The following is a 127,883-nucleotide window of genomic DNA, read 5'->3' as shown; positions in this document are numbered from 1 at the left end:
GAGACTTTAAGATAAACCCAATCACCAACTTCAAAAGACAACTCTCTCCTCCGGGTGTCAACGTAGCTTTTCTGGCGACTCTGAGCTGCCGCCATTTTGTCTCTGATGATCCAGACTTGGCTTTGCATTTCTTGAATTATTTTGGGTCCAATTATCCTACTCTCCCCAACTTCATCCCAACACAAGGGTGACCTGCACTTTCTTCCATAAAGAGCTTCATAGGGAGCCATCTGAATGGTCGCATGGAAGCTGTTATTGTAGGCAAACTCGATGAGCGGCACATGATTTTCCCAACTTCCTTGGAATTCCAGGACACATGCTCGCAACATGTCTTCCAGGGTCTGAATGGTGCGCTCTGACTGGCCGTCTGTCTGCGGGTGATAAGCAGTACTGAACTTCAACTTAGTACCCAAAGCTGCCTGCAAACTCTTCCAGAACTGCGATGTGAACCTCGGGTCTCGATCCGACACTATACTCTTTGGCACGCCGTGTAGTCGCACTATCTCTTTGACATACAAACGGGTCAACTTACCCAAAGAGTCGGTGTTATTAACAGGTAGAAAATGAGCACTCTTCGTTAACCGGTCCACAATCACGCAAACAGAATTCTTCCCACTAGGCGTTCTCGGCAAACCCACCACGAAGTCCATCGTGATGTCATCCCATTTCCACTCAGGAATAGGGAGGGGTTGGAGCATACCTGCAGGTCTCTGATGCTCGGCCTTTACATGACGGCACGTGTAGCATTTCTCCACATATAAGGCAACGTCCTTCTTCATTCCATCCCACCAGTAATTTTTCTTCAAGTCCCGATACATCTTTGTACTGCCGGGATGAACTGAATACGGGGCCGCATGAGCTTCCGCCATGATCCGTTCTTTGAAATCTGAGTCCTTTGGGATCACTCTGCGATCTCGGAACCGAAGTATCCCATCACTATCCATGCTATAGTGCAACGGCCCTCGAGATTTTCGGACTCTTTTCCTGATGTTCAGCAGCTTCGGATCCTTTCTTTGGAGAGCTTTCAATTCTTCAAAATCAGTTACCCGAATATCAAGAACTGAAGACAAAATCTCTACTTGCTGCGAACTCTCTATAAGGAGCCTTCTCATCCCACAAAGTAACGACTCCAATTCTGACGGCTCGGCTTCATCTTCCAAGTGTGACTTCCGGCTCAAAGCATCAGCAACTATATTAGCCTTCCCCGGATGGTACTTGATCTCACACTGATAGTCACTGATTAGCTCCAGTCATCGCCTCTGCCTCATATTCAGATTTTTCTGGGAAAACAAATGCTTCAAGCTCTTGTGATCAGTAAATACCTCGCAAGCTTCCCCATACAAGAAGTGCCGCCAGATCTTAAGGGCAAAAACAATCGCAGCCAATTCTAGATCATGCGTCGGATAATTCTTTTCATGGTCCTTTAGCTGGCGAGATGCATAGGCTACAACCCGTCCTTCCTGCATAAGGACACAACCTAAACCAAACTTAGACGCATCACTGAAGACTACGAACGGCTTATGCGGTTCTGGGAGTGCTAACACTGGTGCCGTTGTCAACCTGTTCTTCAATTCCTGGAAGCTTCTCTCACATTTCTCTGACCAAACAAATTCTGTATTCTTCCGAGTCAAAGCTGTGAGAGGTCCGGATAGGCGAGCAAAACCCTCTACAAATCTTCGGTAGTAACCGGCGAGCCCCAAGAAACTCCTGACCTCTCGCACTGTTGTCGGGCGCTGCCATGACAATATGGCTTCTACCTTACTAGGATCAACTGCCACTCCGCCCCGGGAAATTACATGCCCAAGAAATTTAACTTCTTCCAACCAGAACTCACACTTGCTGAGCTTGGCGTATAGCTGGTGTTCTCTCAATCTTTCTAGTACCAGACTAAGATGATACACATGCTCTTCAACATCTCGGGAATAAATCAGTATATCATCAATAAATACTACCACAAAGGAATCCAGATAAGGTCGAAACACTCGATTCATCAAATCCATGAACGCTGCAGGGGCATTAGCTAACCCAAACGGCATCACCTTAAATTCATAATGCCCATACCTCGACCTGAAAGCAGTTTTAGGCACATCCTGGTCTCTGATTCTCAGCTGGTAGTATCCCGACCTCAGATCAATCTTGGAGAACACGGCTGCTCCTTGAAGCTGGTCAAACAAATCATCTATCCGCGGGAGAGGGTATTTATTTTTGATGGTCACCTTGTTCAATTCCCGATAGTCAATGCACATACGGAGGGTTCCATCTTTCTTCTTAACAAATAAAACTGGTGCACCCCACGGCGACGTACTAGGCTGAATAAATCCCTTCTCTACCAGTTCTTGCAACTGAGTCTTCAACTCTTTCAATTCAGCCGGTGCCATGCGATAAGGAGCTTTATGCACAGGAGCCGCTCCAGGTTCCAAGTCTATAACAAACTCCATCTCCCGAACAGGGGGTAGTCCGGGCAAGTCATCCACAAACACATCGGGGAATTCTTCCACAACTGGAATGTCTGCCAAAGACTTCTTCTCAGACGGCGTGGACACCATCTGCACCAAGAATGCATCCGCTCCCCATGCAATCTCTCGTCTTGCCTGAATCGCCGATATAATTATCGGTTTCTCTTTTAATCTACTCCCCGCAAATTCCAGACAATCACCATCTGGAAGCTGAAAGCTAATTATCCGACTTCTGCAATTAATACTCGCAGAATATCGGTATAGCCAATCCATCCCGAGGATGATATCAAAACCCAATAGCTTGAACACCACCAAATCAGCATCCAAGAATCTTCCCTCAAAATTTAACGGGCATCCCAAAGCAACCTTGGAACACCACACCATCTCACCATCGGGTAGAGCCACTACCATAGACTTCGGCAACGGCTCCGTGACCAAATTACACACCCGTGCAAACGTGGAAGACACAAACGATCGTGAAGCACCGGAATCAAACAAAGTACAAGCATAAAACTCATACAAACGGACTCTTCCTGAACCAAACACATCAACCCATGAAATCCAAAAAGTAAAGAATAAACCAAAAACACCAAAAATTAAATCCAACTTAAAAATTAAATTAATCCATACCTGTGATTACTCCAGCATCATGGGTCGCTGGTGCCTCATCATCCACCTCTCCGGGTGTGACATCATAAACCCGGGCTTGCACTGCTTGTCTCGGGTTGGTTCTTCCACCGTGTCTACCTCCACGGCTTTCTTGAACTCTGACGGAGCAATCCCGAGCGATATGTCCCACTTGGCCTCACCGGTAACACTGGGGTCCGCTACTCATCCGACACTCGCCCTCATGAGCTCTATTACAAGCTCCACAAATAGGCACCCGTCCTCCCATACGAACACCTGAGGACGTAGGGGGTCGAGTTCCGGTCCGCTGAACAAACTTCTGGGGCGGACCCGAGCTGCTTCCTTCACCAGAAAAACTCCGCCTCTTATGCCCTGGAGGGGAACCCACACTCAGATTATTTTCCCGCTCCACAAGGGTAGCCACATCCACTAATTCCTGAAAAGTGGATATCCGATGGCTGACCACCATACGGCGTATGTCATGACGCAGCCCCTCCTGGAAACGATCTGCTCACATCTCCTCAGTGGCGACAAGGTGAGGAGCAAACCGCTCAAGTTCTATGAACCTCCGGGCGTACAGCTCCACTGTCGCGCCCCCTTGGACCAGATTGGAGAACTCTCTTGCCTTTTGCTTCCTTATCGATGCAGGAAAGAAGCGGTCATTGAACTCCTTCTTGAAACGCTGCCAGGTCACCGCAGCGAAAGATCCCAGTTCAGATTCCAACAGCACCCTCTTGGTATCCCACCAATCAGAAGCGGTACCTTGCAAGAGATAGCTGGCGTAAAGTACTTGTTGTGCCTCAGTGCACCCACACACCTCAAAAGTCTTCTCCAGATCTTTGATCCATTTTCCAGCCTGAAGTGGATCCTCATTTCCCGTGAAGTGTGGAGTCCTATGCGCCAAGAAGCGCTCATAGGTGCATCCGGCTTGCACCATGCTACTGGACCCTCCTGGATACATCCAAGGCCCTCCCTGATATGGCCAGGGACCTCCTGGTTGTGGCCAATACCCTCCTTGTTGCGGACAAGGCTCTCCTGACGGTGGATAAGGCCCTCCTGATGGTGGGCAAGGCCCTCCTGATGGTGGCCAAGGACCCCCTTGTGGTGGCCAAGGCCCTGCCTGTTGAGACCTTGCACTCTGCTGCATAAATTCCGTCATCTGCCGAATTGCTTCGGCTATGGAGTCATCCCTGGAGGTATTGTCCCGTGGCTCCTGAGTATTTTTCCTTGGTCTTCCTGGTCTCCCCATATTCCTGTCACAACACCACTCTTGACCCTCCTTTGAGAAAACAAATAAAACCATCATAAAACCAACAAAAACAAAAACAGCACTACACAGCAAGAGATAAAAGAAACCAACATGCCAAAACATAACTAATTAAAATAAAAACAAGCAAACAAGCCCAAACAAATAAAACAAATAAAACAACTATACTTAACATAATTTTCAAAACACAACTTTAAAAACATTCTGGTACTACCTACGGGACATGTGGTTTTACCCAGAGCCAAACCGCTCTGATACCACCTGTGACGCCCCCAAATCCCCACGCCCGAACAGGGGGAAATCGAGACGTCCTATCGACGGGTGCCAAGTGTGTGCAAAGGCAACAAAAGTGCACGAAAGAACACGCAGCGGATAACGAAAGTCATAACTAAGTACCAGAATTTTTCTTAACGTAATACAAGCTGTTTAAAACGTACATAGATAAAATATTACAAAACACAAATACAGTTTTATACAAATATAAAACACAGCATCAGCAGCCCGGCGAAGCCGCATCCTCGGGCTCAGCCTCCTCCTCTTCGTCCTCTAACTCTGCACCAAAAGCTACGGAACCAAAATGGTACCGCAGGTAAGTAAAACCCAAACACTACCAGATAAAAACACATAAAACTAAAACAAGATGCATGAAACATGCCCAATGCACAAAGCCCATAAAACACCCGTTTTCCACACACGCCAAAAACCCATTTGGCCTCTCAAACCATTAACCAATTTTAACCGCGTGCACCATGACCTCCCCTAGGGGTCATCCGCACACCCTGACTCCAGTGCCACACCGCAGAGTACCACCACGCATGTGACACCTATCGAGCGATGCCCAATTCCGTGCCCCGCACGTTCGTAGCCAAGCATCCTCTAGCCCTCACCAGCAAAGGGCCACGGAGTCGGTGCGTAGGGCGATGCCCGGTTCCGCGCCCGGCGCGTTCGTAGCCAAGCAACCCCTAGCCCCCGCTCCCGTCGTCTAGCGACAACTCAGGGGACATCACTCAGTTTATTCCGCTCCCGAGTGACCAGAGGAGCTCCACCGGGATAATAACCCATCCCGGCTTGGGCTCGTGATACACACGCACCCGTAAAACCACTCAAGCCAATACAAAGGTTTTCCACACAAATCCACAAACACACATGCATGCGCCATGTAATGCCATAACAATGCATAATAAAATAATCCAACAATCATAAATCAAATAAACAAGCAACTCCGTCCTCCATCCATCCGACCCCCGAAACTCCTCGGACTCAGTCCGGAATCAACAACCAACAACAATAAATAAATTGAATGAGCGATATATATTTAAATCTGAAAATAGGGTTTGGAAAATACTTACAGCGCTATACGGTAATTTTAGAAAACAAGCGGCGTTGCAAACGGCGGAAAAACAGCAACGTCACAGTGAAAATTCACTGTGGCCGTGGGTTGTGAAAAATCCACTTTTGAACGGGGACAAATTAGGACACGAGATTGATAGGGTATGGTCTAGGGATGGTTGTGAAGCTATTGGAAGTGATGAACGGCCGTGGGTGGCGGCGGAATGGCCGGAAAACGCAAATCAGAAACTAAGCTCGTAGGAGCTGTTCCGGTGGTCGTTGGAGGCCGGAAATGGGTGGGTTAGGACGGCAAGGAGTCGGTGATGAAGTGGTGAAGAAGTGGTGGCCGGAGGTGGAGCGACGGCGGCGGATCGGAGCAAAATCCGTGCGCCCTTCTTGGAACTTTTCCGGCCAAACGGCCGGCCGGTTGGGGGTGGGCTTTGGAGGGGTGGTGCACCGAAGGGAGGGGAAGAGAATGGGACCGGTGGGGGGCCGAACGGTGGCCGGACGGCGGCGGTCTGGGCTGTTGAAGGGACGCCCGGCGTGAGGGAGAGGGAGGAGAGAGAGAGAGAGAGAGAGAGAGAGAGAGAGAGAGAGAGAGAGAGAGAGAGAGAGAGAGAGAGAGCTCGGGGGGGTTCGAACGCGGGGGAGAGAAAGAAAAAAAAGAAAAGAAGAAAAAAAAGAAAAAAAGAAAAAAGAAAGGAAAAAGAAAAGAAAAAAGAGAAAAAGGAAAAAAAGATGTAAAAAGAAATGAGGTCCAATCCTCACTCCGGGAAAAATAAACAAACCGCCGAAAAAGATTAAAAACCACAAAAACAACTAAAAGAAATAAAACACAACATCAATTAAATTAAAAACCAATTTTAAAACGCAAATAAATTAAAATAAATAACTAATATATTAATTAAAATAAAAACAATTATTTCAGCGAAAATACACTCAAAAGCGGGTCATCACATTTCTCATGTTTATATATCTCATTGCTTCATGTATTGGCATTCTTTAAGTTCATGTATTCATTCGATATCATATATCTTGCCATGTCTATAAAATGGAGTCTTGAGAAGTATTTGTTGTAGACACACAATAAAAAAGTTGAGAGAAATAATAGAGTTCCTAAAGAACTAGTTTCATATATTGTGGTCCTTTAATTCTCTTATTACTTTTGTTTAGTTTTATAACATGTTATCAGCATGAGACTTTAGCCAATCATTATGTTCTTTTGATTTAGCAAGATATATGTGTAATATTTTTCAAACTATTGTAAGTTTCTCTTCTATAAATATTGATATATGCTTATTATAATATAAATTATTTTATAAAATCTTGATATGATCTGTATGATATTATATAGAGTATAATGTGATATGAATCAATGCAATGACTATTCTTATTTTCTATATATGAGTTCGATTTTAAATATTTCTTTTTCGTACTTAATATGTTTGTAGATCATGTCAAATCTTACCAAACTCAAATTTATTGTTATCGATATTTCTAACAACAATTACTTATTATGGATCATTGATGCTAAAATGAATCTTGAAAATATTATTAAGAAATGAAATCAAGCATCCTTGAATGATCGCTCAAAACTATTAATTTTATTAAAAATCGAGTACTTCACAATAAAGATCCATTGATTTTATAGGATAATTTAAGGGAGTGATACGTATACAGGAAGACTGTGATCCTCCCAAAAGTTTGTTATGATTCAATACACCTTAAGTTGTACAATTAAGATTGTGTAGAGAAAAAAACACTAGGATGTGTTTAAAATGAATTATATAACATATTTATGTCTCGAGTGTGCTCTTGCATCAGCAATATCGAGTGCGAAAATTCACTAAGTATTATGAACAAATATCTTATTTACTAGTGATTGAACAAAATAACGAGTTTTTAATAAAAAATATCAGTCTCGCCCAATCAGTTATACTTCATTCCCTAAAGCGAATGTAGTCTCATTTCATCAAAATAAAAGAAACTATGATCATAAACGTGGTAAAAAAAATAAATTAATTAAGGAGAGCATACTAAAAGTTTTTCATAAAGAAATGTTACATACTACTAGAAATGAAACCACATTACGATAAAGTAAGATGAAAACAAAGGCTTGCATAATAAACCTGTAAAGAAATATGAAGATAAATGTCATATGTGTGGTATGAAAGGACATTGATCATATACATGTGTCATGCGTCCAAACATTTTGTAGATTTATTTCAAGCATCTATGAAAGAAAAAGAAAAATGGGTTGAAATGAATTTTGCTGGCCATAATGATCCAAAATATCATCTAACCTATTTTGATAACCCAAATGGGATAAACTTAGCTGACTCACTAAAAAATAAGTAACACAAAAGCTATCCTAAGTGCAGGAGGATGTCATTTAATAATTAAGAATAAAATTCTATATCATCTCTTTGGAAAAAATTGTTTAAATCTAAGCTCGTATAAAATGGTGAAAAGTTTCACAAATAAAAGTGGTGGTATGTACAATGAATGAAATGGTGTAACGGAAATAAAAATATCACTAATCATAGACTAGATTCATACTTTTAGATTTTTTTTAGTGTTGAAATGGAACGTAAAAAACTAACAAATTGAAATTAACAATTAAAGATTCAACTACACTAAACAATTTTAATTAATCTAAAAATTAAATAATAAACTGAAATTAATCTAAAATGTAATTGTAATGCATATTTAATAGAAGTTTAAAGAAATAAGAAAAATAACGGACATACAATAAAATAAACAACAAATAAAATACCAGACTTTTAATCCAAAAATATCAAGAATATACCATAAACTTTAAATTGAAATTAAATAAAAAGTAGGGAATGAAAATATCAAGCTAATTAAACGGAGATAGAGATTGAAAGCAGTGGAGGGAGTTGGACTGTAGTATCAATTGGACTACTCAAGGAGTTCTTCAACGGCATTGCAGTTCCTCTTCTACCAATTAATAATTCCGTGCGACATTGAATGGAAACACCCAAGAGAAAAATTGGTGCGGCTGAAAAATACTCCAAAGTGAATATATGTGTGCGGCTTGAATTGAAAACCCCCCCAAAATGTGTTGCGGCTTAGGTAAAATAAAATAATGTCGTGCCCTTGGTCAAAAGTCCTAATGTCAATTGAATTCCTCTTGTGCGGTATTCTTCAATCTAGAGAAATATGTGTGCCATAGGTCAAAAATCCAATACAAATAAGCCTCTCTATCCATGGCACGTGTGAAATACCAAAACGTCAAAAAACAAGTCATATTTAATCTTCTTCAAAAGTCATATGAAGTCTCTTACGGAAACAAAACAAAAAACAACCCACATTCTTTTACTTTTTATATTTTTCTACCCACATGCTTCATCTATTTATATATTAAAAAAATAGAAATCAGAATAAAATAAAAATAAAGAATAAAATATCAAAAATGTGTTATGCATATAAAAAAATATATATGATCCAATTAAACCACAAGTTATAAATTAAGCATAAATTCAAAATATTAATTAATTTAAATCATAACTTGGATTTATGCATCTTAATCATTTTTTCCATCTAAAATCAATAATAATGTAATAAAAAAATTAAAATATATTAGTTTTAAATGTATAAAATATGCAATATTTCTGCTCAATCATTAACTCATGTTATTTTTTTTATTTTTTTGTGGATCTTAACAGAGACAATGATATTTTGATCAGTAATGCATATGACCATAACAACTAATTTTATTTATTTATAATAATTATATTATGTTTGAGTCGTTATCTTTTAATACATTATATTAAACTTTCTTTTGGATTAATAAAGTTTTATACATGTTTTTATTTATAAGGAGACACGAATCAATTGATGCATTGACCAATTTCAAGATTATTTATGAAGATATATGTCTGGTAGACAGTTATACAACACACAATTCTTTTTTTGTTTTTTAAAATGAACACACAATTCTTAAGAATAAGAAGTATTTTCAATATTTAACATTATATAAAGCCAACATTAATACAATATCTAAGTCATCGAACCCCATTGAAGGCTCTAGAAAAGCCGATATTATGTTACCAAAATCTCATATTAAAAAAACTGCAAGCTTTTTCTTCTAGGTTATATTATACAATAATGAAAACAATTGAATCACATGTAATGCACTAGAAGTGCTCTGATCCAAAGATCTTTATACTTTGACATGATCATCTTGGTCATCCGAGATCTATAATAATGCGTCGAATAATTGAGAAGTCATATGATATCCCTTAAAGAATTAGAAGGTTCTTTTACAAGTGATTATCCATGTGTGGCGTGTTCCAAATGAAAGATAATTATCGAATCATCCCCTTCTAAAATAATTATTGAATCTTTATCAATTTTAGAAAAAATATGTGGACCTATACATCCACCATGTGGCCCATTTAGATATTTTATGGTTTTAATAGATGCATCAAGTAGATGGTCACATATTTATCTATTCTCTACTTGAAATCTTGCATTCGCTAGACTTTTTGCACAAATTAATAGGTTACAAGCTCAATTTTCTAATTATCAAATTCAAACTATTCAATTGGATAATGCAGGAAAATTTACATCTAAAATTTTTTATGATTATTGCATGTCAGTTGGAATTAATGTTGAACATCTTGTTGCTCATACATATACTCACAATGGTTTAGCTGAGTTATTTATTAAACGTCAACAATTATTTACTCGACTATTACTTTTAAAAACAAACTATCTCTCTTTGCTTGAGGACATATAATTTTGCATGTTATATCATCGGTTCGAATAAGACCAACTAATTATAATAAATATTCTCAATTACAACTTACATTTGGCCAACCACCAAATATTTTCATCTTCGTATTTTTTAGTTGTGCTATGTATATTCCAATTGAACATTCTTAACATACTAAGAATTTAATATGGGTCCTTAACGTAAACTTGATTCTCATTCAATCATTAGATATATCGAGCTTTTAACTAGAGATTCCTAAATTCATAAATGTATCTTATTAATTCATGTATCACCTTTTCGTATTTTTTATCCTTTTATCTTTATAAAATGGTGTCTTGATGATCATATGTACAATATAATAAATTCAAAGTAAATGATATTAAACTCTTGAATTTTAATGCTTGTTTCGAAGATTGTCATTTTTATAAAATAGTATTCTTATCATTGGGGGGAGAAATTGCTAGAAGCATAGAAGTAAATAATATGGAACACTTTGACGTTATCTCATCTTGATCCTCGTACAAATCTATATGAGCTAAAAGTTCCAATGATCATTCATTTATAAATTATTGCAAATCAATTACCGGATATATTTACTAACAATAAGAAAATAGTGAAGTCTAACATTCTGGCTGCTAATACTCCAAAAATTATCGATGTCCCCATAGGAGCTATAAATCCATCCAAACATTTTGTACAAAATTCTTCCAGAATAGAAACTCTTGAAGTGGAAGTCCTTGAAGAGGAATCTCCTGAAGAGTTATCTTCTGAAAAGGAAAATGTATCTAAAAATAACGATATCTCAATACATTGTGTAAGTACGAGAGAATTATTTGATAAAAATAAAACTAGTATCGACGACATATTTTTATTTAAAGTTGCTCTTGATATCACCGGAAGTGATGATGAAAATAAACTAAAAACCATAAAAAAAAAAATGTCGATTTGGAAATGATTGATCAAAATAGAAATAATCAATTTATTCAAAATTGAAGTCACTAGCAAAGTGTGAAGTATTTAAACTTGTAGTTCAAATACCTAAAGACATGATTTTGTTTATATATAAGTGGGCATTTGTACGTAACATAATGAAAAAAATTAAATTATGAAATACAAACAAGACTTGTTACACAAGGTTTCTCGCAGAAACCTGGTATTAATTATGAATAAATATATTCTCATGTAATAGATGCAAGTACATTCATATTTTTTATTAGCTTTGTAGTAATAAAAAGTTTGGATATACTTTTAATTGATGTGGTTACCGTATATTTATATAGATCATTAGATAATAATATTTAAATAGAAATCCTTAAAGGATATAAAATGCTTGAAACATATAATTCAAAATCTCAAAATTTTTATTTTATTAAGTTATAAAAATCTTTATATGGATTAAAACAATCTGGGCGCATGTGGTACAATAATCTTAGTGAATGTTTAATAAAAGAAAGATTTGAAATTAATCTAATTTGCCCATGTGTCTTCATCAAAAATTCAAATTTCGAATTAGCTATTGTTGTAGTATATTTAGATGATTTAAATCTTGTTGGAACTCTAGAAGAATTCATGAAATTCACAATTTATTTAAAAAAATATGTTTGGAATGAAAGACCTTAGTAAAACAAAATTTTTTTGTTATTTGCAAATTGAGTATTTTTCAAATAGAGTTCTTGTCCATTAACTAATATATACACAAAAAGTTTTGAAGCACTTTACATAGACAAAACTCATCATTTGAATACTTCAATGATTGTCCAATCACTTGATTAAAACAAAAAATAACTTATTTCACTCTCAAGAAGACGATGAATAAATTCTTAATCTTGAAATATCATATCTAAGTGTAATTGGTGTTTTGATGTATCTTGCAAATTGCACATGACTAGATATTACAATTTTCAGTTAACTTAGTAATAAAATACAGTTCTGCACCAAGTAGAAGGCATTGAAATGGAGTCAAACATATTCTATGCTACATTCGTGGAACAGTAGACATAAGATTGTTTTATTCAAAAGGATCTAATCCTCAATTAATTGGTTATGTAGACTCATGTTACATTTTTAATCCTCATAAAGAAAGATCATAAATAGGATACCTATTCACTTGTGGTGGTACTACTATTTTATGAAAATCTATTAAACAAACATTAGTTACTACTTTTTCCAACCACTAAGAGATAATTGAAATTAAAGAAGCAAGTTGAGAATGCATTTAGTTAAGATCAGTAATTTAACACAGTCGAAAAAATTGTGGTTTATTCACAATCAAAGATAGCATAACAACATTATATGAAGATAATGTTGATTGTATCACACAAATCATGAGAGGCTATATCAAAGGTGACATAACCAAGCATATCTCATTAAAGTTCTTTTATACACATGAGCTCCATAATAGCAGTGATATTGATATCAAGTAAATACAATCATGCTATAATTTGACATGTCTATTGATTAAAGAATTACCAATTGTAACATTTAAGAAGTAGGTACACAAAATTGGAATGCATCAACTCAAGGATATTTTATCCTTGGACATATCACACAAATCATGAGAGGCTACATCAAAGGTGACATATCTATCCCAATGGGGCGCGATTGAGGGCGGTTTCACAGGGACTCCCGCTCCGCCCACCTCATTGGACTCTCATTTCTTCTTGGCTTGGCAAACCTTCCCCAACTTCGATCTCGCTCTTCCTGCCGGTTGTCATGCTATCGAGGAGCTGGGTACACCGCTCTCCCCCTTTCTCCCTCTAGGGACTTGCTATCAGTAGTATTGTGAGTTACGATAAGGTGATAGGTGCAATAATGGTGGCCACCATCCCAATTCTTAGCTTCCTAGGGAACGAGCATGTTCTCCTCTTCTATTGCCAATGTTGCTTGGTCATGTTGGGCACCTACTGACTCGATCCAAAATTAGCAGCACAAAGGCTATCCCAAGTACAAGAGGATGTCGTGTAATAATTAGAAATAAAATTTTTAGATCGTTTCTTCAAGGAAAGTGTGTTTAAAATCAAACTCATACAATGGTGGAAGATATTTATAAAGAGAAAATAAAAGTGATGATATGTATAATGAATGGAAGATAAAATTACTAAGGTGAAGATTTTTAAGGAAGCATAATACAACTAAAATGATAAAATAAAAAGATATAAAAAACAATTACAGTTTCAAAGATCCATATAATAATTTAGAATATTATCTATGATCAATCAACTTCAATTAAACTAGAAAGTCAATTCTATCTAACTGGAAGATTTAGCAGTCAAGGCCAATAAAATTAATCACTAAAGATTAAGTATAAACAATTGATGGTTAGAACATTCACAAACCCCTACGAATATCACACAGATTTTTCAAGCATTCAATGTATTTGAAAATCACAATGAATCAAGATAAATATATAAATAATCAAAGTATCTACTAATAAAATCATTCAATCGATTAAGCTCACAATATAAACCATATTATTGATCCGAAACAATGTCTAAATCATTAGATTTCACCTCTGATCTTAGTACAATGCAAGAAAAATAAATGACATTAAATTAAACAAACTGGAATTAAAATGAATTGGAGAGAAAGGCTACAAACAGAGGAAGAAGGCTGGGCAGCGATAGTTGGGCCATAGGCTTTACAACTGCACTGCCTAGCTCCCTCTCCCCACCTGTATTCTCTCAAAAACTAAAAACAATACTAAGAGCAAAACTAAATTTGACTGAAAAAGAGACTTATCTACAACTCATTCTCTTACCTCTTTTTTAGCCATTTCGTGCGTCCAAAAGAAGGAAAGAAAACAAAATAAATATCCTAGCCGCGTGTATCTGTCCAAAAGTAAGAGAAAACTGCATGCGTGAATGGAGGACTGCTGCATTTACGTGAACCAAGAAAAGAATGGTCTCTAAAGTTGCTGCATGTAGTGTGTTCAGCATGTATGTTAGAAAGCTGCTGCGTTTTGAGAAGGGACAAACGAAAACTCTCTTTATGTGAGTCTGCTACTTTGTATGTGGTCCTGTTGAATGGCCAATCCAAAAAGCCTCTTGAATCCAGCTGAAAGCATGTGTCCTTAAACATACATCTAGCTGAAAATGTACTGAAAAGGTGCTACAAAACAGTAAACTTGTTGGTCTTTGTCCTATGTGCTTTTGTCATTGAGAGAAATAAAACTGCATGCGTCTTTGTCCTCATGTGCTGCATGTAATATATATATATATATATATATATATATAAAGCAACAAGCTACCGTCCATGTGCATGTGCCCCTCATGCTGCAGGTGTCTTTTTCACCAACCACAATTGTTTTTCTTTTAGTTTATTTAATTGGGTCTCGCATGCATTCCACTAATTCCCAATTTAAACATTGTTCAATGCATCACATTTATACGTCGAAAACCATTGGAGTCCCATGGTTTGCACGTAGTTTGCTACCAACTATCAACTATTTATCCCACCATTTCAAATCAGAATATTAATATCATGGGGAGTATCTTATTTAAAAGTAGTAAAGGAAAAGAAATAATACGAAACAAATAGAAAATTAAAATAGTTTAAAGAGAAAAATAGAATATAAAAAATATGTTGTACATTTGAGGAAATATTGCCTAATCAAATCACAAGTTATAAAATTAAGCATAAATCATGATATTAACTAATTTAAACCACAACTCGAATTTATACATATTAATCATATTTTCATCTAAAACTAATAATAATATCAATAAACTAATTAAAATATATTAGTTCTAGATATAAAATATGCAATAATTCAGCTCAATCACCCACCCCTCGATTAACGGGAGTTGTCTCGCCCTTTTCTGTGGTGTTCTACTTTAGTCTCGTTCGCAGTTTTGGATTGGAATGACATCTTGGCTTTTTGTCGGCCTACTCCAACTCAATCTTTCTTGGTATTGTCAACTCCCGAAGCATATTTTCACCATTTATGAACTCGTTTGCTTGGGTCATGTATTCTCATAGCCTCGTGGGAGTCTTCTTGGCCAACTCAACCATAAATGGGTTTTGAGGTCATATGTCGACCATGAAGGCGACGAGAGTAATCTTCTCGTATTGGTTATCAGTGGTCATGAGCTCTTTGTAAAATCTGGCCAAGTAAGCGTCTAAGCTCTCATCTTCTTACTACATAACGGTTAAGAAGTAAACGGTCGGGCTTCTTCTCCTACTGGCCATAAACTACGTGATAAAGAGATGAGCCAAGTCCTCAAAGTTGTAGATTGAGTTTGGTGCCAGTGATGTAAACCATGCCCACGTCGCACCTTTTAGGGTCAATGAGAAGTCCCTGCATGTGATCTCCCAAGGGAATTCGCGTTGAGCCATATTAGCCTTAAAGGTGTCCAAATGCACCAAGGGATCATTGGATCCGTTGTGCAAGTCTATTTGGGAAACCCTGAATTTTCAGGATAGTGGTATGGCCATCACTTCCACGCTGTAGGAAAGATTAATGCTAGTAAGCATTTGGTCTACTGAGGATGAGGCTCCTTTTTTGGCCATCACTTCATATTTTTCCATGGGGTTGCAAAGCTCATGCTGCATCTTATTCTTGTCTCCGTCATCAGCATCTGTCTCTCCTATGGCTCGTGACTCGTCTTGTTTGTTGTGGTTGGTCTCAGTGTCTTCAGGTAGCTGGGTTGTGTCTACCCATAGGGCTTCGTTTTCCCTATGGAGTATTTCCACTTGTGTGGTCAGCATCTTTATCAATTGCTATATTTCTGCAAAACGGGCTTCCATGTCTTTTAATAAGGCTTTTGGTCCTCGAGTTGTCTGAGGACGAATTGCTGGCATACAAAGGATACGTTACACCTATAGGAAGTATCCCACATATGTCGCTATTGTTAATGTCATGTTTTGTATGCCTGAACAAGGTTATAGCAGCTAGGACTAGGATCTTCACCTGCAAACACAAAGAAGAAGGTGGGCTCAATGTGGTCTAGGGAACATTCAATGTCTAAGTTAGGCCCCGTTCGGTTGCAAGATTCAACTGAGATCAACTCATTTTAATCTATTTTTAAGTTGAATCTAATATCCAAATACCCAATTGTTAAATTATTAAACTTATCTCAATTCAAAACTTCCTTACATGTAGGGCCCACAACATTTTTCAACTCAACACATTTTTATACGTAGGACCTGCAAACATTTTCAAATTTTCATAAATAGTACTAAACTCATCTTAACATCCAAACACATGTTAATTCATTTTAGATGGGCCCCACATAACTCACTTCACACACTTAATACATTATTATTCATAAAGAACTCAACTCAATTCAACATTTAAATGCAGCCTTAGTCTCACATGTTTTTAGTATTGACTTTTGAATAATTGAGTTCAAAGAGAGCTCTTTGTACCTATGATGTAGCTTTTATACGAACTTCAGATAGAACATTCTCTTTCCCCGTGTTAGGGTTTAGTCGTTCCTCTTGCATCTATCTTAATCTGGATATTTAATGCAACGTGATTTTTTGAGGCAGAGTTTTCAATGCAACGTGGCTTCTGATAAGATGCTTTTAATGCAGTGTGGCTTCTAGGGCCTGTTTCAGCGGTGGGTGAATGGCTCAGCCACTTCTTGTCCCATTCATTAGAGAATGTAAGGTCTTTTTGGTCCTCAGTTCACTTGCTAGTCTATGTCTTTTAATGCTTGGTGTCCCAGGAGGGGTCAGAGTCAGCTCGTCCCATCTGTTTCTCTTTATTTTGTTTCTCGCGCAAAGTGCCTTTTGTCAGCTGATGCAACTAGAGACTCAAGTCCTTTAGGTGATCCTAGGACCGTTGGAGAGTAAGGCCCAGGTTTCCTTCGGCCTCATTGTTTTGCCCAAGCCCAACTACCATGGGTTGGGTGGGAAATATCCCTCAAATCTATTATATTGGAATGACATTTGGACATAGGCCTTGTGTCAAACTACGTCAATCTGTGTGTCTCATTCTCTAATTACATTTCTTATTTTTATTTTATATTTATTGCTATGGATGTATGCACGAACACCGTATTGCCACCTCAAACCGCCATCGTGGGCTTCAGACCACTTGTTTGAGACCCAAATCACCTTCGTGGGCTGGAGATGACTATTTCTCCCGTTTGGTCTATTAAGCGATTTTATGCATTGATATAACTTATTTGCAGTATAAACAATTAAGAGTTATTTTTGTCTAAATTGAAATATTTATATGAACTAATGGAGCCCATCCATGTGAATGGTTGAGGTATTATCCATAAGACAAGCTTCTGCTCTTCTAACACCCTGCCCTCTATGGTTAATAATAAAGTCACTTTTTAAAAATTATCAATAGCTGGAGTACTATTATTGAATCTTGACTTAAAAATATATATTTTTATTCTAAAAAAAAACATCATGTACAAAGATTCTATATATAAAATAATTCTTTAATAAAATATTGAAATCATAAAATAAAGTGTGTTGAAATATTTATTAAAATTTCTCAAAGCCATTGCCATAAAAGTCATAACTTAAAATCTCTATACATGATTTAGATCATTGTCATGACTTCCCTGGACAGGGGCAGAAATGTGTAGAAGGAAGGGCTAAATTTTTTAAAAATTTAATTTACTATATATATAATTATATATATTTTAATATAAATGAAATTCCCCCTCCCCCCAACCCAAAAAAAAATTACTCAGTAGCCTCCAAGTCCACTAACTTTTGCCCCCAAAGACTCACGTAGTCTACAAATTTTTTTAAAAAAATTAATAGAATTTATTTGTGAGAGGCTCACATTTTTTTTGTTCATTTAGTAATAAATACAAACTATATAAAAAAATCTAACAACTTATTTCATTACTTATTAGGTACTTAAGATATATTTATATTATCTGAGCTATGTAAAGGACTAGCAATTTTAGAAAAGTCAAATATTTATTATTTGATTAATAGATTAATTCGTTTACTATTAACTCTTACTGTTTCTACTGCTACTATTGAGCAAACATTTTCTACTATGAAATTTATAAAAACTAAATTGTGTACTCGAATAGAAGATGAGTTTCTTATATATCATTTGCTAGTTTATATTTAGAAAGAAATTGCCAATAATTTCACTTTAAAGATGATAATAGATAAATTTTATTCCGTGAAAGATCGTTGTCGAGCTTAATTTGAAAGGAAAATCCTAAGTTGATATTTTAGTTTATTTTCTTTTTGTAATGGTCTCTAGCAAACTGCAAAAATCTTAAAGAAAACTATCTTATAAGATGATTTATAGACATATATTTTTTGTATACAATTTTATGGCATATGATTATTGTTTTTTATGTAGGCCCCATGCATAAAACACATATTACTTATACCCACACATACCACACATTTTGTCGATCGCTTCCAAATACCAAATCCTAGTTCCGTCGCTGTCCCTGGACTAAGTCCCATCCCGTAGCTTTATTGTCATAATTATCCCGAGTTAATGATTCAATAAGAAACTCATCATGATGTAAACATATTTAACATAATATTTTTTATAAAATATTTCATACTAAGAACTTAAAATCATGAATGATCATATTGATGCTTATGTTATGCATGACTGATTTATCTAAATTAATTGACTAATTTGATTTATCTGGCTGGTCAACACACTTAACCCTGTATGGAAGGTTGTGCACCAATTTCCCCTGTTGCAGGAAAGGAAGTCAACTTTGTAATACTCTAACATACTATGGTAGACCACGCTTGACTCCGTGGCATGCAAATTTACCCTGAGCATATTTCGACAATTGGGTATATATTGGGAAGCTCTGGCCTTTGAAATGTATCATAATCATTTAATTTAATGAAATGCATGTTTATAAAGAGAAAGAATAATACTCGATCCAAGTTAACAATAAATATATGCTTATGAATTTGCTTTACTTCTTCATTATAATATATTATTTTAGTATGCAAAATAGAGATTGCTACAAATATATTATTTCACCAATTTCTCAAAAACTCCACATTTCAACATACTTCACTTCTATATTATTTCAATATACAAATATATTAAGGTAACGATAAACATATGTTTCTTCATTAAAAAAAAGAGTGCTACGAACCACATAAAGATCTTATTGATTAACAAAATTTTATATGATACGTTAGATCTACTTTATAATAAAAGTAGTTTTACAATCTAAAATAATATTCAAACCCTATTAATTTATAAATTTATAAGACTAAAACATTTTTCAAACATTTACCGTAAACAAATATATTTATAATCCCACTTACAAATTTAGCAAGGGTTTTACCCCCAAAGTCCAAATGTTCCTTAAAAAATCATTTGCCTTCTTAAGAGCACTAGTATTGGTGCAGGGAAACACTAATACAGATCAAGATTTAGCTAACAACTCCATTAAATCTCCATTAAATCTACCACATTGGAAGAGACAAATGTAATTTTTTTGCTTACAAGCTACAATAAATCTAAATATTTGGATAGTTACTATTCATCTTCTATTGATTATTATATCACTTCTCTCTCTCTCTCTCTCTCTCTCTCTCTCTCTCTCTATATAGAAACTCCAACGGCTCTCTTTCAACGGAACCCTAATGGCTCTCACTCGATCTAATGACCGACACTCGTTTGCATTTATAGAAATTGGTAAGATTTTCTCCCATTATTGCTGGTAACTGCATATCTACTCATTCTCTAGAATTTATTCTCTCTCTCTCTCTCTCTCTCTCTCTCTCTCTCTCTCTCTCTCTCTCTCTCTCTCTCTCTCTCTCTCTCTCTCTCTCTCTCTCTCTCTGCCGACAAGTCAAGCTTTCCTATTTCTTGCTCCCAAAACCAAAACATGTGATCATTTCAAGGTTTTTGGTCTCCCACATTCACACGTTGCACTTCCTCCATCGGCATAGCTATTCATCACTATTGTTGCTCTTCAGTGTCAAATCTAGGGTAAATGAAGCTCTCTCTCTATTTTACTATCATTTTTTATTACTATGATTTCAGGATGAAATTGATTTTGCTGAAGTTTTGCTTAATCTAGGGTTGGTTTTCAAGGATGATTTTAGGGATTTTGAAATTTTGCTCTTTCGATTTTAGGGATGATTTTGCTTAATTGGTCTGGTCCAATCCGATTGATTTTTTCGATTCGGACCAATGGTCTTACTGCCCTAGTTGCTCTAGTGATTTTGTAATGGACTTCGATACATGAATTTTGTAACAGATTTTGAGGTAGCATATATGGAATGGCATTGACTTGTGAAATTATACATGTATTGTGAGAATTTCATTTTGTTGCTGTCCTAATTGAAATGAATTGAAATTATACATGATATGCTGTCGATTCCACATAAATCGATGTTCAATTTTAATGTTTTATGGATATCATTATATACTTGGGTGCATATGGAAAGAATAGTGCATATGGGGTCTCTTCTTGTAGATTTTATGTATTGAGTTTCTCAAAATCCTCCACCAAGAATCACATATCTTTTAAATTTTTGGTGACATGGACTTTGCTAGCGTTTTTCATACCTTAAGAATGACTTAATACTACAATCTATTGCTTGCAAGTCGTGAAAGTACACATAGTGAAATTAATGGAGGAATGACATTCTTGTGAAGTTAATGGAATACTAGCATTTTCGAAATAGTACAAATAACCATATTTTGGAAGTAGTACAAAAACCACATAATCAAAATATTAGCATTTTCGAAGCATAATTGGCTAATAAATTATGATCGACCATGCGTACTCCATAAATGCTCGATGAGGGCAGCTTGGAGTTGAGAATGAGTGTCTCTATCTCGATATGATAATGTTGTGCAATGAACTCCATAAATTCAGATATATTATCGTGTGATACTGGTTCAAGGACGCTATCATCTAATTGTTCGTAAACGAATTGGTTTGTATTTTGATATAGATTACGCTAATCTTTAACTATCATATTGTGCAAGATAATGCATGCGTACATAACGTCCTTTAAAACTTTAAGATCAAAATACCTAGTAGGTCCATGCATAGTTGCAAATAAACTTTAGAGTACTCTAAATACATGCTTCACATCTTTCCTTGTAGACTCTTGGGCGGCAACAAAATGCTTTTTTTTTTTTCCTTCTCGTGGAGTAGAAATAGTTTTCACTAATGTTACTTAAAAATGATATATACTATCATCAAGATAATATCCCATTGTATATTCATGGTCATTGATTGAGTAGTTGTACTGAGAAGCACGACCTTCAGTCAATCTAGCAAAAACAAAAGATTGATCAAGTATGTTGAAGTTGTTATGAGACCTAAGCAAAAAAAAAAAAAAAAAAGCCACATTCAAAAATCATAAGATGCAACAATTTCCAAAATAATAGTTGGTTCATTTATATGGCTAGAGTACATATCTTTCCAGGCACTATGACATTTCTTCCATTTCCAGTACATGCAATCAATGCTATTCAACATTCTTGAAAACTCACACATTTGTCCAACATCTAGTAACATTGCTATATTACTGCTGTTTGGAGACCTCAAGTACTAATAAAAAAAATTGACATAATCGCCTTAAATTTTTTTTTCATACTCACTCATGTAGTGCTTTTTTCGATTATGACATTCTCGTCCATAAGACCTGTCGTTACCCTATATGTGAGCATCTCAATTGCTGCAGTCATCTTCTAAAGGGAAGACAATCCGAGCCTTCACTGCTATCTCTTTTTTGAATAAAATAATCATTATAAACTTCAACTGCAGAATGGATTCATACAAATAAACCATGACCCATTTGGAACATTCTCATATAAACATTGAGCATATACATTGGTGGCTCGATAAAATAATCATTCCAAAAGCATTGATAACCTTCCAATAGATCATGTTTGATGAACGTACGACATTGAGAATTATGATGACGTGAAGCAGATACTCCCCTAGTAACCCTTCACTCTTGTTTTACCAACATTGTTTCAATCATATCGAGTTCATAATTAAAATAATCGTCATATACAATATGATCAATATTTCAGGAATCCATAGCAAATTGAGGGAATATAATATAAAGAATTGGAAGAAGATGAGTAAGAAGTAGTTTAGAGGTTGATCTATTTATAGGGCTTAATCTGAGACTATTACCTACAACAAATAAGGTTGGTAGAAAAATAAGGGTTGAAAAAATGTGTTTATTGGTTTCAATAATTGTAAATGTGATTATTAGTTAGAAGAATAGTTGTCAAAATGTGTTTATCTGATTCAAAAATTATAGATATGATCATTGGATGATTAGATTGCAAAAATAGATAGTTGTCAAATAATAATTTAATATTAAATTATTAATTAACATCTGGTAAGTAAAATTGTAAAATATAAGTTGTTTTAAAAAATATAATTATTATTAAAAAAAATTATTTCAAGATAAAAACAAAAAAACAAAATATATAATTTTAGCATTTTATCTTTTCTCCTGCACCAATATGCTAATGCTAAGAGCATCGTAGCACCAGATTCCCTATGATTTGAGATTTATTATACGGTTTTGATCAAAATATCCCTACATCCGGATCCTTATTTTAAGGAAAATGTTTAGGGATGACCAGTGATTCTCCATATTTAGAGAACTATCTCCTAAATAATTTTTTATTAATATTTTATTCTAACATATAAAATAAATTATTTTTTCAATCATCTACATTTTTTATCATACTCATATTTGTTATAGTTTTAAATAATATTTTTAAAAATAATTTAAATGATTACGAAAATATAAAAAAATAATTTTAAAAATATTATCATACCCACAAAAAAATAATTGAAATTTTTGTTTAAAATATTTACTAGATTAATAGTTCAAAATGTAACAAAAAAATATTGAGTAGTTAAGTTTGTAAATAAAAATGAGAAAAAAGTAATAAAAAAAGAATAAAAAAATATTATTTTAATATAATAAAAAAATATAAAGAATGAGATATAAGAGATTTTTGAAAGATAAGTATAAAAGGAAAAATCTATTAACAAGTATAATTGTATATTAATATGTACACTAATATAATGTGTTTGATCAAAAAATAGATTTTATTGAAAATAATATTAATTTTATTTTTAAATATGAAGAAATTAATATTAATACGTAAATTAGTACGTAATTTTATTAATAAAATTTTAAGTAAAATTTAAAAAAATTTTAAAAAAATATTATTTTTAATTAAATGATAATAAATTTTACGGACAACGTGGATGCTCGAAAACAATTGGATAATGTAAAGGTAAAATCGTGCCGACACTTGGCTCTACCTGCAGGCGTTACTATTTCGAGCATATGTTCGAAATAGATATGCTCGAAATAGTTCATCATCGCCTTCAGGCTTCCATGTCGGGCTGCCATATTTTACTTCACACGCTCCTTTCTCTCCCTTGAATATTTTATCTTTAAAATAAGGAAAAAGAAGTTCACGGGCTCCACCAATGGGAGAAGCACAATTATTCAGGTTGGCATTTGGTGGGGCTACACTGGACCTCGCGCACAGTCACCGACAGCAGCATCATCTCTATAAAAGTTGCTGTATCTGGAGTTCGAACTGGAGTGGACGACGATCATCGTCAGTATCGAGGTTGAAGAAGCACGGTCTTCTTGGTTCGGAGGGCCTCTTCAGGTGATCACAGATTCTTTTACCGCCATCAATGGATGGCTGTTGGGATTTGATTCTTACGGACATGCTTTCCTCCTGCCTGCTTTTCGTTGACTCGTTGCTTGACTTATTTTTTCATCTGCTTTTATAAAATAATTTCTCAAACGTTTTTAGATTGAAAAATACTTCATCATTATATTTTTTTTTAATTTTTATATAAAACATAATAAATAATTTATTTTTTTTTTAAATTTCAATTTAATTTTTTTTAAATTTAAAATAATAATGATTTAACTTTTATCTTTTTAACTGAAGTCATTTCGTTTCAACAAAACCAAGCCTTAACGTTGTTTTTCGAGTTTTAAACTCATCTGGGTAAAAACTTGCAGAGGTTTTGTTGCGCTTGTGATGCGACTGTCTTCATTTTTATTTATCTTATAAGCAATAGGTTTTGAGCCCATGGCGTCCGCTACGTGATCTCATTATCATAGACATAGGTTAAAAGAGTTTTCTACGTAAAAATTCGGTTTATTATCCATCATTTTATGGTGGGATCCTTTCAAATTTAAAAAATTAACCATCATTGTTTAGTGAAAAACTGAGTGGGTTGGAAAGTTGATAGGCTGATAGCTGTTTGCTGATCAAATAATGTTGTTTTCATTTCCTCGGCATTTGTGTTTTATGTTCATGCTTGAAAAAAGAAAAGCCGATGACAATGCAGCATTTTTGTAGTTTTGTCACACTGGACTTAATATATAAATATACGAGTTGGTATACTGTGTACTGTAGCATATAACATTCTTCTTTTTGCAGCACTATTTTAGATGATTTTATTTTTTCAGATATCGTGGGGTAAGTAACGTTATACATTGCCAAATTTAAGTAATGTGCACTGCCCGTTGTCCTCAAAAGGGCCTTTATCGTTTTCAAAAGGGTTTTGGGGCCAACCTCTCTGTTGTTTTGGGCCTTTGGGGTGCGGGATTGGGAGAAGTACGTCTTACTGCATATTGTCCAGTGTTGTTGTTACAAAAAATAAACCTAAAACAATGGTATTTATCTTCGCCTGAAAATTTCTCCTTTCCGTCTAGGTGAGGGTAAAGTATTGTTTCTCATGTGTTTTTTTTTTTTTTTAAATATCTGCAACAAACCATCTCGTACGTGCTTCCAACTTCATAGGCGATTCTTTAATATTACATTCTCATATTGTGACATGACCTGTAATGCCATTTTCAACTTGAATATCCTTTTCTGCTATGTTTCGAGTAAAATTGAGTAGGGTACTGAGTGAACACTACCTGTTAGAGGATTCCTAATGCAAGCCGTGGTATGCAGGAAGAATAGGCTTGGTAAGGAGTTAATTAGTAGAGGGTTGACATCTAAAATGGCTGATTACAAAGAAAAGACTGCAGATGTCACTTCAGGGGATATGATATTTCAACCTATACTGGAAGATGGAATCTTTCGATTTGATTGTTCTGCAAATGATAGAGATGCAGCATTTCCTAGTTTATCTTTTATAAACAGCAAGGATAGGGATAAACCGATTACAGGTCACAAGGTGCCCCTATATACCCCAACATTTGAATTTCCTTTTGGGAGGCAGATCGTTAAAATTGAGGTCAGTTACTACTGTGTAATGGTTTGTCCTCAACGTGCTGTAAAATATTTTCCATCTAATATATTACAACAGATACATTGTTTTTGTCTCTTTTCTGCTGCAACTTCAAGACTAACATGATTCCTCGTTAATTGATATGATGTAATTTGCTTCTGGTTTAGCTTCCTGCTGGCACCTCCTTTTATGGAACTGGAGAAGTTAGTGGACAACTTGAGCGGACGGGAAAGAGAGTAAGTTATTTGCTTGATATTTGACCCATGTAAGCATTATCCTTGTTCTCTAAATATAGTGGTTTCATTTCTTTTAGGTTTTTGCTTGGAACACGGATGCATGGGGTTATGGTCCTGAAACTACGTCCTTGTACCAGTCTCATCCTTGGGTGCTAGCTCTTCTTCCCAATGGAGAGGCATTGGGAGTTCTTGCTGACACAACACAACGTTGTGAGGTGCTGTGATAAATGAATCACATGGAAGTTAATCTTTCTGATACCTAAAGACTTTATATGTTTTACCCATTTGTTGTTTGCATTTATCTTTTCATAAGCAGATTGACCTCAGGAAGGAATCGACAATACAATTTGTTGCTCCATCCTCATATCCAGTTATTACATTTGGTCCATTTTCTTCACCCACTGATGTCTTAAGATCTTTGTCTCATGCAATTGGTAATTTCTTAAACAGTGTTATCTTTTGTTTCTTAATCTCTTATCATAACAATTCAAATATGTTAATGCAGCCACAATGTCTAACTCAATTATAGATGAACCTAAAATTTGGTGATTGATGGGTCTTATTATTATTTAATGCAAACCTACGGTGGTATAAGTGAGGTTTACCCAGTGAATCATACATCATTACTTTTTGCCAACTATAAGTTTTGGAGAGCTTTCCTGATTCAACTTGAGATGTGACCCAAGGTGAGCCATAGGTGAAATTATCATTGCAAGGGATTTACATCTCTGGTAATTCAAAATTTGATGTCAAGTTTTCTTCAAGGATCCTAATTCCTAGGTATTAAACTTAGCGATTGTTTGCTAACTCTTACATCTTTGAGTGCAGCTCATGTAATTCTTGGTAGGTTTTCCTTTTCTTGTTTGACTTATAGCTCTTATTTGGTCATTAAAGGCCTTCTAACTTCTTTTTTTATTTATTTGGAGTTATTCCTGTATTGTTTTAGGATTTTGCTACTTTGTAAGCAAGTATTTTGGTCTTGTAAAAATTAGAGAGAAACTCTGATTGAAGGCTTTGGTGATATTCCAAGGATTCTGTTTATTGTATTGTACTTCTAGCACAAGGATATGTTTTTCTCAATGCTGTTGTGACACATTATTTCCTTTGTGAGAACTCGGATTTACTTGGATACATGTTTCAAATCTTGCACTCGTCTATTATCATGAGCGAACAAAATTACGGTTTGCTACAAGTTCTTATGTCAAAAGCACCGATACCGATACATGATACATGTAGAAGAAAATATGTACATGAAAATCTAAGTTTTAAGGAAACTAGGAAATGAAATGATGGGGATCCACAATTAATTAATTAATTTAGAGATATATTTTATGTAAGTTTAATGTTAGTTTTATGCCAAAAAAAAAAAAAAAAACTTAAGAAGGCATCAAAATGCTTAAAAACATATCTAAAGGCAATTTTAAAGAAATATTTGATGGCAAATTAGCATGTTCAAACTCTAGACTACAGTTAAGATGATCCAATTGTGACCATCTCATTCCCTTCATGATCATCATTATCCTTCAAAAGAACGGTCTTAGTATCTGCACAAGTGAAGCTCTTGCAATGGAAATCTCAAGCATCATCCCAATATCCAACATCTTGCTCACTACTTTCTTATAGTCTTCCCATATTGTTAAAGATTAATATGCCAAGGTACTAAATCTTCAGCATGAACAGGAGTCAGATTGTTACTCTTTTATCATGATCATGCTTGGCTCGTGTCTGAAGTTCAAAAACATTTTTTAATTTTCAGAAATGCATCTGACCATGTGCAAATCTGTATCCGTATCTGATCTGATATGATATGCGACAGATACTGGTACTTAATAGGGTTTTCAAATATTTATGATTCTTATAGTTTCCATTATGAACACGAACTGATTGACTACCAACCACTAACTTGTTCTTTAGCCAAAAAATATACCATTTGGTAGAGAAGTAGATGCTGAATAACTAATGATATGTCATCAGGATCCATATTTATGCCCCCAAAGTGGTCACTAGGCTATCACCAATGTCGTTGGAGCTATGACTCAGATAAAAGGGTTCTTGAGGTAGGTACTTTCTAAATATTTCTATTTGTCTCAATTAAACTAGCATCTCCCTATCTTACCCTCCCTCACTTCTCCTTGCATGCATGTGTTTATGCATGCTTGTGGTAGTACATATTCAAATCCTACTTTGGATTTTTTTGGGGAAATTTAGAAGATTGGCCATATGTTGACAAATGCAATATAATATAATTTTAATTTTTTGCTAAAGAGAAAGCAAAATCATCATATTTCTTATTCCTGACAATAGATAAGAGTTTAGGCATGGCGTGCATTCTAATGAAAAACCTAGAGTTAATACACTCTCTAAAATACCTCAAGGTGGACCATATGTGTGTGGTAATTTCTGCATTTACGTCTTCCACTTGATATTGAGCATTTAGGAACACTATTATGCTCATTTTGTATGATATGTGCTGTTTGTATATTCTCACTTGCTGTGGGTGGGAAAAAAGGAAGGGGGGGGGGGGGTTATATTTTTTCTAACATTATTTAGCTCTCTCTTATTCCTGATCGTTGAACATCTCATTTTTGCAGATTGCCAATACAATGCGGGAGAAAGGCATACCTTGTGATGTCATATGGATGGATATCGATTACATGGATGGCTTTCGTTGTTTCACTTTTGACAAGGCACGTCCTCCTTAACTGGTCCCTAGTTGTTTTCTTATAAAAAAGGTCCTTCGTATGATGATTCCATAGGACATTAATTCTTGGTCATCTGAATTGAATTTATCATAAATCATGTTGTTCTTGTATTCTTACTCCCTGAAAACAAGTTTTTGGGTCAAAATACAATTTCAGTTCCTAAACAGTGGTAGGCTTCCAATTTTGGCTCTGAACTGGTGATTGTTTCAATGCGGTCCTGCAAAAGACAGACATAGTTAAGTGCTGACTTTACCCTATTTGATGCCCCTATGAGGGTGACAATCGCTGATTTGAAACTAACATGACGATATAGAAGCACAATCTTGGATATAAATAAGAGTTTTGCTATATATAAGCACAGTCTGCACTAATCTGTGTACCAATACTGATTTATTCATATTTAAAATTTAAATTAACACTGTTTTCAATAAAATCTACTTTTTGAATTGGTGATTGTTTCAATGCGGTCCTACAAAAGATAGAAATAGTTAAGTGCTGACTTTACCCTATTTGATGCCCCTATGAGGGTGACAATCACTGATTTGAAACTAACATGACGATATAGAAGCACAATCTTGGATATAAATAGGAGTTTTGCTATATACAAGTACAGTCGCGCACTAATCTGTGTACCAATACTGATTTATTCATATTTAAAATTTAAATTAACACTGTTTTCAATAAAATCTACTTTTTGACCAATCACATCACATTGATGTACAGATTAGTGCACAATTATGCTTGCAACTATATTTTTCCTATAAATAATCATAATGCGTGAGTAATTACATTATTTTCTATTTATTTGAACTTTTTAAGATATTATATTCATTTGTATCAATATGTTTTAATATGATGAGTTTCATGATTTTCTTCTATTTTTCTAATCCTAGATAGGTATCTCTCTTGTATACTTCCTTTACACATGGGTTATTCCTTTTGCAGTCTTTAAAAAAGCTTCAATTACTTATAAAAGAATATATGTAATGTTAAGGCTGGATTGTAATGTAGCTAGTTTCCTTGTACTTGGGCTACATCTTTTTCTATCAATAAAGTTTTATTCTTGCTTATAAAAAAATGTCACCATAAAGAAATAAGTCCAGAAACTAACTGAAACAAGAATCTCTATAGTTGCATAACATCAAATCAAGTCTACGCTACCAAATTCTGAACCAAATAATAACATGAAAACATAATACAATAATCTTAGTAAGATAAATTATTTGGCTCTCGTGTACTTGTATTATCAACTCCTCAATATTTCATAAAAACTCTAGTCAATAGGATCTTGATATGTGGTATTATCTAAAAAACATAAGAGAGAATTTTAATGAACCAACTTTGTAAGTTAAATTAATCCAGATTAAATCTTTGGATCTGTTTAAAGAAGATCCAAAGAATATACATTCCTCATGTCATCATGCCCATGAAATTTAAGTTCTGCAGGAAGGACTAAATGGATTTTAGTTCAATTAAAATAGAATAGCAAAACGGTTAGTTAATAATTTACAGTAAGCAACAAATCATTCTACTACTCTCAAATATTATCAACAACCTTATTCCCTAGACTTCATCACTCTGGTCATACATTCACTCCGTATGACTAGTTTGTGTGGTCCCTAGTTAGGATGATGATCCCCTACTTTGGCCAATTTGTATTGCTACTATAGCCTTTAATGATAAGTTCCCTAAAACTATTACCTTCTTTCTTGCTTATCCAAAAAAATAGTAATTTTACCTTAATTAGCTAATCCTCAAAATGATACAATTGTAATCAATATCATTTTGTTCGATACCTAATCTGTTTTAGGCATTTAATCAATAAAAATAATGACTCAGTTACATGATAAACACATCAATTCAAGATTATTATAAGCTAACTCATCAAAATCCCCAATTTTCAGTTTATGCCAAGCCTTAACTTTCGAATTGGTGTAAAGTAATCATAACCAACCAAGTTTAACTACTCATTTAAATGTTTTGAGTGTATGATTTTGAAAAAAAATGTCACGTTTCAATTTATCAAACACTAATATTGGGAATTTTTCAATTGGTAATTTTTCAACTCTTCACAATCTATTTTTTGATGAGTAATGCTAGATACAAGCCTCGAATAGACAAACTCCGCGTAGACCCTTTGTAAAAAAGTGGTCCAACTAAAATGAATAGTTTTTTTTTTTTTTTAACACTTTTTCGAGGTGGGGTCACTTTTTTACAAAGCCCTGCGTGGGGCTTGTATAAATCATTTCTCCTTTTTGATAGGTAATCAATAATTTTTATTCATAAGAAAAGGATGTATACATGAGAAGTACCTAACTAGGGTTTACAACCGTAAGTAAATTATGGACATTTAGTCCATTAAAATCAATGACCCCCACCCATAAGGACAAGTTTTAAAGAATCGACCACTCTTCAACTTTTACTTATAAAAAACAAGAACAAGGTTTTAAAGAAGAGAACTTTAAGCTTATCCATTGTCGACTTGCGATCTTGTATCATTTCTTTCCAGCCAGATGCACCAACACATACGTATAGGGGCCATTCCATATTGTTCCACTTGTGGATTGCCTTGGAGTCCTCTCCAGCTTGCTAGAAAATCCACCAGCCTACGAGGCATGGCCTATGATAATTCTATTCCCTCAAACAAAAGTCCCACATGGTCCTAGCCACCGCACAATATAGAAACAGGTGATCTACTGATTCCCCATTCTTCTTATACATGCAACACTAGTCTAGCACTATTACACAATGTTTCCTCAGATTGTCTGTAGTAAGAATCTTGTCTAGGGAGGCTGTCCGAAAAAAAAAAAAAAAAACTGCTTTTAGAGGAGCTATCGTCTTCCATATACTTCTCCATGTAATAGTGGTCATGCCCTGGCTAGTTAGAACTTGGTAGAACGAGCTAACTGCAAATCTACCTTTCTTGGAGGGGCTCCAACTGACCTTATCTATGGTGCCCTCAATCACCCTAATGGAATATAGCAAGGAAAAAAGCTCGGTGATAACTTCCAACTCCCAATCTTGTGCTACCCTAATGAAATCTATATTCCATTGGGGGGAACCACGTGAAAAGACCAAGAGATCAGAAACTAAAGCATCATTCGCCCTTACAAGCTCAAAAATGACGGGGATGTTTCTTTGAGGCTTTGTTCACTGCACCATTTGTTGTGCCAAAGTTTGACTCGAGAACCATCACCCACCTCAATATGTGCATGGTTTAGGAAAGTCTCCAATCCTTCTCTAATGTGTTTCCACAAACCCATCCCATACGGTCCACGTACCTTATTCAAGCAATCCTCCAAGACTCCTCAAACTTTGAATCTATAATTGACTTCTATGGGCCCCCCTTTCTTATTAGTACCTCTACAACCATTTACCCAAAAGAGCTTGATTGAACTTTATCAAATTATGGATCCGCAATCCACTCCCAGATTTTGGTGTGCAAACAATTGACCAGTTCACCAGATGAAATTTGATCTCGTTCCCACCCCATTCCACAAAAAATCCTATTGTAGCTTCTCAATACGATTAGCTACCTTTATAGGGAGTGGGAACAAGGATAAAAAAATAGGTTGGTATATTAGAAATGGTACTTTTAATTAGAATAAGCCTACCCATTTAGACTAGTATAATAACCTCTTCCAAGGAGCCAATCTATGTTCCACCTTTTCAATCACGCCATTCCAAATCACCTCTGATTTGAAGGAAGCACCCAACGGTAGGCCAAGATATTTTATAGGTATAGAAGATATAGAAGATATCTTACATCCCTAGAGGTGAGCAAGATTCACCGCATTGTGGACAACCCCCACGGGCACCAATTTAGACTTTGAAAGATTCACTCCCAAACTGGAGACAACTTCAAAAGAAAGGAGGAGAGCCCTCAAAGATTGAATATGCCCATGATTTGCTCCATGAAAGATGAGTGTCATCGGCAAAAAACAAATGAGAAATATCAATAGAGCCATAATCACCATTTCCCCTAAGAAGCCATAGAGAAAGCCACATTCCACAAGGCAAAATCATCTTACTGAGAGCTTCCACGATATTGAAAAGTAATGCAGAGAGTGGATTCCCCTTGTCTCAAACCACAAGAGGAGTAAAAAATCCCACTAGCGAACCATTCACTAAGATAGAAAAACAGACTGTAGAAATGCAATATGCTACCCAAGCACACCATTTCAGCCCAAAACCACTTCTTGAAAGTAGATAAAGCAAGAAGTTCCAGTTGACATGTTCATAAGCTTTCTCCATATCTAGTTTGCAAAGTAATCTAGGTTCTTTCGATTTGAGTCATCCGTCCAAGACTTCACTTGCATTTAATGTTGAGTCAAGAACTTGTCTACCTTTAGCAAATGCATTTTGAGGCTTTGAAATTAACTTTTCCATCACTATACTCAATTTATTCACCAGAACTTAGAAAATATCTTGTACACCCCACCCCATTCACAAGGCTAATAGGGTGGTAGTCTCTAACATCAATGAATCCCATTTTTCTAAGGAACGAGAACTAAAAAAGTAGCATCAAGACTTTTTTCAAACCTTTCATTATAATGAAACTTCTTGAAACACTCTCACGAGATCATCCTTGATCACTTCCCAACAAACTTGGAAGAAACCCATGGTAAAACTATCAGGGCTTGGAGCCTTATCACTAGCCATGTTACGGATCACTTTGCACACTTCATCTTCTTCGAATAGCCTCTCAAGCCACCTTGAACCTTGTTGGTCTAATAATTCAGAAGTTAATCCATCCATTTTTGGTCTCCATGCATACTTTTCTGAGAGCAGGTGCTCGTAGTATTGTATGATGTGGTTCTTGATGACTAACTGGTCTGGGGAAATTGCACCATCTTCCATCAACGCCTCAATTGCATTGTTCCTGCAAATTAGCCACTCGATGGAAGAACTTCGTGCACTTGTCTCCCTCCTTTAGCCATAGTCACCTTGATTTTTCACTCCGAGAGATCTCCTCCATCAATGTTGCTCTTTCAAGTTCTGTGACTACTTGACTTTTGTGGATTCTCTCAGATTCAGAGCAAGTTCTTGCCTCCTCACCCTCCAGACCTTGTAGCTCCTCCAAGAGAGAGCACCTTTGGTGGGCCACATTTCCAAGAACTTATTAATTCCATTGCTTCAAATCATTCTTCAACGCTTTTAGCTTTCTTGTCATTATGAAACTTGGGGAACCTTGGAAGCAGTACAACGACCACCATTATCTGATCTTGTCTACAAAAGTGTCAGTTTTAAGCTACATATTCTCAAATTTAAAATACTTTTTGGCCCCTTGAATGCCTTCACTGTCTAAGATGATAGGAAAATGATTTGAGCAAATTCTGGGTAGTCCTTTTGAATTACATCCAGAAAATGTAATTCCCAATCTGAAGTTATCAAAAACCTATCAATCCTCAACCAAGATGGGTTTTTACTGCTGTTGGACCATGTGATCATGCCTTCAATTAAAGGAATATCCATAAGCTCATGTTCGAAAATGAAGTCAGAATAATCCCTCATAGCAGGGTTAATGTGAGATGCATCCGATCTTCCACTCGGGAAGCGAGTGACATTAAAGTTCCCCCCATACATTTTGGTATCTCCCACCAAGTAAGAAGCCTCACCAATTCTTCCCACAATAGCTTTCTTTCCGAATCAAGATTGGGGCCATATACTCCTGCAAATGCCCACAAGAATCCTTCTTCTATATGCTTAAAGAAGCAAGCCTCAGGAAACTCTCCTACACATTCATCCATTGTATCCACCACCCTTTTATCATACATAACTAAAACACCCCCAGATGCCCCTTTAGATGGCAAGTATGAACACAGCCAACATCTTGACATCTCCATAAACTTCAAAGTAATTCTCTGGTGATAAATTCCAACTTGGTCTCTTGTAAACAAATTATATCACTCTTCCCTTGATGAAGTAAGTTTCTAATTTAGAGCTGCTTGTTACTCTCATTCCGCCCCCTTATATTCCATGATATAATTTTTAGTTTCATAAAGAGACCATCTTTACCCTTTACTTGAGATGCCCCTGCCCCCTGGTTAGAGCTCCCTTCACAATCTACTAAAGTTTTGTCAAAATCAACACTTCAAGATAATAAATCAACTAAGAAACATAACTCTATTGGTGTAATTGAAAAAATTCCCAATCTTTGAGTAGGATAGGTTGTAGGCCACCATGAGTTTTCCAGCTGGTTTGGCCAGAATTTTAGTTTTCTGCTGCTTTTTGGGGTGGCTAAACAAAGCTTTAAGGTTAGAGAATGCTGGATAATGTATGGGTGTTCATAGTTATGGCTAGAGAACGCTGGATAAGGTTAGAGAAGGGTGATCATCGCAGATTGGTGTTATATGTGCAAGAATGGGGGAGAATCGGTGGACCACCTCTTACTACACTGTGATTCATCCTGAGGGTTATGGAACGAGGTATTTAGTAGATTAGATTTGGACTGGGTTATGCCTGAGACAGTTGTGGCGGCACTGGCTAGCTGCACAGATTTAAGAGGCAATCAACAGATTGAGGCTGTTTGGAAGATGATTCCTATTTGCATCATGTGGTGTATATGGCAGGAACTTAATGAATGGACTTTTGAGGACAAAGAGAGATCGACAGAGGAACTAAAAGCTTTCTTTCTTAGAACTCTTTGTACTTGGACCATTGCCATTAATTTTAATGGTCAAGCCTTTCATGAATTTCTTATATCTTTTGCCCCTACTTAGATTAGGGCTTTCTTTGTAACACTTGGCTATGCCTATTCTTTTATTAATACAATTTGATTTACTTATCAGAAAAAATATTATTGTTTAAAGACTGAAAATCCATTATTCCTCCTTTCGCCAACAATGGCTGGGTGGCCAATGGCATTCACATTGTCTCTTTTTCTTAACTCTCCCCCTTTCTCTTTTTTCCTTCTTTTGAATTCCTACCAGCAGATTTCTCCAAATGAGTTTAGAAGAGTGTTTGAGGTTTCTCCCTCTCTTTGTTAATAAATATTTTGTTCTATACTCTTTTTTTTTTCTTTCTGAGTGGGAGGATAATCGGTGATTAGAGAGTGGGAGGGGAGATGGGTGAAGTTATCCCCATGTGCTGTATATGCAGCTTTCTTTTTTTCTTTATTTAAATTACACCATCCATGTTTTTCTCCAGGTAATCATAGATCAGTTTTTATTTCCATTTTAATTTTTTTTCAACAATTTGTGCATTTTCTACTTACAATTATCTAATCTTGATTGAGGTATATATAGAGTGTGTTCATGTTAGGTTCTATATTGTGCTACATGCTACAACTACTGTGAACTTTTAAATACAAAAGTTAGTTCCTAGTGAGTTGGGAATGAATTAGCTATCTTGTATTAAATTCTTGACACAATTCTGGATATTGAGATTAGCAATTATGATATGTTTCAGGATCGTTTTCCAAATCCAAAGTCTTTGGTAAATGATCTTCACCTGAATGGTTTCAAAGCTATCTGGATGCTTGACCCTGGAATCAAACATGAAGAGGGCTATTTTGTCTATGACAGTGGTTCCAAAAGTGATGCCTGGATTCAAAAAGCAGATGGAAGGCCATTTGTTGGTATATATTCAATTTACTGGTATGTCGTATTTTGATAGTTGATGTGTTGCTACATTTCCAATCTGTCTTCAGGGGAGGTATGGCCTGGGAATTGTGTTTTCCCTGACTTTACACAGTCAAAAGTTCGTTCCTGGTGGGCTACATTAGTTAAAGATTTCGAATCTAATGGCGTTGATGGCATATGGAATGATATGAATGAACCAGCTGTTTTTAAGGTATTAAACAATTCTGTCTGGTGTTGACATTTTACATTATCATTTTATACTTTTTTTTTTAAAAAAAAAAATTTCTAACTATTATTATTATTATTATTATTATTATTTTCATTTTTTAGTCTGTAACAAAAACGATGCCTGAAAGCAATATCCATAAGGGAGATGATGAGCTTGGAGGTTGTCAGAATCACTCTCATTACCACAATGTACTACTCTGTGACCCTAGTCTTGTGTTTCTCTCTTGTTACATGCTTTATTATCCCTACACTCTCCTTGATGAGCTTTTGCTGTCAACATGCTTTGAAAATAATCTCTGGGCATGGATGATATATACTAGTTGAGTTTGCTTTGGTCCTGCAAGATCCGTTATTTGAAATTGACTTGCATAATATATCATGTAGTTTTCTCATTTATTGTTTTACCCATTCTAGGTGTATGGCATGCTGATGGCAAGATCAACATATGAAGGCATGAAGTTAGCAAATGAAAATAAGCGACCTTTTGTTCTCACCAGAGCTGGATTTACTGGTAGCCAAAGGTACGCTGCAACCTGGACAGGAGATAACCTTTCAAATTGGGACCACCTTCACATGAGTATCTCCATGGTACTTCAATTGGTAAGTATTTTTCTGACTCCACTTTGCCAGAAGCAAAATTGGAGGTTTTTGCTTTTGTTCGTTTGATTCTCTTGTTCTTTATGGTTTTGGCTTTCCTTCCAACTCTCTACAAATCTTTTCTATACCCCATGGCTCTGTGGAGAACGTTGGAGCTGTCTCTATGGTGATCATGTGAAGCCAAACACGTCAATGCAGCTCGGGAATAAGAATTAAGTTGCTTTTCTTTGAGTAATTTTCAGTTTTGACCTCTTAACACTTTTTCATGTATGTGGCTTATGTGCAATTTTAGATTCAGCAAGTCACGTGATTCGAAGGTTATGTTGATAGGAGTCTAGGGCTAAAACGGTTATTAATTAGCGCCAGTAGTTTGTAGGTGCGTTTTTTATGAGCAGGGATCTTAGCACCCTCATCCCGCCCAAGATGTGTAACATACAATAAGCCAAACAATTCAGAAACAGCCTCTATTTCCCAATCATTAATGGCTCTAGAAAATTGAACATTCCAATGGGATGAACCACTAGAACAGTCCAAAATCTCAGTCACCGAAGCATCTGAATTCTGAAAAATATGAAGAGATCTGGAAAAGCAGCACTAAGAACCCTACCACCTCACCATGGATCATGCCAAAAACGAAGTCTGGAACTGTCACCAACCAAAAAAAAAAAACTTGTTTGCAAAATCATCCCAACCACTGCTAATACTTTTCCACACCCCCACACCATGAGCACCTGGTACCTCATTAGAACTCCATCCCCCCCAAGCACTCCCATATTTTGAATCAATCACGGCCCTCCACAAGGATTCGCAATCTTGATGATACCTCCATAACCATTTCCCAAGTAATGCTTTATTAAAGATACTCAACTTTCTAAACCCCAACCCACCACACAACAAAGGAGTACAAATCTTATCCCAGCCAATCAAGTGAGACTTGGCTTCCTCTTCTAAACCTTCCCACAAGAAGTCTCGATATAACTTCTCCAACCGATTTGCCACACCAACAGGAATAGGAAATAAAGATAGAAAATAAGCAGAAAATTAGACAGAGTACTTTTAATATAGAATCATGGCTTGTCCAAAGATTTCCATGTCCACGAGAAGCCAAACAAAACTGGACCTAGCCACAATTGCCTCCCCATTCTCTTAATAGGCTTCCACAGCCTTAGCAGAGAAAAAGCCATTACTGGAATCGGTTCAGTTTTTCACCTAAAGTAGCTCGTATTAGTGATTTTTCTACTAAGAAAATCATAATAGTGATGAACTTTGAGTTCTGTTTGATGGTTAGAAGGCAGGCATTTGTAATCTTCCCCTAGAGTAGCTCCTAACTTAACATTATGTGAGTACCATGATGTTGAGAGACCATTGAGTGGCAGTGAAGCAGTTCATTTTTACCTATCCACAAAAAAAAAGCAGTTCCTTTTTGCATGGAAGGTGCGTTATGCTTGTCCCAAATGGAAGCAAGAAAGTCATTCTTATTGCTTTTTTCTGTCTTGACGTTCTTGTTCAAACTTCTGCAAACAGTGTTCCTCTTTTCTGAAAACAGTTCCCCCCTTCTCTTTCATTTATTCCAAGATTAGATATTTTTCTGAATTCTTCCCTCACTTTGTTCAGTTTTGGAGATTGTGAACTGTTTTGCTTTTACAGAATAGTTTCTCTAGAGACGCGCTTTCATGCTCAGTTTTTTTGACAGGACACTTCTAATTTCTTTTCAACATGGAACTTCTAATTTTGGTTTTAGTTTGTGTTCAGGGACTTAGTGGTCAGCCACTTTCGGGACCTGATATTGGTGGGTTCGCTGGAAATGCAACACCCATGCTTTTTGGAAGGTGGATGGGCATAGGCGCTATGTTTCCTTTTTGCCGTGGGCATTCTGAAACTGGCACCATTGACCATGAACCCTGGTCTTTTGGGGAAGAGGTTTGTCCTCCTTTAGCACTACAACAATTACATTATACTGGCTTCTAACTTGTGGTTTGTATGTGATGAGCATTTTAAGTTATTGATGATTGAAGCACTTAATTGTGCCAATTTGATTAGTTGCAGATGTATAATTCTTGTTAGAAATGGACCTGTGATAATTTATATATAGTTCATTCTCTTTATATTTATGTCAACTGGCTGTCCTAGTGTTTCTTATTTTCACATTTGAAAGGATAATTGTGCAATGAATAAAATATGGGTGAGGCTGGAATCCAATGTCGTGTTGCTTTCTTGCTGTATATGTTTCTATAATTGTTTGATTGAGAGGTTAGCCTGTTTTTCATCATCTCAAAGAAGCAAAGCGAGCCAAATCTATACAGCATCTTTATCGAATGCTAATACTCTTGGATACTCCCCAATATATTCCCCCGCTTCATAGACAAACCCAAAATGTTAGAATGATATTAATAAGTGAGAAAACATATGCATCAAGATTGGATACTCCTGGTCTTTATGCGAACACCTCAAGCATCTTTATTAGAGTGTTGACCTTCATTAAACGTAGGATAGTTATGTTACACGCTTTTACTGCTGTATGAAGGATGCCTTCGTAATTTAGTTATTGTAAGTCATACTTAAAACTGCAGAAAGTTTAAGAATATGATAGCAAAGTTAATTCGCGAAAACTAAGAGAATTCCTTGGTTGCTTTCAATTTCACATTAGTTGCAGCAGAATTCCTAAAATCACCTCCTTCGTAAGTAACTACCTAAATATACGATAGAAGTTCTGAAACTTTTGTGTTAATTACATATGAATTATAAATAATCTATTTTTTAAAAAAACAATTTTCTTCTGTTATATGGTATGCTTCTTTGTTACTTCTATCCCTTTCTCCTCTAAATAATGGTTGATGTTAAACTATCAGTTGTGATAAAATTTTTATGTTAGCTTGGCATCTAACATTACCATCGTTTATCCAGAGTTGGGACTGGGTATGATATAAAAGATCTGACACTGAAGAAAGCTGATTTTTAATGAAAGGATAATTTCTAACAATCTTCCATTTAAAGATATAACTCATATCCATGTGCTTCATAACCATTTTAATCTGTTGGTTAACATCAAATGTTCTCTTTACAATGGAATACATTAAAGCAATATTTTTTTTATCAGTGGAATACATTAGAATGGTATAATACTACTTATAATCGCATCCATTGACTGCCTAAGCCAAAGTCTCAAGTAGAATAGTAATGATATTTGTGTAAAGTGAAATTTAACAAGCAAAGCATTACCCTATTATAATTGAGTAAAGCACCAACCATTGCTGTCCCTTAATGCCTGCATGAAATTTTCATTTCATATGGATTTGACAGTAATGATATTTGTGTAAAGTGAAATTTAACAAGCAAAGCATTACCCTATTATAATCGAGTAAAGCACCAACCATCGCTGTCCCTTAATGCCTGCATGAAATTTTCATTTCATATGGATTTGACTAATCGGTTTACATCCTAGAAAGAATATCAGCTGATTTTCTTAGGAAAAAAGTAAGATTTTTCATATTATAGGATTATTTGGTCCCTCTTGAACTAATATGTTGTCCCCTTTCCTATATTTTAGCTTTTTCTGCCACATCACAACTTTATTTTCCAAAGATAAGTAATTATATTGAAGAAAGAGGAGGCTAGAGTATCTGTAATGGGGGGTATAAAAAAGAAGACCAAATATCTTTGTGATGAATACTTCTAGTTGGGTACTGTAGCCCTATCAGATATGAAAAATCTTGTGTACTTACTGCTCTATATTCAATATGTCATAGAAAATTAAAGAGATATTTTTCGCATTTTCTGCCATATGAATTGCGAATTGTGGAATTGTCATCCCATTGAAGCCTATTTAATACTCTGAGGATGATTTACAATTTTTTTTTTTTATCATGCTACAGTCGTCCACCTGAGTATCTTGTACGCAAGTGTTGTACTAAAATATAGAGAGCTTATATTATTTCGTACCCTAAAAGTGGAAATGACTCATTCCAGTCTTATACTCAGCAATTACTGATTACCCCTGTCCAATTTCTGTATTGTTTTTTTTTTTTTTTTTAATCTGTTTTGCCTACAATTAGTTGGAACTTACTCCAGTTTTATTAGTGTGAAGAAGTTTGCCGCCTGGCATTGATAAGGCGCTACCGCCTTATACCATACATATACACTCTGTTCTATCTGGCTCATACAGTGGGTACTCCGGTGGCAATGCCTACTTTTTTCGCTGGTGGGTTCTCATGCTGTCAACTATTCAAATTCCATCTGTTGGATTTTAAGAATATCATTACATATTACACACGTTCATAAATGTATATTGATTGCTTTTGCAGATACAAAAGATCCCAACTTAAGGAAGCTTGAAAATTCTTTTCTTTTGGGTTCAATTTTAGTTTATGCAAGGTTCTCATCCCATTCCTTCCCAATTTGGTCTTACTGAAATTCTATAGATTGTTATGACTCCAGTGTTTCTTCTCTTTCATGTAGCTTTATTCTACTTTGCACAATATGCATTATTTGCGTCACTGGGAAAAGTAAAAGAAAAATTTATAACTCTCTTTATCTTGAATGTGTAATTTGTACCTTTATAGAATAAAGATCTCTCTCTCTCTCTCTCTCTCTCTCTCTCATCATATATAAATATATCTTGTGCTTGACCCACAAAATTTGTATTAACAACCTTGCCATTTGATTAGCACGATGCGTGATCAAGGGCTGGATAAATTGGACTGTACATTACCCAATGGAACTTGGCTCCGCTTTGACTTTGATGACTCTCATCCGGTATCTATTCCTATATCTTTGTTTTGACAGTCAATGTTTATGGATTTTTAATGTTTTTTATGCTCTCTCTCGCCCTTTAATTTGGACTTACAGGATTTGCCAGCTTTATATTTACAAGGTGGATCAATTATACCTTCTGGTCCTCCTCATCAACATGTTGGTGCAGCTAGTCCTTCAGATGACTTGACACTTCTTGTGGCTTTAGATGAACATGGTAAGTTTATAGCGTTCAGGTTTTCTGGAATAGACTTGAATTTTACACTTAGTGATGCATATAAATTTGGTGCGCCATAGGCTCTCTCTCTCTCTCTCTCTCACAAACACACACACACACAACTTATCCCCACCTGAATCTGACATCTTCAATGGTGGGACTCATGCATTTCTGCAGGTCCTATCCTTATGAGATAAGTAGAGGGTTTTAATTTAATCACTTTTCAAGTCGCTTGGGTGAAGTCTTAAGGTTTCAGGGCTCTTAACAGAGGAAGGAGTTTAGTTTATTTCAAAGATGAGTAGAGAGAGAACAAGGTTTGTCTAAGTGCAGCAATATCAGCATAGGTTGGTGGCATGGTTCCTAACACCCCGTTCCTGTAGGATAGAGATGTTACTAACGTACATAACATATTGCCCGGTAAAGAGATTCATATCTTGGAATACCGCATTTATTGAAAACATTAATTAAACTGAACATAACTGTTTAGTTGAAAACTTAAAACTGAAAATGTAACATAAAACATAAACTAACCCCACACGTGACTTCTTATCATAAAAACATAAAAGAACTAAGTCCTTGCACTAGGTCTACTCCTGGTCCTCCAGCTTTACGTCCTTACAACCATCATCTGTGACATTTAAACATAGAAGAGAACAAACAAACAAAGAAACAAACAAAAATGAGTCAAATACTCAGTAAATAGTACATCATACCGTAAAATATAACTTAACAAGACTTAATCTTTAAAAGACTCTTCAAACAAACATTTATCATTCACAGATTCTCATAGCATGTCTGTTCATCATCAACATGAGCGGAAACATACATGATCATGGCGAACATATAAACGTAAATGCATAATTTACTTATTTATCTTGTCTTTCACTTATTATATGGTGAACCACGCTTGGGTCCATGGCACCCCATAACTTGTCATGACATGGAGTGAAACACGCTTGAGTCCATGTTTCACTTTACATAAGGTGAACCATGCTTGAGTCCGTGGCACCGCATAACATAACTTGTGGTAAACACGCTTAGGTCTGTGTCACCCTTAACATAACGTGTGATGAACACGCTTAGGTCCGTGTCATTCTTAACATATCTTGTGATGAACACACTTAGGTCCGTGTCATCCTTAACATAACTTGTGATGAACACGCTTAGGTCCGTGTCATCCTTAACGTAACTTGAAGTGAAACACGCTTAGGTCCGTAATCATGAGGTATTTAGATCAAGTATGTTAGGTAAAGTTCATATAGAACTCAGATCATGTATGCCATCAAATATTTATGTTTAGATCATATTATGCCACGTACAAAGATATGCCATGTTATGCTATGCTATGTATAAGAATATGCCATGTCATGCTATGCCATTTGCAAGTATATGCCATGCTAGAAAAGTTCATGATATTAAATAAGTTCTCATGCATTAAGAAAGATAAGATGTTTAAGGGTGACACGGACCTAAGCGTGTTCACCAAAAGCTATGTTAAGATGGTGCCACGGACCTAAACATGGTTCACCATACATTAAGTGATAGCATGTAAGATTTAATCACTACATGAACATGACATACATAAACTGGCTATTTTATTACATGGCATGCTAGACTTAAAACTATTACATGAACATTTCATGACTTCCATGTGATTTAGAATCATTCACTCCATCAAACAACAAATTCATTCATACAAGCATAATGTTATAATTTATTAAAAATCATAAAAGGAATCTAACCTTGACTTAGCTCGTAGCATAGCGTAGAAAAACATCATATTTCATATACCATTAGAGAATTCATAGTACACATGCAATTATATGATCATACTAATTACCTCTTAGCGCTGCTTTCACAATCTCACGTCGTAACTCGTGACCTATACGAGGCACTAGACATTACTAAACTTTTCTAGAAAACGTGTTGTAGCAATCTAAATACTTAAAATTCTACAATAGAGATAATTTTAATAAATATTCAAATATAAAGAGATTACATAAAATAATATTATTCCAAAACTCATATCATAATACTTAATATTCTGTGCAAACATATAACTTAATAATTTTATAAAAAATATAGTTAAAGGTTAATTGTAATATTAACTAAAATAATAAGCTGAAACAATATAAAAGAATACTTTAAAATATGCTTAAAAGCCCTTAAATATTTTCTATAAAAAGGGTCTAAGACTAATATATTCATTTAAGTAGATAAAGTTTCTGTAAAGGTGATGTTTTTCTGAAAATATAATCAGCCCAATAAAATCACTAAAACAATTGCTGAAATGTAGTAAAATCAGGCCCAATTTAAAATAATATGAAAGCAACCCCTTAAGAAAAAAAAGGAGGCCTAAGGCCTAAGTGAGGGGCAGCCCACTTATAGAAACATAAATAAGGCATAGGCACTTAATGGCAGGATTGTAATTTTAACCAAAGGTTCTTCAAAAGATGATTACGGGGGCTTAAAGGTAATATCAGAGTTTATTTGAGGGCCTATTGGGAAAGTCTAAAGTAAAGCAAAATAAAAGAGTCTAGGAGGAGCTTATGGGAATGGCTCAACACGTATCATTGGAACCAAAGAAAGAAAAAGAAAATCAAGTGGTTGTGCGATGCTTACTGAGAGGAAGCTGAGGCAACGACGGCTCTGGGATGGCTGGGAGTGACTGGCAACACCACTGGCCTTCTTGGAATGGTGGTGCGAACCAAGGGAGAAAAAGAGTGAGAGAGAGAGAAAATCTGTTAAACCGAAACAAAGAACAGAGGGAGAGAGAAGATTCCGGCGTGGGCTTACCGTAAGGGAGTGGGTTCGACGGGATTGGGCTGGTCGGCACTTTCTGTGGCTGTTTCCGGCAAGTTGGTTGTCTCGGTTGGCTGTGAGAGTGGTTTTTCTTGGTTGTAGGGGCTATTACGTTGGGTTGATATGTGTAAAATGTTTTCTGTTTTCTCCTTCTGAGGGTCTTGTGGGTTTTATAGAGAGGAAAAGATGAAGTACACGAGTGATCTGATAGGATAAAGTTTGAATTTGAAGTGTTGGTTCTAATCTAGGAATCTATTCAAACTGGAGATTAAAGATAAACTAAAGTGATAAGGAGACTCCCAACAGAAATACAACCCTCTAAAACAGATCCACCGACAATAATGGAAGTAATAAAAATAATAAAAAAAAAAATTCAAAATAATGAAAATAAATAAATAAGTCATATTTTTAGGATCGGATGTTACATGGAAGTTGTGATACAGGCGTAAGGGAAGCCAGAGTTTGTGAAATCCTCCCATGTTAGAACAAGAGCATAGCTCATCCATTGTTGCTCTAATGCTCACGGTAGTTGGGATGGGATAGCTACTTTGTTTAGTTACATAAAGCCTCTAGTTTTTTTTCCTCCATTTATTCATCTGTAACGAGTTTCATTACAGCCACGCCTTCCTCAATTATCATTGGGGAATGTTGATACCAAGGATTGAGAAGGTTGGCTGGGTATTGAAAATTACAGAGGGATCTTCCTATAGGGGTGTAAGTGTGGGGGAGAGTAAAAATTTCACTCAGGGAATTGGTCCAAGGTGCACTCCATAATATGGCAACGTGTAGAGAAGTAGTTATGGCATTATGCCAATAAAAAGGAAATCCATTTGGAGGATGGTAGTTCAAATGGAATATGGCAAGCTGTTTGAGTCTTTTCTGGTTGGTTGGGTTATGCCTGACATGTGGAGGATCTTTCATGTGTTAAGGATATAGTTTGGCAGCCACCAAGGTGAAACTTTGTAGAAAATGATCCCTATTTGTCTAATATGGTGCATTTGGAGGGAGAGAAATGACCAAAGTGTTGAGGATATTATGAAAATTGTGGAATAGTTGAAAGGATTTCTTTTTTAAAATTCCATCATTGGATGACTGCAAATTTATATTCTTCCAGCTTTAGTTTCTAGGCTTTCTTGACCTTTTTTCATTTTCTGGATAGGTGCATCTTTTCTATCCTTTTTGTGTACTTGGACAGGGCCTTTTGCTCACCAATAAAATGATATTTCTTTTTCAAGTGAAAATGGCGCACCAAACCCAGATCATATTTTGAAACATTATTGTATGGCCAAAAGGTTTTTGGTCTGCAGGTTTTGCTCACTATATTTAAAGTCTTGCATGGATTAGGCTTAAAAGGTCATTTCCTGCTCTAGGGACATACTTATCGTTTTATTTACAGGGAAAGCTGAAGGTGTTCTTTTTGAAGATGATGGCGATGGGTATAAATTCACAAGAGGTGAATATCTGTTGACACACTATGTTGCTGAAATTCAGGCGTCAGTTGTTACTGTGAGAGTTTCAAAAACTGAAGGATTATGGAAGAAGCCAAAGCGTCGGCTGCATGTGCAGTTATTGCTTGGCGGAGGTGCAATGGTAAGTCTTCTTCTTCTTTAGGTAAAATGCTGAATATCTAAGATATGCATATCGTAAAAGACAACATACAGTCTTCCTCTTGGAGCTCCTTTCAAGGCCGAGTCCATTTGGAATGATGTGTTGGAGAAGATAGAGCGTAGGCTAGCCGGGTGGAGAAGGATGTATCTATCAAAAGGGGTTAGGAGTACCCTTATAAAGAGCACATTCTCAACTGGTCATTCCTTAGATTGCAGCTGTGTGGAACATGGCACCTATTTGTCTATTGTGGTGTATTTGGAGAGAGAGGAATGACCGGAACATTGAGGATTGGAAGTGCTCTATGGAAGATCTGAAATTTTTTTTATATAAGACTTTATTTACGTGGGCTATTGCTATAGATTTCAATGGTCTTAGTTTTCATGAATTTCTTGCATCTATCTCTAGTTCCTAATTAGGTGCATTCTCTTGTCTACTACTTGTGTACTTGGGCTATGCCTATTTTCATATTAATAATCTTTCTTACTTATCAAAATAAAAAAGATGATGAACATGACCCAATGTTTTAAAGTTTTCATATCAAATCTGTGTACATACAACAGCTTGAATCGTGGGGCATGGATGGAGACGTTCTTCAGATTATGATGCCCTCAGAACAGGAAGTATACAAGTTGGTTTCTGCCAGTGAAAAGAAATACAGGACTTGTTTGGGTAATATACTAATATAGCTTCTTCAATGCTGTGTACTTGCACACACCTTTATGATTGAGTGCATATTGGTCTGGCTAGATGTGAATTTGTTTTAAATCCAATATCTTTTGTTTTCTAAACCTTCTAAACACATTTTTTTTTTTTTTTTATATATTTTGATTTTTGTGGTTTCTTCATTTTTTCTGAGGAGTTGCATCTTTTGCAGTATAGTCCAATGGTTATGGTTTATTATGTCTACATATAGCCCTCACATAGCTGTCCCAGAGTTCTTACTAGATAGTTCGTCATTATTTTTATCTTTTTTTCTTGGGTAGCGGGGGTGGGCATTGGAAGGAAGTTGGGGTTAAAGGCTGTATGATTTTAGACTTGTCTCGCATTCTTCCTTTAAAGAGTATCCTATACTATTTATACTTTTCACCATAATCTTTATAAGGGATGAAATATTATTTATCATTAGAAATAAGTTTTACTGACAATGTTGGAATATTTAAGTTATCATGCTTTCCACTGATGATTTAAGTTTTTAAATGCAGAAAGTGCTAAGCGCATTCCAGATGCAGAAGAGGTTTCTGGGCAACGAGGAATAGAACTTTCAAGGACTCCCACTGAATTGAAAAGCGGTTGTTGGATTCTGAAAGTGGTTCCTTGGATAGGGGGTAGAATTATTTCAATGGCACACCTTCCCTCGGGTAATACTCTTGAATGGGATGATCTTGATGATGTCTACTCTTTCTTTTCAATCTTGTACTTTGAAAATGGTTGACAATAAAATCTTTGTATACAGTCAATTATTGTTTAGTCTTTGTTGCCCTTACCCTGTTTCAAACTGTTTGTGGCATGGTGGCACCGCCATTTGTGACCACCCCTTTTCTCACAATCAACACCTTAGTTTCCCATCTTAGTTACCATTACAATCAATATTATAATGTCATTTACTTGTTTACATATTACTTTGATGATCCAAGGAAAGACAAAGTCACACTTGGGTTTATAATTCAAAAGGACTAATCAAGGTTACAAATGGAAGCTTAATTGGAATCATCATAAGTTCTAAGAATTTCTCTCCTCCATGCAATGTGGAATCTCATCTTTCCATAGATATGGAGTGTTACAATCCCCCACGTATATGCTTGATGCCCCTCGTTAGGACATTCCATTGTGGCACAGCTCAAGTCCCACACTTCTGGCTGAGATTGATTCTGATACCACTTGAATGTCTCGAGGAAAGCACAAGTTACATTTGGGCTTATTCTCCAAATAGACTAGTCAAGATTTCAATTGAAGCTTCCTTAAGATCATTAGAGATGTTAAGAACTTCTCCCTCTCAGATAATGTGCAATCTCCTTTTCCACTCCCATTCATCACCCTCCCATAGATGGGTTTAATGAAAGATGCTCTTCGCTTGTCTGTATTTACAAATTGGTGTTATTCCCTACTGTAGCTCCGATAAAGTTTTCTGGTCAACAAGGCTTTATCTGAATTTTCGAGGAAAGAATATATTGAGCCTTCCCTATATGTGTTTGTGGCGAGGTGCCACATTGCTTCTCGCCAAAGCTGACCTCTCTATCCTTGTCGATTCTTGTCGGAATCCTTTCCCTATTCCTTTTCTTTCTTTCTTTTCTTCCTATTCTTGCGTCTTTCTTCAGAGCTTCTTAGGTGGAGGGAGATAGGCGTTTTACGGTGGAATAAAAAAATTCATTTTCTCGAAGGTGGGCGGTAACAGCTTTCGTATCACTGAGAGGAACAGACGAATGGTTATGTTTCTCTTCATAAATGGGATGTAGGCTTCATGGGTAGTAATGATGGTAGAGGAAGCCCTTGACCCTCGCCGGCGTGAAGGGTTCTTTAGAAAACTAAGGGTGGGTAACGGGGTCCTCACCTTACAACAACACATAAATTCCAGGGGATGCTTTTTGCACTTGGAGGAGTTTTGCAATGGCAGGAGGAAGGCTCTCAAATTGTCTTTGAGGGCATGAAGGGTAGTGGCTGGGAAGGGTTCGCATACCGCCTCAAATAGGTGGCTGGCTTCGGTGGAGCAAACAGAGGGTGGCCTACGTCGGGGTGGGCTGTCTAGTAATGGGTTGGAAATAGGGATGTTTCTCCCCTCCAACGGTGTCTCGTATGCCTCTGTTTTGAGGTTACCGGCAAGTTCTCTAGCAGGGTGCAACTCTGCCACGGCATCGAAGGGCAAGGTGCCTAGTGGTGAAGGAGATAATGGTTGTTGTCTTGTGGGTAGTGGGGGGTCCTCTGATGAATGCACGAAGGTGAAAAAAGTGGAAGGTGTCTTGTGGGCTGTCAGAGCTCAATTGTCAAGGGTATTAGAGGAAGTTAACGTGTTGATAATAAAAGTAGACTTGGGCTTGAGTATGGTGATGGGTTTAGGCAGTGAGCCAACTGAAAAGGTTGGGCCTATGAGGATGGATGTGTTTGTAAGGGCTACGAGCAGTGGGCCAATTTAAAAGGCTATGCTAGGCTTGAGCATGAGGGGGCCCATGAGCACTTCGTCTCTTGAGCATGTGGGGGCCCGTGAGCCCTTTGTAAGGATGGAAAGGGTTGAGCCCATTAGGCCAATCCACTCTAAATGGTGGGCTAAAAAATTATCTCGAACCCATGAATCCTCTGTTACGGGCCTGATAGGTTCATTCACTCTGGTGGTTGATCTAGTCGCCCCGCCGTTGACATAAAACGAACTGTCGGTTGCCGGTGACCCTATGATCACAAGTTGGGAGCAACCACAGGGCTCGATAGAGAAGCACAGACTCGTGAAGGCAATGAAGTTGGCTAGGATGGTCAAGATGGAAGCCGTCATCTGTCCCCAGGCCTTTGGGAACTCACCATCAACATAGAAATGGTCGCCGACCACCAGTGACCCTATGGTCCAAAGCTTGGAGCAGTTCTCGGCCTCGGATGGGAGGAACAACCGTGAAGAGGTGTCATCCTCAATTGGGCTACCTTGGTTTGAAGTTTCCGACGGCCTTCAGCACATAATTGGTCCCTCAGATACTCCCTCCAAGGTTTTGTGTACAATGGCATAAGAGGATGATGAGTCATCAATCGGTTCCGACTTACAGTTAGTATGCAAGGAGCTTGGAGTTGATGCTTCGTTAATTGAGTTGGGGGATTCTGCGGACGTGCCTAGTCCTTGTTGTTCGTTGCCACCAACGGCTTCAGGGGCTAGCTTACAATCAGATTGGGTCTTACAAAAGGTAAATGAAATTTTTTATTTCATTGGGATTTCTTGTGAAGATTTTGAGGATCAGTTTAAAGTTCTACTCACCACCATAGAAGCAGGACAACCCCTCATTGCCAGATCTGCCGCTAAAAAAGATAGGGAGCTTAAGAGGCTCGCTTGCTCTATAAACTATGATGCAAGGGAGGGAAGTGCGAGCAGGGCTGAGGCACAATGGTAGGGTGAACCTCGGCATTCCATGAAGCCCAATATGCTTTCATAGAATGTTCGGGGATTGAATGACCTAAGCAAGCGCCTTAGAGTGAAGAATTTAATACAGGAATGAAAGGCAGATGTAATTTGTTTGCAGGAGACTAAGCTAAAGTTTATTGACAGGCACGCAATAAGAAGTTTGTGGAATTGCTCTTACGTGGGATGGATCACCCTTGCTTCCAAGGGTGCTTTAGGGGGCATTATAGTGATGTGGGATAAGAGAGTAGTTAATTCGGTGGAGGAATTCATTGGCGAATTTTTGGTGGCTTGTTCTTTCTCAAATGTGGAAGATGCTTTTGGTTGGTTGTTCGCAGGAGTTTATGGGCCTAATGATGACAGTAGTAGAAAACTTCTCTGGGATGAGATTGCTGGTCTGTGCAGTTGGTGGGATGTCCCATGGTGTATTAGTGGAGATTTCAACATCACTCGGTTTCGAAGTGAAAGGTCAGGGGATTTCAACATGGCTAATTTCTTAGCTTTAATTTTCGAGCTGGACTTGATGGATCTATCTACCTTTAGCCACCTGCCGCCAGGGTGGGGGGGGGGGGGGGGGGGTTGTGATGGTCAAATGGGAGGGCCTGGATAGGTTCATTGTCTCTCCTTCTTGGGAGGCCCACTTTCCCAACCTATGTCAAAAACGGCTCCGAGGGGGAGGGGGGGGGGGTTGTGATGGTCAAATGGGAGGGCCTGGATAGGTTCATTGTCTCTCCTTCTTAGGAGGCCCACTTTCCCAACCTATGTCAAAAACGGCTCCTTAGGCTTTTGCTCTTATCACTTTCCCCTTTTATTAGATTGTGGGGGTCTTCATGAGGGATGGAGATACTTTAAATTCGAGAACATGTGGTTGAAGGCTAACGGGTTTACAGAGAAAGTTAGATCGTGGTGGGCCTCATATCAACTCACGGGCACTCATAGCTTTGTTTTAGCCGGGAATCTTAAAACTTTGAAAAATATCTAAGAAAATGGAATATGCAAGTCTTTGGGAACATTAATGACCAGCAGAACAAATGGTTTCAGGAGCTGCAGCAATTTGATGAAAAAGTGGCGGATGGGGCTCTTTCGTCTTATGATAAGGCAAGGAAAATGATCATAGTAGCTGAGCTGGAAAAAATAAATCTTATGGAGGAGATCCCGTGGAGAAAAAAATCTCGGGCCCTTTGGTTGAAGGAAGGAGATAAGAGTACAAAGTTTTTCCACAGAGTAGCTAATTCCCATCGAAGAAACAACGCCATAGAGGTTCTTCATTTGGAGGGCAGGGTTTTGTTGGACAAAGTCTCTATTAAGGATCACATTGTCCATTTTTATGACAAGATTTTGGTAGAGCAATACCAATGAAGGCCCAAGGTAGACTGACTAGTTTTCAATTCAATTGACCAATCAAGTGCAGCGTGGTTGGAGAGGCCATTTGAAGAGGATGATGTGCTTAGTGTGCTAAAAGGGTTGCACAAAGACAAAGCACTAGGCCCAAGTGGCTTCACAATGGCTTTCTTTCAAGCTTGTTGGGACATTGTCAAGGAGGATCTCATGAAGGTTTTTCTTGAATTTCACTCATTAATGAAATTTGAGAAAAGCCTTAACACCTCTTTCATCACCCTTATTCCAAAAAGGGCGAGGTCAGTGGAGGTGCAAGACTTCCATCCCATAAGTTTGGTGAGTGGGGTTTACAAGATCATCTCAAAAGTTCTAGCTAAGCGGCTGAGTGAAGTTATGGGAAAGATAATCTTGAAGTCACGAAATGCCTTTGTTAAAGGAAGACAAATTCCAGACTTGGTCCTCATTTCTAACAAATTCTTGGAGAATAGAGTCAGAGCCGGCATCCCAGGTCTCTTATGTAAATTGGATATGGAGAAGGTTTTTGATCATGTAAATTGGGATTTCTTGTTGTATATACTTGGTAGGTATGGCTTTGGGGAAAGATTATGTCAGTGGATAAAACATTGTATTACAACCGTCAGATTCTCAATTTTGGTCAATGGCACTCCCAAAGGCTTCTTCAAAATTTCTCGTGGCTTGAGACAAGGGGACCCTTTATCCCCACTTTTTATTCATTTTAGTAATGATTGTGCTGAGTAGAATGTTGGAGGGGGTGTTGGACAGGGGCTTCATCTTGGGTTTTAATGGAACAAGTTTTAATGACTTTTATGCTACTTTCCGTAGCACATAGTTTGTAATTAGGTTCTTTCTTGTATACTTCCTGTGTACTCGGGCTTTGCCTAATTACGTGGATTAATAAATTCTCTTTTTACTTATGAGTCTTATTTATGATGATTTTTTAATAATGTTAGGAGCTGCTGCATTAGTACTATTTTCTTCAGAAAATAACATAATATACTATTGTGATGTGCATTATCTTCTCTTTATGGTTGATATTTTGTTTCTTTATGTAATCATGGATGAAGGTACGCAATGGCTCCACAGCAGGGTTGATATTAATGGATATGAAGAATATAGTGGCACTGAGTTCCGCTCTGCTGGATGTTCTGAGGAATACAGTGTCATTGAGTGAGTTTACTACTTTTCAGTACTAGTCTTTATTGGAGAAGCATAAGTTTAACAGAGGGATTCACTCCAAAGTTTTTACAACTGGCTGATGTATGAGGCAACTGTTAATTTTTACAGCTAATTAACCTTTTGTCTACTTTCTCTTTTTATTTTTTCTTCTAGGCCCCAAAAGTAGGGAGAATATTTGAACTAGATGACAAGCTTTTTAGCGGTTTTGCATTCACCATCTCACCTTTGGTGTCAAAAGACTTTCTAACCAAAAAATAAGGACAATTTGTGATAATGTTTGGATGCACTGTACACTTGTACTTACACAAGGTAGCCTGCTTGTGTCATGCGGTTAAAATATGTTAGTGTAGGATCTTCCACTTGTATCTAGCCCATCAAGCTCAGATCCATGTTCTTTTGAGAAGGCTTAAATTTCCTCCCCTTGGATCGAAGCTTAGATATGGATATGGCTCAGAAAGGTGTCAGCTTCTTAACAGAGGTTTTAAGAAGAATTTATAGAAAGAAAATCTATTACAGCAAGATAGGCAACAAGTTTGATATTGGAATTATGGATGGTATCAATGTCAGTTTTGGTGGTATTGGATGTCTCTTGGAGATCATGAGGGAACTCTTTATTCCCCCCACCTTCTCTTTTCTCCTTGAGATCCATGGATATAGGTTATATAGTCACGGGCAGATATTATTACTTTCAGAAGGGCTCAAAACCTTTCCATGGGCCTGTCCAACCTGTTAATTGACAGGTATTCTTTCATGTATTCCGTGGGTGAAAAATTTTTTTGGTTCTTGGGCATTTTGGTGTTAGAATGCATGGGATTCTAGATTGTATCAGTGCACCTGTGAAGAGAAGTCATTGTGTGGCAATCATGCACTTCATTTCAAGTAAAAATAAAAATATAGTGGTTTCAGCAACACTCTCTGGTGAATTCTTGTTCTTATTATAATTAAGTCTAACATGTTATCGGTGTTAATGTTTTGGCTGGGAAGATATTCATATCATAAGGTTTGACATCAGTATTTCTTCTGTTCAAAAGGTGATTTTTTTTTGGGTTCAACTGTGGGAAGGGAGGGATTTTTTTGGGCAAAGAGCGGTAACCTTATCTTGCAGTTTACTTGGGGAAAGAAAAATGTAGCCACTTTAGTACTGTTTGTTTCAGAGACCTGCGGTCATTTGCTGATCTGCCTCACTGCTCTGTTTAAGTATAAACAAATTTCAGATGTTTGTGGGTTTCCAAACCTCATGTTTTTTAGCATTAACGTATTTTTGGCATAAAGAAGGAGAAAACACATTTTTTTCACAACTGCCTGAAATGGAGGAATGTTGGGAATAGCATTATTGCTTATTCTTCTATTTTATTTTTCACTTTTTGGGTAATTGTATTCTCTATGTTCTCTTTCATTGTAGGCAAAATCTTGAGCGTGCAGGAGAGGATGAATCAATTATGTTGGAATGTGATATTAGTGGTGGATTGATTCTTCAACGGAAAATATACATTCCAAAGAAGAATCCAAAGATTTTCCAAATTGACTCTAGCATTATTGCTCGTAAAGTTGGTGCTGGTTCTGGTGGGTTTTCAAGGTTTGCTCCAAAACTATGCTCTCTTCATCTTCGTTCTTTTCTCTTCCTTAATTATTATTGTGCATTACCGAGATGGAAAACTTAAATATTACAATTTTATGATGAAATTTGCAAACTGTTCTTGATTGGCTTATAATCAGCAGTAATCGAAAAGGTCTCTTTGCTTTCAGGTTATCTAGTTACTTTCCTACCAAGCTGACAACTTTGTAGATGGGAAAGCTTTTGATGCATTTATTATCTTTTATATTCTTATGGTTCTTACTCTGTGTCTGTCTGAATGTTTTTCTAATATGCATTTTATTTCTTTCTGAAATGCATGCATAACCCTTGGTTATACTTGTATGCTGCAGACTTGTGTGCTTAAGAGTACACCCAATGTTCACCCTCTTGCACCCTACAGAATCTTTTGTGTCATTCACTTCCATTGACGGGACAAAGCATGAAGTGTGGCCAGAATCTGGGGAGCAGTTTTATGAAGGGAATCAACTACCTAATGGTAAGATTTTTTGTTCTTACCTACCAAAAATCTTCATTGACATCATGGTGGAAGCTATTTCGCTGTGATGGGAATATAAAAAAACTCTTGGGTAACTAAATAATTGAGGACACCCAAAGATGAACTTGGGCTCTATATTTTTCTGTCTTCCTTCTAGATCTGGTGGTGGAGTGACTTCTTTCTATTCTTTGAACCTTAAAAAAATAGCTCAAATTAGCCCTAAGCGTGCTTTACTTTATAATATTGTCATTTATTGTCCTTCCAGTCAATAACAAGTTTTCCAAGAGGCAGGAGACAATAAGAAATTAGAAGTACACATCGTGAAAAATGGGAAATTAATGCTATAAGTAAAAAAATATCTGTAGTTTGCTAATTCCTCGTCTTTTTTTCTTAATTTATTCAATATGTTAAAACTATCAAATTATGCTCAAGCTTTTAAATGAACAAATAAACATTTATGTCTTCGGCATTCTAGAATTGTTATGCTGCAGTTACTTTATAGGTGGAAATGTTACCTATATAAAAAAAAGAACTTTATAGGTGGAAATGTTGAGGCTGGGATGTTCAAGACCAAATGTGAAACTTTGAGGAACTTCTTTATTTCCTTTTGATTGCAACCTATTTTTTTCCTTGAGAAATTGAGATTTCTGAAGCAGGAAGGGTCTCGATTATTTGTTCACTTTTGAATTGTGACCTCCTTGGTAATCGCTTCTTTTTGTTGTCCTTTAATATTTGTCTTCTTTGAGGGGGTCCAAGTCACACGACTCCTGGGTTCCTCCTGATGGAAAAAAATTTGTTTCCTCCCTCCATTTCTATATGGAGCTAAATTGTCGAAGTAATAGAACTGGATGAAAGGATGTAATAACTAGTTTGTCGGATGTGGTGATGCTGGTATCTAATATATGAAAGAGTCTAGTGCTTGAAGAAGGAACAACTAGCTAGAGTCACGTTGGCTACTTAGTTCCACTACAGAGTTGAGGGTGTAGAATTGGTAAAAGCTAACATGGTAAGGGCCAACAAAATTAAATTAGAGGTTGGATTTTAAATTGGGAATCTGTTGAGGGCTGGAAGTGTCAGATTTATGGGCTTACTATGGTGCTTCTAGTCAGAAAAATAGAGAAGGGCGGGACCTAGCTTGGTTCTAGGGTTTCTAGTATTTTTTTCCTCGTGTCTGCATGTTTCACACATCCATGCCAACGTCCGTAGAAAAATTCCTGAAGCGCCTGTTTCTCACTGTACATTCATAGGAAAATTGCTAAAGCACTAAAGTTCCAGACTTTAAATTAAATGAAACAATATATAAAAAGCGTTAAATAAGCAGCCTATAAAACAACTTAAGACCCAAACAACATAAAACTCCCAACAGGCTTGCAGCATAGTCACATTCCCAATTGATATCTATGGTTTAGAATTTGAATTCCAATGTCTCTTTTAAACCATCCTTACTGGGTGTCCCAAAATCAATTTAGTTATGGTCAATTACAACGATCTAGAAATAATTAGATAGGTAATAAGGAACATAAATACACGTAAAAAGAAGTCAATTACATGGACCTAGATATGTGAAGGTAATGTAATTAGAAACCTAACTGTATTTCCCAAGAATATCTATGCACATGATAGCCTCTAAAATATTAATCCAAGTACACCAAAAGCCTAAAGGAGAGATCTGAACAACCAAAGTGGAGCCTTGATTGGGGGGGATGAATGGCAACGGATAACCTTTATCTGAAAACCGATGATTTGGTTATATGATTGCCCATTTTTTCATTTTTGATAGTTAGTGCAAAATGAAGCATAGATGCAAAATAGTATGTTAAAACTTCTATGCCTATCAATATTAAAATATCCACAACATATCAAGCAAATGAAGAACATAACAGAAACTCTGGTGAGTTAGCAAACCAACTCGATCAAACTAAGCCTAAATTATTTCGTCATTTTAACATAGTTTGTAGAAATTATTTTCACCAAGATCATCTCGTACCCGTTTGAAACTTTATTGTATGTTTTGTTGCCTACTCATTGATCAAGTTAGTTACCACTGGCTTCTTATGCAGGTGAATGGGTGCTCATTGATAAATGTATCGGCTTGGGGCTAGTCAATCGGTTTAATGTGAACGAGGTTTTAAAGTGTCTCGTCCACTGGGGGACAGGGACAGTAAATCTGGAGCTTTGGTCGGAAGATAGACCTGTTTCAAAGCAATCTCCTCTCAGCATCTCCCATGAGTATGAGGTGATAGAAATCCCATAGTTGAAATCTGATGTGGGGGGACCATGGGCTTAGGTCTCTGTTTAAAGATTCTAAACTGTATGTCTCATAATGAGCTTGACATTTAACCTGCATCGACTTAATCAAGTATCTTATAATATCCTTTTTTGCATCTTTTTTAGCAATTGGTCAGAGTGTCAAACCTCATGGCTAATGAGTAAATCTATTCATTATTCTATGATGTGGTATTAGAAGATATATTCACAAATAAAATATAATAAATAAGCTCCAATCATCTAATGTCACATAATGAGATGATGAGAGGATGATGAAAATTGAAATGATGAGTAGTATTACTTGTCATCAGTCTAAGTTGTCCATAACAAATACACATACATTATGTATTTGTGTATTGTTTTATCTTTTTTCTCATTTCTAAAATGAAAAATTGTTATAATGAACCAAAAACACCCCAAGTATTCTTCAAAAAAAAAAAAAAATGATCAAATCAGATTTTTAAACGTCAATTACTGCTAATTATTGTTGAAATGTTACAGTTAAAGGGTTTGATTGCAATGCAAGTTCAACTGTTTTCATTATTTTTATCCATCACTGCATACTGAGCACACAAATTCAACGGCCTTCTTGTTGGAGAAGAAAATCAAATCCAGCTCACAACTTAACTCTTAAAATCTCATTGACTCTATGTCTAAAGTCAAGTATATTAAGTGTTGACGCAGAAAAGAATTGGGAGGACAGAGTAGATTTGGTTTTAGGGAGGATGAAGTAAATTTGATTATGGAGCTGAGGTAGTTGAGTGCTGATGGGGCTAAGAGAAAATATGGGAGGAACAGCTTTGGGTAAAAATAAATAAATAAATAATGCAGAATAAAGAAAATGCAATAGTCCAAAAAACTGTTTGGGTAAGGAGTTCATTCAACGCCTAGATGTAAGCATCCATACTTTAAATCTAGTGACCATTTTTTTATGATATCACGGTCTCTATCGTCTGCTAGGAATCCCATTTATGACGGGACAAGGATTGTATTTCTAAAACAAAGTCATTGTTGATCTCTTAACAGAGCTTATATTAAGAGATGTTTTCAATGCTCATTATAGCATTTTCAATTATTTTTTTTATCTTATTTTTTAAAATATATCAATAAAAATCACTTTTTCTATTTTACGTCTTGATTTTTACAATATACTGTATATTAGTTTATATTTATATTTCTCTATATAATTTAAATATTATATATATTTTTAATATTTTCTATTCATTTTAAAAATTTCCTATAATTACCAATGATATCTCCATATCTTTTGATATTTGCAATATCTCTTTATATAGAATATCATATTTCAGATTAATCCAAATTTACAAGCAAAACCAAAATTTAAATTTATTCAATATATATATATATATATATATATACATATATATAAAAGATGTCATATTATGAGGATATTCTTAAAGTATATTATGATAATATTTATTTTTGATAATTGTGAAAAAATTATTATATAATATTATGTGTGTTGTTAAGTATGAATGTATGTTATTTAACTTCCATAAATATATAGCCAAATTAAGAACCTATGACAATTGAATATGTAGTTAAATGTCACGCAGATGAATCATGACATTGGGTTAGGACCTGTCATTTAGCATACGCACCTAATCTGCATAAAATACACACAGGGACTTTTGTGAATGAAGGTGAACTTTGAATATAGAAGAAAAATTACAAGAAAAAAGTTAACATTTGTGCACCATACACGCTACATCCAACCGTAACATTGTAGAAAGATGGAAGATAGAGATTAAATACATCATTTGGTGGAGAAATTGGTATAAGAAGTTGTAGATACACTTCTTGATAATGGAATCCTTTTGGGCTAATTTCTTTCAAATTTTGCAGAAATATGGGTTTTACAAAACTCATTTGAAATGCGTCTAAGAGTTTAGAATTGCATAAATTGTGGTTTCAGTTGACAATGAGATGTACATATTCCTTTTGAGGTATTGATGGAATAAGTGTTTAGAAATGCTTATTAGGTGTGCTTGAGTATTCTATGACATAATGGGATACTTGGTATGAAAAAAGTTGAAAGCTCAAATGGAAGATGCACAAGGAGGTTGTAACTGACACTAGCTAGCCATTGAAATGGCCAATTCATTGCTTGAAACTTATGTATAGTCTCTCGTCCCTTCCCTTGTTGCTATGTTACACCAATGAATTCTGAGGAATTACTCTCCTCTCTTTGGTGTGTTCTCTCTCTTAGATTGTACTTTTAGAGTGTGAGAGTTCGAAGGACAGAATCACATAGAACAACTTCAACAAAGATCCAAATTTCGGTGCAAAAGGTATAAAATTCCGCTTATATATGTCTAACATGATAAATCTCTGTCAATTATTCAATTAGACGTTTTCATATTTTCCAAGCATAACCAAGATTTTTATTTTTATTTTTATTTTGGATAAGTTCCAGACACAAACAAGATGAACCCAATAGTTCAAACTTTAAAAGCTGGTCTGGAAAATTAAAGCTGGCTTGGAAAAGCTCACTGTTCTTGGCCTTGCTCCTATCATTTGATCCATTTCTGTAGAGACTGGGAAATCCAAATTTGGAATACCATGATTTACAACTTTTAGATGAATCTTTTTATGAAAATGGAAAGTTAAAAGAGCAGATCCTTTTCAATTCATGTATCACTGGCACAATGAAAAAGGCATCATGATGCCATAGGAAAAAGTAAAGATCAGTGACAAACACGACTAGTTCTAATCCCAACCAGGCAGCACGGAAATAAGGTTAGCCGAAATGATTTCTTGGAAGGGAAAAGTTACTGTACCGCTCGAAGTGTACCGCTATTTTTTTTTTACTTAGTAATCAAAAAAATGATTTTAAATGTATTAATATTTTTTTTAACTTAATAATTAAGAAAATAATTAAAAACTATAAAAAAATTAAAAAAAAATTACATTGAACAGTCACGCCCAGCAATAAGGATTGGGCAACAGAGTAGACCCCATCCTTCTTGAAATTGTGAATGTGTTTGCATGCATTTTTTAAACAGTTCTTCTACAGACAGTCTGGTAATGTAGTCGACGTGTAGTCGGCCATGCCACGTTAGCTGTTTTTTTTTCTTAAAAAAAAAAAGAAGAAGAAAATGAAACAAAGAAATGCGGGAAGATGAAATACGGCTTTGGCTTCTTTTCCAAGCTTTCTGAAATGGCGATTGTGGTCTGAGCTAGTTGCATCTGTGTGGTCTGAGATTTGGTTTGTTCACCATGTCTTTCTGATCGTCTTCTTTATGCAACTGGGAAACATTGTAGCATGAAGTGGAAAAACTTGATCTTTGCATCGTCGTCTTCGATTGTATGAAAAACTGGTAAGAGCTACAATTGGGTTTGGGTCTTCTTCTTCTTCGGATAAATGTTCTTCGTGTGGGTCTCTAGCATGTGGGTTTATCTGTTATATTAATGGAGAAGTGATTTGGACGCCTATGATTTTTGCTAAAAACTCTTACCTTTTTTTTTTTTTGTTGCTAAAGTTAGGATCTTTGCATGATAGTCTGAGTTTAGCAAGTTGGCAATCCGACAGAGGCGCCTACAAACTCTTCCTTGCTTTTGACACCACGTACCGGTTGCCTCCTTCCTCAATAATGTGACTGAAGCTCTGTCCTCTTTTCATCCCACTGAAACAGAGCCTATGAGCTTTGGACAGATGAGAAGAGAGTAACCTGCTCTAGAGGTAAATGCTCTGCAATACATGTTGTGATTACGAAGGAAAAATAAATTTTCTAGTCTCCTAGGTCCAAATCCAACCAAGGCAGGTCCATTATTTCATTCCCTCAATGCCATATTCCCTGTTGTTTTGGCTAATAAATTGAAGGCTAAATCCAACCGGCTGCCCACAGCGTTTTTGGTGTGGGACTAACAAGAAATGGCACTAATAAGTATGATGAAATTGCACTTTGGTGATTTTATATTTTGAACCATTTTTATGGAAGAAACTAATGATAAATATTAATTTTAATGAGCAATTTGGTTAGTGAATCATTAAGTTATATTTGGATTCTATGATTGGTTTGCTAAATGAATCATCAATTGCCATATTCAAGGGGATGTTGTGGTGGAGTGTATTAGCTTGAATGATGAAATGGCACGTGAGTACAAGTGTAGGTTTTTTTTTTAAAAAAAATTTTTGTTCTGACTTTTCTTGGTGGTGAAAGAGGCAACGATCCTACCATCTGAATGGAATGGAAATTATTTATGTTGTTGACGTTACAAAGTCATTTTCAGAAGCTAATGTCTTGTAAGTATGTTGTTTCTAGTGTCGTTGGCTAACAACAATAATTTTGTGTTAGAAGATTAAAAAAAGAAATTGATCCTAAACCACTTTTAGCTCTAGATTTTGTGTTAGAAGATTTACTTGAATTACAAAAATATATCCCCTGTTGTTTTCCTGAATAAAATCAAGCCCAAATCCAACTAACATGCCTACAGTGTTTTGCTTGTTTTAAATGGCATTATCATCACTTCTTTCTTTCTTTCTTTCTTTTTTTATAACCTACTACTTATATTTGATGATGATGGGAGTATGATGATATTTATTTTTTGTAAGAATTATTTTGGAAAATTCTGCATAAATTGGGAAAGATAGAGCCATTGTCACAATTACATGGTACTTGGTCCATTGTCTTTGCACTATTTTGATGGCTATGGAAAATTACATGGTTCCTTCTGTGTGTACTTAATATTGTATGTATGTAATTGTTCATCAACCTCCATTCATCGTTAGAAGGAAAAGAAAAAGATTACAAAATGGTTTAGGAGACGATGGTCTAGAAAATACACACAGAAGGAACCATTCTCACTGGCCAAACAAGAAAATATCTAGATCCTAGTGGGTTAATTTTCCATGTTCTTTTTCTTTTCTTGCTCTGCAGCCTATTGGGTTAAAAGTTGCACAAGCTTACTAATATATTGATGTGCAATTACATGTTATAATTGCAATATAAATATGAACAGAGTTTGCTATTTAACAAACATCGTGATTTGTACGAACACCTTTATTCCATTATAAAGGTGGTTGTACAATTTTCTGGTATACAGATTTCAGCATGGGAAAAGGGGAAGAAAACCCATAGCTCTCAATGCCATCTAGCTCAAATCCCCCAGCTGCTGTATGATTTCCTATGATTTTTAAAATTTGTATGCATTCATCAACCTCGACCTTGCTAATTATCATTGTTATTTTTATGTTAGGACATCCCAACAATTGCCCCAAACATGCCAAAATATACTTACTATCCACCACGGCCTACGTGGTCACCTGCTTTTATGCCATATCCAGATGCATACCAATATACAAGCAACATTCAGATGGTAATACCCCATTACTTTGTTTATTTATTTATGTTATGAATTTATTGGAAGTTTAATAGCTTTAATTTTTTGCAGAATGCTGGTTACCCATTTCAATAAGGGATGGGACATCCGAGTCCTCTCATGGCTACAAGCTCTGGAACAGAGGTGCCGATTGGTAAAGAGGATACACCTGGGTGTGAAGAAACTGAAGCACCCAGTTCCTCCTCTAGAGTGCATGAACATGGTGAAGAGGAGAGGCCAGACCTACATGAAACCGAGTATGGCACTGTCGGTTCACCTCCGTTAGACCAAATGGATGGTGGCTCACCTCCGTTAGGGCAAATGAAGGGTGGTGATATAATTATGGAGCCAAAATCGGGGATGGAGTTTGATTCTTTTGAGGAATTAATGGAATATTATAGGGTATATGCTAAGAAATGCAATTTTGGATCCATGACACAACGGAGTGAGAGAGATGACGAAGGAAATGTCAGATATGTCACCATTGGTTGTACTCGTGGGGGAAAAGTTAGGAATAGGACAATGAATGTCGCCAAACCACACCCGACAGGGAAAACTGACTGTAAAGCTCGGATTAATGCCTTAAAAATCCAGGGAAAGATGCGGTTGACCACAGTCCATAATACCCATAATCATGGGTTGAGTCCATAGAAATCCCGGTTCTTCCGATGTAATCGCGAAGTTAGTGAGGCCGTAAAAAGAGTACTAGATACTAACGACCTTGCGGCATCCGAATGAACAAGAGTTTTGGATCTCTTGTTGTTGGTGCGGGAGGATTTCAGAACCTCCCATTTTGAAAAAGGATTGTCGTAACTACATTGACAAGGCAAAACATTTACGACTTGGAGCAGGTGGTGCTGGAGCACTTCAAGACTATTTTGCAAGGATGCAATACAAGAATCCCAAATTCTTTGCCTTGATGGATTTAGATGATGATGGAAGGTTGAAGAATGTATTTTGGGCAGATCCACGTAGTAGGGCAGCTTATCAAGATTTTGGTGATGTGGTAACGTTTGACACAACGTACCTAACAAACAGATATGGAATACCCTTTGCACCCTTTGTTGGTATAAACCATCATGGGCAATCGATTCTCTTTGGAGCAGGGTTAATTTCTAGTGAGGATACAGAGACTTTTACATGGCTATTTCAGACCTAGCTAGAGTGTATGGATGGTATAGCCCCGCCAGCTATTATTACCGAACATGATAGAGCAATGAAAAATGTCATTTCTATTGTACTTCCAAAAAGCAGACATAGATTTTGCCTGTGGCATATTCTGAAAAAAGTCCAAGAGAAGCTTGGTTCCCATCGTGCCTACAAAAGTGGCCTGAAAACTCAGCTGATGAAATGTGTGTATGACAGTCAAACCATTGAAGAGTTTGAGAAATCTTGAGAAGAGTTAATTGGCGTGTACAACTTGGAAGAGAATGTGTGGTTGCAAAGTTTGTATGCTGAGCGAACGCATTGGGTACCGGTATTTCTAAAGGAATATTTTTAGGCAGGCATGAGTACAACACAACGAAGCGAGAGCATAAATACATTTTTTGACGGATATGTTTATGCGAAGACAAACTTGAAAGAGTTTGTCGACCAATTTGACAATGTCTTGAGAAAGAAAATGGAGAATGAAATCAGCTCAGACTTCCAATCTTTTAGCGTTACAATTCCATGCATATCTAGATCTCCAATCGAAAAGAGATTCCAACAGTTGTACACGAATGCAAAATTTAGAGAAGTGCAGGAGCAAGTTATGGGTCTAGTCGATATGGACTCATCTCTACTTAGACGAGATGGTGTGAAGAAGACCTATCTGGTAGAAGATGAAGTGCTAGTTGAGGAGTTCACTAAACATGTTAACTTTTATGTGGACTTCAATGAGGAAGACTGCGATGTTAAGTGTTCATGTGGGTTATTCCAGATGAGGGGGATACTATGTAGGCATATCTTGGTCATATTCAAATGTAACGGGATAAAAACTGTGTAAGATACATACATTTTAGATCGATGGAGAAAGGACATCAAACGAAGATACACGTTAATCAACAGTACATATGACACAGGGTCTCAGCGGGAAGATAGTAACAGATATTCCAGCCTATTGAATATCTGTTACCGGATGATTACATGTGCAGCGGGTTCGAAAGAGTATACTGAGGATGCAACAGCAAAGTTGTATTCTATGATTGAGTTATATGGTGACACCCAAGAATCCCCTTCAATTCCCAAACTGGCTTCCAATGTTGGTGGTACATCAAAGAACATAACTGACGTAGCAAGTGAAAAAATTGTACTCAGTCCACGAGTTGTGTGCGGAAAAGGCAGACCCCCATCTCTGAAAAGAGCATTCAGGATGGAGCAAGAGATGCGCAAATTTAAACAAAGGACTAAGTCAGCAACTGCAAAGGGAAAACGTAAAGAGGTAATTTTGTATATGTTATTTGCAAGTGTTTGAGTTATATTGGGTAAATACATGTTTATTTGGGTTGATTCTTATGCAAATATTGTGATGACATCGTGGGCCTCATTGTTGTATGCGCAAATTAGCGAGATGGAAGCACACTACCAACCCAAAACACGTGTAGCAATTTATTTGGGCCATCAGAGATAGCTGTTAATGATGCAGGAAATGTCAAGGTATAAACTTTCTAGCCATCTTAGTAACTAATTATATTTCTAAAGGAAAATTCATCTCCATGTTTTTAAAGTCTTATATGGTTACATTGTTTTTGTTATCTGGGCCTCACTAGACTGTGCCAGTCAACTCAACTTATGAAATCAACCCGGACTTGTAAATAATGGTTGGGAGTCAAGAAAGTGTACTATTCCTAAACTTGGCTTATTTTAATAGTCAATAATGTGTCATATTAATATAACCGATATATTCTGTATAGATATCACTTGGAGTGGATGGATCACAACCTGTGGATGGATCACAAGCCATACAATGATGTATGGTTAAACTTAAAGAGGTATGTGGAGCAAAGTTTCTGTTTGGATTTGTTATAACTTTTTTCAGATTTTCTACTTGGTATGTGTAGAAAATAGTTTACTAGATATGAATTCAGGCCCATATCTAACTGGATTATTGTGATGCAGGAGTATGTATTGGCCAGATTTTGTTGTGCTGACCAGTTTGTTATATTTTGGGTAACACCCAGTTTTTGTAAATCTTCTTGGAAGAAAGATTGGTGGGTGAATATTGGAGTTGCTGTTTTTGTAAACTGACCAGATTTTGATGCTTGGCTAGCTCTTTTGATTTGGTGTAATGTGGGAAGAAGGGTTGCAAGTGACACCATATCTAACTGTGATTCTTGATGCAAGGCCATAGTATGTAGTAATCAGCAGTTGTTGAACCTCCCATTAATGTGGGAAGAAGGCATGCGCAAGTGTTGGTGAAGTATGTAGATATTTTTGTAAGAAGACTTTTATGCATGCCCATATTGATGCAAAGTTTGTATAGGTGAGAAGAAAGTATGGTGGTGATAGATTCTTTAATTCTTTTTGTAAATGATATAGATATCACTGGTGTTGTTGACCAGTTTTATGCAAGTATTGGTTGTTGTAAGAAGACTTTTATGCATGTCTATGAAGTTGTAATTATAATACATGTGGGAAGAATGCATGGTGGTCTTCGTTTCATTATTCTTGTTGTTTACTTCCAACTTTCCGGTGTTAAGTTAAGTTTTAACAGAAAGGCAGCAAACTTGAGATGTGCGTGTAATATTCCAACAACTAACTACTGGAACCTGTGGTGACAATGTTATTTGCAAGTGTATGCAAAAGATGCAGACCCACGCAGTAGGGTTGGATTGTTAATTCGTAGCAGGTATTTCAGGTACAACAGATTGGTGGTTAAGCCCTGCCCAAACTGTCGATTAAAGATACATCTATCCAAATGATTATAGGTCAATAAAAGCACTCAATCCAACCACCTGTGCAATTAACAATTTCCAATGATAAACAAACAAATACACAAATTTCATTGAGTGATGGAACTGTAATTACAATTTGGGCAACTGGATTATACAAGTGCAGCGGGTTCAAAAAAGCAAATACATGTACAGATTTGCTTGAGTGCTTCTACATATGACACAATTACATCAACTCCAACCTAATTGACCAAAATGAGTACAACACATATTTTCACCATCACTCATCTTAAGTTCTGACCAACTTAAAGAGTATTAACTTACAAATATTTTGCAATACAATTAACACTATCAACTAACATATAGTATTACATCCCATATCCTCTCATGGCTAGTAGCAAGTAACAAAGGAGAACAATGACAAAAGCCCAAAATAGCGAAGATAATGTGTGGGAGCGCCTTAAGTCAGCTTGTTGCTGAAGAAGGATCGATATATTCTTCACAATCTCTTCATTTATATTGGTTAGCTCTATTTGTCTCTTCTCTATCTCATCCGCCATCTTTCGAAATTGAATCTCTCTTTTTTGAATATCGTCCAATATCTTATCCAAGTATGCCTCTTTCCTTAACAAATCATTCTTCCTTTCCAGAAGGTCTTGATCTATGTCTTGACTATCTATCCATTTGAAGTACTTGCAATATGGCAATCCCTAATCATGACAAAGGAAAATATTAGATAACATGAACAAGAAAATGTGGGACTATAAACACATTGTACAAATGCCTTGAGATGCAGCAACAGTTACCTTAGTGTTGTATTTTCGACATCCTAGGAAGGCTCGGCCAGTATTTGTGGAAGTATTTGAGTATCTCACTGTGGCTTCAACATCACAGAAGCACACAGGTGTACTCAAAGTAGGATTTACAACATATGCAGAAGACATTGATGATGATGACGACATTTTAACCAAAACCAGATTGACACTACGATAATCTAAACAACTGTAAAAAAACATTTTACAATAGGTAACATCAACAGAATTGACATGCTAAATTATAACTTAATAATGTAGCAAATCCAACCTAAAAAGCAAGGGTTATTTGCCATGGGAGTATAAACAGAGTTGACAAACAATAGCTAACATGAGAAAGGATTGATTAATTGGAAAAATTGAATGATTCATGAAAGTATAACTCATGCAAATGTAGAGATCCAACCCAAAAAACATAATTGACATGCTAAATTTTAACTTAATAATGTAGCAAATCCAACAACAAAAGCATGGGTTATTTGGCATGGGAGTAGAAACAGAGTTAACTAATAATAGCTAACATGAGAAATGATTGATTCATTGTGAAAATTAAATGATTCATTACATTATAACTCAATAATGTAGAAATCCAACCAAAAAAAAAAAAAAATTGACATGCTAAATTTTAACTTAATAATGTAGCAAATCCAACAACAAAAGCATGGGTTATTTGACATGGGAGTAGAAACAGAGTTAACTAATAATAGCTAACATGAGAAAGGATTGATTCATTGTGAAAATTAAATGATTCATTATATTATAACTCAATAATGTAGAAATCCAACCAAAAAAACAGAATTGACATGCTCATTTATAACTTAATAATGTAGCAAATCCAACCTAAAAAGCAAGGGTTATTTGTCATGGGAGTATAAACAGAGTTAACTAACAGTAGCTAACATGAGAAATGATTGATTCATTGTGAAAATTAAATGAATCATTACATTATAACTCAATAATCTAGCAATCTAACAAAAAAAAAAAAACAGAATTGACATGCTAAACTATAACTTACTAATGTAGCAAATCCAACCTAAAAAGCAAGGGTTATTTGCCATGGGAGTATAAACAGAGTTAACTAACAGTAGCTAACATGAGAAATGATTGATTCATTATGAAAATTAAATGAATCATTACATTATAACTCAATAATCTAGCAATCCAACCCAAAAAACAGAATTGACATGCTAAACTATAACTTACTAATGTAGCAAATCCAACCTAAAAAGCAAGGGTTATTTGCCATGGGAGTATAAACAGAGTTAACTAACAGTAGCTAACATGAGAAAGGATTGATTCATTATGAAAATTAAATGAATCATTACATTATAACTCAATAATCTAGCAATCCAACCCAAAAAACAGAATTGACATGCTAAACTATAACTTACTAATGTAGCAAATCTAACCTAAAAAGCAAGGGTTATTTGCCATGGGAGTATAAACAGAGTTAACTAACAGTAGCTAAAATAAGAAATGATTGATTCATTGTGAAAATTAAATGAATCATTACATTATAACTCAATAATCTAGCAATCCAACCCAAAAAACAGAATTGACATGCTAAACTATAACTTACTAATGTAGCAAATCCAACCTAAAAAGCAAGGGTTATTTGCCATGAGAGTATAAACAGAATTAACTAACAGTAGCTAACATGAGCAATGATTGATTCATTGTGAAAATTAAATGAATCATTAAATTATAACTCAATAATCTAGCAATCCAACCCAAAAAATAGAATTGATTTCCTTCAATGATCCTGCCCACTCAAACCTACAAATGAAACAATGAAGCATCAGCAAGTAAAATATCAGAGAACTACTACATTATAAATGATTAGTTTTCAGAGTTAGGTTCAGAGAGCTTACCAAGCTTTAACTCATTCACATTCACGAGAATGAGAAAATGTTTCGAAGAGAAAGGGTAAATGTTTAGGGTTAGGGTAAGTTAACTGCTTAGGGTTAGGGTTAGGGTAAGTTAAATAGGGTTAGGGTTAGGGTTAGGGTTTCGGGATGAATAGAAAGTGGCTAGGTTAGGGTTAGGGTAGGGTTTCGGGATCAATAGAAAGTGGCTAGGTTAGGGTTAGGGTTTTCACACTAAATAGAAACAGAACTATTAGAGTTAGGGTTTTCGCATCGAAGAGAAACACGGGGATTGGTTAGGGTTTTCGCATCGAAACACACTTGATTGAGTTAGGGTTTTTGCACCAAATAGAAACAGAACTCTTAGGGTTAGGTTTTTTGCATCGAAGAGAAACGCAACTAATTAAGTTAGGGTTTTCGCACCAAAGAGAAACAAAACTCTAGGGTTACAGTTTTCGCATCGGAGAGAAACACTGCTTAGGGTTTTCGCACCGAATAGAAATAGAAGCTCTTAGGGTTAGGGTTAGGGTTTTTGGCCTGAAGTGGAGTAAATGTTAGGGTTTTTGGACGTGGGAGATGGAAACCGAATGGTTACTGCTCTAGAGATGGCGAAATCGATCGGTAGAAACATCACAGTGCTCAAATATGAGAAAGATCCCTCATAAATCGAAGGGAAAATACGAAGAGACGAGGCAGAATCGAGGGTTTCCGTGGTCTGGAGATGGGAGAATCGAAGGCTCTAGAAAGAAGAAGGGGGGAAATCGAAGAGGGGAGAAGGGGGAAATCGAAGAGGGTGGGAGGGGAGCACGGGACTGAATGGGAAAACCAAAAAGAAAGGGGGGAAAGGGGGATGTCAACCGGCTGTGAAACGATTCGTTTCATTAATGGAAAAAAATTTTGAATGAAACGGTTTGTTTCATTAATGCCACGTAGGCATCGACTGCACGCCGTCTCCCCAAGGCGCTTGCAGATAGCATTTTCCTTTTTTAAATCTGTTTTGTATGACAATTGTCTTGCAGTATTAGTTGTTGTCTAGTCAAAATTTAATTAAAATTTGATTAAAAAACTTATTTTTATAAATTTAACTAATCACCTTTTAATAATACTAAATAATAAACTCTTTTAATTTATTATTATATTAAAATATTGATTATTTAGTCCATTTTTATTATATATAATCCTCCAAATTCTAAAATTTCAATCAAGAAAATTTAAATATAAAGCCAACTTGAAAAGTAGAAGACAGAAAAAAGAAAAACTACAAAACCTACTTAGTCTAATTTCAAGATTCAAAAAAATTATAAAATATTAATTAATTTATTGAAATGTTAAAAACAAATTATATAATTAGAAAAATTTGTTGTGGCAATGAATATCAAGTAGCAAAAACTTACCGAAAAAAAGAATTTTTGAAAAAAATGTCAAAAAAACTTTGGAAGGCTTCTACAACAATCGTCAATATTTTATTTATTAAAATATGAAACGCGATGAAAATAGAATCAGGAAGATTATTTTATAATCAAGATATTATATAACTTTTAGATTGATTACATTTAACTATTGAAAAAGGAAATAATTAAAATTAAAATAAAATTATTAAATATGATATAAGAGAATTTTAAATAACTTAACTATAATTTAGTCAAAATTTAACTTTGACTAAACTAATACTAAAGCTATAAAACAAGTTACATGGCCGTGTCGTTGAATTCTGTCTTGCCTACTTTCTCATGCGTTCTCCTCTCTAAACAGCTAAGCAAAATATCGTTCACTCTCATAAATTTTTTTATTTTATTTTATTATATATTTATATTATTTTATTTAATTATTATAATTTTTAAAATTTTTATAAAAAATAAAATAAAAAATAATATATTTTAATAATATTTTATTTAATTTTTAATTTTAATCTCAATTCATGTAAATGAGGTACTATTTTATATATTTTATAAATAGTAAAAAAATTAATAATAATATAAAATATGTTATGAAACTATCGAAAAGTAAAGAGAGAGATAGATTTATTATAAAACTTTCTAAAAGGAGAGAGAGAGAGATAGAACTCAGAGAAGTTATGAAACTTATGAATTTCTTAAAGAATTCAACGATATATATAGGCATACAAAGGGAACTATGCTAGCTTACTATGCAGTACTATGCTGGCACTATGCACTGTGCATATGTCAGCTATTTACTATTCAGTACTATGCTGGCACTATGCACTGTGCATATGTCGGTCATTCACTATGCCAGTTACTATGTAGTACTATGCTGGCACTATGCACTGTGTATATGTCGGCCATTCACTATGCCAGTTACTATGCAGTACTATGCTGGCACTATGCACTGTGCATATATCGGCTAGCTTAAGGTGGTCATACAATTTATTTTACAACACTCCCCCTTTTGATGACCACATATAATAAATATGCCTCGTTAAAACCTTGCCAAGGAAAAATCCTGTGGGAAAAAAATCAATGGCGAAGGAAAAAGAGTACAATATTCATGTGTACCGTAAAATGCTTTAAGATTGCCTCATTAAAACCTTACAAAGGAAAACCCAGTGGGATAAAACCTTAGCGAAGGAAAAAGAGTACAATCAGTATAAATCTTCAAGACATTACTCCCCCTGAAAAGTGCATGATAAAATGTCTTCAAGTCTCCGCATTCCAATGTTCTGCATAATCTTTTTAAATGTTGTAGTTGGTAATGTTTTTGTGAATAAATCTGCCAGATTATCACTTGATCGTATCTGCTTGATTTTAATTTCACATTTCTCTTGAAGTTCATGAGTATAAAAGAATTTAGGTGAAATATGTTTGGTTCTATCACATTTGATATATCATCCTCTAATTTGAGTAATACAAGCAGCATTATCTTCATATAAAGTTGTTGGGCTATCATTAATCGCTAGAAGACCACACTTTTCTTGAATATGTTGGATCATTGATCTTAGCCAAATACATTCTCGACTTGCTTCATGAATTGCAATGATCTCTAAGTGATTTGAAGAGGTAGCAGATAATGTTTGTTTGACAGATCTCCATGATATAACAGAATTTCCATAAGTAAATACATATCCAGTTTGAGATCTACCTCTGTGTGGATCTGAAAGATAACCTGCATCTGCATATCCAACTAATTGTGGATTTGAATCATGTTGATAAAATAATTCCATATCAACCGTACCTCGAAGGTATCTGAATTGTATATTCAATCTTTTTATAACTGTCAAACTGATCAAATATCTGAATGTGATTGCATCCATAATAGGAGAGTATGTTTCCTCATAATCAATCCCCAGTTTCTGCAGGAAACCTTGTGCAACAAGTTGTGCTTTATATCGCACAATTTCATTGCTTTCATTACGTTTACGTATAAATACCCATTTATATCCAACGGGCATTACACCCTTTGGTGTTTGTATAATTGGTCCAAAGACCTCTCGCTTTGCTAGCGAGTTTAATTCAGCTTCAATAGCTGATTTCCATTTTGGCCAGTCATCTCTACGTCGATATTTTTCGACAGTTCTTGGCTCAATTTTTTCATTACTTCTGGTAATGTCAAGAGCCATTTTATATGAAAATATGTTGTCGACAACAGTTTTATTTGTATTCAAAATTTCTCCTGTACTCATGAAATGTATCGAGATCTTGTTATTTTCAGGTACCTGTCCCTCTTCAAGGGAAGACATTTCATGAAATACCTCTTCAGGAGGTTCTTTCTCAGGAGATTTACTCTCTTCAGGAGCATCAATTACTCTTATGGCCTGTGTTGGTATGGACTCTTCAAGAGTACCAAATTCATTTTGTATTTTCCTCTTCTGAGGAATTTTGTCCTTAGCACCAATAGGCCGTCCACGCTTCAGGCATATCTTAGATTCGCCTATTGCTATTTTGGCAACTTGTCCTTCAGGGACTGCAATCCTTGCTGGAACATTAACAGCAGGAATATATGATTTTACCACACCTTTAGTGTCAGTAAATACATCTGGTAATTGGTTTGCAACACTTTGCAAATGAATAATCTTTTAAACCTCTAGATTACATTCTTTTGTACGATGATCAAATTGGGAAAGAGCTTTATTTTTCCAAGTAATTTCCTGTCGTGCTTTAGGCACCGACTTCTCATTACCCAATGTTGGAAAAATGGATTCGTTAAAATGACAATCCTCAAAACGTGCCTTAAACATATCCCCTGTAAGAGACTCAAGGTATCTGATAATAGATGGAGAATCAAACCCAACATATATCCCAAGTCTACGTTGAGGGCCCATCTTTGTACGTTGTGGAGGTGCAATTGGAACATATACAGTACATCCAAAAATACGAAGATGAGAAATATTTGGTTGCTGACCAAATGCAAGCTGTAATGGTGAATATTTGTGATATGCTGATGGCCTAACTCGAATTAATGATACTGCATGAATTATAGCATGTCCCCAAGCAGAAATAGGAAGATTTGATTTCATGAGTAAAGGTCTAGCGATTAGCTGAAGCCTTTTAATCAATGATTTAGCTAAACCATTTTGAGTGTGTGTGTGGGCAACTGGATGTTCAACATCTATTCCTATTGACATGCAATAATTATCAAAAGCTTGAGATGTAAATTTTCCTGCATTATCCAATCGAATAGTTTTAATTGGATAGTCAGGGAATTGTACTCGTAGCTTAATTATTTGTGTAAGAAGTTTAGCAAATGCAGCATTTCTAGTGGAAAGTAGACAAACATGTGACCATCGACTTGATGCATCAATTAAAACCATAAAATATCTGAACGGTCCACTTGATGGTTGAATAGGCCCACATATATCTCCATGAATCCTTTGTAAAAAAGATGGAGATTCAAAAACAACCTTTGAGATAGATGGTTTGATAATCAATTTACCTTGAGAACATGCAGAGCATGGATATTCATTGGGTAAGATAATCTTCTGATTCTTTAGGGGATGCCCATACGAATTATCAATTATTCTTTTCATCATTATTGATCCCGGATGTCCAAGGCGATCATGCCAAGTTATAAATATTTTGGGATCAATGCACTTCTGGTGCATTACAACATGTGATTCAATTGTTCTCATTTTTGTATAATACAATCTAGATGAGAGGGTATGCAGTTTTTCTAATACGAGCTTCTGGCTCGAAATTATTTTAGTAATGAGAAGATGCTCTTTATCGTCTTCGTTAATGGTTTCAATATGACAACCATTACGACGTATATCTTTAAAACTTAATAAATTTCTTCTGGATTGTGAAGAAAATAGAGCATCATTAATACAAAATTTGGTGCCATTAGGCAACACAATATAAGCTCTTCCGGAGCCTTCAATTAGATTCGATGAACCGGAAATGGTATGAACATAGGCTTTACTCAATGTTAGATTTTGAAAATATTTTTTATCCTTAAGAATTGTGTGAGCTGTAGCACTGTCAGCCAGACATACATCTTTATTATTCATCTTGGAGATAGAAAGTTCATCAATAAGACTCATGATTCTACAAAATATATAAAACTTTCATTACTAAAAAAAAAACATTGCAGAATAAAAATATTTTACAATAATATAAAGGAAATACATTAATTAAAAAGGAACACTTCCATGATCAACTCTACCACTAGAATCCTCAAAGAAATTAGAAATATCAAGGCTTGCAATATCTTCTCCATCTATAGAATTTAAAGCATATGATGGTTCAGCAAAATTTGTTTCAAATTTCTTTGTTTTTTCTTTTATAGAAGATTGGTATAAGTCAACCAAGTGCTTAGCTGTACGACAGGTACGAGACCAATGTCCAGTCATACCACATCTATGGCATTCATCTTCATATTTCTTTACAAATTTATTTTGAGGACTTTTGCCCTTTTCTGAGTTGAACCACTTCTGCTGGTACGGTGTATATCTATTATTTTCCCTTTTAGTGTGGTCACTTGTAGGACCTCCACTTCTATAGTTTTTCTTACCACGTCCACGCCCTCTTTTTCTTTGAAAAGATGCACCATTCGCTTCTGGGAATGATGTAAATCTAGTATCATTCACTTCAGGGAATGATCTAGAACCAGTAGGACGTGACTGGTGATTTCTTAATAAAAGCTCATTATTTTGCTCAGCTAATAGAAGACAAGATATAAGTTCAGAATATTTCTTAAACTTTTGCTCTCGATACTACTGCTGCAGGAGCACATTCGAGGCATGAAAAGTAGTATATGTCTTCTCTAACAAGTCATCATCGGTGACTTTTTCACCACATAATTTCAATAGCGAGCTAATTTTAAAGAGTGTAGAGTTATACTCATTAACACTCTTGAAGTCTTGCAACCTCAGGTGCATCCAATCATGACGAGCTTTTGGGAGGATTACAGTTTCCTGGTGTTCATATCTCTCCCTTAAATCATTCCACAAAATAAGTGGATCTTTCACCGTTAGATACTCAGTTTTTAATTCTTCATGAAGATGGTGCCGAAGGAAAATTATTGCCTTAGCACGGTCCTGCAGGGACCCTTGATTTCCTTCTTTAATTGTATCTCCCAAGTTCATTGCATCCAGATGGATCTCAACATCAAGGATCCAAGATAAATAATTTTTCCCAGAAATGTCAAGAGCAACTAATTCCAATTTTGTAAGATTTGACATTTTCTACATATATTAATCAGGAACATAAGTATGTTTAATATTTAATATTCATTTTGAAAACTACAAAAATATATTGAAAGACTTACTTGAAGTAGAGGACTATTAGCTTCAAGATCGTCAGAACTTTTGTGCTGATAACGTGTTATGAAACTATCGAAAAGTAAAGAGAGAGATAGATTTATTATAAAACTTTTTAAAATGAGAGAGAGAGATAGAACTCAGAGAAGTTATGAAACTTATGAATTTCTTAAAGAATTCAACGATATATATAGGCGTACAAAGGGAACTATGCTAGCTTACTATGCTGGCACTATGCACTGTGCATATGTCGGCCATTTACTATGCTAGTTACTATACAGTACTATGCTGGCACTATACACTGTGCATATGTCGGCCATTCACTATGCCAGTTACTATGTAGTACTATACTGACATTATGTACTGTGCATATGTCGGTCATTTACTATGCCAGTTACTATGCAATACTATGCTAGTACTATGTACTGTGCATATATCGGCTAGCTCAAGGTGATCATACAATTTATTTTACAACAATGTTATTTTACAATAAAATAAAGAATAATAATAAATAATTAATAAATAATAATAAAATAGAAATAATCCACCGTTCCATCCGGCTTCAAAAGACAGTGACTTCACTCTCAAAGTAGCAAAAAATGAGTGGCCTTTGGGATTGAGTTTTTCTAGACAAAGTGCTGCAAGAGACATGTCATAAGTCACTGGGTCAGCTCCATAATTCATGTCTTTTTACTTTTGTGGGACATAGGACACTAGTTTCTTGAGGGAATCGAGTAGGTCCTTCCTTTTTGTCTTTTGTACTGTGCCAGTGTTCCCTCTCTCCCGCCGGCTCCGGAGCGGATTTTGTGCTCTGCCATTACCGGCATGATCCAATATACCGAACACCATGGACTCAAAATCCTCTTCAAACTCATGCACTTTCGTTTTGGTGGATTAAGGTTGCATTTGTGAGTTCATACCAGATATCTTGTGAATAATAATTAAAAAATAATAATAAAATATTCTCAAAATACGAGAGTAACGACCGAGAGGTGGTCATTAAAATAAGAGACATATGATGAAGATATTTTGAAATCTAACAGATATTTGTCATTATTGGTGTAGTATTGGTATAATTTCTCACAGCATTAAATACACTTCAAGGCATATCTATATTTGCAATCTACTTTAATATTAAAGAAACATGTATAAATAATTTTGATGAATAATTATTTTCATTTTGAGTGAAAATAAATACTTATATATACTTAACATTTCATCATTTCACTTGTCAACATTAAGTAAAGAGAAAAGATATTTTTAATTTTAAAGTGTGAAAATTCTGTAATACTTTTTTTTTAAATGTGAGTAAATATGATATTTATATTAAAAATTTATTTTTTTAATAGTAAATTCTACATTTTTTTAAAAAGAGTTTACAAAATTTATACGCCTTAAAATTATATCTATTATTATTTTAAAGTAAATATCCAAAATAACATAAATACTCTATATTTAATGCAAACGAAAATCATCAATCATAAATTAAAATTTATCCAACATATCAAAGATATTTTAAGGACATTTAAAACTCATAATGGAAGATATAAAGTACAAACCAACTATATGCAAGGGAATAAATGAATGAATTAACTTAGAGCTATATTTTTATGTAAGAAGGTTTGTTGTATTTTCAGGACTAAAAAACCAACAAAGAGTTAGTCTTGTTTGGTTACACAGTTTAAACTATTTTATCTCATTTTATTTTATATAATTATTATAATTTTTTTAATTATTGATATAAAATATAATAAACAATTCAATTTTATTCAAATTCTAAAATAAAAAAAATAACATTCTAATAATATTTTATTTAACTTTCAATTTTTTTCTTATCTTATCTCAATTTATCTAATCAGTATAACTAAACTATAATTTAAATAGGAGAAGAGAAATATAAAGAAAGTGGATTATTTAAGGCACATTTGTTTTCAAAACACATCTTATCTTATTTTATTTTATTTAATCTAATTATTATAATTTTTTAAAAATTTCATATAAAATAAAATAGATAATTTAATTTTTTTAATTTGAAAATAATAATATTTTAATAATATATTATTTAAATTTAAATTTAACTCGTCGAATCCGTAAAAGCAAACAAGCCTCCCAAGAAAGGTCAGCGAATGAGATAGAGGATCCTTTCAAGAACCTATCTGTAAAGAGGAAATAGGATAAAAGCCAGCCTTTCCTGCTGACTCTGCTTCGCTTTGTTTTTAAAGTCTGCAACCACACACAGAGACTGTACATCTGAGTCCGCCAAAAAGGACCGGACTTTGGTTTGTTTCTTTGATATCTTCGTGAATTCCGTGCCCTGAAAGACCCATTTTCGTAATCCAATACCAGGAAAATCTACGCAAGGAAAGGCATTACAAACTCAGAGAACAGGCCCTCCTCCAAAAAGAAAAGCAAAGCAAGCTTAATATCTGTCAGACTAGAAGGTCTTACTCTCAGTCGAAGCCGTACTAATGGCAGAAAAAGAAAAAGAAGAAGAAGAAGAGGAAGTAGCAGAACGAGAACTAGGACCTCTAGAAGAAGATGGAGAAGGAGAAGATGACCAAGAAGAGGAAATGAAGAAGCTTGTGCGTGCATACCTGGGGCTGACGTTCTCGGTGTCTTTGGCATTGCTTCCCAAGAACTCAATATCTCTAGTACCAGCCCTAAAAACCCAAGTCCGGGAACTCTCTTTGAGACTTCTTCAAGCAGAGGAGCAGATGAGGCAGATGAAGTCCCGGAGAAAGGAGGACTCCAAGGCCAACGCCCGGGTGGTGGAGATCTTCGCGAGCCACCGGAACGCTTGGCAGTCGGAGGAGAGGCGACTGCTGCAGGGGATCGAGGAGCTGAGGGAGAGGATGGCAGAGCTGGAGAAGAGGGAGGCGGAGTACAGGGCGCGCGTGGAGGAGCTTGAGAGAGAGGTAGGCGAGAGGGACGAGATGATTAGCTTCATGTCCAGGACCAGCGCGGCTGCCCATGAGTTTGGGGAGGAAGAAGAAGAGAGTGCGGCTGAAGTGAGCTTTGCTTATGCTGGTCCGGAGCCACAAGATCATCTTAATCAGCATCAGCAGAATGGGTTTGATTCCGAGTTGTTGGCGTCCTCGGCTTCCAAGTTTTGGGCGGAAAGAGCTAATCCCTGCCAGGTATTAATTTTCTTTTCTAATGCCCGTTTGGTTTCTTAAAAGGAAAATTTTAGTTGGAAGCACATCTATGCACTAATACGTGCATTAATTTAATGTGATTGATTAAAATGTAGATTTTATTGAAAATAATGTTAATTTAAATTTTAAATAAGAAGGAATCAGTATTTGTATGTAAATTAGTACCTAATTTTACTTGTACGTAGCAAAATTCTTCTTAAAAATGATTGGAAAATAAAAATGTATTAGAATTGCTTGAAGGGATTGATGCCGGAGAAAATTGAAAAGTGAGGGCGTTTTTTTTTTCTTTATTGAAAAAATATTGGGTGATTTCTTCTGCGTTCAAATTCCTCTATTTCTAACTGAGCGTTATTTAGCAGCTGGGAAAAAAGAATGGCCCTTGGAAGAGGCTTATATGTTGAAAGAAAGATTTCAATCTAATGCACGAGTGAGCAACGTGAGGGAGATGATTCGTATATTCATAAGACAGTAGCCACGATCTTTATCGAGAAGTAGATGGGATATAGTATAAAAGATGGTTAGGTTTTGTTTAATGAGGCATTGGTGGATGGGATAGGAGAAAGAATCAACTTGTTCAAGATAAAAGCACCAGTAGAAAAAGAGACGACCTTGAAGAATTTGAACAAAGAGGGTGGAGTACATAATTGTCAATCATCTGATAAAGATCTATCTGATCGATTGCTAATTTATTGACTCAATCGAGAGGTTAAATGAACTAATGTACCTCCATTGTACCGGATACAAATAAAAAGAAAGCATTTCAAGTTTACTTCCTTAAAATAAATATATAGCACATGCTTACACATCTTACTCTACGAAAGGAGCTTGATAGATGTATTCTAACTGATAATCTTTAGGAGAATAATGTTACTTCAATTTTCAGGTCTAATGTTAATAGTGCCAAATGGGAAGTTCTTTTGATACTTTAAAAGCCTAATAATAATGTTCAAATTTTTATTTTTATAATAAGAGGTTTTATAACCCACGTCGAAGTACTTTGAATAGGCATTCCTTTGTGATCCAGATGCCACTACTTGCCTAGGTGGGGTGATACTGGAATATTAATCACATATTCCACGGTACCAAGAAGTTTATAAAAAGATCTTGCTTAGGTGCTAATCTGAATGTCTTAAGCCAACCTGACCAGCTTCCTATGTCAATCATTTTGCAACTTTATCAAGGATATAGAAGTTATCCTTGTGCACGCTCTATTGCTTTGGTTTTCTGCTATTGTGCTCAATGGAACTAGGGTTCATGATTCCTTGTGTCTTTTTCAGGTTCCTAGAATGTAACTAGATGTTTTCTTTTGTATACTCCCTATGTACTTGGGCAACGCCTATTTCATTAGTATTAATAAATTTATTTTTATCCATAATAAAAAAACTAAAGAGAAGAAGTTATCCTCGCATTAAGAGATTCAACACAGTTTGTTATTAAGATTCCTGGACTCCAGTCTTCTCTATGGTAGCCTACATTTCATGACTTAATCAGTGTATATCAGCCATTCCATTAACTATCCAATTGTATCTTCATGCATGGTAACATGCTGCATTAGCAAGACCTAGAGGTGTATTTGTACATGCATGAATCTAGTATTTGCATGATTCTTTGTATTACACTTCTCTTTCTTGACTGACATAGATGACCGAGCCAGCAAAAAAACTAAAAAACTAAAAAGAAATATTGATGGAACACATAATTTTGTTGCTCTAACATAATTTCTAGTATGTTTATTGCAAAGAAGGTCTGAACTCAGATATAGACTCAATGGTTGGAAACTCACGGCAAACTAGTGCTTAAGTTGACGAGCTTAGTTTTGGGTTGCCTCATTCTCGAGCATTTTTCACTCAGACTTTTTACTATATTACTCCCGTGTCATGCTTTCTTGATTACCAACTAAAGGAACTATAATGCTTTCCCAATAGATATTTTTAAATCGATCAAACATGAATGAATTGCCTGACAAATGATCAAGCCTGACCCATGCTACTGCTTCTCAACCTGGCTCCTTGAGCAATTAATCTTAAAAAAAAAATTCTATTAGTCATCCCCACACACCACACTCTTTTTTTTTCTCTTACCAAATGTGTGGTATATGAATGATGAGTAGAAGAATTCAATTAGTTTAAAAAGAATAAAATAAAAAATAAAAGATATATGTGGTGTGTGGTGTGCGGGGATGATGAGTAGCAAAGCTCATCTTAAAAATGAAGCTTGGTGGTCTGCTTGTTTAGTTTTCAGAATTCAAACCTCTGCAGTAGTTTCTGCTTTGTTTTATATGAGAAACCTCTATCTAATCTGGGAACAACCCAAAACCAGCAAACTTTGTTTCTATCTATTGTAGAAAAAGGTACTTCATTTATATTTGAAACTGACTCTGTTTGCCCAATTTTCTTCCTCTTATTTTATAATGCTTCATTTGGTCGCTGAGAAATGGTTGGAAAATAACATCAATTTTACTTCTTGGGTGATCAAGATCAGAGAGAAATGGAAGTTAGGGACCCTTTTGATTGTTGTTGGGGAATAGTGGGCTATTTATCTTGGGTTAAAATCCTTCATTATAAAATGGGTTACCTCAAAATTAGGGCTTCCTCTGTTTTTTGGAATAGACTGAGAGAAACAAAAAAAATTGCAAACAGTAAGAACTGCTGAAAATATTAACAAAGTAGATGATATATTCTTGCTTAATGAATTTATGACATTATGAGCCTTATTTGAATTGACCCTTTAAAAAGGTATAAGAACATTTTTTTAAATTGATCAGAATAATTGCATAATATCCTAGTTGTGATGGTCTTAAAGTCAAGTCCAATTTCTGACATTAGGGCCTCTGCTGTGGACATTGGTTCACTTGTATCATCATTTTGGATTCTATTTCTCATGTCATGGATAGAAGAGTCCTGTGTTAGGGATACTTAAGAGGCTTGTCACAGACTTGGAGAATGGGCACGACTTTGTAGAAAAGAAAGAAAGTGATTTTGTGAATCTTCTGCTTGTATGTTGATCGAGAAAGCTGTCTCTTGGAAACTGAAATTAATTAAATCATTGGTATCTCTTATGGGTCTGGAGTGATATTCTTCCATGGCGGGTCACTAGAACCACCACTTATCTATACTTTGCATCTTTTCCTTGATTCGCATGTTGTCCTTAACCAGACTCAAAATATTTTGACACTCAAAACAGTTTGTGCATTGCGTTCTTGCCAAATACACCACAATAGGGGGATAATCCTCCATCGGAATCTCTATGTTCCCCATAAAGATTCTGCCAACATGTTAACCATTCCACACCACTTTTGGGACAACACCCACTAAAGCTCAAAAATTTTGAATATCGCTCCCCATAATTCCCTAACCAACTCACAATGTAGCAAAAGGTGACTGAAGCTTTTGCCATTTTGTTTACACACGGAACACCAATACAATACTACAATGCGCCTCTTTCTTACATTATCAGTGGTTAGGATATTTCCTAGGATTGCCAAGCGAACAGGAAATGGCAACCTTCGAGGGCACATTATTTCTCTAAATACACTTCCGAGGAAATGAAGAGCATCTTTGGTTGTAACCTCAAATATACATCTCTTGGACTGGATACAACCTATTAGATCATCACCCTCCTCTCTCCCCTTAGAGAATACAAAGCCATGTTGAACAGTAACATATTTCAAATCCCCCCAAATCAGCCTAATGATAGTGGTGGACTACCCTTTTCTTAAGTTATGAGGTAATTGTCTTCTTTTAATGTTGCTTCTTAACACTTAAGGTCAGCATTTAGCTGGAATACCCTAATCTAAGTTACGAGGTCACATTTATTGCTGTTAAATGGGCAGGACAGAATCACCAGCATGGGTTGGCTATCTAAAGTAAATATCAGTAGAAGACGAAGGCATCAAATCTTTTTTGATAAAGCCATTAATTGTGTTTGAAAGTTATCCACTAATACAGAAACACATTGTATCTTTGGTATACAAGTCTATCAGCTTCATCACTAGCAAACATTTTGCATGCTGTCAATCTAAGCTTTTATTTTCATAGAAGAAATGTGACTTTTGCAGTAATAAAATTATATCCAGTTTAAAGCTTTTATTTTCAGAGAGGAAATGCGACTTTTCCAGTAATAAAATTATATCCAGTTTACTGATGTTGTTAATGTATATTACAGACTATGTCCCTTATTCTTTATTTGTTTTATTACTTTGGTTTTTATTTTTCTTTGCCTCCACTCTTTAACTGCTCCTCTGGGGTTTTTTGAAACGTGGCATCTTACTGTCACAGACTTAGAAAATCTGGGTGGTGACATTAGGCACTTGCTAAAAGACTGAAGACTTCTGTGGCAGAAATCTGTTCTTGGGCTACTGTCCCTGAGAGTTAGTAAAACATAATGAACCATTGAGCCTGCACACTTAATTGGCAGTTATCAAACATCTATTGTGTGGTTTTCACTGACCATTTACAGGTTGAAATGGTCAAATTTTATAGATAGAATGCAATAAGTGATTCAGAAATTGGTAAGGCATTTGACATTGTGACTGACATATAAAAGAACATTTGTAAAGAAAATGCAGGTATTTCCTCTGGACCTGAAGTTTGAATGTCTCATCTTGCAGGGTGTACAGTATGAATCCCTCGAATCATTGTATCATATGAAGCATTTTGTACCGAGGTAATTTATAAACAGCCTAGCACTGATCATTTCTGAAGAATGTATTGCCAACACTCTACAACTAATGAAGAGCTAAACATGTTTTTCTTGTCTAGAAGGGAATCCCCTTGGAAGGTAGATGGTGAATCAACAGGAGTTTCCTCTAAACTAAAGTTACTTGAACAGGAACTACTGAATTTAGTAAAAGTTGGTAAGAGTGATCTATCAAAAGTACCATCACTAATGAGGAAGCAGGCGAAGAGATGCCAAGCTCTTTCAGAGAAGATTGATGATCTATGCAGAAGAATGGTAATTCTCAACTGCTGCTAGTTTATTTCTTTCACGTAATCATGGGCAGTCGTGATTATCATTCGGTCCTTTTAGATACCTTATCACTCAAATGAAGCATTATCTTGAAAAACATTTTTGTTCCTCAAATATACAAGGCTGTGTACCTTGGGTCCTTTTAGCTCTGGTTGTTCATATAAGATGTGGGACTCATTGTTTTCATGCTCCATATCATATGCATGAGGGTGGTCCTGCACATTGAAGCTAAAAGTATGTGCCCTTCACTGTGGAAAAATTTGAGCCAAAATCCTATGTGACACAACTACTGAGTAATTTTAGCAGTATCTTGATGTGGAAGAGTATGTCAGACATTTGCTTTTGGGGCCCAAAAGTTTGTTAGCTCAAGGAGTTTGTTCTATCAGATGCCCTGTGACTGGTATTCCTCTTTGCACTCAGCGCTGCCTTTGATCTGCTCGGTGAAACATTCCTTTGACACTGCAAGTCGCTCCTCAGCATGTGCCTCTAATGATCCTCTTCCCCTTAACACCACCCCAACCCTCAGCGTGCCCCTACAAGTGGTTCTTCTTCTTTTGTTCTGTTTATATTGTAGGTAAAATTAACTTTCCGTTTGTAATTTTGCTAAAAGTTGCTTCCCACATATTTACAGCAGGCTAGTGATCCCTGTGAACCAACCCTTAGTCCAGAGTTTCAAACGCAAAGGCAAACAGAGTTTCTACTCGAGGCGTTTCGACTTCAGCAACGTGCATCAGAAACTGGACAGAAGCTCATGGCGTTACAAACTGAAGTTGCAAAGAGTTATTATGGGGATGAGGTGGGGAGCCAGGCCAAACTGACCACAAGGAGATCTTTGGACTCGATCATGAACAACTTAAAGGAAATCCAGAGGAATTTGGAGATATGGTTGGCCAGAATTATAGGAGATCTTGAAGGGATTCTGGCAAGAGATGGTGCTTCTCGTGTAACGGATTATTATATTTCAAGGTATCCTATAATTCAATAGAATATCGGATATCCAACCCATCTCGATCCAAACAAAGATATATCCTCTTTTGGTATCATACTGTTCGAAGCCGTAAAGTGGCAGTTAGATGTCTCATGTAAATGAACTTTCCACTTTATGGTAGCATCTTAACCTATTACTAGATCTTCAAAATTTACTTTAAAACATAATTGCAAAGTAAACTGGGAAACGTACTTTTAACATCTGTTCCAAGACAACATGAAAATATTGAGATCTAGTGATATATGCTGTTCTGGCATAATTTTTGTATGAATACTGTTGTTATAGAATATGTCAGGTGATTCCACAGATTTATAACTTGGACGATTCCTTCTTTCAATCCCGAGGAAGGAGCTCTGCAGCAGTGTATGAATTGCTACCCTCTTTGGTCATTTTTACTTGGAAAAAGCTATAGAGTCACCGAGAGTTGGATCTGGATGAATTCTTACGACAATTTTTATTTTACTTAGTGATTAAAGAAGTTTTTTAATGATGTGATTTTTTTTTTTAAAAAAAAAAATGTTTAAGGGTATTAAAAAAATGAATGAAAAAAATAAAAATAAAAACCATAATAAAAAAAAAAAAAACATTTGGCCTTCGGGATCCATCCTTGGGTTATATTCTCGGCGGCGGTGGTGGTGTAGCAAGACTCTTTCACTTCCCCTTTTTTCTGCAAGATTTATCTCTCTTTTACCTCGTCCTGAAAGCTCATTACAATGTCAATTTCATATCTACACGTCAAAGGTTTCATTTTGACAGGATAGACTAGGGAGGCAAAATCATAGTCAGTCCTGGCCAAAATGAAATATTTTAAATTGGAGGAGAATTTTAATAAATATTATTTTATCATAGAATTATAACATAGTTATAAATTGGTGGTAACTATATCACTTAAATCAAGTTTAATACCATACCCCATTCTTTTTAAGGTGATAACCAAACGACCCAACTCTCAACCACTCAGAAAGCTATTTCCTTGGTGAGGAAGATGGAGTCATTAATGTTGCTAATAAGTTTAGATATAAGTGGGGGCATTGGAACTTAAGGCAATGGGTACACCTACATTTTTGGGGGTACCCCAAATAAGAGAGAGTTGTCTATATTAAGATAAACAAAAATTTTATGTGTAGTCACTTTAGCGTACTCTATTATGCACTCCATTTATACAATTGGTTGTGTATGAAAAAAAAAATTGATTCAACCAATCATATCAGTGGAGTGTGTAGGAAGTATGCAAAAGCGACTCTAAAAGTCTCACTAATGGCTTACCACGTCTTCTTTCACTATCTAAACTCACAACCATTTATAACTTAATCCATGTCCTTGTAGAAATTCCACCTAAGATGCCCATTAAACACGAAATTAGCAAAACCAAGAAGAAAATATACTTTGTTGCTGCAAAAAATTAGACCCAAGATTGAACAACTTATTAGAGGGCCCATGGAAGTTGGAAAGGACTTTCCACTGTCACTGCTGAAGTTCACGGTGATCAGTACCTTCTATTGCACGCATTGTTCTTCTTATACCTATACATGCCTTCCTTCTTTCCTTTGAGAAAAGGGTAGACTCTCTAACATCTTAGATTCTTATTATTCCGAACTCGACCCAACAAATGAAAGACATTGCCCCTTTCCCCCCTCTTTTTCTTCTCTAATCAAGCAAGCATTTGATTAACATAAGTAATCAAGATACGGGAAGAGTGGGTGGGATTCCCAACCAAACACCCCGTTACAACAACTACAGTGCATAAGTAAAATATAGATTGGGTTTTGAGTCAAAAAATTTAGTCCCCACCCATTCTCCACAAAGAGGACACCGTTTTAGATGGTGATGGTGCACTACAGTCTACCGGTCTAAAATGTTTGCGAGACTGATATTCCATTCTCAAGATCTTCAATTAAGAAAAGCAGAAACATAATAAAATGACCGGCATCAATTAGACCAGACCATATTTTGACTTTCCCCCTCTTTTCCATGAGATTTGACTTTCTTTCTATTTATTTTTTTATTTGGTTGACAATTCTTCTTTTTTTATTCTTCTACTTAATTTAACATTTTCTGCATTAGTAATGGTCATTCATTTTCGAGACGTTACTCCTAGAACCAACACTCGGGTTATCGTTGCTAATAGAAGCATTTCCCTGATTTATAGACCAAAGATGGCTTTCGGAGAATGAATAGACACTGGCAGGGTTTAAAGCTCTCACCTGAAGTAACTTTTAAATGAGAAATTTATACTTCAGGCAGAAGATCCAGAAGGAAACTCCCCTCAGTCCGACAATAAAAAGAAACTATCAGACCACAACAGGCAATTAGTAAAGGTTTGGATGCTGCTGGGCATCCAAAGGGATTAATTAAGCTCCCCAAGCTGAATTTCCCACCCAAATATTCGAGTAGAAATCAAGGGCTCGGGCATAATTTAAGCTTTAGTTAAAGCAGAACCTGTAGTGGGTAACTTTTAAAACACAAGACACTGAACATATTTATTAAAGATACAACACGCTAAAAGTTTGAAAACTACAGATAATGTTTTTTTTATTTATTACAATTACGCTTTTAAAACACACGGAATCAAAGAGGCATTATGCATGAACAAGACATCAAGCAGATGCCGCAGCTTGTTCATGCAGCTGTTTCACTTTGGTTATGTAATCACTCATTGCTTCCTCATTGGACTTCCCTGAAAACAATAAGCTTTGACGTCTCTTAGAATAGACCAAAGATACAACAAAGTTAGAACGATACTGCTTTAACTGTGATAGGGAAACCATTACCTTCAACAGCCTTCCATGCATCCCACTTTGCTCTCTCCCTCAAGCTGAACATTCCAGGTCGGCCTGCAAATCAGATACAAAAGGCCATGAATGGTGCAAATTAAGTTCCCTAAAAAAAAAAGCTTTTAAATTGAGGCAGATACTTACGGGTGTTCACTGCTCCAACAGTGGCCCGCTTGTATAGCCCATAAAGAATAAGCTTGTTTTCGTTTGTTGTAGACTCCGGCAGGGTCTTGGCTTTCTCAGCATGCTCCTCAAACTCCTCCTGCAATAACCCCATCCCATTCGGAATAGTACACATTTAGATAAATGGACAAATGCCAAAGAGAGATATTGATCAGGTAAAGCATAAAAAGGTCCTTTAAGTACAGCTCAGCCATAATGGATTTATTCTCACGTCTTTTCCGAGTTTTCTCAAGAAAAAGCATGGAGTTGTCAGATCCTAAACATGGATCTCGACCCACTACTAATTTAATCATTCCTCGGAAAACATTGAAATTCCAAAAATAGATACCAATTTAATCATTCCTAAACCTAAAGTTAGCCAATAAGACGCTAGTCCTTGCATACACGCTGATTTTGTTTACAATGCACAAATGATCACTATTTGTCATCCAAGCTTTAATCCGATACCCGGTGGAGCAGATTTCTGCAGCACAAGAGGTACTTCTTCTACCACTTCTTTTCTCGGAAATAGCTAATTCACTTTTGATTTAAGTTCCCAGACAACTTTAACACGAGATTATACTGTTCAATGCTATGGCTTGTTCAACATATAATTCAAGGTAACTACCGAATCGAATAAAAAAATCAACAGAGATTTAAATCAAACAAACGGCAGATCTTGGAGGCAAAATCAGATAGATTATCAAACAAGCCAATCTAACCCTGCCTAGTCCATCCAAAAGGTTATACTAATTTCCTAGATAATGAAGAAACCAAGGTACAGAAAATAAAATTATGGTAAAAACAACTGAACCCAAGTTTCCTCCTTCCTTCTATTTTATTAATCTCCGAAAACAAGAATAATATCCAGATCTGAGCAATTCCTTCCACACCCAATACAAACTATTCCACGGCCTATTCGAATCTAACCCAAATTGTATATACAAAGCATTAAAAATTCTTTTTAGAAAGAAAAAAAAAAAGGCCAAAAACCAAAGTAGATAACTACTTGATGGTGATGCATGTTTGATGATTTAAAAATTTATCAACACCCAAGAAAAAATTGGTCCAGAAAGTTACTTCCGGGGAATGATTTCCGATGGAGCACAAATCTCAGCAAAAAAACCAAACGAAGTTGCATTTCCAAGAACATTATAAAAACGAGAGATGCAGACCTTCAAACCCATATTTCTCTCTCGTCTGGACTCGGAAGTCTGATCTGCTTCGCTCCGGATTCTCGATAATAACGAAAATGAAACGTAAGACTGTGGGTGCCGTGCGCGCTTTAAGTTGCGTCGCTGGTGGGTGCATTTATTAGCGAGCAAAGTGTGAGCGAGAGAGAGGATGGAGATTCCCTTCAAAACTGAGTCACTCAGTCCGAGCCACGGGATTGGTCATGGGAAAATAAAAATAAAAATTATTTATTGGCATGCCCAATCAAATCTATTACAGTAAAAAATTATGGAAAATGAATAACAACTATGTTATCTTACGTACGAAAACGGTTTCATCTTATTTTATTATATTATATTATTATAAATTTTTTTAATTTATATATAAAATATAATAAATAATTTAATATTTTTAAACCTCAAAATAATATAATAATAAAATTTTATTCAAATTTTAATTTTTATTTAAAATTATCTTATCACATTTCACTATTCAAACCGCACTTTAGTATAAAAAAATTATTATTTTATTTACTTTGAACCATTATAAATCTGTTAAGTGGTAACCACCCTTAGTGTGCAGTTTGTCTACAATTGATGTGAGGTACTCTTTTTATCTTGACTCTCTTATACTCCTGTAATTGCTCCCTAGCTTAGCAAACCAGACTTGTAGAATAAAGAAAAGATTCACGCAAAATTGTAACGCTTAGATTGAAAGAAAAATAAACACATAAAATTTTATTTTACAGTATTTATAAATTTTTGAATGAATTTCTTAAATAATATTAAATATTACTCACTTTATGTGTCCATTTATAAATTAATTTCAAATTTTTTAGAAGATATATCATGCAACCTATTCAAAATTTTTTTATTATTCAAATATTAGCTGAAATATCAATTTTTATGTCAATTTATAAATATATTTTTTTAAATAAAAAATAGAAGATAAAATGTATTTGCAATTATAAATTATTCAAATGAACTATTAGTGTGACGCCCCCAAAATCCCCACGCCCAAACACGGGGAAATTGAGACGTCCGGATGGTGACAACCCGGGTCACCATCCCATCGTCGGGTGCCGAGTGTGTGCAAGGCAACAGATGTGTACAGAGAACTCGCAGCAGATAAAGAAAGTCATAACTAAGTACCAGAATTTTTCTTAACATAATACAAACTATTTAAAACGTACATAGATAAAATATTACAAAACACAAATACAGTTTTAAATGAATAAAAAGATAACATCAGCAACCCGGCGGAGCCGCATCCTCGGGCTCAGCCTCCTCCTCTTCATCCTCTAACTCTGCACCAAAAGCTACGGAACCACGAATGGTACCGCAGGTAAGTAAAACCCAAACACTACCAGATAAAAACACATATAACTCGAACAAGATGCATGAAACATGCCCAATGCACAAACCCATAAAACACAAGTTTTCCACACACGCCAACAACCCATTTGGCCCAAAAACACATCCTTTCTGAAAAACACGCCAAAAGTCCATTTGGCCTAATATCTCGCCGGAAGTCCATCCGGCCCAATATCTCGCCAGAAGTCCATCTGGCCCATGCCAAAAGTCCCATTTGGCCTCACAAACCATTATCCAATTTTAACCGTATGCACCATGACCTCCCCTAGGGGTCATCCGCACACCCTGGCTCCAGTGTCACACCGCAGAGTACCACCACGCATGTGACACCTAACAAGCGATGCCCAGTTCCGCGCCCCGCGCGTGCGTAGCCAAGCATCCTCTAGCCCTCGCCAGCGAAGGGCCACGGAGTCGGTGAGTAGGGCGATGCCCGGTTCCATGCCCGGCACGTTCGTAGCCAAGCATCCCCTAGTCCCGCTCCCGTCATCTCTCTCGATAACTCAGGGGACATCACTCAGTTTATTCCGCTCCCGAGTGACCAGAGGAGCTCCACCGAGATAATAACTCATCCCGGCTTGGGCTCGTGATACACACGCACCCGTAAAACCACTCACCCCAATACACAGGCTTTTCACATAAGACCACAAACACACGTGCATGCACCATGAAATGCCATATCAATGCATAATAAAATAATCCAACAATATAAAACAAATAAACAGGCAACTCCGTCCTCCATCCATCCGACCCCCGAAACTCCTCGGACTCAGTCCGGAATCAACAACCAACAACAGTAAAATAAATTGAATGAGCAATATATATTAAAATCTGAAAATAGGGTTTGGAAAATACTTACAGCGCTATACGGTATTTTTAGAAAGCTCGCGGCGTTGCAAACGGCGGAGGAAAAGCAACGTAACAGTGTAATTTACACTGTGTCTGTGGGTAATAAATTACCCATTTTTGAACGGGGACAAACCAGGGCTTAGGATTGATAGGGAATGGTTTAGGGATGATTGTGAAGCTATTGGAAGTGGTGGTTGGCCGTGGGTGGCGGCGAAAACGCCGGAAATAGGCCGGAAAACTCAAATCGGAAAGCAAGCTCGTAGGAGCTGTTCCGGTGGTCGTTGGAGGCCGGAAATAGGTGGGTTAGGACGGCAAGGAGTCGGTGATGAAGTGGTGAAGAAATGGTGGCCGGAGGTGGAGAGACGGCGGCGGATCGGAGTAAAATCCGTGGGGAAAGAAATGGCTCTTCCGGCCAAACGGCCGGCCGGATGGGGGAGATATTTGGTGGGAAGGTGCGCCGGAGGGAGGGGGTTCGAACGAGACCGGAGGCGAGCCAAATGGTGGCCGGACGGCGGCGGTCTGGGCAGAAAACAGTTCCGGCGACAGGGGCAAAAACAGAGCAGGTGTAGCCACTTCCGGCGGCTCTCGAAAGCAAACGGCTGGTCCGATGGCTCTGAAAATTGGTGGGGATGATCTATGGTGAAAGGGGAAGAGAATGGTGGTGACGGTGCATCAAACGGTGGCCGGACGGCGGAGAACCGGCCGGTCAAAGGGGCAGCGACGGGATGGAGAGAAAAATGGGCTGCTGCGTACGCGGGAGAGGAGGAAGAAGAAAGAAGAAGAAAAAAAAGAAAAAGAAAGAAAAAGAAGGAAAAGGAAAAAGAAAAAGGAAAAAGAGAAAAGAAAAGAAAAGATGAGGGAAAAGAAATGAGGTCCAGTCCTCACTCCGGAAACCAAAACTGATCCGCCGAAAACGATTTTAAAAACCGTAAAACGACTAAATAAAATAAACACATCAAATAAATTAAAAACCAATTTAAAACACATTAATTCAAAATAAATAAACTAATATATTAATTAAATTAAAAACAACCCTTCAGTGAAAATACACGTAAAAGCGGGTCATCACAATTAGAATGGTGTTGAATAATTAATTGCTTTTTAGAATTTTAAGTTGTATGTTATTTTCTTATTTTCAATTTTATCATCTTTAAAAATGTTTTCAAGTGATTGATATTAAAAAAAAAGACAAAAAATTAACAAAAAAACAAATTGAAGAATAATATTGCCTTAAAAAATATTACAAAAATACAAAAACCAAGTGGGTGTGGTGGACGAGGTTGGAGACTAGTTATTATTCTTTCTTTCTTCTTCTTATTATTTATTTAGAACATGACTCTTTCTTATTATTATTATTATTATTATTTTATTTTTATTTTTGCAGGATAAAAGAATATTGGGCCAAGTCTACCTATACCATTCCTCCATTATTTTTGTTGGATCGCAACCACATGCTTATCTTGTTGCCAACTATCTTCTTCGCTCTTGTCATATCATTTTTTTATTATGTATTAAACTTAAAAAAAGGATTTTATTTTTAAGAAGTGATTCCATATTACTAGGGCTGACACAATATATATGATTTTAGTGCCAAAAACAGATCAATAATAATTTCTTAATTAATTTAGGTTCTCTCTCTCTTCTTTTTCTTGGATGAATATGTCCTTCTATGAGTTGCAGCTACTTTTGCGTATTAAGATAAGGAATAATAGATATTGAGTCATGTAGTTAGATCATACCTTTTGATTTTTATTAATTGATAATGACGAATAATTGTTGTAATTTTAAAATGTGTAAATTTTATGTTCTTTATATATATATATATCTTCTATATATAAAAAGTGTGTATGTAACGGAAAATCTTGTTTTAACGGTTTTTCTTGTTTTTCCGTTAAAGTTAACACCGTTTATTTTAACGGTTTGACACATAAAATGAAGACATAAATGTTGAGAGAGATAGCATTCAATGTTGTTATATGATTTATTAATCTCAATAATTATAATACTTAATAGTTTATATAATAATAAGTAATTAAAGATTAGTTATTATATTTTTCTCTTTCTCCTTAACATATACACGTGTATTAGGTGTATAAGACGTGAATCCCTAAGTATAATATACGTATATTATACGTTTCATTAACTCAGATTATTATTGAGTATTTCAAATTTAAAAATCTCATATAATATATAATACAAGTGTGTTTAATCAAAGTGTTTTTTTTTCTCATGATAGTAGGACGTAGCTTCCGCTAAGTCATATTCTATACGTGGGCTTGCTATGATAGGCACGTGACAAATGCTGTGATCTTTGAGCTAATCAAGAAAGAGTAAATTCGGCCAATAATTTTAAAATATATTTTATGATTTATATATATGCTATATATAGAAAATATTATACCACAAATTTTATAAAAAGATTATGTTTTAACTTTATGTTATCCCTGATCGACTCAACTAACAGCAAAATAAGATTTTAATGTTATCTCTATTGATTGTCTACAAGATGACATAAATTGATGAATTATAATATAAACATCAAACGACACATATTTTGAACTACCGTTTGTGTTCGACTTTTATTAAATTTTTCGTATACATCTTTGCTAAAATTATAGATGTTATAAACATGTATTGGATTATATGATATTTTGAACTAATTTTTTTATTTTCTCCAATATACTTTAAATTATTAAGTGACATCAATAATTTTTGTAAAATATATATTATTTTTTACAAATAATCATTTCATAAAATTAGACAAACGTGCTTTGCACGTTACTCTTACCTAGTATATATATAAATGGTTAAATTTGAAATTCACATAAAATTTATTTTTTAATATACTCTAATTTTTTAAACAAGTATATCAAATATTCTTAAAATTATATCTAAAATTATTCCATTAGTAGAATATCTTTCACAGCACTATAAAAGAAAATGTTGTTTTCTCTTCGAATAGATTTCTGACTCATCTTTTTCCTTTATGCTATGAAGAAAATAGACACATGTAAGTTGTATAATTCATGACTTAAAGTTAACTGCCGATTTCTCCATTAATTATTTAAATAAAGTTTTAAATAATATTTATAGTTTTAGAGTGTACAAGTCTCATACATTCATTTAAAAATAAATAGATAAATATAAAATCCACATTAATGTTTGTCTTAATTGTGGATCCTCTCATCTTTCAATTAAGTGCGCGAAACTTGTATATCCTATAACTATATTGATCATTACTCAACACTTCTATACCATATTCTTAACATTATTTTTTCCACATTTTCAAGATAAAAATATTATGGTTTAGTGAAAAATAGGAGCGGGATTTATAGAAATATAAGCCTTGTTGTTTTCTTTTTTCTTTTTTAAGTATTGAAGTTGAGTTCTTATAAGGTTTTCAAAGTTGAAAATCACTATTTACAAATCCCCTCAAATAATTAAAGTTTGATTTTTTTTTCTTTTTAATGATTTAAAAGCCAAATGTCAAACCTTGATAACCAAGTAATTTATTTTCCTCTTAATAATTTTAGAATCTAGCGTAAAAACAAACAATTGGGTATGTTTGGATATCAAGAATGATTGAGAATTGTGAGAGCTTTGTTTTGAAAAATAAGAGAGAAAAAATTAAATAAAATATATTTTAAAATAAATATTATATTGAAGTTTGTCAAAGTGAATAGATAAAATTAAAAACTTGTTTAAATATTATTTTATAATATTGTTTTTGTTTGAAATTTGTGAAAATTGTATTGAAATTGATAAAAAAAATTATATTGAATTTTATGCTTGAGTAATAGTTAGATAATAATTAGATGAAAATTTTAAAATAAAAAATATTTTTATTTAAGTGATGTCTAGCAGTTGTGAGAAAATTTAAAAATGTTAAAAATCTTGAAAATTGTGGAGTTACCTAATGTTAGGGTTTGCTCCTTTTGTTTCATATAGGTTGGGAGTGAAGGAAGAGCAAGGCACAATGCTAATAAAAATAGGTTAATCCTTCTTTATAAAATGCACCAGTCAAAAACTTAGTTAGAAACTTTTGACTCTAGTAAAATTTTTGTTAGCCTCTTTTTATAAAAGGGGAAGAGGTGAGTGTTAATGTTTTGATAGTGGAAAAGCTTTGTGCTAGTATTTGGGGTGATGAGAGAAAATGTGTAATTGAAACAATTTTTCACATAATGAATTTCTTTTCTAGATCTGATGGTTTTTCTCCAGTTTAGGAGTTTCCATGTAAAATCTTGTGTTGTTATTATTTCTCTATCTTTTTTTTATATTCCTGTAAATAATAGATCTTAGGGAGTGAATTTGGGAGATCCAAATTTTTAATAAGTGGTATAAGAGCCTAGGTCCTTTTATTAGGGTAGAGTTTTGGTGTGGTAGTATGGATGCTTACTGTCTAAGGAGGTTCTGTCTAGGAGATTGAAAATTTTACACGTGTCCATTGTGACTTTCTAATCTTTCTTGGGAACCTTAAAGTTCTATCTATGAAATGAGAATTTTTCTTGGAAACTTACTTAGTGAGGTACTATTCATTTCTACTATAAAAGCTCATCAAGGTGATATTAGGAATGAGATGAAGAAATTGGATTACACAAGACTTTGAAGGGAAGACCAACCTCTGAAGTCAGCAGTGATACTAGTGACTAGTAAAACGACTAGTACAAGGAAAATGTTCAGCCAAGTAGCTCCAACTCAGTAAATGGAGATACTGGTATTAATGCTAACGTTGTGTCTCTCTCCATGAACAAATGGATATGTATATCCTCATGGTATGCTATTAACTTCCAAAATTGTTATTATAGAGGATGTGTTAATGTTAGCGGGTCCACAAGTTTGCATACAGACATTGGTTTGACATTGATATAGGGTATGTGGTGGAAATTCATGTTGATGGTTGATGAACTTCCAAAAAAGCTAAACATAGAAGTTACACCATGATTTTCAACAAGGTTGTTTTCAACATGGGCCGAAGTGAAATGTTTGTAATTTGTTTATTCTGAGTGAGTATGCTTTTATGGTGAAACATGATAGCGGAAGTTATAAAGATCTTCATTGAGGCGGAGTGTGGCACTAGGACTAGCAAAAGTCACAAGGTAGAGATTGTTGAGGTTTGTTCTTTTGTCCCACATGGGTTAGGAGTGAAGGAAGAGTAAAGAGGCTAATCCTCCTTAGTAAAGTGCACCAGTCATAAGCTTAGTTAGAAACTTTTGATTCTAGTAAAATTCATCTATTGACCTTTTTTTTAAAGGGGAAGAGGAGAGAATTAAAGTTTTGGTAGTGTGAAAGTTTTGTGGGTGTGTTTGTGGTGAGAAGAAAAATTGTGTGATTGTAACAATTTTCATATAGTAGATTTTCTTTTTTGGAACTGGTGATTTTTCTCTGGTTTAGGAATTTCTATATAAAATCTAGTGTTGTTATTATTTTTTTATTTTTCTTAGAGACTAGTTATTATTCTTTCTTTCTTTCTTCTTCTTATTATTTATTTAGAACGTGATTCTTTCTTATTATTATTATTTATTTTCTCAGGATAAAAGAATATTGGGCCAAGTCTACCAACACCATTCCTCTATTTTTTTTTTGTTGGATTGCAACCACGTGCTTATCTTGTTGCCAACTATCTTCTCTACTTTTGTCGTGTCATTTGTTTATTATGTATTAAACTAAAAAAAAATAATTTTATTTTCAAGAAGTGATTCCATATTACTAGGGCTAAGACAATATATATGGTTTTAGTGCAAAAAACAGATCAATAATAATTTCTTGATTTATTTAGGTTCTCTCACTCTCTCTTCTTTTTCTTGGATGAATATGTTCTTATGTGAGTTGCAGCTACTTTTGCCCATTAGGATAAGGAATAATGGATATTGAGTCATGTGGATAGATCATACCTTTTTATTAATTGATAATGACGAATAATTGTTGTAATTTTAAAATGTGTAAATTTTGTGTTCTTTTCTTCTATTTCTTCCTTTTTTTTTTTTTATAAAAATGTTTAAATTTGAAATTCACATAAAATTTATTTCTTAATATACTCTATTTTTTTTTAACAAGTATATCAAAAATATACATCTTAAAATTATATCTAACATTATTCCGTTAGTAGAATATATTTCACAATACTATAATATAAAGAAAATGTTGTTTTTGTTATGAAACTAAAAAAAAAAATTATATTATAAGAGAAAGCATTGTTATTCAATAATGAAAACCTTAAACTTATACAAGTGAATTATACTCTTCATTTGTTTATTATGTATTAAAATTAAAAAAAAAAAAAGATTTTATTTTCAAGAAGTAATTCCATATTACCAGGCTGAGACAATATATATGATTTTTGTGCCAAAAACATATCAATAATAATTTCTTTATTTATTTAGGTTCTCTTTCTTCTTTTTCTTGGATGAATATGTTATTCTGTAAGTTGCAGCGACTTTTACCCATTAGGATAAGGAATAATGGATATTGAGTCATGTGGGTAGATCATACCTTTTGATTTTTATTAATTGATAATGACGAATAATTGTTGTAATTTTAAAATGTGTAAATTTTGTGTTTTGTTCTTAATAAAAATGGTTAAATTTGAAATTCACATAAAATTATTTTTTAATATACTCTACTTTTTTTTAGCAAGTATATCAAAGATATACATCTCAAAATTATATCTAACATTATTCCGTTAGTAGAATATCTTTCACAGTACTATAATATAAAGAAAATGTTGTTTTTATTATGAAATTAAAAGAGAAATGATATTACAAGAGAAAGCGTTGTTATTTAATAATGAAAATCTTAAACTTATACAAGTGAATGATACCTATATATATAAGAATACAAAGATAGTTTATGTATAACTTAAGTCATAATTTACGGCTAAGGGCGGTCATAATTGACGACTAAGGACAGCCAATTATGACGATTAGCCGTACGGCTAAGGGTGGTCATAATTGACAGTTAAGGATTGTCATAATTAACGGCTAAGAGAGGTCATAATTGATGGCTAAAGGTGGTCATACAAGTTGGTTTATAACACTCAGATTTTAATGACCATATATAAAGAATATGCCTCGTTAAAACCTTACCAAGAAAAAATCCTGTGAGAGAAAAATCAATGGCGAAAGAAAAAGAGTACAGTATTCATGTATACCACCAAGCGCTTTAGGATTGCCTCATTAAAACCTTGTAAAGGAAACTTCAATGGAAAAAAACCTTAGCGAAGGAAAAAGAGTACAATCAGCACTAGTCTTCAAAACATTTACTCCCCCTGAAAAGTGCATTATGATAGGTTTTGAAATTTTCGCATTCTAATGTTCTGCACATTCTTCTTAAATGTTGCAGTTGGTAATACCTTAGTGAATAACTTTGCCAAATTATCACTTGATCGTATCTGCTTGACATCAATTTCACATTTTTTATCATGAATTGCAATGATCTCTAAATGATTTAAAGAGGTAGCAGATAGTATTTGCTTGATATAGCAGTAAATGAAAATTTTAAAATAAAAAAATATTTTTATTTAAGTGATGTCTAGGAGTTATGAGAAAATTTGAAAACTTTAGAAATCTTGAAAATTGTGGAGTTGCCTAATGTTGGAGTTTGCTCCTTTTGTCCCACATGGGTTGTGAGTGAAGGAAGAGTAAGGCCCAATACTTATAAAAAGAGGCCAATCCATTTTGGTAAAGTGCACCAGTCAGAAGCTCAAGTAAAAACTTTTGACTTTAGTAAACTTTCTCTGTTAGCCTTTTTGTGTAAAAGGGGAAGAGGTGAGAGTTAATGTTTTGATAGTAGAAAAGCTTTGTGGCTGTATTTGGATTTAGAGAGAAATTATATAATTGTACAATTTTTCAAATAGTGGATTTCTTTTTTGGATCTGGTAGTTTTTCTCTGGTTTAGGAGTTTCTATGTAAAATCTTGTGTTGTTATTATTTTTCTATTTTTCTTGGTATTCCTGCAAAACGTAGATCCTGGGGAATGGATTTGGGATGTCCAAATTTCTAACAAGTGGTATCAGAGCCTAGATCCTTTTGGTAGGGTGGAGTTTTGATGTGGTAGTGTGGATACGTACTATCTAAGAAGGTTCTGATAAGAGATTGAAAATTTTAAGCGTGTCCATTGTGACTCTCCAATCTTTCTTGTGAACCTTAAAGTTCTATCTAGAAAAGGAAAATCTTTCTTGGGAACTTACTTAGTGAAGTACTATTCATTTCTACGGTAAAAACTCATAAATGTGATGTTATGAATGTGATGGAGAAATTGGATTACACAAGACTTTGAAGGGCAGACCAACCCCTGAAGTTAGCAGTGATACTAACGACTGGTAAAATAGCTATTACAAAGAAAATGTTTGGTCAAGTGGCTCCGAGTCAGTAAATAGAAATACTGGTATTGATGCTAACATTGCGTCTCTCTCCATGAAAAAATGGACATGTATATCCTCATGACGTGTTGCTAACTTCCAAAGTTGTTATGATAGAGGTTGTGTTAATATTAATGGGTCCACAAATTTGCACACAAGCATTGATACAGGGTGTGTGGTGAAAATTCATGTCGATGGCTGATGAACTTTCAGAAAAGCCAAATGTAGAAGTTACGCCATGATTTTCAGCAAAGTTGTTTTCGACATGGGTCGAAATGAAATGGTTGGAATTAGTTTATTCTAAGTGGGTATACTTTTATGATAAATCATGATAGCAGAATCTATAAAGATCTTCATTGAAGCGAAGCGTGGCTGTGGAACTAGTCAAAATCGCAAGGTGGAGATTGTTGAAATTTGCTCCTTTTGTCTCACTTGGGTTAGGAGTGAAGGACGAGTAAGGACCAAGGCCTATAAAATGAGGCTAATCATTTTATAAACTTAGTTTGAAACTTTTAACTCTAGTAAAATTCCTTTGTTGGCCTTTTTTTTTTTTTTTAAAGGGAAAATGTAAGAGTTAAAGTTTTGATTGTGGGAAAGTTTTGTGTGTGTGTTTGTAGCAAGAAGAAAAATTGTGTGATTATAATAATTTTCACATAGTAAATTTTCTTCTCTAGATCTAGTGATTTTTCTCTAGTTAAGAGTTTCCATGTAAAATCTAGTATTTTTATTATTTCTCTATTTTTCTTGATATTTTTGTAAATGGTAGATCCTGTGAGTGAATTGAAGAGGTCTAAATTCCCAACACTTAAACATGCCTAAATATTACAAGACTACACGACCATGAACAAAATTAACAAAAAATTAAATAGCAACCCTCTAGAGGATTGGGTGAAATATGAAAGCATATGTTGATGATTTGCTTGTCAAAAGCAAAAAACAAGAGCGATGTAGAGGATTTGAGAGAAGCTTTCAACGTACCACGACAATACAAAATGAAGCTCAACCCAACAAAATGTGGCTTCAGAGTACGGTTAAGAGAGTTTTTCTAGATTTCGTGGTCTTCGAAAGAGGGATCGAGGCTAATTTCGAGAAAGTCCAAGCGATCATTGATATAGAGCCACCAAGGAACATAAATGAAGTGCGAAAGCTGGTGGGGAGAATAGCAACAATCAATAGGTTTGTGTCAAGATTGACGGACAAGTGTCTACTATTCTTCCCATTCTTACAAAAGGTCCATGATTGGGATGAAGAGTGAGGAAAGGAATTTACATAACTCAAGGACTATTTGTCACATCCACCCACTTACGAGCCATACCAAGCACGAAGAGACCTTGCTCCTACATTTATCAATCACGTTGAAAGTCGTGTCCTCCACTCTAATGCATGAGGGAGGAAGGTTGCAGAAACTGGTTTACTACATAAGCCAAGCCCTAATGGGAGCAGAAGCTCGATATCCTAAAGTGGAGATGTTAGCATTTGCGTTAGTAGTAGCCGTTCATCAATTACGATCATACTTCCAACACACTCCACAAGGTTTGTAACAACAACATCCTAAAGAAAATACTACAGTGGATAGACACATCAGGCTACCTAGTAAAGTGATCAATCGAATTAAGCAAGTTTGATATTGACTACCTTCCTCAGATTTTAATAAAAGGATAAGTGTTAGTTGACTTGATAGCTGAGTTCTCAAGCTTCCCTGAAGAAATGCAAGAATCCCCTACTGGGAAACCATGGTGAGTTTATGTTGATGGCTCGTCCTGTTATTCCTGCAAGAGAGTAGGGGTATATGTGATAGCAGATGATGGCATAGAAGTATACTACGTGATATGGCTCGAGTTCAAGGTCAGCAACAATGAGGCAATGTACGACGCGATGTTGGTAGGACTTGCCATAGTAGAGGTTCTGGGAGTAAAGGAGGTCGACATGAGGGCATACTCCCATGTGGTAGTCAACCAAATAATGGGGGAATACCTGGTGAAGAGCAAGAAGCTTAAAAGATACCTGCTGCAAGTATATGAACTGTGCGACCATTTCAATTACTTCCAAATCACCTACATTCCCCGAAAGGATAATCAGGTATGGATGAAACAACCCTACCATGGAAGGTGATCACTCGAACAATAGAAATCCCGACTATCGGGATCGAAATTATATTAATAAACATAGAGACCCCAAAATGGGCATATGAAATAGTCAAATTCCTGACTACTTGGGAACTCCCATGTAGTAGGGAAGAAGTAAGGAAAGTGAAGAACAAAGTCGCTCGTTTCACCATGGTCAACGATACTTTATACAAACGAGGTTTCAAGGCTCCCCTTTTACGATGCATCTCAAGGGATGAAGCACCGTACTTCATGGAGGAAGTGCACAAAGAGATACACAAAAACCACTCAGGAAGAAGAGCTCTGGCTGCTAAAGTTATGTGGGTCGGATATTAATTGCCGAACAAAAGAACTCCCGTTTGTCAGGGGTTACACCACCAAAAACTGTTGAGGCAGCAGATAAGGAGGAAGGATTGCCCTCCAAGTCAAAGGGGCCAACACAATCGCTAGTAGCCAAAGATGCCTCACTTGGGTCATTAAAAGGGGTAGTAGAAGTCGTTGGATGGTAGGGCTAGTTTACACAAATGCATAATGAAGGGTCACTTTGATGTCATTTTCATCAAAACCAGAAGTACCATCCTGACCTCCCATGGAGGGATAAGCTAGTCAGACAACCTCCTGACTGAGCGCCATAGAAGACTTGGCTTCCAACACCAGTACCAACTACCAAGTCATTCTCGGCTTGGTCCATCATTTCCTCCAGCAACTATGAAAATGAGAAGCTGGCAAACTAAACCACTTCCATTGTAAAGTGAAGAAGCCTAAACGTATTTTTGCCAAGTAGAACTCGTTTCATTGGATGGCTCAATCTCTCCAAGAACAGGGCTACATCCTGAGTGAGGTTTCTTACCCTTCTAGCCTAAAGGAGTCAAGGATCCTCTCTTTTGCCCTCAAGATAGTGAAGAAGCAGCCAAAAACTGGCAACCAAAATCATGAGCACGATTAGGCAAAACCAAAAACCTGTCGATATTGGCACTGGTGAGAAGAACGTCAAACCAAATGACACTGTCAATTTGTTCCACCCAAGCATAAACCAATCGTAGACAGACCTCCTCCTAATTGGAAAGAATGATGGTGAAATCACGATTCTCTGTAACAAGGCCTCACACCGCACAAACGTGGGATTCACAACGGGTAATGTGACGCCCCCAAATTCCGTTTGGGATCGAACGAACATTTGAAGCGTCGAGACATGCAACACAAGGTTACCTGCCCCCGTTCAAGACATATAAGATGCAATGTTCCTAACATGCATCTAACATTATGCAATATTCGCAACGGATAATTTTTTTCTTTAGCAATACTTTGCACCAAATTGAAAATATCCCAAATGCTTAAAACATACTTCATACATAAAGACCCATTGAGTAGATCACAACACTAGTCCAAAATGATTATGATCCAAAAAATACTAAAGATGCAACTCCATTGTACAAGTAGTAATTTACGTTAACTACTATATTAACATTGACGTCGCACCGTCGCTTAGTCAACTGTGTCTAGTTGATCAGCTCCTGATTCTCCTTCAGGTCCTGTAACAAGATCTACCATTCGGGGTGAATGGTAGTTGGGACTACTAAAGTGAGATTTGATTACAAATCTCAGTAAGTTAACAAAAAACTTCCACACAAGTTAATGATGCATGCATGACAGTAAAAGTATAAATGCATAATCAAATTCATAAGTAATTAAAGCATAACTTGGCGTACAATATAGCATAATTGACATAACTTAAATTGAAACATGAACTGAGCTTGACTTGACATGAACTTGATCTGAAACTTGACTTATCATGAACTTGTTCTGAAACTTAACTTAACATGAAAAATGCATACTCCACAGTTGTTGTGGCCTCATGTATTCTACGTGTAAATACATACTCTACAGTTGTTGTGACCCCATGTATTTTACACAAACTTGACTTAACATGAAAAATACATACTCCACAGTTGTTGTGGCCCCATGTATTCTACACAAACTTGACTTAACATGAAAAATACATACTCCATAGTTGTTGTGGCCCCATGTATTCTACGTGTAAATACATACTCCATAGTTGTTGTAGCCCCATGTATTATACGGAAACTTATTCTTTAACTGCTTAAATACATACTCCACAGTTGTTGTGGCCCTATGTATTCTACGTGTCACAATTGTTGTGTCTCACGTAGTGTATGCGTCACAATTGCTGTGACCTCATACATAAGTAATCAAGATGAAACGTGACTGGAATACGAAAGGACTGAAGCCCTGACATAACATAACGTGACTTGAATATAACTTGAAATACATGACCAACTCGAGATAGAAACATTTCGTAACATGGCATAACATATAATAGACAACATATTTAACATGACATACTTGCAACAGTGAATATTACATGACTTGAAATACATGTAATAGATGGCATACTTAGCATGACGTATTTGTAAGGTACAGTAATACATGACAGAATATATTATGTAACAGATAAAAATTGATGACAGAATAAATTCTGTATAATAGACAATTACGTGATAACTTGGCATGGCATGACATATATGATAACATACATACATACACTGTAGTTCCTTTACTTAGCACACATACACAGTAGACTGCTAGTAAGTTAAAAGCTAACTTACCTCGATCTCCGCGTTTCTTATAAAATTTCAAGTGCGACCACGAAGAACTGTAATTAGTGATTCTAAAAGTTAGAACTAAATCACTAAATATTTAAAATATGGAAAATACTAACTTAAAGAGTAAAATTTTACTCTCTACATGTGGGAAAATGACCGTTTTACCCATAAGTTAAGGATTTTGCATACTAACTCCAAAAGTTTCTAAAATTTACATTCCTCATTTAAATTTTGTCCTAAACTTAAATATCAACTCAGAAAAATTTAAAACAAAACACAACTATGAAGAACACACTATGGCCGAAACATCCATAAGCCATTTTCCTTTATTTTTGTTGCAATTCCTTCCAACTTCAAAACTCATACTTAAACAAAAATTTTGCAACAAACATCTTCCAATCCTAAGTTCAAAACCATACTTAAAACATCCATTTCGAAAAAGCTAATAATCAACACCAAACTTTTTTGTAAAAAGATCCAAGCACTTGAATCACAAGTTTTGACCTTAAATCAAAACATCTCCAAGAATTTCAAAAATCAAATCTTACTTCTAACATATCCATAATATCATCCTAACATCAACCATGCTTTAAATCATCAAACTAAAGTCACCAAAATCACAAAATAACATTTGGAGTTTTTGGTTTTACACTTAGTCCAAAAACAGAAACTTTTTCCTCAACTAGTTTTGATAAATCTCTTGATCTATGACTTATAAATATATGATCTTCAAACCAAACCATTACATGGTTTAAAAAGATGTCCTAAAACATATATAAGCTTCTAATTCAAGATCACATGGTTAGAAATTAACCAAAACATAAATTTAGCCAAGAATATCCACACTTTGGCTTATCTGAATATTTCTTTGCATAAAATTTCATATCTTTGAAACTAACATCAAATATCTTCAAAATAATAATATAACATGTATATAAGATGTTTAGGATCCTCCAATAAAATTATCAAAGTCATTAGAATAGGTTTAGACCACCAAAGAGTTAAACTTTCTCAAAACAGAAACTGTTTTTCCTCTTCCAGTTTCTAAGTTTCTAAATCTAAGAAAATCTTTCATCAAAACCTTTAATCATGCAAAAATCCTCAACCAATAGTCATATATACATGTTAACAATACTCCATAAAACTTTCGGGCCAATATCTATCCATTAGCTTGGTCAAAAACTCCAAATTATAACATATTCTCCAGTTTATCTCCCAGAATGACCTTTTTATAGTTTACACAATATTTTACTGACCAACTGATCTTCAAATGGGGCAAATAAGATATCCATATAAACTAGACTAAAAAAGGAACAACTTATATGAAGGAGACTTTATGATAAAACACTTACAACAGCTTCGAAATGGGCGTGCAAAAAATCTCTTAAAAGCTGTCCGAGAGAGAGTGTTTGATATTTTTTCAATGGAAAGTGTAAATGAAGATAATTTCGTGGGGAAAGGTGGCTGGAGATACTTATGGATGAGATATGGAAGAGATGAGGCTGGAGTTGAGAGTTGAGTGTAGTTTTCTCCTACCCAAAATATCCATAAAAGATTATCTCATAATATTTTATCCAATAGTATCTACAAAAAATCAACTTAAGATATTTTTATCTAATAATATCTATAAAAATCAACTCAAAATATTTTTACCCAATAATATTCATGAAAATTACCTCAAGATATTTCTTTTTATCCAATAATATCTACAGTTTTGAACAGACGTTTTGTCCGAAAATATGAAAAAATGTTATTGCGCCATAAGACTTTAAATAACCCTCCGAGTCTAATGGCACAAACCATAATACATTTTGACACTTCTAACTATCTCCAATAATCAAAAACACACTTCTGATACCATAGTATAATAACACTAACTATGTAGTTAAATAAAAACTTATACGATTAATAGATTAGTGAAAACTTATGGAGTTTTCACGAGATTCCTAAAGTTAATAGAAATTTCACAATTGAATTTCTAGCGGGCTGTTACAATCTCCCCTCCTAAAAAAAAGATTTCGTCCTCGAAATCGAAGTAAGTAAGAAATAACAAGTTAAGGAATATGTGTTACTTACCAACCTAGTGTCTATCCCGTATATATTTGCCTTTGAGATTATGTCATTCCTTAACTCTCTTATTTTAATCAACAATTATATTATACTTCTTTCCACAAGGTTGGCCAAATTGTATCAACAAATTCTCCAAACCTAAAATTTCAAGTAAATAATCTTCCGAAACTTTTCTTTAGAAAAACATAGGCGATATACTTTAAGTGTTCTTGTAAATACCAAAGTTAGTAGAGAATTCATCAAAATTAAGTCGTTATCCTCTCTCTCTCTCTATTTTTTTTTTAAATCGGCGGCCTTCTATTTTAGACCAGACAACTCTGATGCGCATGATTTTTATAGGTCTTCTGTAGTTGTTAGGCGCCGCATAGCTACAACACTACTTTGTTCTTCTATAATTGTCAGGCACCGCAGCTATGATACTACATTGCTCTTGTCTCTTGTAGAGAAATTATTCACGAGAGATGATTCGTCATAATTTTCTCTATAAAAGAATTATTCAGTTCATCTTCTTTCTCATCTCATCTTCTTCACTTTTCTGAAATTAGTCTGCATTCTTACTCTGCAATCTCTTTCTGCTTACTCACTTTGCAATGGCTCAGCAATCTTCTCATTACCAAAACATGAGGTATTCTGCACCTCGTTCACTAGTTGTTTATGCTTCTTCCGTAGGTGCTATAATGCAATCCAATAATGATCTGACTAATAAGTCAGATAATGAACTTATCTACGAGCTTGTGAGTCTCGGTACTCGATACTCATCAGCTATTGTTGCATATTCTCAGCGACTGCAATCCAGGACTGGTGGGGTTGACAAATTCCAGGAGAAAATTTCTATCCTTCAGAGGCTTCTTATGGAATCCAACATGAAGATAGAAGCAGTAAAGCGAGAGAACAGAGATTTAAAATCTTTGCTTAACTCTTCTTTTCGAGTGGCTACTCCTTTAGATAGGAAAGACATGCAGATTTTTGAAGAGTAAGAGCGTTTAAAGATTGAGGCAAAGAGTCTCAAATTTCTGTAATTTTGCTTTATGATAATAAAATAATACTTCACAAATATTCATATTTGTGTTTCTATCTTCTGGTAGATGTTTTATGTGCTCCATTTTATTTCTTTCAGGGATTTTCATATATATGACATGATCCAATGACTCATATAAATATGCATTTAATCATGCATATCCAAACTCTCAGTAATCTTCAAGTTAATAAAAACCTCAAGGAGTTCTACTGGTCTAGGACTAACTTACTTCTTTATAATCGCAACAATCAGTCATCTTCCTAGGTGGTACTTCGATAACTGACCAGTTAATAACTTAAACTTGAGACTTTCTCTCTTATGATTATCATAACTCTTCTATCCATCATGAGTTATCAATTATTTTAACTCTAAATGATTTGTTCCTAATGTTCACATAAATCCTCAAGACCAAGATTTTACTCCCCATATAATAGTCTTCAAAAGAAGATCGATCTATGTATCCATAAAGATAGTGCTTTGCCAGAAATCATTTATTGGCGGCGTGGTAATACTATTATCATAAATGAATCCTACTAAGGCTAAAGCTTCTCCTAATCAAATTACTCTTCCAAACACAATTTCTATCGTATTCTCAGAATCAAAACAATCCTCCAAATATGTGGAATACCATTCATCAATCCTACATATCCTTTCTCATATTACTAAAAGGTATTCTATATCTACATTGGTATGAACAATAATATTTCTAATGAAAATTGTTACTCTTACCACTAGGGTAACAATTCAGCTTCCAAGCTGAATTCTCAAGCACTACCACAATTAATAGAAACAATGTACAATTTACCAACCCCAAAGACTTGACCTACTCCAAAATAACAATAATGCAATACTACCATCAATTGCAATCAGATCAACGTTAACTATGTTTACCTCAACTAATCCTTCATCCATCGGGAAATTCTGATCCTCTTGATTGTTATCTCCCTTAGGATTCCGAGGTATTCTATCACGAGTCATGTGTCCCTTCTTGAAATACACGAGTATATGTATAAAAACCACATACTACCTTTCATACCTTAAGAAATTCAAGCCTAATGTTTGGTGCATTTTCTAAGGACATGTGGATTTACTGCCCAGAGACGTATTTGCTCTGATACCACCCTGTGACGCCCCCAAATTCCGTTTGGGATCGAACGAACATTTGAAGTGTCGAGACATGCAATACAAGGTTACATGCCCCCGTTCATGACATATAAGATGCAATGTTCCTAACATGCATCTAACATTATGCAATATTCGCAGCGGATAATTTTTTTCTTTAGCAATACTATGCACCAAATTGAAAATATCCCAAATGCTTAAAACATACTTGATACATAAAGACCCATTGAGTAGATCACAACACTAGTCCAAAATGGTTATGATCCAAAAAATACTAAAGATGCAACTCCATTGTACAAGTAGTAATTTACGTTAACTACTATATTAACATTGACGTCGCACCGTCGCTTAGTCAACTGTGTCTAGTTGATCAGCTCCTGATTCTCCTTCAGGTCCTGTAACAAGATCTACCATTCGGGGGGAATGGTAGTTGGGACTACCAAAGTGAGATTTGATTACAAATCTCAGTAAGTTAACAAAAAACTTCCACACAAGCTAATGATGCATGCATGACAGTAAAAGCATAAATGCATAATCAAATTCATAAGTAATTAAAGCATAACTTGGCGTACAACATAGCATAATTGACATAACTTAAATTGAAACATGAACTGAACTTGACTTGACATGAACTTGATCTGAAACTTGACTTATTATGAACTTGTTCTGAAACTTAACTTAACATGAAAAATACATACTCCACAGTTGTTGTGGCCCCATGTATTCTACGTGTAAATACATACTCTACAGTTGTTGTGGCCCCATGTATTTTACACAAACTTGACTTAACATGAAAAATGCATACTCCACAGTTGTTGTGGCCCCATGTATTCTACACAAACTTGACTTAACATGAAAAATACATACTCCATAGTTGTTGTGGCTCCATGTATTCTACATGTAAATACATACTCCACAGTTGTTGTGGCCCCATGTATTATAAGGAAACTTATTCTTTAACTGCTTAAATACATACTCCACAGTTGTTGTGGCCCTATGTATTCTACGTGTCACAATTGCTGTGTCTCACGTAGTGTATGCGTCACAATTGCTGTGACCCCATACATAAGTAATCAAGATGAAACGTGACTGGAATACGAAAGGACTGAAGCCCTGACGTAACATAACGTGACTTGAACATAACTTGAAATACATGACCAACTTGAGATAGAAACATTTCGTAACATGGCATAACATATAATAGACAACATATTTAACATGACATACTTGCAACAGTGAATATTACATGACTTGACATACATGTAATAGATGGCATACTTAGCATGACGTATTTGTAAGGTACAGTAATACATGACAGAATATATTATGTAACAGATAAAAATTGATAACAGAATAAATTCTGTATAATAGACAATTACGTGATAACTTGGCATGGCATGACATATATGATAACATACATACATACACTGTAGTTCCTTTACTTAGCACACATACACAGTAGACTGCTAGTAAGTTAAAAGCTAACTTACCTCGATCTCCGCATTTCTTATAAAACTTCAAGTACGACCACGAGGAACTGTAATTAGTGATTCTAAAAGTTAGAACTAAATCACTAAATATTTGAAATATGGAAAATACTAACTTAAAGAGTAAAATTTTCATTTTACTCTCTACATGTGGGAAAATGACCGTTTTACCCATAAGTTAAGGATTTTGCATACTAACTCCAAAAGTTTCTAAAATTTACATTCCTCGTGTAAATTTTGTTCTAAACTTAAATATCAACTCAGAAAAATTTAAAACAAAACACAACTATGAAGAACACACTATGGCCGAAACATCCATAGGCCATTTCCCTTTATTTTTGTTGCAATTCCTTCCAACTTCAAAACTCATGCTTAAACCAAAATTTTGCAAAAAACATCTTCCAATCCTAAGTTCAAAACCATACTTAAAACATCCATTTAGAAAAAGCTAATAATCAACACCAAACTTTTTTGTAAAAAGATCCAAGCACTTGAATCACAAGTTTTGACCTTAAATCAAAACATCTCCAAGAATTTCAAAAATCAAATCTTACTTCTAACATATTCATAATATCATCCTAACATCAACCATGCTTTAAATCATCAAAATAAAGTCACCAAAATCACAAAATAACATTTGGAGTTTTTGGTTTTACACTTAGTCCAAAAACAGAAACTTTTTCCTCAACTAGTTTTGATAAATCTCTTGATCTATGACTTATAAATATATGATCTTCAAACCAAACCATTATATGGTTTAAAAAGATGTCCTAAAACATATATAAGCTTATAATTCAAGATCACATGGTTAGAAATTAACCAAAACATAAATTTGGCCAAGAATATCCACACTTTGGCTTATCTGAATATCTCTTTGCATAAAATTTCATATCTTTGAAACTAACATCAAATATTTTCAAAATAATAATATAACATGTATATAAAATGTTTAGGATCCTCCAATAAAATTATCAAAGTCATTAGAATAGGTTTAGACCACCAAAGAGTTAAACTTTCTCAAAACAGAAACTGTTTTTCCTCTTCCAGTTTCTAAGTTTCTAAATCTAAGAAAATCTTTCATCAAAACCTTTAATCATGAAAAAATCCTCAACCAATAGTCATATATACATGTTAAAAATACTCCATAAAACTTTCGGGCTAATATCTATCCATTAGTTTGGTCAAAAACTCCAAATTATAACATATTCTCCAGTTTATCTCCCAGAATGACCTTTCTATAGTTTACACAATATTTGACTGACCAAATGATCTTCAAATGGGACAAATAAGATATCCATGTAAACTAGACTAAAAAAGGAACAACTTATATGAAGGAGACTTTATGATAAAACACTTACAACAGCTTCGAAATGGGCGTGCAAAAGACCTCCTAAAAGCTGTCCGAGAGAGAGTGTTTGATATTTTTTCAATGGAAAGTGTAAATGAAGATAATTTCGTGGGGAGAGGTGGCTGGAGATACTTATGGATGAGATATGGAAGAGATGAGGCTGGATTTGAGAGTTGAGTGTAGTTTTCTCCTACCCAAAATATCCCTAAAAGATTATCTCATAATATTCTATCCAATAGTATCTACAAAAAATCAACTTAAGATATTTTTATCTAATAATATCTATAAAAATCAATTCAAAATATTTTTACCCAATAATATTCATGAAAATTACCTCAAGATATTTCTTTTTATCCAATAATATCTACAGTTTTGAACAGACGTTTTGTCCGAAAATATGAAAAAATGTTATTGCGCCATAAGACTTTAAATAACCCTCTGAGTCTAATGGCACAAACCATAATACATTTTGACACTTCTAACTATCTCCAATAATCAAAAACACACTTCTGATACCATAGTAAATAATAACACTAACTATGTAGTTAAACAAAAACTTATACGATTAATTGATTAGTGAAAACTTATGGGGTTTTCACGAGGTTCCTAAAGTTAATAGAAATTTCACAATTGAATTTCTAGCGGGCTGTTACAGGTAACCTCGCCAGAAGGGAATTCCTAACCACTTTAAAAAACAAAAGAGAATTTTCATGCCATTCCTTGGCATGAGAATAAAGGCGCTCCAAACATGCTACTCTATAGCCGATACAAGAGCGGAAGCTACATAAATTTCCATCTATATGCCCAACACTATAGGTATAAAGGAATTCCCTTACTGTAAGGTTTGGATATTCCTCGCCAACACACTCTAGAACCTATTGCCATGCGATACAACACGCCATCAAGATCCTCTAGGTGTTGGGAACGAGCTACGGAGGAGCAAGTTCCTAAAAGTCAAGTAAATCATGCACGAAGGAACAGAATGGAAGGTGAAACCCCATCAAGAACATAAGAGAGTATAGTGCCGCTCAAGCTGCAAAACCTTCAGAATTGACCTCCCCATAACTAGATTTCGGCAACTCCAACGTCACAGACTCAGGAATCCCATATCGATTCTTCACAAAGTCCAATTCAACTCAGAACATTGTAGCTAACCACTAGTTCCCTTCAAAATTGAGGGAACGATGTGAGTCAATTTCCCTAAGGGAAGTAGGAGAAAGACGGGTTAGAGAATAGAGAAAGGGGAATAGAAAGGAAGAAGGTAGAGGTTCGAACGTGCACGATGACAAAGAACGAGTTAGTGTTAGAAAAGGAATGAAATACTGAAGGTGGCGATATGAAAAAGCAAATCAAGTGAGGAACACAATATAGTTTGAATATCCACCAATAAAACAAAGAAACTTGATGCGTTCAACAAAAAGATAGAGTGGATAAGGATAGATCCTTCAGCCACTTGAAGAGCACGAAGATGGAATGATACATACGGATAGATCCTTCAGCCACTTGAAGAGCACGAAGATGGAATGATACACGCCCTTGACGTGGGGACATGTGTCTAAAGACAGTTACAAGTAAGGACAAGGCTTGAGTAATGAAGCGGTGGGAACAAAAAAGAAAAGTCCTATCACATTCATGTCACGAGACTTCACTAAGTAACTGGAACGGCAAAAGTCCTTCCTCGCTAGTGGGCCAACCCCACACCTTAAAGGCCTAGGGCCCGTCAAAGCCTATATGTCAACACCAACACTGAAGAGTGCCCAAATATGCACATTAACAACAAACCTGACCAAGTGGCAAGCCCACGGATAAGGTCATTCCCCAAATGAGAGAAGCTCCCAGCCAGATGAGTTTAAAACCCATTTTCACACCAGCGAATGAAATCGCGACACATAGGTGCTCCAAAAGAAAAGAAACTGCACCCAGCAACACTCGATCCCCAACTCATCTCTGAATACCTCCCCCTTCCTCTGAAGCTCTCTCCATCCTCCATCTCTGCACTCTCAGCTGTTCTCATTGAAAAAACCCTTCCTTTCCCTCCGAATCTCTATCCCTTCATTTAAGCAGAAGCTTAAAAAGAATCTCGCAAGTTATTGTTTCAATGTTTAATTCAGAAAAAAAAAAAATAAAAACAAAAAAGAAAACAAAAAACAAAAAACAAAAACAAAAACAAAAACAAAAAACAAAAGGAAATAGATCCAAGGAATTGAAATTAACTAAAAGTAACATAAATAAAGGCTCATTTACATGAAATCATTGTGCTTTTGTCATGATACATTTGACCAAGTCCAAAATACGAAAGTAATCGCAGAAGAGTGTAGATTCTTTACCCCCAAGTCCATCTCGATGATGCCTGTTGCTACCAGCAAGATTATTACAAGAGCTGCCACCAACTACAAGATCAAATCTACCAAATGAGCTCATCATATGCTCCAACTGGTCACCATTTAACTGCTGCACGTCTGCAAGGTCAATCAAATTCCCTCTCTGCTTTGTTTGCTCCCACCAACACGTAACGATATTTCTATTTAGTTCTGGAATCTCAACCGACACAACATTCTTAAGACAAGTGCTTCCGTTAAGGACAAGTGCTTCCGTCAAGGGAGATAATGGGTTGGTGCAGGTTTGGTGCAAGGAGAGAACAGAAGGAAGGAAGGGGAAAGGGTTACGTGTCGAGAAAGGAAGGAAGATGAGTTGGGGATCGGGTGTTGCCGGGTACAGTTTCTTTTCTCCTGAGCGCCTAAGTGTTGCGATTTTATTGGCTAGTATGAAAATGGGTTTTAAACCCATTTGACTGGAAGCTTTTCTCTTCCCAAATCTCCCCAAAACGACATAAAGGTCCCAATTTTCCTCTAGATAACCACCCCATATCAAATAATGGACATTTCAAATAGTAACGACCTCGGGCCTAACTTAAACCAAAGGATTGGATTGTTACCCAAACCCTGTCACTCTATCCTATGCTCCATACATATTGAAGGAAACTATCATTCAAGGTAAGAAAAACTAGCCATTTAATTCACGGAGAAATAGTATATACAATTTGACTGATTTAGGTATTGAATGTGTTTTATACCCTTCAAACCTTCTTTGGTTCTTCTGGTACAGGTTTGTTGTGGGAATTTGTAGGAGTTCGAAACACGTCCATAACAAACAGAATTTCCAATGGTTGAAGCAAGTTTTTTTTGGGTATAGCAGTTGCCTGAAATATTCAAGTAGCATTGCACTATGCAAAAGGAGAGCCACAAAATTGCAGGCTGCTATATTTATCGCATCAGAAATTTGAAGAATCAATATACAACAGCACAGAACTGTTGAAAAACACAGTTTCTCACTCAAACATGCTATATTTTGTATATATTTATAACGAGGAAGTTAATACGGGATGCAGCAACAGATGCAATGATCCAAAACCATAGAGAATTTCCAAAAAAGAGCCAAGATTTTAACCAGCAACACATTTCAATCGTTATAGCATCAGTCTCTGTATCCAAGAAGCAATAACCACTTAAATGCACACTAACATAAACAAATCATCTCACCTTCAATTCTTCAAGATGAAATCCTCCGACAGCTTTAACTTTCTTGTTATAGTTTGTCCATGATCAATAGTTCATAGAAGTCCAGCTATGGGCCTTGGAAAAATCTTCACAGCCTTCTTCTGTCGAGCTAGAGATTCAAGTATTCCACATGTCAGAAAAAACAACAATGAAAAAAAAATCCCCAGTAACAAAACAAATCATTACAGTCCAAAAAGTAACAAGGGAAAGCAGCATTACTCTCATTCCGCCAATGCCTTCTGAAGCGCCCGCTGGCACGACCATGTTATGCTTCAACATGGCCTGTCTCCAACTGGCAGGAAGCAAAAAACTCGTGCAAAATCATCAGGCATGAGGTGAGCATGATTATTCTGATGTAAAGGTCACTGCATAGGAAACAAAATAAAAGGGTCATTTCAGAACACAACTTTCAAATTTCACCCCAGGAAAGGACAGTTTCAAAATGCAGAAAAATAGACCCAAAATTAAACATTTCATTTTAGCAAAGAATGCCAAAATGTTCTGTTTCCAAGATTCATGAAGGAAACTGCTGCTATAATTACAAATTCTTTAATCATGCATTTGACATTTTAATGGAAAAATAGGCTTTCTTGGTGTGCCCAGCCGCTCAAGATTTGTGGGGTGTATGTGATAGAAGACCTCAAAATTGCATGACTGAAAATGATGCTTTCTTTCACATTTGTGGCTGGGACCATCTGGTGGAGACAGAACAGGGTGGGCGTGGTGCATGGAGTAGATTTCATCCATCCTAAGTTCCTAACCAGGTGTTTTGAGCAGTTTCTTTGTATCTTCAACTAGCTGTACACCGCGAAGCAAGCAATGCAACTCAATTACTGGCAAAAAAGGGCAAGTAATTTTATTATATTAGTAAGCAAGTGTTTGAATTTAGATTAAAAAAAAAAAAAAAAAGGCCCCTGTAACTTTAAATCTATTTAAATTTTATCAATAATGCGTCTGGAAGCATAGAAAATGCAGGGAAAGAAAAAGGGAAAAAAACTTTTATATCTTGGATTTTTCAATGACCCGCAAACAAAACAAATCATATTCTCTTTTCATTTTCTCAGCTTTCTTAGTAACCAAACAGGGCAAAAGTTTAAGCAATGAATACCCAAGAAGAAAAGTCACATAACATGGCTTATATATAAGATCAACACAAAGGAGGCCCTAGGGTTGTTTTGAAGGGCTGGTAAGCACAGAGATCCTATATTGGGTTTTGACAGTTCAAGTTTACACATCGCCATGATGAAAATGATTTGACATACATATATGTGCATGTATGTTATGTATAGAGTATAGTATTTATCATCTTTCTATCTATACATACGTAGTTGCAATACACGCAAGCAATCATAAATTTAATTGACGAGGGGAAAAAAATTCTTTCTTTAATTGGTTGCCTTCAGTTTTATATATGATCTCCTTCACTCGTTTTCTCTATCGCAGCAGTTACACGTCACACCCCCCCCCCCCCCCCCCCCCCCCCCCCCCCTCCTCTCTCTCTCTCTCTCTCTCTCTCTCTCTCTCTCTCTCTCTCTCTCTCTCTCTCTACGCGCTTTTGTTATTGTTTAACAGAAAAAGGAGTGGGGAACCCAAATTAAGGCCATGCCAGCACCCGTGGCAGCTGTCGATGCTGGAGGAGTCACAGTAGGTCAACAAGCCGCCGGTGGTGGCGTCACAGTTGAGTCAGATCCGTCTCCGTCGCAGAACAGTTCAAATGAGCCGGCTGCGAATGGCTCCGAGGACGATGGGGTTAGTATCATTAATCCATCTCTCTCCCACACTCCTCTCAGTCTTGTTGCCTTGATTTCATATACATATACATACATGTGTGTGTGTGTGTGGAAGGTTGCAGCTCGTTAATCCTTTCTTTGCTTGTTTTCTGTTTTCAATACTATTGGGTTTTGTTTATTCTTCGAGTGCCGGTGAGTAGAGAGATGAACAGTTTCGGTTGACTGTTCTGGGTTGGGATTCGAACGATTAATGCTTATACTCTACACAAGTATCATGCAGAAAATTCAACAAAGTTTCAGAGTAAACAGGAATCTGTTGTGTGGAAACTGAAGTATGACGTTGACCCGGGGATTTTGCACTCTAGAGGTGGACATAAAATCAAATTAAAAAAAAAAAAAAAATATATATTCACCCATTTTTTTTTTTTTTTTTGAAAATCGAAAAATCACATCCACATTCATTAACTTAAATTAGACGTTACAAGTCCTCTAATTCACTTTGAGATAGAACCCAAATGTACATACTTGGACATACAAAACAAAGCATCTTTAGCAAATATATGAGCTATGCGTTAAAATCCTTCTTTACATAACAAATCTGCCTATCATCTAACCTATTTAGGACTTGCTTGATTTCCTTCACGATGTGCGGCTGCCCAAACTTGATGAAGTTCTCCTTAGATCTCCTTACTGCATCAATCATTAACTTAGCGTCTCATTCAAGTATCACTTAATCAAATCCCATCTCACAACATAACACACTTGCACTCCAAACAGCTCTAGCCTCTACTAAAATAGAATCAACACCAAAGATAGTAGATTCACACAAGACAACTAAGATTTTTCCATTTAGATCCCTTACTATCACTCTAATACCTATTCGAGAATGTATTTTGTCAACTGCAATATCTCAATTTGCCTTAACCCATAACCTATTAGGTGGTAATCAACCTTACTGTGTAGCTCGTCTATAACTGATGTGGGATACTCTTTCTATCTTGGCTCTCTAGTACTCCTGTAATTGCTGCCTAACTTGGCAAACCAGACTTGTAGGATGAAAAAAAGATTCACGTAAAATTTTAATGCTTAGAGTGAAAGAAAAATAAATACATAAAAATTAATTTTATAGTATTTATAAATTTTTGAATGAATTTCTTAAATAATATTAAATATGACTTGCTTTATGTGTCCATTTATAAATTAATTTCAAAATTTTTAGAAGATATATCATGCAACCTATTCACAATTTCTTTATTATTCAAATATTAGCTGAAATGTCAATTTTTATATCAATTTATAAATATAATTATTTAAATAAAAAATAGAAGATAAAATGTATTTTACAATTATAAATTATTCAAATGAACTATTAGAATGGTGTTGAATAATTAATAGCTTTTTAGAATTTTAAGTTGTATGTTATTTTCTTATTTTCAATTTTATCATCTTTAAAAATGTTTTCAAGTGATTGATATTAAAAAAAAAAAAAAAAGACAAAAAATAACAAAAAAAAATTGAAGAATAATATTGCCTTTAAAAATATTAAAAAATACAAAAATATTAAGTGAGTGTGGTGGACCTAGAGACTAGTTATTATACTTTCTTTCTTATTATTATTATTTATTTAGAACGTGATTCTTTCTTATTAATTAATTAATTATTTATTTATTTATTTATTTTTTTGGGGATAAAAGAATATTGGCCAAGTCTACCAACACCATTCCTCCATTATTTTTGTTGGATCGCAACCACGTGCTTATCTTGTTGCCAACTATCTTCTCTACTTTAGTCGTGTGATTTCTTTATTATATATTAAAATAAAAAAAAGTTTTGATTTTCGAGAAGTGATTCCATATTTGCAGGGCTGAGACATTATATAAAGTTTTAGTGCCAAAAATCGATCAATAATAATTTTTTTATTTATTTAGCTTCTCTCTCTCTTCTTTTTCTTATATGAATATGTTCTTTTATGAGTTGCGGCTACTTTTGCCCATTAGGATAAGGAATAATAGATATTGAGTCATGTGGGTAGATCATATCTTTTGATTTTTATTAATTGATAAAGACGAATAATTATTGTAATTTTAAAATGTTTAAATTTTGTGTGTGTGTGTTTTTTTTTTATAAAAATGGTTAAACTTGAAATTCACGTAAAATTTATTTTTTAATATACTCTAATTTTTTTAAAAATAAAAAATAAATATATGAGAAGTATATATCTTAAAATTATTTCTAACATTATTCCGTTAGTATAATATCTTTCACAATACTATAATATAAAGAAAATATCGTTTTCTATTTGAATAGATTTCATGACTTATCTTTTTCCTTTATGCTACGAAGAAAACAGACACGTGTAAGTTGTATAATTCATGACTTAAAATTAACCGCCGATTTCTCCATTATTTCTTTAAATAAAGATTTGAATAATATTTATAATTTTAGAATGTACAAATTTCATATATTAATTTTAAAATAAATAGATAAATATGAAATCCATATTAATTTTTGTTTTAATTATGGATCCCACCATCTTTCAAATGAGTGCGCTAAACTTGCATATCCTATAACTGTATTTATTATTACTCAACACTTCTATACCATATTCTTATCATTATTTTTTCCACATTTTCAAGATAAAAATAATATGGCTTAGTGAAATATAGGAGTGGGATTTATACAAATAAAAGGGTTTTTTTTTCCTTTTTTTTTTAAGTATTGAAGTTGATTTCTAATAAGGGTTTTCAAAATTTGAAAATCACTATTTGCAAATCCCCTCAAATAATTAAAGTTTGAAAATTCTTTTTTTTTTCTTTTTAATGGCTTAAAAGCCAAATGTCAAGCCTTGATAACCAAGTAATTTATTTTTCTCTTAATAATTTTAGAATCTAGCGTAAAAACAAAAAATTGGTTATGTTTGGATATCAAGAATGATTGAGAATTGTGAGAGTTTTGTTTTGAAAAATAAGAGAGAAAAAATTGAATGAAATATATTTTAAAATAAATATTATATTGAAGTTTGTGAAAGTGAATAGATAAAATTAAAAACTTGTTTAAATATTATTTTTGTTTGAAGTTTGTGAAAATTGTATTAAAATTGATAAAAAAAATTATATTGAATTTTATGCTTGAGTAATAATTAGATGAAAATTTTAAAATAAAAAATATTTTTATTTAAGTGATATCTAGGAGTTATAAGAAAATTTGAAAATTTTAGAAATCTTGAAAATTGTGGAGTTACCTAATGTGGGGGTTTGCTCCTTTTGTCCATATGGGTTGGGAGTGAACGAAGAGTAAGGCCCAATGCCTATAAATAGAGGCTAATCCTTCTTGGCAAAGTGCATCGGTCATAAGTTTAGGTAAATAGAGGCTAATGTTTTGATAGTGAGAAAGCTTTGTAGGTGTTATTGGGGTGATGAGAGATATTGTGTAATTGTAACAATTTTTTACATAATGGATTTCTTCTCTGAATCTAGTGGTTTTTCTTTAGTTTAGGAGTTTTCATGTAAAATCTTGTATTGTTATTATTTCTCTATTTTTCTTGATATTTTTGTAAATAGTAGATCCTGGATGTGAATTTGGAATGTCCAAATTTTCAACAAGTGGTATCAGAGTCTAGGTCTTTTTGGTATGGTGGAGTTTTGGTGTGGTAATATGGATACGTACTGTTTAAGGAGGTTTTGTTTAAGAGATTAGAAATTTTAAACTTATCCATTGTAACTCTCTAATCTTTTTTCGGAACCTTAAAGTTCTATCTAGAAAAGGAGAATCTTTCCTGGGAACTTACTTAGTGAGGCACTATTCATATCTACGGTAAAAACTCATCAATGTGATGTTAGGAATGAGATTGAGAAATTGGATTACACAAGATTTTGAAAAGCAGACCAACCCTTGAAGTCAGCAGTGATACTAGCGACTAGTAAAATGGCTAGTATAAGGAGAATGTTAAGCCAAATGACTTCAAATCAGTAAATAGAAATACTAGTATTGATGCTAACATTGTGTCTCTCTTCATGAAAAAATTGACATATAATATGACATGCTGCTAACTTCCAAAATTGTTATGATATAGGTTGTGTTAATGTTAGCGGGTTTACAGATTTGTACACAGGCATTGGTTTAACATTGATATAGGGTGTGTGGTGGAAATTTATATCGATAGCTGATGAACTTTCAGGAAAGCCAAACGTGGAAGTTACACCATGATTTTTAGCAAAATTGTTTTCGACATGGGCCAAAGTGAAATGTTTGAAATTGATTTATTCTGAGTGGATATACTTTTATAGTAAATCATGATAGCGGAATCTATAAAGAACTTCATTGAGGCGAAGCGTGGCTATGAGACCAACCAAATTTGCAAGGTGGAGATTGTTGAGATTTGCTCCTTTTGTCCCAATTGAGTTAGGAGTGAAGGAAGATTAAAGTCCAAAACTTATAAAAGGAGGCTAATCCTCTTTGATAAAGTGCACCAGTCAGAAGCTTAGTTAGAAACTTTTGGTTCTAGTAAAATTTCTTTGTTGGCCTTTTTTTTTTTTTTTGTAAAAATGAAAGAGGTAAAAGTTAAAGTTTTGATAGTGGGAAAGCTTTATGGGTGTGTTTGTGGTGAGAAGAAAAATTATGTGATTGTAACAATTTTCACATAATAGATTTTCTTATCTGAATATAGTGATTTTTCTACAGTTTAGAAGTTTTCATGTAAAATCTAGTAATGTTATTATTTCTCTATTTTTCTTGATATTCTTGTAAAGAGTAGATCCTGAGAGTGAATTCAGGAGGTCTAAATTTCCAACACCTAAACATGCCTAAATATTATGAGACTACACAACCATGAACAAAATCAACAAAAAAAATTAAATAGCAACCCTCTAGAGCATTGAAATATTTTATTGCATGGTATAGGAAATAAAAAGCAATGAGAAGTTTCATGAACAAAAATCATGAAATAAAAATAAAGAAAGTTATTTTATTTTGATTTATGAAGTTGGTGTTATTCTATTTTGATATATGAAGTTGTTGTGCAGGGTATAAATGGTAAAATCCAATTAAAAAGATTTCATTTAGATTCAGAGATGAAATAAGATAGTTTCAGATGAAAGTTTAATAAAATATTAATAAAATATTATTTTTTAATATTATTATTATTTAAAAATTTAAAAAAATTAAATTATTTATTATATTTTATGTGATAATTTAATAAAATTATAATAATCAAATAAGATAAAATAACATTAAATACTCCTTAAATCCAAACAAGATTTTCATCTTTGACTCGTTTTGTGAAGCTCTGTTGGCCTAAATTTTATTTTAACAATTTTATATTTTATTTTGGGAGGAGAATTTGGGAGTAACATTGGATAGTTTTGTAAATCAAAAATTTTATATATAGTTATTTTTATGTATTTTTTATACACTTTAATAATATAATTAGTTATATATTAAAAATAATTTAATCTAACTAATTATATTAATAAAATGTATTAAAAATATGTAAAGCATATTACTCAAACAGCCACGTTCAAGAAAGAACAACTTTGAATTGCCACGCACCCCCTAAAAAGTAGAAATAACCAACTGTCATGGGTCGAGTAGTCTCAGAATCTGTGTTGTTGGCCACCTGTTGCTCCCGCGCCTCTCTCTGTCTCTCTCTATGTGAGTGGAAGCTGAGGTGTAGAAACACGATCGGAGCTTTGGCTTCAAGGTCCGATTCGGTAATGGCGGAGGTTCTCTAACCCTATAAGGAATTGCATTTCTTTCATGGTTTGTACGATTTCTCACCTCTTCTATTGTCTCGCATCAAAATTTTCCCCTAAATTTAGCCTCTAATTGCTTAAAAATACCTACCCTATTGTTAAATGTTAGTCCTTTTGAGGCCCCTTTCTCTTCCATTTACTATTCGGTGTTTTGTTTATATAATTGTATCTCCTTTGCTCTAATTTTTTTTTTTTTTTTTTTTTTTTCAAATTTGCTAGTGACCCATCTCTTTTTTGATGCCTTCTTTGTGTTTTATGCATGTGTCGTTAATTACTATGAACGGTTCATTTACGGCGGTTATATTTACATCCTGAAGCCCATTTGCTATGTTGTTGCAATGCTCGTATATGTATTTACTTCGACAATTACTTCGTAGCCTTGTGCTTAAATTTCTTTTGCTTTATTTTCTCTCCTTTTTGTTTCCAAGTATGTATTATTGAGGGGAAACCCAGTTTTTATCTGATGAGAACGTGAATGGAATGCAGAAGTTGAGGAACACAGCAAATAGGCAAGCTTCTGCTGCAATGGGAGGGTATGGTGATGATGAATATGTGTCAGTTGGGGAAGTACCTCTTCCTAGGGCAGATAACTTCAAGAGAGTTTCAATGCTGCCCCTTGTCTTCATCATATTCTATGAGGTTTCTGGGGGACCGTTTGGGGTCGAGGATGCTGTTGGTGCTGCCGGCCCTCTTCTAGCCCTTCTCGGGTTCTTGGTCTTTCCGTTCATATGGAGTATTCCTGAAGCATTACTAACTGCGGAGATGGGTACCATGTTCCCTGAGAATGGTGGTTATGTGGTTTGGGTTTCAGCTGCATTGGGTCCTTACTGGGGGTTTCAGCAAGGTTGGATGAAATGGCTAAGTGGGGTTATTGATAATGCTCTGTACCCGGTTCTATTCCTTGACTATTTGAAGTCCGCAATCCCAGCTTTAGAAGGTGGTTTACCGAGAGTCCTAGCTGTGATAGCTTTGACCGTTGTTCTCACTTACATGAACTATAGGGGTCTAACCATTGTGGGATGGGTTGCTGTTCTTTTAGGGATTTTCTCACTTCTTCCTTTTGTAGTCATGGGACTTGTGGCAATTCCAAAGTTGGAGCCTTCCAGATGGTTAGAGGTAAATCTACAAGATGTGGATTGGAATTTGTATTTGAACACTCTGTTTTGGAACCTAAATTATTGGGACTCAATAAGCACGCTTGCTGGCGAGGTGCACAACCCAAAAAGAACTCTTCCAAAGGCTCTGCTTTATGCTTTGATATTGGTAGTTCTTGGGTATTTCTTCCCCCTTTTAACTGGCACCGGGGCTGTTTCAGTCAACCGTGAGCTGTGGACTGATGGGTATTTCTCGGATATTGCAAAAATTATTGGGGGAGTTTGGTTGAGATGGTGGGTCCAAGGAGCTGCAGCAATGTCCAATATGGGGATGTTTGTAGCTGAGATGAGTAGTGACTCTTTCCAACTTCTAGGAATGGCAGAACGGGGGATGCTGCCTGAATTCTTTGGCAAGAGGTCTCGACATGGAACTCCTCTTATAGGGATTATATTCTCAGCTTCTGGTGTGCTTTTGCTATCGTGGCTGAGCTTCCAAGAGATTGTTGCTGCAGAGAATTTCTTGTACTGCTTTGGAATGATTTTGGAGTTCATAGCATTTGTATGGTTACGGATAAAACACCCCAACGCATCTCGACCTTACAAGATACCCGTGGGAACAGTTGGAGCCATTCTTATGTGTGTTCCTCCAACCATATTGATTTGTGTTGTATTGGCACTTTCTACACTCAAAGTATTTCTTATAAGTATGGCTGCTGTGGTGATTGGCCTTGTGATGCAGCCCTGTCTCAGGTATGTGGAGAAGAAGAGATGGATCAAGTTCTCCATTAGTTCTGACCTCCCAGATCTTCATGCTAATAATCAGAACAACAATGTTTCCTTATTAGATTAATGCACTCCGATTTAAATTTATGCCAGACAATATTCGACTCTGATGGTTTTGAACTGTCAAGAAGACAAGAAGAAGTTCTTAAACCCCAATGCTCAAGTTGGCAACAAGAATGCAAATGCAGCATTGTACCAAATTTACTACTCATTTGCCTAGTTTCTGGTCTTAGCTATATGTAGTTTTACTAGCTTTCTATCATCATCTTTGTTTTTTAGACTGGTGATAGGTGGGATCATTCAAAGCTCAGACATTGGTGAATGTGTAAGGACAATGTAATTTTGGTTTCAGTAAATTTCTATGCTTTGCCTTCTCTAATTAGTTCCTGACTTTCGTTACTGAGATACTCATGTAATGAGGGACTGTGGTTCTGGCAATACCCGAGGCAAGCTATTCCATGCTAGGGGAGCATCCTTATTTTCTAGTCTATATGATTGAGTTCTGATTTCGTCCCCATGCAATTTAAATGCCTGCAATTGAGTCTTTTTTGTCCATAAGATCCAGGATTTCATGGTTGGGATTATTGATTTGGTATCGCTTGCATGCATGTTTGTTCGATGAAAAATGATTGTTGCAGTTATGAGTGCATAAGTGCCATGCAATCACTTTGAAAAAAGTGCATAAATATAAAATTCATATTAAAAAAAATAATTTTTGAATAGTGGATTCTACTCTTTTTCAAAATGACTGTATTTTACTTGCACACTTCACGATTGTATATAATATTACTCAAATGATCATTAGGCATGTCATGTAAAATAATTATTACATGAATAATTAATTTTAATCCCTTTTAGGTTTGATTTTCGTTTTTTTTTTTTTTATCAATAGGTGACATCCCCCCCCCCCCCCCCCCCCGGGAACAATGAACAGCTAAGAAACAATAACAATAATAATAACAAAAAATGATCTATCTAGGACAGACAAAAACTTAAATTCAAAGACAAGAAAAGCAACAAAAATAAAACCACAAATTTAAAATAATAACTAATGACTAGTTTAAATTTGAATATTATTACATCTTAGAGGTGATGGGTTTAGCTACCTTTGCCTCGGATGGTGTGAGGAATAAGGGTGGCAATATGTTACACGACCCGTTAACTCAACACAAACACGACACGATAATAGCGGGTTAAGGTTTAGTCTTAACGGGTTCGGATCAAAACGAGTTAACCCATTAAAACACGATTGCTTAATGAGTTGATAACGGGTCAACCCATTTTGACCCGTTATAACTCGCTATGACACGTTAAGAAAGTTAAAATTACAATTATACGCTTATACCTGAAAGTAAAATTGTTAGAATTTTAATTTCGATATTTTTATTATTTGGATTGTAATTTTAGACTTGTAGTTAGTTTTATAATTTTTATAAATATTGTGATTTTAATATTTATATAAAATTATACTACATTTAATCAGGTCAAATGGGTTAATTTCGAGTATATTCAACCTATTTACATAAACATTTTGAAACGGGTTATAGTGTGTTGTGTTAACTTATTTTATAATATTAACTAATGGGTCAAAACGGGTTGATACGACCCGACCCGTCATGTTAATAGGTCATGTTAGGGTTTGAGATTTGATACAATAAACTTAATGGGTCAGGTTAGAGTTGACTTATATAATATAATATGCATACTTTGACACGACATGAATATGACCCGTTAACACGATTTGACACCCCTAATGGAGAAGAGGGTTCCCCTTGTTCCCATTCCCTGTGGGAAAATGGATTTTTTTTTAAGACCTTATTCATTATTAATTGAATTATGTGATGTTGATGCCAAATGACAACAAATACACTATAAATTTCAACAAATTAGAAAAATAAAATAACTTCGTTGCAAGTTTTTTTTATTATTATTTAAATGGAAGTGAAGAGGTCGAACATGAAGTTTTTGAGAGCATCTTGAATGGCTTTAAGATTGAGAGCAACCCCTCAATCTTCTCTCAGGTCTCAGGTAACAAAGGTTGGGATTAATCACGTACAACTAAATCAACTTTAAATTGGCTGTGAATCAAATATTTCAATGTAGTAGGGTTTTTCACCCAATCCCCTTCCTCATTTCTTGACTTGACAATCCCATTCTCTGTTGCCTTTGTTGAGTTGTTAGCACATTGAAGAGTTCTAAATTCCACACCAATCTCCCCCCCCCCCCCCCCAACACCCAGCGTGCTGGGGACCATTCAAGTCTTGAAGACTACTACTTCAATCCTTTGAATGACCATTTCTGATTCTGAAATTGAAGTGATCAGCACTTATTTTTCATTTTTTGTGCAAGCAAGAGAGGAGAAGATATTGTGAGTTGTAATGAACTAAACAAGAATGTGGTTTATCTTTATATCTATAAAGAGCCTATCAAACGGAAATTTTTTATTTTAACAGAGCTACAGTAATTGTAATTGTTTTCCATTAACTTTTCGTTAAATCCGTCTAGGCCATCGAACTTCACTTGTCTCATTAGTTGTTGTAAAAGAATATTTATGACAAAGAAAAATAACGCTTCCAGCACCAAGCGTCTTCTTGTATTCATCGCTCTCGCTTCATTTTCCATATGAGAGTTCCCGATGTGCCTGATAAATGGCTTATGACAACCTCCAAAATCTCCCCCGGAGTGTTCAAATCCCTCCTTCAGCATCGCTCCAAGGCCCTCTCGCGTCTCCATTCCTCCATTACCACTGCTAACCATAACACTCATCTTACACTTTTTGAAACATTGCTTCTAAAATGTTAAATCTACCTAGTATTTCTCTCTCTTTCTTTTTTTTTTTGTGGTTTTGAAGTTATATTTTCTTGTATTAAGATTTTTTTTTTAATGTTTTTATGAGGTTTTTAAATGGATTCCTAGGGCTTGACAGAAATCGCAATCGACAAAAGCCTGCTTGATGGAAATTTGCTAGCCAGATTTTGAGTGTTCAAATCCCTCCTTCAGCGTCACTCCAAAGCCCTCTCACGCCTCCATTCCTCCACTACCACTGCTGACCATAACACCTATTTTACACTTTCCGAAACATTGCTTCTAAAACGTTAAATTTACCCAGAATTTCTCATTCTTTTTATTTTATTTTTTTTTTGGTTTTTTGTGGTTTTGAAGTTATATTTTCTTGTATTAAGATTAATTTTTTTTAATGTTTTTATGAGGTTTTTAAATGAATTCCTAGGGCTTGACAGAAATCGCAATCGACAGAAGCCTGCTCGATGGAAATTTGCTAGCCATTTTGTGTTAATATTTTTGGCATCTCTTACTTCGAATTTGGATTTTTACGGTTTGCTAGACCTCTGTTTCATGCATTTGGGTATGTGTAAATAGTTTTGCATTTAGGGTTCTTGCGTTTAATTTCTATGGGTTTTGTTTACTTTTGTTTGTCGTTCATTTTCTTGATGTTTATGCGTTCACATATGCAAGCTTTTGATGGGTTTGTACATATTTTGGTTCTCGTGG

At 35.3% G+C, this 127,883-nt stretch overlaps 5 protein-coding genes across 16 annotated transcripts; 4 read left to right on the top strand and 1 right to left on the bottom strand.

Moving 5' to 3' along the window:
• Positions 1–23,671: 23,671 nt before the first annotated feature.
• LOC122280921 (alpha-glucosidase 2) lies at positions 23,672–57,402 on the top strand. 2 transcript variants are annotated; one of them, XM_043092055.1, is made up of 23 exons: positions 23,672–24,014; positions 25,323–25,608; positions 25,770–25,838; positions 25,916–26,053; positions 26,155–26,272; positions 27,813–27,895; positions 28,430–28,525; positions 35,951–36,119; positions 36,192–36,334; positions 36,454–36,540; positions 36,766–36,951; positions 38,701–38,868; positions 41,026–41,146; positions 41,250–41,319; positions 41,613–41,700; positions 41,794–41,914; positions 46,113–46,306; positions 46,885–46,993; positions 47,527–47,682; positions 52,835–52,937; positions 54,349–54,522; positions 54,873–55,018; positions 57,079–57,402. In XM_043092055.1, exons 1-23 carry the CDS (start codon positions 23,827–23,829, stop codon positions 57,270–57,272), a joined length of 3,207 nt encoding a protein of 1,068 aa, XP_042947989.1. In that variant the 5' UTR covers positions 23,672–23,826; the 3' UTR covers positions 57,273–57,402. The 2 variants fall into 2 exon arrangements, with proteins under 2 accessions (XP_042947989.1, XP_042947988.1); XM_043092054.1 differs by lacking the exon at positions 23,672–24,014 and adding an exon at positions 24,861–25,078.
• A 5,326-nt stretch (positions 57,403–62,728) lies between these two features.
• On the top strand, positions 62,729–63,788 carry LOC122282396 (protein FAR-RED IMPAIRED RESPONSE 1-like). The gene is made up of 2 exons (XM_043094349.1): positions 62,729–63,272; positions 63,412–63,788. Exons 1-2 carry the CDS (start codon positions 62,729–62,731, stop codon positions 63,786–63,788), a joined length of 921 nt encoding a protein of 306 aa, XP_042950283.1.
• A 14,267-nt stretch (positions 63,789–78,055) lies between these two features.
• Positions 78,056–85,272, top strand: LOC122281298. 6 transcript variants are annotated; one of them, XM_043092670.1, is made up of 5 exons: positions 78,056–79,027; positions 83,655–83,710; positions 83,809–83,998; positions 84,400–84,552; positions 84,645–85,272. In XM_043092670.1, the coding sequence occupies exons 1-5, from the start codon at positions 78,359–78,361 to the stop codon at positions 84,996–84,998; spliced, it is 1,422 nt and encodes a 473-aa protein (XP_042948604.1). In that variant the 5' UTR covers positions 78,056–78,358; the 3' UTR covers positions 84,999–85,272. The 6 variants fall into 6 exon arrangements, with proteins under 6 accessions (XP_042948604.1, XP_042948605.1, XP_042948603.1 ...); XM_043092671.1 differs by having other exon boundaries at positions 83,806–83,998; positions 84,648–85,272; XM_043092669.1 differs by having other exon boundaries at positions 83,806–83,998.
• A 2,182-nt stretch (positions 85,273–87,454) lies between these two features.
• Positions 87,455–89,272, bottom strand: LOC122281299 (acyl-CoA-binding protein). Of its 3 annotated transcripts, none has more exons than XM_043092677.1 (4): positions 89,113–89,272; positions 87,920–88,037; positions 87,773–87,835; positions 87,455–87,692 (listed from the first exon to the last, which is right to left on the bottom strand). In XM_043092677.1, the coding sequence occupies exons 1-4, from the start codon at positions 89,122–89,124 to the stop codon at positions 87,655–87,657; spliced, it is 231 nt and encodes a 76-aa protein (XP_042948611.1). In that variant the 5' UTR covers positions 89,125–89,272; the 3' UTR covers positions 87,455–87,654. The 3 variants fall into 3 exon arrangements, with proteins under 3 accessions (XP_042948611.1, XP_042948610.1, XP_042948609.1); XM_043092676.1 differs by having other exon boundaries at positions 87,455–87,678; XM_043092675.1 differs by lacking the exon at positions 89,113–89,272 and having other exon boundaries at positions 87,455–87,678; positions 87,920–88,067.
• Positions 89,273–116,560: 27,288 nt separating this feature from the next.
• Positions 116,561–124,752, top strand: LOC122281717 (probable polyamine transporter At1g31830). Of its 4 annotated transcripts, none has more exons than XM_043093455.1 (2): positions 116,561–116,765; positions 122,983–124,752. In XM_043093455.1, the coding sequence occupies exons 1-2, from the start codon at positions 116,619–116,621 to the stop codon at positions 124,438–124,440; spliced, it is 1,605 nt and encodes a 534-aa protein (XP_042949389.1). In that variant the 5' UTR covers positions 116,561–116,618; the 3' UTR covers positions 124,441–124,752. The 4 variants fall into 4 exon arrangements, with proteins under 4 accessions (XP_042949389.1, XP_042949391.1, XP_042949393.1 ...); XM_043093457.1 differs by lacking the exon at positions 116,561–116,765 and adding an exon at positions 122,330–122,507; XM_043093459.1 differs by lacking the exon at positions 116,561–116,765 and adding an exon at positions 122,330–122,600.
• The last annotated feature ends 3,131 nt before the right edge of the window (positions 124,753–127,883 follow it).

The sequence above is a fragment of the Carya illinoinensis genome, chromosome 11 (genome assembly GCF_018687715.1).
Source record: "Carya illinoinensis cultivar Pawnee chromosome 11, C.illinoinensisPawnee_v1, whole genome shotgun sequence".
Taxonomy (NCBI): domain Eukaryota; kingdom Viridiplantae; phylum Streptophyta; class Magnoliopsida; order Fagales; family Juglandaceae; genus Carya; species Carya illinoinensis.
Note: the sequence above shows the minus strand (reverse complement) of the source record. Positions and strands in the feature narration are given on the sequence as shown.

Bases quoted from the DNA above. Each gene is read 5' to 3' on its own strand.
- LOC122282396 (XM_043094349.1), top strand. From the start codon at position 62,729: ATGGGACATCCGAGTCCTCTCATGGCTACAAGCTCTGGAACAGAGGTG. The intron at 63,273-63,411 runs GTCCATAGAAAT...GGAGGATTTCAG, and splicing joins TACCCATAATCATGGGTTGA to AACCTCCCATTTTGAAAAAG.
- LOC122281717 (XM_043093455.1), top strand. From the start codon at position 116,619: ATGCCAGCACCCGTGGCAGCTGTCGATGCTGGAGGAGTCACAGTAGGT. The intron at 116,766-122,982 runs GTTAGTATCATT...AATGGAATGCAG, and splicing joins ATGGCTCCGAGGACGATGGG to AAGTTGAGGAACACAGCAAA.
- LOC122280921 (XM_043092054.1), top strand. From the start codon at position 24,876: ATGTGCACTGCCCGTTGTCCTCAAAAGGGCCTTTATCGTTTTCAAAAG. The intron at 41,915-46,112 runs GTAAGTTTATAG...TTTTATTTACAG, and splicing joins TGTGGCTTTAGATGAACATG to GGAAAGCTGAAGGTGTTCTT. The intron at 46,994-47,526 runs GTAATATACTAA...TTTTAAATGCAG, and splicing joins GAAATACAGGACTTGTTTGG to AAAGTGCTAAGCGCATTCCA.
- LOC122281299 (XM_043092675.1), bottom strand. From the start codon at position 88,052: ATGGGGTTATTGCAGGAGGAGTTTGAGGAGCATGCTGAGAAAGCCAAG. The intron at 87,836-87,919 runs GTAAGTATCTGC...TCTGATTTGCAG, and splicing joins TGTTGGAGCAGTGAACACCC to GCCGACCTGGAATGTTCAGC. The intron at 87,679-87,772 runs GTAATGGTTTCC...TATTGTTTTCAG, and splicing joins TGCATGGAAGGCTGTTGAAG to GGAAGTCCAATGAGGAAGCA.
- LOC122281298 (XM_043092669.1), top strand. From the start codon at position 78,359: ATGGCAGAAAAAGAAAAAGAAGAAGAAGAAGAGGAAGTAGCAGAACGA. The intron at 79,028-83,654 runs GTATTAATTTTC...CTCATCTTGCAG, and splicing joins AAAGAGCTAATCCCTGCCAG to GGTGTACAGTATGAATCCCT. The intron at 83,999-84,399 runs GTAATTCTCAAC...TTGTTCTATCAG, and splicing joins ATGATCTATGCAGAAGAATG to ATGCCCTGTGACTGGTATTC.